The sequence below is a fragment of the Channa argus genome, chromosome 1, assembly GCF_033026475.1.
Source record: "Channa argus isolate prfri chromosome 1, Channa argus male v1.0, whole genome shotgun sequence".
In the NCBI taxonomy this organism is placed as follows: Eukaryota; Metazoa; Chordata; class Actinopteri; order Anabantiformes; family Channidae; genus Channa; species Channa argus.
This window is the reverse complement of record NC_090197.1, coordinates 17,114,655-17,217,996: the sequence shown is the minus strand read 5'-3', so window position 1 is coordinate 17,217,996 and position 103,342 is coordinate 17,114,655. Positions and strand designations below refer to the sequence as shown.

Sequence of the window (103,342 nt, the reverse complement as noted above, 5' to 3'; positions counted from 1 at the left end):
GTTGGAAACTCAGCCCCATGTATCTGACCCGAGAGAATTAAAAGTGCTTCTTTACAGCCCTGCCCCAGGTTTATGTTTGATATGAAAGTTTACAAGTGCGTATAGTTTTATTTTATTGGTTGCTGTTGAGAGACACACATACGCAAACTTAACCATGCAAATTAATTAAAATGTGAACATTTGAACGTTTGAACTAAAAACCTTGTTCCCAGAGGACACAGTCACATTATTTGGTGACATAATAATGAGTTGACTGACCATAGTGGCGAGGTTACACTGAGCAAATATGCATTAGATGAAATCTGTCTGTTTTTCTATTTGCAGCAATCCTGATGCACAGGGAACACGTGTCTGATGTCAACTATAACCCACTTAGTCCATCTGAACGTTTTTTGCCAAAATTCACATTGAAAATTGCTGGTAATTAAAGGTGGTAGTATCACATAGTTATTTGGAAACTTGTAAAGATGATTTCTGCAATATTTCCGCTATTGGTAAAAAAGAAATGTCCTAATGTGAATGCTGGTGGGAGAAGTTGGCCAATGAACGGTGCAATAGCACATTATGCAGCTTAAAACCCACAGTCTGTGAACTATGTAAGGTGAAGTTACATTTGTTTTCTATACAGGTATACAGGATTTAGCATGAGTGCAAAGGTCAAGACATGTGGATTACTAAAAAAAGATATCCTGTAGTAGTCTGACGCACTTTTATACAAGAATGAAAAAGGGAACATAGCTTGTGTTTTAGAAAGTGAACTGGTAGGTCAACCCTCACCACATCGTGCGGGTTACTGGGAATTAGTCAACACGGGCAGGTCCAGCAGTAATTTATGACCCCCTCAGTCAACACAAAATATGTGATCGTAAACAAGCTTTCTATCGAGTGGTGGGGAGAACTGCAGTGTGCAAGGACCAGGGATTACAACAATTATATATAGCAAGGGGCACGGTGAGGGATTTTAAAATCCATGTTCAGTAAAAACAAACACGATACTCTCCTTTCACATACAAGGTGAATTTCCAACCCACATTAACTGAAATTGTGTTGGTAAGAGATCTGGTTTTACTAAGCAGTGCTCATGAGTAATGAGTTACTTCATAGATTAATTGAACTGAGCCCCCTTTTCCACTTGACAGCACTTATCAGGGTCAGGTGTTTTTTTGCAGATAACATCAAATCATGCGAGTCTTGTAGCTGAATGCAAACTTTGGGAGGTATGTCACGAGACTCCGATGGACAGAGGGCAAGGAAGAAGAGATGGGTGAGCTCAGCATTTGGCACCCACGACATACTTCCACCCTGTGGGATTACTGGTGGACGGCCTAGATTGCTATGCAGTTCTCTTGCCCTCCATCTTCTTTTCTCTCCCTCCCTCCACTGACTGGTCAACAGAGATTACACTCAGAGAGCAGAGCCTGGCAGTTGGACAGAAGCACTGAGCATGTGACTGCCTGAGTGACACACTGAGAGACAGAAGACAAAAAACACATTTTGTCTCATTTGTCTCACAAATCTCTATTTTTTCCTAATTTTGAATCACTCATACTTTTATTATGGTCTTCCCAAACAGCTAAGGGTTATTTTAAGACATTTCCCAGGTTAAAATAAGTCTTAGCTAGGAACAGTGTGCTTTGTTTTCAGTATTTACAAGCTTCAGATTACAGTGACGGAAAAATTAGCATAGGAGTGATGATCAAAATTACATCAGAGGGTTCAGATGCCAAGATTAATTTCAATTGCACAGTCAGAGGGAAATGATAAACTGAAGCTTGTCTGTCTGTCCACGGGATTAAGTTGCGTTGCAGACTGTGTTTACTGTTTGAGTTCGAACAATAATCCCCCTGAATGCTGTTTTATACAGAGAGTCCTCACCGTACTATTGACTGTACAGGCCAATATATTCCTCTGGTTGTCACAAATTCACTTCACTGTATACTTCTGCACATTTGTACATTACATTACTGGTAAATAGGCCTCCTTTCTAATTCTGACCTCAAAACTACTCATTATGCCAACAATGTTTGTAATGTTAGTCCTTGATACCAAACCAAAACATTCGCCTTTCAAATATAAAATAACCAAATTGTGTTCTGGGTCATTAACACAAGCATGTGCGCAGTCACATTTAAATGTTCTGATCCTGTTATTTTGGTGATGTTTTACAGCATTAAAGTTACTGTTTGCCAGATCACCTTAGGCCTTCATCCCTCACCATGACCGAGTTTAGAAGCATGTGTGTGTTTCTGGTTAACCTCCACACTGTTGTTCAGATGCGCGTGTTCATGTAGGACATGAGACACAATGAGAGGGAATGAGAAATATCCATCATGCTTTGTACAACTGAAAGAAAAACAAACAACAAACAAACAAACAAAAAACACTACATGATATGCCATATTAGCCAGAGTAATACGTTAGTTGGTACCAGTGGTTCTCAGACCTGGTCCTCAGCTGCCCCTGCACTGCTTGTTTTTCAGTCCACTGCTGATTACCTGGATCAGTTGTGTGTAGTCATCAGAGTGTGGAGGATACCACTTCACATTTTCTTCCCCTACTCCACCTTCATCTGGTATCTTCCAGCCTCTGATTGATTGAACACACTCATTCATTCATGATCACAATAAAGAATTAAAATAAAAAACAGGTTTTTATTATATACATTTAGTGTTTCACACTAGAACATTGTAGCAACATGATTTTTCCTCTTTTTAGTAAAACCATAAGAACTATTATAAAGATATTAAACAGTAAGAGGCTCACTATCCCTTGTCATTGATTATTATGTTATATTATTAATATTGATGATGACTTTCTAAACAGCATGCTAATGATGAAGTAGATCATGTTCAGGCTTATGTAATTACCCCCAAAAATGCTGGGTGGTTCAATACACCATAGTTCAGTAAAAAACATAGTTCTCAAAACCTAATTTGTAAATATAAATTTACAATAAATTGAGATACCTTTACTACCTCAAATTTGCTTTAGCTGTGATAACACAGAGTAATTCTGTGCCATATGGGATGGACGACTTTCCTTTTCCTAGTTTCCTAGAACACCCGTTCTACCCTACGCAAATCCCGGAGGTGCCCTGGCGATGGGGCACTCGGACTTAGGAGGATCAGCAAACACTACGCTGACATCGGTTAGCAACAATTACCAACCGGAGAAGTCACGTCGCGCTCGTCTTCCTCGTCCCAGTCCCGCCCTGCACCACCCACACCAGCTGTTGTCATCCTGAAACTACCCCATCATCGCTACAAACTGCTCATTCATCCTGTGGGAATGTGGTGCATTCAAGTACACTCACTTGCACTTCAGTATAAATGAAACATTATGTTACATTTAGCTTTTTAATTCAAACACATGTGTTTAAGCGCGTATAAAATACGAGTGATTCGTTGTAAATTCGAATTTTTGGAAGTATAAATAATAAAATTTCCTGACCTTGACTAACTAAAATAGAAATGCTATACTACACATGACTGCCTCTGCACTAACTTTAATATAACATAGCTTAACACATGGGTCATTTTTTGCACTCAGTAGCCTGAACTTTGTTTATTTAGCCCTTGGTGCAGCATTACACAACACCTGCATCATTGTTAGTTTGTTTTTAGTTAATGGTGACCTATAACTTTCAATTTCACTAGCACTTATTTATCATTCACCTACACACACATGCATGAACACTGTGTGATTAAGAAAACATAGCCATTAAAAGGCTACTTAATTATGCCACATCAAAGTAAAAGCACAGGAGAGCAGGTATGAACAATGGGCTTATCAATAAAAACATAGATGGCCCATTTTATTGCTGATCACATTTAAAAGTGCGTTTCTCTTTATAGCACTTTAGTTAACGATTTTAAGTACCAGTATTGAGAAATGTTTTGTGCTCAGGCAGTGTGACCTTTGATTTACAACAGTGATATTGAGATTATATTACCTACTTCTGATGAGTGTTTGTTTATCCTCACAGTAAAGTTAATAAAGAATCATTAACAGCTGAGCTATCTGGGTCATCAGTGAGTTAATCATCCGTAAATTTTCCTTGGTTGTGGATAAATATGTGGGCTGACTGAGGGCGCACGGTCAGTAAAAACATCCACAGACAGTAATGTGTCTTTCCTTTCTTCCTTCTTTATTTGTTTACTTTGTACTAAACTGAAGTGTAAAAGTGAGAAATACAGTTCCATTGTAGGTTAGGCTATATGCCAGACTATTCACTGAAGCAGAGCAGTAGTGTCCTGAAGTTTCTGCTCAATGCTTAGCAGCCTGTAGTGACAAAAACACCAGATTAGGAAGATGACATGAGATTTCCTCTAATCTAAACCCTCTTTACCATTCTTACATTAACTGATGACCATTTGACTGATAACCATTTTTAATACCCCCCATGTATAAACCCTGAAGTTTTAAAGTAATTTCCTACATTAAAAAAAAAAGAAAATCCTTTCTACTCTTTCTCACACTTGCATCTCATAAACTGTGAACATTTTTCTGATAGGACTTTGCTTTGATGGTTTCTCCTTGACTTAGATTCTTGCTTGCCTTGTACCTCACTTGTAAGTCGCTTTGGATAAAAGCATCTGCTAAATGACTAAATGTAAGTGTAAATGTGAAAGACCCCACCTGCAACGCAGCAGGGGCTGTTGTCACACCCTTTCATTGGTATGTCCCAGGACTTCCCCCTTAGTTAATTGAGGGGGATGGGCCCTGGCCTTGGACTAAAATTTTAATTTCATGGCTAGGCTCTAAATTGCAATTGATTTGATAAGAACTGGAATAAAATATGACATAAATGTCCATTCAATCTTGAGATGACTTCATATCTGTGTAGTTAAATTTGAATCTAACGGTATCTCCCACCAGCGCACATCCTGTCATCCTGACCTTGTATATTTTCCTCAGGAATAAAAACAGGAGCTGGTTAGGTGCAGTTTCCACTTGTGAAACCGGTCCAGCTTTATCTACAGAAGCTGACCTGCTGCTGCTGGAATATGTTGCTCCTGCCAAGCTTATAAAGGGAAGGAAAAAAGTTTTTAAACTTTTAATTAGGGGAGACATGTGCAAAGTAGAGATGAATATGGAAAGGAGGCGATGTAGCAAGTGAATGTTGGATAGCATTAACCCTGAGCTTGTACATCAGTCCTTGTGAAACAGTGTTTTATGCAACTCATAACACAGTCAGATTTGTGAATACACGTGTTAACACAATTACATTTGTCCCTAGTCTTGTGCTTTTCCCTTTCTTAGAAAAGGCAGAATTCTGCCATGCCTCTAATAATTACACAGACTTTTTTTTGTCCTACTCTATATCAGCTGACTGTGGCCTTGAGTGGTTATATCAATGCAACGCCACCGCACATTTCTTTCAATGAAGCAAGTTTCATAACAATAAACAGAAAGATTTATGTTCTTTATCATTATTCGAAAAATAGTTTTTGTGCAGTTGTACTAGTTGTGCTATAAAATTCAGTGAACCCCAGGACAGTGTTTACACTTTAGCCTTTGCTCGCAGACCAATCATTGTTATAGAGACTTTATTATTAAACTTCAGTAACACTGACACAGCCTCATTAGTCACTCAGTAACTACCTTATCATCAACAAGAAAAGATGTTACCACACTCAATTGAGACTATCAATACTGAGTATGTGTGTTTCGTTTAAACGACAAAGACAGGAGCTGAACCCAACACTCTTGTAAACTCATATTACAGCCAAACAAAAAGCAAGTGTCTGTCAGTCTGTTTACCTACAGGATATCAAAGGTCTACAATTACATGCTGCATAAATTCACGAAACACCTGCCTGCAAGCAAAACCACCTCTAAAAAGGAGAGAAGTACCAAATGTTGTTGACAAATACCTTATAAAGAGATGATGCATGTTTCATACAATTTCTTTATTTTTACCTGAGTACAGAAATGGTGAAGTCTTTTTTATGCTCCTTCTAACTAACAAGAGAAACACAGGATCAAGGTAACTGTAGAAAGTAACTTTTCAACTTCTCTGTTAAGTTTAGGAAATAAAACTTTGTAAACATTTACTATTAAGGTCAAACATCGTCAAGACAAGAACCTGCTTTTAAACACAAATTCTGCCAAATCCTCTACACTGGATTCATGTTTCCCTTTACAAACCTTTTACTACGTGACTTAGAGACACATGTCATGTGTATCTGAATCACCAATTCTTACAAACTTATTGCATCACTATGTTTGGAGTGACTGGCTGAGTCCAGCTTACAGGAGGCTCACACAAAGAGTCTGGGATGGGTGTGTGCAGTGAATACCACTTGAGAGCAAGAACAAACAAGATGTCAAGAAACAGCCCATAATTGCATTATATTAATTGAAAATATGTGTGCTGTACAGAATTCAACAGCAGTAGGTGAAACCAATGAGCTTTGACCTTAGGTGCAGCATATTCTGTCTTTTATTGACTGCTCTGTTTGCAGTGCAAAAGCAGTGTGTTGTGTTCATGAACTTCTAAATCAAACACTATTCAACTGGGTGACCCCTTACAGGCACTGCATACAAAGCTTATGCCTGCTGTAATAGTGAAACAGGTAAAAATTGACGAAATAATAAATAACCCATATCTGGGTCTCATTTGCTTTAATAGCTTTAGTGGTTCAAGGACATTGCCTTATATGCCACATCCGTCTTCTTTTTCTGATGATTTTCTTGTCACCCAAAAATCAATTTAAAAAATAGACGTATTTCAAAAGTGCTTCAACAAATAACTAACAATAAAAAGTTACAGTATATCACTGAAGAGCTGTAATCAATCAATAAATAAAGCATTCAAATGGCAAAGGAAATAAAAGGGATGGAAAAAATAACATGTAAAAACTGAAATGTCAAAACCCAAAGTGTATCAATGGCCCTGAGATGGGTTAAAGGCTGAGGCCTACATTTGTGTAACTTTAGACCCCTTTTTATATGTCTCATAGAAGCTGCCAGATGCTAGGACACTGTAATCAGTCAGGTGAAAGTCCATTGGTTTTATCAACTATTGAGACACTGCAACCCACATATACTGCACTAAATCTCTTGCACTTGGTTGGCAACCAAAAACTACTTTAGTTTCTTTATGACTGGCCAGGAGCGGTAGAGTCAAACGCAGGAAAGTACTCTCACACACTCACTGATGTTTTTTCTTTCATCCTTAGTTTTCGTTTGACTTCTTTTCATCAGTCTTGCACCTCATCCTTGTATTCAGTTTGCAGTGTACTAAGTGAATTAGCATAGTGTTTATATTTTCCCTCTCGAATGCAGCTATTGTCCCATTGGTTCCTATTGAGGGCCTCATATTACAAACCCACAGTGCTGCTATTGTATCTTGACAAGGACCTTTCACACACTCATTGCCAATACTAACACTTATTGGCAGATTCGAGAAGAAACAATCAGTCTTTTGCAGGTGTGGAAATTTCCATGGAGAGCCATGAACTATAGTACATGGTCAGAAAGTGAAACCAGTGGCTCTGGAATCATAAACAATATGCTCATGAGACACTGAGGCATGCATTTTTAAACACATTTCAGTGGTAAGATTGCACGTGCTGTTAAAAGGTATCAAACTACAAAGTGGTAATTTAATGCAGGCATTGTTTCAGATTAGCCATGTGTTTGAAGCCACCTATAGAACCAGAAAACAAATCTGTCAGGCTTTTCTTCAAAGTAACATCTGTACAGCAGTTCACACAGAAGCTGAATGTCTCTGTTGTGCTATTGATTATTGCTTCTGTAGATAAAGCTACAGCTAAATAGACAATGGCAGTGTGCTATCAAGGAAAAGGAGTACGATTCAAGGCGAGGGAAGGGCTTCCCTTTGTACAGACTTATCTCCTCTTGGCCTCAAATCAAGGTTTCAAACCTGGCTGCATTCCTAGCCCTTTCAGAATCACACAACCACAGCTGATGGTTGGACTTATTAAACCTAATATCAGCTTAGGCAGGTTATGGACATGTACAAATGCCACAGTGGATTCTACAACTCTCTTCAAGTAAAAAGAATGATTGTTCGCAATAGACTTGTGTAAAATAAATTAAAAAAATAAAAAATAAATAAATACATCGATCCTTGCCAAGATCCTTGTCCACACCCTGTCAGTGCTTTGTGGTAGTATTTTCAAAGTTACTACCTAACCAAACTATCAAAGTAATGTGTGTGCTGCAGAGTCATGATATTTCACATCTAGCTAAACTATTTCTCAACAGGATTGAAAAAACAAAAGCCAATCTGAATTTTTTTGAAAAGTAAAAAAAAAAAATCCAAAGTGAGTCATTACAGTCGGTAGTTGGGCCATTCTGTGAAAGCTGTTAGTGATACAGTCATCATAGCGGATAACAATCGACTGGGGAGTTGTCTTTTCGAGCCCCGTGAGTCCCATGTCATCAGTTTCCTCGTCGTGCAACAGTTGGAAAGCGTCAAGCTGCGTTGTGAACCAGCGGCTGTTGCCCAATAGAGAGAGAGCGCGGAGGGGGAACGTGGGCCGGGCTTTATAAAATTCCCTCATACATCCGCATTGCGCTGCACGTTATAAACAAAGCAACGCTTGTGCCTCGGCAACAATTTGCGCTGAAAAAGAGAGACAAAAAAAGTTTATTGTGGACATTTTTAGGTGGAGTGTTCATCTCAAGGACAATCAGAAGTTGAATCCACAGGTATGTTTCCGCTCCAAATAGTTTATTTTATTTAACATTGTCTGTATTTTATGAGGAAATGCGAATTTTTTTCCTTCCCTTCAATTTTGTATCAGTGCAGTGCAGCTTATTTTAAAGTATTTATTTTCTATTTCTTGTCATATTAATGAAACGTGGCAATTTCATTCGACCACAATTGACAGCAAAACTTTTAGCATATGATAAAATATATTTTATATGCACGCTCAGGGATGCCATGGTAACCGAGTGGTATGAAATACACGCACATTCACTGTACACACATGTGTGTGTATTTCTAAATTGCATGTGTTTGAATTGTGGGCACTCCTACCTGTAGCATGTAAACTGGCAGAGGGACTTGAACGGAGCAACATGCTTTTCACGTGACTGGAAGCACGTACACGCACGGGGCAGGAAGTGTTCATGTCAAGTGTTGCAAATATATGGAAGGCAAAAGTTTCATAACAAATCCTCTTAGCTGTATAACCTTAGTGTTAAGAAAACAAACGAACAAACAAAGGCTGCATTTGCTTACAAATCGCGTAATCAAAATATGAACATTTGTGTTTATTAACTTCAGGCATTAATGGCAGTCTGCCAAAAAAAAAAAAGCATATCCTCCCCGGTTCCTATCAAAACAAAACTATGTCTCTGACCTGTTTTCTGGCTGTATTTAGATTTCCAGCTAATTCTTATGTTGATATGTAGTGAAATCCAGTCTGTAATCCTAAAAGATTATGAATCTGGTCTCTGTGTACAGGCAAAACAGAGAATACATCTAAAAGCAGCAGATGCTTCTGCTTGAACTAGTGATGGTGTTAAGTGCTTTCTCTGCTCTGGCCTGATCACCCACCCCCCAACTCCCCAATTTACTGTAGGAAAGGATACACCCACATCCTGATATCTTTTAACAATCTAAAAATGTAGGTCTGTGACAGCTTAGTCCAACAGGCCTGCTGCTGCAGTGCTGATATTTCAGAACCAGGGATTTGACAGATTAAGCGAGGTCCCAAAGATTAGGGAAGCAATCATTGTTCCTACAGATGGATGCTTCCTGCTTCTGGATTTAAACTGCATAGAGGCAATAGAGCAAGGCCTTTGCTGAATTCTGGCTCCCTAAAATCGAGACTCGCTGTCCAAATCTAATCAGTACATATGTTTCTCAACTAATGGGGAGAGATTGCCCTTGTGCTGCTTCGTAACTCTGATGTTCTGGCTTAAAGTATTGTGTCATATTTGTGGAAAGCGTTATGTGGGCCTGCATCAGGGTCGTTTTTCAAACCACGTTGTGCAAGTAAAAGACTTGGATTTTAAAAAGGTCAGTTAGAAATTAACAAATAAAACCTAATCATAAGAATTGGAATTACTGTCATAAACTGCTATGTAGAAGCTTTATTTACAGTGTTTGTTGTCTTGGGACCTTAAGGCAGCAAATGATGTTTATCTCCACACATTGTTTTAGGACTAGACCATAACAGCCAGTGGCTTACCAAAACATATGCTGTCTCTAACCTATATCCTCCCACTGTTTCCTATTCGCAATTGCATAACAGTATCACTTCTGTCACTCTAAATGGAATTTGTCTTCTATTTCTTCCCTACAGACATTTTTAAAAAATAAAACTGAACTGACATTACATTAGAATTTGCAAAGGAACTGGTTTGACTTGGCTAAAGACAATGTGCAAATATTCCCAATCAAACCAAGCCTGTCTGGACTAAAGCCAAATCTGAGTAAAACACCATGTGGCAGCTGGAATTAAAAATACCTGTGAAAAAAGATGCACTATAGAAACATTACTTTTGTTTCATGATTTTTTTTTATTTATTTATTGCAAACCTGAAAAAACATATAAAGGCCAAATAATAATACTTATCTGTTCTTATGAGAATACTTCATTTAATTTAAAAACTTCTATCGAACATCTATGAAATATGTAGATAAATCACTACACAAATTATTGTAGGAGCCCTTCTTTTCTTGTTGCTTGGGATTAGGATTTTGTGAGTTTAACTGAGCTCCTCTTGGCCAAGTGAAACATTAACTCAGCAAGTGGACAGTCAGCAGGTGACCTCGTTGTCTCAGTCTGCTGCCCAGCTCTACTTGGCTAATGCTGCAATGGTCCTAATAGGTGGTGATGGTTGCCAAGTACAGAGAAATCTGCACTTGCAAACAAGTTTTTTTTCTTTTTACACTGAAAGTTGCTTCATTTTTCACCCTGGATTTCATAAACATGTCTTGTCTCAAATGGCGGTGGAATCTCAACGGAGGCTGATCTCTTGTCCTCCCCAACAAAGGTCCTGCAGTGTGATGGCGGCCATGTTTTTGAAGCCCTCTGCAGAAAAATGAACCTGTTGTTTGATACTCCTCTTCCTCTGTGCTATTGTAAGATCCGGCCAGCTCTGGTCTCTGTTCTCTTCTGTGTGTCCGTATGTGTATGTCTGTGCATGTCTGGGGGGTATTTTGCCAGACAGGCATCATCTGCACATTTTCCACATTTGAAATGTAATGAATCAGTTCCTGTGAAAGACCACCTTGCTCTGCAGCCCTGTAGATTTATAAGTAATTTTCTTCTCTGGTTTTGTACAAAGACAGACATACAGAAAAAACAGAAAGCACAAATGGATGGAGTCTGGAAAGAGCAAACCTAGCGACTGCAACCAAGTAGAAACCAAGACAAAAAGAGAAAAGTGAGAGAATGCAGAAAGCCAGCAGACAGCTGAAAGGAGACTGGGATCCATTGATGGAAACCTGGGTGTCCATTTGTTTCTGTATATGTATGTGTGTGGGGGTCAGTGAAGGCCCCTTCAGGAGCCACTGGGGGCCAGTGGACAAAGAACTCCCTTAACTTGCTAATTTGATTTGCATGCAGAGCTAAGGCCTGTCTGCTCTCCTCCAACACAGCATCATGATCCATGCAGCCTGGTTTCTCTTCCCACTTTCCCCTTTGCTTGCTCCCTTTTATTTTTCCTACTGTCTGGTTTCCTCTGGTTTCCTCTTCTTTCCTCCTCCTTTATCCATTAAGCAGGACTTAAGTGTACATTTTTTAAATATGTTCCCAGTAATTAACTTATTCCAACCGTCTCAGATTTCAGTTCCTTAGAGTTGGCTACGACACTGTATTTTTAGCCATTTTCAGTAGCATGAAAATAAGTCAGAAATTACATTTCCTCTTTTCTCTTTACGAGACAATCCGGTCAGCTGTGACATTGAGACATGTCAAGTTTTCCTATCTGAGATCCATGTTCCTGTCGACCAGTGTCAGTCTGTACATCTTCCCCTGTCTGTATGCCAGTGTGTGTGTATGGGAGTGTGTTCGGGACTATAAAAGCTCTTTTTATTAGCTTTGTGTAGATAAGAACCCCACCCAAAGTGCAAGCAGTCTTTTACTTTTCTGTCTGCAGGTCAACCTTTATATAATGTAGGAGACTGATCTTTCTCTTGGGGAAGCCAAATATTATACCAAAATTACCCCACATCAAAACATCATCTTTTGCATTGCCTACAACAGTTTTCATCTAAAAGGTGCAAAACACAGGTTGAACTTGCCTCTCACTCTTCTCTGAATCACAGGTTCTGAACCTCTTAGAAATGGATGACATTCAAGTTGTTGAGTCCAAACCTCTCCTGGTTGATGGAGAAGTCCCGGTATGTATTCTGTAAAGAGCCAAGTCAATGTTTGAAAATATTTCTCAGAAATCTGTTATGACCTGTCTAGTTTTGCATATGTAATATCTGATTGCTTGTGTAGTTGATTTGAGTTATATTATGATTTAATATATGCACATTTTAAATATTCAAAAAATAACATAAAATTCTTCAGTGTTCTACTTAACTATTGGACAATTCTTAATTTTAAACAATTTCTTAACTGAAAATAAATAATATTTTTTAAATAATATTAATTTCTTTTGAGTAAAAATGTACCTTTTTTTTTTTTTTTTTTTTTTTTTTTAAGAAAGCATCAGGGAGCAAAATGGAAAATTAAAATTTACCCCTGCTTTCATATTATTTACACACATTCATTCAGTGTTGTCCTTAATGTTTGACCAAGAACACTGAGTTCTGTAAATAACACTGTTACATTATTTATCATTTATTCCCAAGTACCGTGTAGAGGTTTCCAGTTTAAATTTAAACTCTGTATCTTAGATGACAGAGGTAAAATGGATTGTGATAATATCATCTGTGACAAGATAACACCCTCAGGACATTAGATTATGGTCTGTTACACTGTAATTAGTTTTGTGATTTAATTACTTTGTTCTTTCCTTTCAGGGCTTAAGAGAGGCTGTACAGCAGCTTGTTACCAAGGTATGCACGCACACACACACACACACACACACACACACACACACACACACACACACACACACACAAAGCTTTTATATGTCCCAATAGTAGTAAATTCTTCATTATCTGTAGCTAGTGTTAACAGAGACACTAACTACTGGACTGTTACATGGTATAGTGCCCTCTAGTGGTTCATAAAAAGAAACTCAAACTGCAAAGTAAAACGGTTTCAGAGGCTCGTTTCAACCTGTTTATTAGCATTAAAATTGTAGCTTTACTATTTCAGTCAGTTACTGAATGTGTTGAAACACAGTTTTGACTCAATGATAGAATAACACCGCTACGGTGCATCAACCTTTTATCAACTGTTCTCTTTCTTCAACACATGGCTATGGATTTTCTGATCAGGTAGTTTCATGGATTTTTAAATAACCCCATGGCAAGTGTTAGACATGTCTGTGGTGGCTCCCAACAATTGGGTTGAAAGATTACTTCTGGTGCATAAAATGACACATGCATGCAAACCCATAGTCTTTCAACACTATAAATTCAAACATAAATGTCTACCATTACGTGTGCGTTGCCTTGCAGGATTATCTTGCTTGTGCAGGCAACGTGCGCAGCGGTGCCCTGCAGAGGCGGAGGGTGCGTAGATCAAGGTGCAGTCTTTAGATGTTTACGTGAACATTATGTCCAGTAAATAGGTTACTCCTTGGATGTTCCTCCAGAACAGATCCCATGCAGTCAAAACTGGTTTGAAAACCACCCAACAGGTCACCTTGTTCTAGACCTACAGTCCCTGTCAGGTCACCATGGGGCAGCTTTGTGTTTTTATTTACTTTTTTTTTTAATGATTCAATTCACACAGAAACCGCTTAATACCATTTAATAATTTAATAATAATTTTTTTCAATTCATTAAATTTTAATTAGTTGCACATTCAGCACATTTCACATTTTCATGTTATTTTGATCAATATCAGAATTAACTGCATTTGATTTTATACTGAAATATGATTTACACAGTGTCTAATTTGTCAGCCTTACAGGTCTATTAAATCAACAAACACCAGAAATGTATTAAGTTATTTACTGTTTACAGAATATTTTTAGAATATCTTTATGCATTTAATCTTTGTTGAGCTCTCTCTACCTTTTTAAAGACAGTTTACGGTCATGTTGAGTGTTTGATTCTGTTTTTGATTGCCTAGGTGGCATGAAAGCTTTTCCCTAAATACTGAATAATAACTTCCGCCTCACTCGTTTCATCGCTGCTCTCATACTCATCATGTCAACACAGTAGCCGGTGGCCTTCTGTCTCGCATTGTTTGATCCAATTTAAGGATCTCTTCATCTAGAATTAGCTTGTTTTGGACCAGTCTGCAAAGCACCATGGGAAGCCAGGGACTTACGCTGGCTGGTAAGCAGCATGGGTATAAAACGCAGCTCTAAGAGGAGGACGTAACAACTTGAAGCTTTCCAGCTTTGGGACCTTATACCTCAGAGCCTAGAGAGGAGTGTTGAGCTTCCGTCCTGCAAACATGGTTCTGGAGGATTCTGATGTGGAAATGATTGTCGCTGAGATTGAAATCAGTGTGAGTAGATTATAGGCAGTATTGAAGAGTTTGCGCTGAGTAGTTCCCCGTGGATTTGTTGGAATGGATTATTCTCCCTTTTAGTCAGTGGAGTTGTTGCTGAATAGAGAATTATTTCCAATATCTTTTTTTTTTTTTTTTTGGCTCATTTCACCAGTTGGGTTGGATTTTAATCCAAGTAGATGTGGTTTGAAATGGGTGTGAAACTGTTTTTGTCAGTTTTCCTCATAGTTAAGAATGTGTCTTGAAAAATGTGTTTCACTGTGTTGCTGGATTAGGCATTAAGTTACCACATGTTCCTGTTTTTAATGCTTTATTCTTAATTTTATACATATAAATGTTTAATAAAGCTTAAACATTTTTACATCTACAGGAGCATGATGTGGACACTCCTCATGGAAGAATCCATTGTACGATGAAGGGGGTTCCCAAGGGGGACAGACCAGTCATCCTCACCTTCCATGACATTGGACTAAACCGTAAGCTTTGTCCCTTATTCTGCTCATCTGTTGTTTTGCATAAAGCCTGGTATGTTTTAAATTACTGTACCATGTGGGATCAGATTAGGCCACTGAGCCAGTTTTCTAGTAACTCTACTGCGCTACAGAATCTAAAACCTGCTGAGGTTACTGACAGGTTTTTGTTAACTGAATTTTCTGGGGAATTTTTTTCCAGACAAAACTTGCTGGGACACGCTATTCAGCCATGAGGACATGGCAGAGATTATGCAGCATTTTGCTGTGTGTCATGTCGATGCCCTCGGGCAGCATGAGGGAGCCAACACCTTTTCTACAGGGTGAGCTAGATGCCCAAACACGCACTCACCCATAATGTGTGTCAAGCAGTCTGTGACCTTTGACTCATAGGTAGATCACAGCGGATGTACTTAAGACAACCTAATTGGACAAGGTTGTTGTAAGAACAGGTGTTTACCTCATTCAGACTAATCTCTCCTTGACTTGGCCTCATGTCAACTCTAGCTTATACATGATTTGAAAAGCGATTTTTAAATACAGATTATTGTAACAAGATGTTTTTTGTCTTCTAGATACGAGTACCCATCTATGGACCAGCTCTCTGAGACTCTGCCACTGGTGTTGAAGCACTTTGGGTACGTTGAGCTTCAATTTTCACATTAACTTCCCACAATTATATTAAAGATATTCTCTAACCTGTTGTTCTAACAGTATCCATAAATATGTGTGTAAACCAGGTTGAAGAGTGTTATTGGAATGGGCATTGGAGCCGGCGCCTATATTCTGACCAGATTTGCTGTAAGTTTCCTTCTTGACCTCTCAGTCAGGCTTAATAATTATGATTTTTAATCAACTGAGAATTAGCGGAGTAAGTTAATGTGTCTGTTCTATTTGCTGACTTTGGCAATATAACACTGCTTATTGCTTGAGCCTGCTGAGCCACGAAAGCCTCAGGAATGTTACAGATCAGCTTAACATTAACACCATGCACAGTAGGAAATCTCTTGACAGACAGAGATACAACATTTAACTCTTTGGTGATCCCTTCTCTTTTACACTTGAGGAGTGTCCTGGCCATGGTAGACAAGGTTACCAATGAGTGAAAGTCTGAATAGTTAATTTGCCCAAATATTTTGTGTGTAGCATTGTGTGTGTTAGAATAATAAATCATAATTTTAATTCTGTGTGTGGTTTTAGCTGGACTACCCAAATATGGTTGAGGGCCTGATGCTCATCAACATCAACCCATGTGCTGAGGGATGGATGGACTGGGCTGCACACAAGGTAAAACAAGCAAACCCACATTAAAAACTCATACATACATGTGTATATATTTAGATATTTGCCTGTAATATAGTAAAATAAATCTGGAACCTGAAAATGTGTCGTATGTCTAATTTAAGATCAGTGGCTGGACCCATGCCATGCCGGACATGATCATCAGCCACCTCTTTGGAAAGGTACAATTGCTTGTGATATGCGCATAAATCTCCGTACACTGGCAAAGGGCAGTATGTTGCTAAGTAGCTTTTCTAGGGTTTTAGGTCTTAGTGAGTTACACTGATTTTGTGTTCGGTCACTGCAGGAGGAGATCCACAACAACCAGGACCTGATCGCAACATACCGCCATCACATCATGAATGACATGAACCAGTATAACCTGCATCACTTTGTCAAGTCCTATGAAAGGTAATCACATCAGAGTCTGGCTATATAGATGTATTTTATTTTATGTTTTAAATTTTTTTTTTTATAACTTTTGTCTTTTTCTTCAGTCGAAGGGATTTGGAAATTGAGAGGCCTGTCCCTGGAAGCAATGTCATAACCCTCAAGTAAGTACTCTACAATGCGTATTTTATTGACATCACAAATGATTTATGTTTTCCTAGCTCTGATTTGTAATTGTCTGTGTTTCCCTCATCCAGGTGCCCTTGTCTGCTGGTGGTTGGTGACAGCTCTCCTGCTGTGGAAGCTGTGGTGAGTTGGTACACACTCTTACATTCACATTAAAGGGAAGACTTCAAAGCCAACAATCAGATGTTCAACCACTAGAACCCAGCTAATTTGTGCTGGATGTGTTTTCCATTCACTTCAGTGACCTATTTAAGCCCAGGAGATGTGCAGTATTCAATGCTTAATATGACTTGGGTGACAACAAAGACTGTAATTTCAGTTAAAGTTGAGATGCCTGTTTTCAGCATAAAAAGGCCTTAAGAGTGTATCAGCCTGGAAAACTTGTATTAGCCATGGAAAGTTAATTCATGTCTTTTTAACAAATTTGCAACAGATAACACGTTATGTAAGATACTGATTATAATTAATTTTTTAATGTTTACCCACAGGTTGAGTGCAACACCAAACTAGATCCAACAAAGACCACCCTGCTCAAGGTAAAGGGGCTCTTTTCACTCCCTCCATCCTGCCCCCCCCCCCCCCCCCCCCCTCCTGTCCCATATCCTTATTTAGATTATAATAGCCTTGATGGAAACTCATCAGCTGATAAGATTCCAGTGGCTCAGCATTTACCTGGCAACATATTAACCAGAGGAAGGATAGTTGAACATGGTCTTACATATGCAAGGCCTTGTAAGGATGCAGTCTCCTACCACTGACCTACTTGTAGTGGCCTTTGGCAGCCATTTATGATCCACAACTGAAAGCAAATGACTGTTTAAGCTTAAGTGGGCACCATTTATCAGGGTCAACAATTCAGAGCCTTCAGAGACACTGAATGGAGACGGCAGGGACAAGGTGTTTGGCATGTTTAAATGAGACGTGTGTGTGTGTGTGTGTGTGTGTGTGTGTGTTGCGCTTTTGTGTGTGTTGCACGAGTGTACAAGCACCAACATGCTAATAAAAATGGCTTCTTTTCTTTCCCCCTCATCTGTCCAGATGGCTGACTGTGGTGGCATGCCCCAGGTTGACCAGGTGCGTATGTTTCTATTTATGTGACAGAAACAGGCTGGATGTGGCTGAATAATCAGGGTCGGGTGGGTGGATGGATGGTGTAAGAAGGTTGCACTTAAGAGCATTAGGGAGCAGCAGACGTGAAACACTGTTGTCAGGTTGTAATCCTGCACCCTGTGTAGCACCTGCTCATAGCAGCTGTCATACTTCAGACCTGAGCAGTAAGCCGGAGGATAAGAGAAGGAGGCTGCAACTGTTATGTAAATAAGTGTGCTAATTATACAAAAGGACTGCTGATCTCCCCCTTGTTTTCTCCTCCCACAGCCTGGCAAACTGACAGAAGCATTCAAGTACTTCATTCAGGGGATGGGATACAGTAAGTATTTTCCAAAACATTGCCACAACATACTGGCACTTTTTATTGTGCTTGTGAGGATTTGCTGTTAAACTTGCAAAAGATGAGGTTCTGCCACCTTGTGGTGGAGATGCAGCATTTACGCTGTCCTAAGAGACCAGTCTTATCTTCAACCTTTGGTGTTTGATAATAAATGACCCCTGAAGTGAAATTGGTCTTGAGCTGCAGATGCTTATTATTCGGAAAAAACAATAAGAGGAAAATTACTCAAAATAAAAGTAGCAGTACCAGTGGACTAACTACATTCAAATCTGTAGTTAGTAAATGTATTAAGTATAAAATAAAAAGCTCAATTTCCTGCTTAAATTGCCTCTTTGAATTCAAGTAATGATTATGAACACACTTTTGTGATGTAGAGTTGGGTTAAAAGGTTGGGATCTTCTTATTTTGAAGAGTAAAACTTACTATAACTTTCATTATAATAAATGCCTATTTAGCTTGTACTAATGTTTAATCAGTAATTAAAGGTATTTTATAATAATTTATAAGGGGGATGCAAACATTTGCACTGATAATTTCCATTATTTAACTTTTTTACTTACTCACTTGACCATTCTTGTTACTTCTGATGATTTGTACATCTGATGGTGCATTGTTATTAGGTTAGGTTTATGGGTAAGTTTGCATCCTCTTACACTGAAATTTCAATGTAAGAATTTAAGAATGATGCAGTGGCACAAAAACCTTTTTATAATTGCCTAAATATGTCCAAGCAGAGGTATAAATGGTAACATATACTTCAGGAAATGTATTTATTTACCACTAGCTCACAAATGCACTAGAACAAACTTCAGGCAAAGCAGGAAATTTTTTAAATCCTTTTCTTCTTCTTAGTGCCCTCTGCAAGCATGACCCGCCTGGTCCGCTCCCGTACAGCCTCTGGCTCCAGTGTCACCTCGTTGGAAGGTAACCGTTCACGATCCCACACCAGCGATGGAAACCGCTCCCGCTCCCACACCAGTGAGGGCAACCGCAGTCGCAGCCACACAGTGGAGAACCAGCGCGGTCGCTCCCACACAGAAAGCTCCATGGATGGCACAGCCAATGTGGACCAAGCCGTGCCCAAGTCCACCGAAGTGTCTTGCTAAATGGACTTCCACTCTCCGAACGCCCAGACCCCTCAAGGTCCTTTCAGTTTGTGCTGCACTGCCTTTAACTAACACACAGACACATTCCTATGCACGTCCACCCCATTATGGAGAGGGTGACTTAGATGGTATATCTGGACTTGCAAAAACGCACAATGGACACTCACCTGCAGAGCTTTCAGTGCAGCTGAGATGCACCAATATTGAAAATATATGATGGGTTTTTTCTTTGTTTTGTTTGAATAGGGGGTCAAGGGGCAATTGTATGTCTATAAATCATTCTGAGGGCTCCTGAGCTCTTCAGTCAGGTGTGTTGTTAGGGGCAATGCAGCATCTGGGGACACTGAAACAGAGAATGTCAGAGAAAGCTGTGGCTATGAATACACCAGCTTGTATATGTTATCTCTTAATCTATCTTGCATATTAAAAAAAAATCATTTTAATTTCCTTTTCTGCATTCCCTCGTAGTGTTTCTATCTGCTTTACCATACTGACACAGCTTTCTCAAATATGACTGTAAATTACTTTTTTCTGTCTTTGCTGTAATTGTTCAGTTATTATTTTGTCTAAAGTGTTGTCGTTTCTACGTAGGAGCAGATTGGTAAATTCGTGAAGAGAGAATGGAGAGGCATTTGGATAAATTAAAAAACAAAAATGGCACTTTGCCACCACAAATTGCAAAAGAAACTTTGAAAATTAAGGGAGACTTCAAGTACACTGTGTATATACAACAAATAACATTTTATCATGCCAATGTGCATTCTTATTTTTGTTTTAAAAAAAATCCGAATTTTTCTACAAGTTGTATATCTGATATGAATCTTCAGGTTTCAAATTATCTTTTTTTTTGTTTGTTTTTTTTGTGCATTCTAGTGCGGCTTTGTCATTAATCAAAAAACAGTTTCAAACGTTTATACATTGTATGTTTTATCAATGGATCATGGCTTAAGACTAAAGTATTACCCCTCTCTTTTTATGATGATTTCTATGCAATCAAGGAAAAAAGGAACAAAGATGTGCCATGGAATTGTTCACTTTTTAGATATGATGCTCCTATGTGGATATTTGGGTGAGCGAAGTCCGCATGTTAACATGAGGATAGCCATAGAACTTACCTGACACTTCTTACTCCCATATTTTACTTGCACTACAGCAACATTTTGCTTCATAGGACATACACAGGGCTTTGTAAAGATGCAATCCACAACCATTTAATGCTGTAGAAAAGGCATAAAAATGACATAACAGTTTGTATTTATTAAAAAAAATGACAATATAAACCGTGTAAGTTTTTTTTCTTATTGTGTGTCTTTATTTCAAAACGTTGTCATTTGTAAAAGAAAATGTAAGACGTTGTTTTTGACATCTCAGTCCATCTCTCTTTTTTGTTTTACATTTATAATGAAAGTTTCATGAAATATAAAGGACAATATCTATGTAGAGCCTTACATAAGTTGATTTTTGAGTTTAAAGATATACAATGTTTGACTGTTCTCAAAAGCATTTCAAAAACATCACGTGTTTTTACATATGCCGTAAGCTACATAAATAAATTAGGCCTTCAATATTTCACATAAACACATATCCTAAATGAATATTTTCATTTGCATTGCACTTCTTCAAATATTTATTAAAAGCATGTCATGCTTTATGAATCCATTCTGGAGACAGGTATTTTTCATATTTACAGATTTTTCCAATAGGAAAAAAACCATAAGAAAATTGCTTGTACGTGCACATACAAATACAAAATGCTCCATAACAAAAAGAAGTCAGCTTTAGTCAAGGTTCCTCCAGACAGAGGAAATGACTCATACCTTTAATCTGTGACTTCTGGGTAACCATAGTAACTTTCCAGCTCAGCAAAGATGTCATTGGGGTTTTTGCAACTGAGGTTACAGAAGCAAGCTTGGACCCACATCATCTTCCAGGTGAATCCCGACCCGTTAGGACACTCAAACTCCACGTCGATGGTCTTGGACTTATAGGGGATGCAGCAGCGCTCATCTGTGCAAACGCCACAATATTTGGGCCTGTACTGCTTCTTACTGATGCAGCCAGAGATAGTGAGGTTAGAGGGCTGATCTTCCCGGTAGATGTTTAGGCATTTCTTTCCAGGCTGGAGGAGGAAGTTTAGAGAAGTCATCAAACGTGGGAATGTTTACCCTTCACTTTTTACAATGAAGTCTGTGTTTAACTGCCTGAGGTGAACATGTACCTTGATGTGTTTCACGATGTCGACCTCACAGGGCCGCAGGTTGCAGAGGCGGGACTCTTTGATCAGCTCACATTGGTCATTGGCATTAGAGATCCTCATGGACAGGCCGCGGCCACACGTCTTTGAGCAGGGGCTCCATGAGGTAGTCTGGCTTATGCAGTTCTTGTGCCAGTTACTGGTTTCGGCTGGGAAAGCTGGATTAATGCAGAAAAAGACTAAAGGTAAACCAAGTCTACTAACCGCTACAAATATAACAGTTTGTGTTTGCAATTTAAAGTTCAGAGCTCTGCAGGTTCGCTAATATTGTGCTTTTCACCACGAGCTAATTTAAAGTAATAATATATTTAAATACGCCGAAACTAGATTAATCCTCCAAATAGTTCTTTGATTATTCATTGGGTCTATACATTTTGAATAAAATTTATAGACTGCAGCCAGGGATGTCATCCTGAACTGTCCTGTTGTGTCTAACATCCGAGACACAAGCAGTAAATCTTCTCATGGGAGAAGTTGTAACCAAAGAAGAAAGTTGAGACTGAAACTGACTTTAGCATATTTTATCAGGGACCAGTTATTCTGAAATGTCAGACAATGAAAATCCTGCACCCTTGGTCTGCATCTGTTCTTAATCTAAAGCTTTCAATTGGGTTTTTCCTAATAGTCTGGAGCTGGATTTTTTTCTATGCAAAACAAATAGATCTTTCCAGTCGCATTCCTCCCACCATGGCTCATCGACTGCTGTCGAAAAGAGTGGAAACTGCATGTGACCCCAAAACAGTGTCAGGACTTTCACAGAAAAGCAATGACGTTTCCCTGCAGACACACCGACACACCCAACCCTTGTGGTCCTCCTGGACTACAATATGTACACTCACAACTGTCAGCTATGTCAGTAAAAAGCTACAAAGCAGTTTTTTCTATTACTTAAGTACACTTCCTGGCTTCTTAAAGCATTTATAGTACCCAGACACCTCTATCTATTCATGTAAAATAATCCTTTTTATAGGGATGTTTTAAAAATACCCCTGAACCAGAAATAACTTTACATAACTATGCTAATAATCTTACTCCGTAGAACTAGTTTTTGTATTCAATCCATACGATATAGTTTTGTTTCCACTACTTTTAGGATTCCATTAAATTAGGCAGCACTATTGAACAACACTAATGAGAACTGGGAAAAAAAATTGCCAGCTTCACAAAGCAAAATACCCCCGCCCCAGTAAACATTTCTTACCGTCTATTACGTGTCGTGGGGCCGTCTTGCGCCCTCTCTTGGGTTCATCACAGATCCACTGCTCACAGCATTGTCCCCTTACTTTGACCCGGCGTGGGGTTTGACACCACACCCGAGGAGGCTGGGACTCTGTGCACAGTGCCACACAGCCGATGGCACCATTAACACACACACACTGGTATTTACAGCTGGGCTTGAAGCTCTGCCCATTACGGTAGATCACACCATCATGCTCACAACCCGTTCCCACCATATCTGGTATCATAGAGAGGAAGGACAAGCAGTGACATGCTGTATAAAGACATGCAGGAGGAAACAGCAAAATCTGACGTATGATTGTCTTGACATTTGTAGTCTATGAAGTTATGAACTAACAAAAAATTCTTTGGAGTAAAAAAATCTCCACCATTTTAGGACAAACAGTCTGGTTTGATGCCTTCTTCTGACAAAAATTTAAAACCAGTTAACAACTTTTTATTTTACAGACAATAATAGTAATATCAGAGCTAGAGGGACTTTTTTTCTACACAACTTGTGGAGTAAATAAAGAGTAGTTAGCAAGAGCAGCAATGATTTCTATGCTAAATTATACCAGAAAGGCTCAACTGCATCCTCATAAAATGATAAAGATAATGTGTGAAACAACAAAATAAATAAAGTTATTATATTGTTGTTTACAACATTCTCTTTCACAATAGTGAAAAGGGAAACATTTCCATTGATGAAACTGCAACAAGCAAGTGACACTTGCTTGAAGTGTTAAGTAATACTGTTAAGTAATAAAAGATTATCAACATAAAATGTTTCAATGCATGTACAGGTGATCGATATAATTTATGTGTTTGAATGCCAAAAAAGTCACTTCCATGTGTTGTTAAACAAAAAGTGCATTAATTCCCCACCATGTGATACCTTTGCTGTTACCATAAGAACCAGGCAGCAAACACCTGCTTCACTCAAACTTAGGCTTTTACTCGCAGTAATGATGTATAAACAGTTAACCTAGCACATCCAATAGAAACAAAGTTAAGATTTCTCTGCAGTGTCATTTGTTTTGTAGGTTTTGACGAGTGACACTTACATGCACACACTCCTTTTTCGTACCTAGGCTTGTCCGTGCTGTAGTCACAGTACAGCCCCTTGTGATAGTCGCAAGTGTCTGCCTCATTGCAGACTTCGCCCACCTGCCGTGCACAGGTCTTGCAGCAGTCGCAGCCATCCACGAGGAGGCTCACACCTGGTGGACAGGTAGGGATAACCTTGGGACACTCACAGGGCCATTTGCAGTACTGTGTCCGCTTGAACAGGTCCACAGATGGGGACGTGAAAACTGTGGCAGGGGGCATGGCAGTGGAATTCTGGGAGTAGGCCTACAGATGAGAAAATGAACAGAATGTAAATATCCAGTTCAACCAGTTCAGTTTATTTTGTAGGCAATCTCTTAAAACACAAGCTATTACCTACCAAGTATATATACGTAGATCATCTTCATATCATAAGGAATGAGCTTTGTACTAGCTTTGGTCACACCAACTCTTTGGTTTCAGTAGCTACTGTTTCTTTTTTGTTTGTCATAGATCAAAATGCCATTTTTTTGTTGTTATTTCATCCCCTGTGGCAAGGCAATATTTTCAATATCCATAATACTGAATTCTTTCACATCCCGACCTCTTTGGTAACCTTGTCCTAGTAAGCTACTGATCCGAAAAATAACAAATCCTTTATTTGTACACCTCTGCTTCTCAGCCTGCAAGTGAAATTCATGGCAGCTTGCTAACGTCAGGTCATGCTGTGCAATATATTAAATGAGACTATAAAAATGAATTAAACATGCAGTAGAGCTAATCTTGTTAAATCAATGACAAAGAATGTACTTAACCTTTTGGAAGTTTTCCATCATCATATTTAAAATCTGCAACTGTGTTGAACAATAGCAACACCCAGCCAACACCTCAGCGTGTGCTGACTCTTTGACTTTCAAGCTGCTTTGTGAAGGCAGGATCACACAATAAAGAGCTGTGCGGCTCTTAAAAGCAGATGTTTTCACTGAAACAGGCCACATGAGGCACATTAACAGCTCAGTGCTTGGAGGTTAGCTTTGGACAGTGAATACATAAGCCCCAGCAGAGGAAACTGACAACAAATGGCACTATTTTTTAGAGTTTAAATTAAATTCAGCTTGTTTTGAGAACGGCAGATGGTCTCCAAGTAATTTTTAAATAAGCAAGAAACTGAGATTTGCTTCTTAGTCAAAGAAAAGTTTGGATATATGCCTTCTGCAACTGCAACAAAAGTTCTCATTCTGGCAAAGAAGACACTGTGAACATTGCAAAAGTAGATTTCACTAAAACTGGCAATGAATCATCATCTTTATAAACAATCTTCGTGATCAAAACATCAGCAGTCACCAAGTCCATCCTAATTATTATATAATTACCTCAGTGTCAGTGAGGCTGGACCGGGAGTTAAACACTTGATGGTCTGTATACTCAGAATCCTACCATGATCCAGAAGAGAGACGAGCTCTTTTTGAGTTGAGAGTGACAGTCACACATACACATACATGCACACTAAATGTGTAGTTTCTTGAGAGAAAACATACTTAATGTCACCTCCCTGACCTTGTTTCTCTGCACTTGAAATTAATAACTGCTGTGTAGTTGATGAAAGCTAATGCAGATGGCAAGAGTTTTAATCAGAGCCAGGCCACTAAGCTATTCATCAGTAGAGTTAATGTAGCCTGCAGCTATCTGGCCAATTTACTGGAAGAAACAACAGAAACTGCACACTGACTTTCATTCTAAGAAAATAAGGGAGACCAGAAGAAGGTGGGCGTTTCATGAGTTCATTATTTAAATACAATCATTATCCTTGAAGTCATTTATCTTTTTTATCTTAATAATTCAGCAAGTGTTTCATCAGTATTAAGAAGGAGCAAAGTAACAGACCATTTAACCAAGACTACAAGCAGAGATAATTCAGTGAAAAGTTCAGATTTCTTACACTTTAGGCTTACGTACATGTGACACAGGCCTTCGAAATCCTCTTTTAATTTTGTCCAGTGTGACAATGAAACGTGGACATTTGTGGGTGAGTCAACTAATAGCCCGAGCATTATTTTCTCTGCTGAGAGAGACGATAACCACTGATGACCCTGGGTCCTCAGCTGGTTTCATCTCTTCTTCCTGTCAACCTCTGGCCCAATCAGATGACCTCTGGCAACACATGCACAGGCATGGGCAGGCCCTTCCTCTGGGAGGAAGAAAACAACACAAAAAGAAGAATTTCTCCAAATAATGCCAGGGGCTGATGGGGAAACTATGGCGCATTGGTGTTTCTGATTTTGTCACTGTTGGATTGAAAAAATGTAAACAAAAGAATACGATAACTTGAATTTTGAAAACTTGAATTAATTTGTTATCTGTTTTCTTTAGCCCAATTGCTAAAATCTAAACATATCATCATGTTACATCAACATGGACTGGTTTGAAGTTGAACATATGAAGAGACACATGGGATAAGCTATAGGAAAACTTAAATGAAGCATTGAAAGAGCTGTTTCCTCTATAACCACGAGGTGGCTCTAAAACATAACCAAAGTTAGAAAGTGAAGCTGCAGAGAAACACATGCCAGCATCTCACGCTGCGAGCTCAGGGTGACTGAAGACACTGGGGACTTCTCTGCAAAGCTCTGACATACGTAGTGGGAATGAGGCGCTTCCGGTCAGCTAGTTTGTCCCATCAAGCTAAAAACCCTGTCAGTAGATTATATCATTAAGACCAATCTGGATTCATAATTCGCCCTGCAGGATAAACCAACTAAGTTTGTCATTAAATTAATACCTAACAACAATAAGCGACTTGATTTGTACAAAGTCAGCGTTAAGTACCACAAACACGTCTGCAGTACAGGGTATACAAACTCTCTAGAAAGAGCTGGGAAAGTAAACTCAAACCGGTTATAACCGTGAGCTCCCATAATAAGTTTATAGCATCTTTCTTTGTCCTACATTAACAAGCAACATAGAGAAGCCCATTTTCACATGAGCAGGCTTATTGACCTGCATTATAACGGTCAAATATACAACTTTGCACCTTAAAAATGAAGCCTTCATCCCACCTGTTGAATCCCGGCTGCTGTTAGAATCCACAACAGGAGCCAACTCATCACTGGAGAGGAAAAGCAAATGCATTGACTCCAAAATCTGTCCGGTTTAAACGCAGGTGTGTTACATCCTCATCCTGCCGCTTTCATCTCATCGCACCTCTGTCTGCGTCCGGACCAGGTCTGACAGCCTGTTAAAGAGTCCCGGCTGACGTAAGGTCCGAAAGGACGAGCGCCGCATTCTTCTGTGAGGGGACGGTTTCTTTTCTCCCTCCGTTCCACTTTCACCCGATCCTCCTCCGCAGAGCACTGGCAGCTCCGGTGGTTAGGGCGTGTCTGGAAACCCAGGCAGAGGTCCCTCTGACACTTATAGCACAGACTTCAGTAAAACAAAAGGTCCGATTTTTTCAACTATTTATTTAGAAAAAATACTCACTTGCCTTCGTTCATTGTAATAACCACCCTCATGCTGGAAATGAAATGATATTTCATATCAACATCTGTTATCTGTTTATCTTCAAATTGGATGCAGATCTTCTAAACTATTATTATTTACAACACAACAACTTAATTTGCTGCATTAGCCTATAATTTATTGCAAAGAATTCCAACCAAAGCCATACCTTTTACTTTTCTTTTTGCGTGAAGAGAGTTAGATTGTTTTAAAAAATGTTTTTGGACTGTTGTCCAATAGTGTCCCAAAGAACCAGTGCTCGCCCTATCTCACTTCATCGTATCTCAGCTAACCTTTATGCATTTTGAGGTCACACTGCTTCTGCCTCTGATGACAGTTATCTGCATTGTAAATAATTTGGAAATGAGTGACCATGCAATACAGGTTGCATAGTTCCTACCTGCAGGATCTATTTTAAATCTGGGGCCATGTCTGGTCCACAGATGTTCAATTTAGATCAATGATGTCACCTATCTCAAAGCCTGCTACTTTGCTTTCCTTTCAATTTCCTGGAAAATTTGAATGTTTGTCTTTGCAATGATGCAGACAAGCATACAAATAATTCCACTTTACACTGCTGTCCAACCATATGCACAATATCTTTTAGTTCAGTTATGCTGGCCCTCTAACCCAGAAACATGCCACTGATGAGCCACTAACAATAATTTAAAACTCTGTTAGAGTAGGCAACAGAAAGCGAGAAATGAAACGACAGATGAGAAATGAACACTCTGTGAAGGAGCAGAGTGCCCCAGGTCTGAACCCCTATTATTTACAGGCAGCCCTCTAATCCCTGTCAGAGTGCTGTCAGCCTCTGAGCTGATCTGAGCAGTGCTTCTCTCTCCGCTCTGACCGGGACAACCCAACCCCTCCACCCTCGCTCTCTCACTATCTAGATCTTTCTTCCTCTCATTCTCAATTTGTCCCTTTTTGTCTTTGTTCATTGATATAACTGTTGTTTTTTTAACATATCTTTTGTGCTTGGTATTTGGTCCCATTTTGCAGACTGCATTTTTCCTTTCACCAATATTCATCAATAACAAATCAGTTTACAGGAATGAAAAAGGAGAAATGAAAAAGATCTGTGCATTCATCATCTCTCCTTCTCTCTTAATCCATTAAACTGTCACAAATTGGCTTTTTCACACACCAAAGACTTCGCCTTCCACCACTGAAACAATACAGACACAGGAAAGAAAAATTCAAACCACAGATGGTATCATTCTTGCTCATGTCTGCATCTGTCCTCTATTTTCTGGTCTGATAGGATGGCGGTTGTTAGTGTTAAGTGCAGGGCTTTACATAGACCCATAGTGCGCTTTATAGGGTGACGTAAATAAAAGCAGCGCCACAGTATGTGCCAACTCGCATGTGTGTTCTTCATTTGTCTTTAGTGACGTGTTTGATGTACACATCATACGAAAAGCCAGGTCAGTGGAAACTACTTTTCTGCTCTCACATCAGGTAGATATAACCCTCACTTTCTCTGAATTTTGAATTCAGATTGTTTAATGAGTCAGCTGAAATGTTAAGTTAAAGTAGCTGTTAAAGGCTACACATACTGTAGATAGTGAGGGTAGGAACAAAGAACAATTGTCGTGATTCCCCATATAACAGCAATAACCTGAAATAGTTTATTATTTTGAGAAATACACTTATTAACTTATAAGCATAACAGATGAAAGCCAGTCTGACCCCTACTAAAGTTTTTTTTAAAAATCCAATACTTTGTGGTTTAAGAGTTGCTTACAGCCTAGAACTCTTTCCTGAGAGTCTTGTGGTCAGTGGATAAAACAAACATATTGAAAAAGGTGTTCATTATTAAAATGCACTTTTGTGTTTGTGGACAGAGCCAGACAAACCATTAACCACTGTTTTAAGCCAAGCTAACTGGCTTCTGACTTTACTTACATATTTGCAGATGTTGGAGGGGTATTGATTTATAAAAACAAGTAAGTGCATCTACGAATATCCAGGATCCTCTTAAGGCACTGAGAATCTCCCAGCATGCACCATGTAAGCTGCAGTTGTTGACATGTTGCCATCAGCAGTTCATTCCTATTAATTGCAAACTAAAAGTTTCGACTTCCATATGATTAAAATAAAAATAGAAAGTTTACAAACCCAAATGTCATTGAGGTCATAAGCGCTAATATCTGACCTACTATGTCACCCTATATTATCTTTTGAGTCATCTAATGCTTGTGTGCAGCTCCAGGAAAAAAAGTGTGATAGGTGGCCTGATTACAGGAGCCAACCATTTATAACCAGAGTCTTGCATAGCTGATCAAACTGAAAATCCCCTCATTAAGTGGCCCTTAACTCACAGAGAAGCCTTGAAGTCAAACTGTGTTTTGGAAATCTTCGAGCTTCAAAGTCAAGTGGAGTCGGTAATCCTCCTTAGAATGGGAGAATGAGTTTACAACACCTCGAGGCGACCAAAAACTGCTGAGGTGATACATAAAAAAGTTCCTTCACAGCACACTGCTAGTGTGGGAGACTTCACTGCAGCTCTGTGCAGCAAGTGGCCTCATAACAGTGACGCTGAACTATATAAGCATCAGTGTGTTTTCGCTGCAGGTTGAAATAGCTCGAGATCAGTCTTAATGCTAAAATACACTGACTGTATCACCAATTAAAGGGAGGTTTAAAAGCTTAAGTACACTGTTTAATACAATACATAGAATAAATGAAGAGAAATTAAAGCATTCATATTGAAATAGCAATAGTCCTCTCAGGCAGCTCAGCTCATGATCTGGAAGCAAGCAAACCACTAATGTGTTTCTGTTTGACACACAAACTTCAACTCCCTGCACATTAAAAAAAAAAAAAAGAATTTACTTCTTGTTTGTTATTGTATTTAATTGCCAGTGTAGAGCACTTATCATTGCCACTGCGTGTGAAATGTGCTAAGAAATAAAGGTGAGGTGTCTTAAATATAAACATGTTATATCTTGTGCATGATCTGCACATAAACCAATGTGTGGAAACAAGTCGCTGTGGGGATCTCCAGGAAATGACGGCAACATGCAATAAATACTTCCTGTAAAACCACAGCATGTTGATTTTATATTTCAGCTTTTGTCCATTAAACAATTGAGACATGATTTTAATCTAAATTGTTGAGGTCCCTATCTGCAAATAGTGTCACATGTCACCTAAGAGAGAGCAGGATCAGCTGTTTCCACCTGATCCCAGTCTTTACGTCAGGCTAAGACAACTACTGTTTGATTATCACATAGACATGGCAACAATCTTTTCATTTAACTCATCAAAAAAAGTGTTTTTGCATGTTTCCTAAAGTCTTAATTCAATGAACTTGATTGAACTTATTCAGCCATATGGTCTTTTTGCTTAAACTACACAAGTGGCTTATTTGTTTGTGTGTATGTGCGTTTGTGAGATTGAGAAAGGGCATGGCAGGCTGTGCTCAGACCAGTCCAGTAATTATACTGTCTTTATTTAGCTGTGGTCTGAGGCTCATGGACTAAGAAAAACATCTGCTGGGCTCCACAGATACAATCCAACATGAACTTGAAGCAGTGTAATAGTGTAGCTTGTTGGCGGAATTGGTGAACACTGTTTACCATGTAATACTGTAATGCTGATGGATTTGAACATTAAGCAGTGTGGCCTGGTAAATCCAACAGCACACAGGTGCAGCTCAAACAAAGCGGGGCTCTTTCAGCTAACTTTTGAGGCAATGTAAATTACTGATGTAATGCTCCACTTCCAAAACTTTGTAAACAATTTGTTGCACTTAATAACTTGCAGTTCTCAAAAAGAAATGTTTATATGAAATCAAGTTTGCATTCATGCCTGTTTGCTGTTAAGCGGAAAATCCTGACAAGCTTTGCAAATATTTAGTGAGACCCTGCTCTGCCAAAAACAACTTTTTTTTTTTACTTTTTTCGTCCATTGCTCTCAAGTATTTAGAATACTCTTTGTATGAAATGTGTTGTGTTATATGTGCAAATGCATGCACTCATTTCAACAACATACACACACCAGGGTCCAAAATCTTTGCTTGGGATTAAAATAATTTCTATTTAAAGCGCTTATTGTGTATTGTTATTCTCACCAGGCAGTTAATTTTCACTGCCTGACCCAGGAAAGCTGGGCACAAATGGGAACATGTTTACGCATGGCCTTTTAACCTTCAGCTGAAGCAGTACTTGAAAAGCTAAAAGCTAATGTGTTGTAGTTTTCCCACTGGCCTTGGTTAGCTTTTGCTTTCCTGCTTGTACCTCACCAGAAGTTTGCATGAAACTTTTCAGCTTTATCTTCACCTTTTTTAAATTGTAAACATAAACCATGGGTCTTTTTTTCTCATCATGATCAGGTAAAGATCTATGGGGTAGAAAGTGAGGAAAGTGTTTTTTTCCAACTGGGTGTAGCTTAAACATCCATATTATCAATTGTTAACATCTGAGTGAAAGTAGCTTTGGTGTGTGGGTCACTGAAATTCTCACTTTCCACCACCCTTGTCCGGTGACGACCCAGTCCAAGCCCGGACACGTCCTCTAATGTATTGCACATGCTGGTATTGTGCCTGCCTGTAAGTATTATATAGGTACATGTGTGTGCGTGATGATGATGACTGATGAGATACATCTGAGTGAAAATTCTCAATCATACTTCTCCTCAATTTCATGTTCACATTCATGAATTCAGAGATCTTGTCTGTCTCTGAAAACACTGCGCCTGCATCAAGCCTTTGCTGTGTTTGGCTCATTTGTTGGACATTTGGCAGGTGAGAGGTGACAAAAAATGTGGACAAAGCACAGGGATTTTGGATGCTGCTCTCAGATCTCAGCTTCTCCCAAGCGCTGTTTTTTAACAAAAGCTGTATTTAGAGCATCTGTGTGTGGGGGTCAACAACCAGTAGGCCAGTGAGGCAAAAACATTTCAGCTCAATATGGGTTTGGCTGTAATTCAAAGCAAACACTGGCTTATCTTCCTTTTAGCCTGGCTTAGACATAGACATGTACCAAAGGAACACGAACAAATGTCCGTTTTTAGATATTTTTTTGTGATAAATGGCTGTTTTTTGAGATACTAGCTTTTGTTGATTGCACGAGCCCAGCCCAGTGTAGGAATGGCTGACTGGCCTTCTATCTCTAAAGGACCAGCCTCAGGATATGTAATTTTGAAGAGCTTCCATTTGCAATCTGCAGTTACAGATGGGTATGCAGCACTAAGATCGGGGCTCTGCTGGGGCTGTTCATCACAGTCTTTCTAGATTCCGAGTCAGAAGCTCAAGGAAAAATAAAAGAGGAAAGAGAGAAAAAAAAGATTTTAATCAAAGAAAACTGGGGAACATGCCCCGGACAGGGATATGCTCTGGGATTTTCTGATTTACTAAATCACACCTCCACATTAACGGAGATCAGTTAAAAATTTGACTTATGACAGGGTCTGTATTATTCTTTCTTTGGGAACTAAGCATGTAAGAAGAATGCTTGAAAGCAAATAGCTCCAATCTTTTGACCTTTTGTGATGTTTGAAGTTGGTTGAGGGAGTGTGAATGAGACTCATATTACACAGTGGGATGAAGTTAAAGCTGAACACAGTGGGTGTCTCTTCAGAGGTTTCTGCACTTGACCATGACATTTGCTCCTACACAGCAGTTAATAGCACAACAAGTCAGTATATCGTGGAACCTATTTAAGTTATAATTGGGTGAGAGGCAGGGTACACAATGGTGTAAAAGAGAGAGAGTTATTACAGAAATAGCTATGAAAGAAGGGGAATGGTCAGCTCTGGCTTTGACAAGGTGGAATCCAAAGTAAAATCATCAGGCAGGAATGTAAAGAATGAGGGAAATGACATGAATCATGTTACTTATCACTCACATTAGTGGAAGCGTAAGGAAAGAATACATTTTCTCCGTCACAGTAGTTAAAAACTGAAAAACTGTACAGCCATTTAAGCTTTTGTGTTTTTGTAAAAAGAGGAAAACCATCTTATGATTTTGTCAAATTACTGTCAGCAGCACAAAGCGCTTCGTTTTTGTACATTAAAGCTCTTTAAAGCCTCTACAAGTGTCTCAACTGTGTCGCATATTGACCTTATCGGTTTTTCTTAAATCTGTAAATATACACATATTGTGATTGCTAAAAAAATATTTCTGAGAGATACTCACATAGCAGTTATTGAGGCTAATACTAAATATGTATAAATGTGTGCGGTTACAGCCCACATGTAAAAAGAGTCTTAAAGACAAAGTGGAAACTCAGAAATTTTTGTAAAATAAAAGCTGATAACATTAGTTACCATAAGTGACTGGTCATTTGATACCATGTAGGGCTGTGGCAAAACATCTGAGCGTGTAAAGCTGTGTGAAGTTTACTTCTCAGGAATTCATTTTTTCACTTGTGGAGAGCTGGGTTATATCTGCTTTCTTAACTTATATAGTCTCACTTTAGAGAAAAAAGGAAGTTTGACTCGAGTGTGCTTTAGTAGACAATATTTAGCACATGCTCTAAATTAACATTTCAGCTCTTAACAGTTGTCAGCATATACTGTCTGTTAATTTGTTATGTTTCACATCAAACTGACTTGTGTGTTCTTCACAAAAAGTCTGAATCTATGACAATATATTGCCGTAAGCCGAGAAGCTTAGAAATACATTTTGAAAGTGCTGGCATTTAAAATTGACAAAGTTCCGTTGTGGATTGTTTCTCAGAAAAGTAATAAAGCAAATGATCTGCCTGTTCTGTGCCAGCAGTCTCTGAATGATTTTGAAAAGCAGCCAGGGGGAAAGTGTGTTATGGTTTCCTTTGTGAAGTAACAGCTGCTTGGCTTTCCTTTATCTGAAAAGTTACATAAGGATCATAAGCTGGTCAGAGCCCAACTAATATCACTGAATTGGTTTGATGTATTTGTGTTCATTCACATCCTTAAATTTAACTAAACTGAAAATATAAATGAAACTTAGTAAATAATCAAATGGCAAAGTTTTTACGAACAGCCCGCAAGACAAAAATAACCTTCTATCAACAAACATGCCACAAATCTACATGACACAATCTGCCTAGGATGGCTAATTATTGCATTCCACATGGTTATACGTCACTCATTATATGATTCCAGGGCGCAAACACATGCCTACACCAAAGCTGACTACAGTATTTATCAGATTTGGCTCTGGGCTTTTTGGAGCTTTACATGTCTTAAAAGCAGCAGTGTGCCTGTATGTTTGTAGGGAGGTGGGTGTACTTTCACAGGTGCGCCGTGAAAACACGCGTTGTGAAAATAGCTCGCTGGCCTGTAATGACTAGGTGATACATGGTGATGCAGCGATAAATGGTAAACTCCCATCTGGTTCACTGAAGGGAGGGACTTGGTCCACTGATGCAGACTCTCATTATGGGCTTGGCAGGGCTGGCTGGCAAAGTAACTGATAGTTACCCTGCTAAGGATGTGAAGGCTGGCATTATCCTTGATGTGTGTGTGTGTGTGTGTGTGTGTGTGTGTGTGAGCATGCGCATAGAGGTGTAGGGCGGGGATGCCAGAATACACAGGTGGCCCTCATAGCATCGGTGATTACAGAGCTTGAATAACACCCTGACATTAGGAGCACTTTCCCTCGTTGCTGAGCACACCTTTGGGGATTACACTGCGGGGTGACTTGTTAGTTTAATAGCACAATTAGTGCAAGACAGCACCTGATCCACTAATAGATGCCTGATGTAAAATGCATCCTGGAATAACATTCGGTAACATTACAGAATTTAATTATTAAATTGCTACTGTGCCTACTTTGGAACTCTTGTTTACCCCATGTATCTTTTATAAAATTAACATAATAGATAAATATGTTTCCGACAGGAGATGCAACAAGTGTATATATTCACATCACAGCCAAAAAAACATAAATGTTAAAAATGATCAGCATGATTAGTTAGCATTAATAATTACAAACACACCGCATATCTGCTTCACAATAAAGGCCACACAAAAATTTTTCAGCTGCTTTTTTGTGAAAGAGTCATGAGGAGAAGATGAACTCAGCTCTGCTGCAGCATCAGGAGCGTGAGCAGTAAATGATGAGGCTCTTACAGCGGGGATCAAATTAAAAATTACTTAAGCTGGACTGCATCTCTACATGCGCACAAAGCCAGTTTAAGCAGACTCAGTTTTAAGGGCAGCGTCCCCCACAAACAACGACAACTATTAAGTTATTTAATGACTGTAAATATATGTTGCTGAAAAAAGTATTCAAACGTATTAAAGAGGGTTTAACTTGAATGAGACAGTGAATGAGATGAAAGAGTGGCATCAAAGGTCCAACATCTTTCACTGTAGCTTTTGTTCACATTTGCTTTTTGGTTAAGACAATCCATCTGACACTTCTCTTAAGAACCTCCATGTTACTAAGTGCCATCACATGGTCCAGTACTGGAATTTTTTTAATGGTGGTCGTGGCTCACAGTAATGTCAGTGATGTAATTCTTATGAGTAATACTTTCCTAAGCCATTAAGTCAGGTCTTATTTATTATAGCAGACTGGAATAAATGTTCAGGTCTGGAAAAGTTTTCAAGTCTAAAAGTTGTTGTTGTTGATTCACTGAGGAACTTGTGTTCACACGCCAAAAACAATGAAGCAGAGAACAACTTTGCAATTTCTTGTGGCCTCTTTCCTCACAAACCCCTGTAATAATGATGCAGTAAATTGCGAATACAGTCTCACATTACTTAATACAATTTCATCCAATTAGGTTACCATTAAAATCACCCTAATTATTCTGCTGAACAGTGCTCACGGACAAAATGCTCTTTTTTTAAAGCTATTTAAATCACTAGATAAGCAAGTAGAAATAACACTGCTGTCGAAATTCATCATAACATTATTCTGAAAAATACTTATTTTAAAGCAATACATTAATGGGTGTGAGAAGCAGAGTGTTTCTGATTACTTGTGCAGATGGTTTGGAGGATGAGATGCTCCAGATGCCTGGATGATCCACAAACATAGACCACATAACATTAATGATTACAGACTAACTGGTGGAGAATTTAGGGCTCTATACATAAGTATTTTTGGCTCTAAGTGTTTTAAACCTATAAAGTCTGAGGATGAAACAGTGGCTAAACTAGCTGCATATGCATATATACCCACACAACCCGTTCCTGTCAATCTGTGGCTTTCAGTCCAGTGGGGTCACTCTTGCTACTGTATTTAGATACTAGTCATTACAGTGAGAGAACATGACAACCACAGAAGGACTAAATACTGGTGTCTGAGCATGTGGAATGTGTATTGTTTTTATGAAAATGGGAACTGTGGAAAAAGTCATTATAACAAAACTCACCTCTTGCTTCCACTCCCTACCAAAAAGGTTTGAGTCACATGAACTTGACATAGGCTTCTAGAAAAACAAAAAAACAAATACACTAAATTATGATGGGAACTCCCTACAGTCAGTAATTTTGTAATTTTAAACAGAGGGTGGGGAGAAGTCTCTTCTCCTTGAAATGTTCAAACAAATCCCCACTCTAACAGAGCAGCCCTGGCATCTGTAGCCAATATCAGTTACAGACAAAGAGCATCTGTCTTTGTGTGGTGCACAGACAAGGCTGCTTAAATATGACTCTATTTTAAAAGTTGAACCTCCATATTTTGCTATAAATGGACACATCAGTCATGCAGAGTTCTTTAACAATTATCTAACACCTGCAAATATTACCATATTGGCCTTTTGGAATAAAGCAGATGCATGGCTGCTTGTCTGCAAGGGTCTTTTTGTGTTCACTTAACACAGGAATCTTTGAATTAATGGTTTTAGCAGTAATGGAAACAACAGCTTATTGCCCCCTTCTCCTTGAATTGCTTCTTTTTCTTAACCTTTCTAAAATATTTTTTTAAGAATAATTTTTTGCCAGAGAAACAAAAACAAAAAACAAAACACTTCCCTAGTTCGATTTCACATAAATAGTTGTTGTCAATTTAGAAAGGAGGGGTTCTCGATTAATTACCATGACTGAATAATAGAGTCCATTGAGTTCAAAGAGTCTAACAAAGAGTCCATTGAGCTGTGCATCAATGTGCACAGTCCCATTAGTTGAGTTTTACATGTGTTGTGTTTGCTAGTAACTCAAAAACACACATGGCCCTGGCATTGTCAGTGACAGGAGCCAGGTGCTGAATACAAAAACAGAAAGCTGTGAACTTGATGAGAGAATTGTTCCAGACTGAGTATTTGCATAATGAAATATATTATGCTTGAAACCTTTTACTGTCCAATAGTTAATGCTATGCTAATCTTTATCTTTTTTCTACTCTCGCACACAGTTTGTTGTATATGTGTTTTTTTTAACTCCCTTTTTTTCTTCTAGACTTTGTTGTTTCCCATGACAATTGTGTTTTGTTTTGACCTTTACATTGACAATGAAGTCTAGAAGCTGGACATATGTAGTATACACTAAAAAGCACCACATTTTGTTATTTTACTTATTCCGAAATGGATAAAATTCATTATTATCGTCAGACATTCTAACCACCAATCCCATAATGACAATGTGAGAGAGGTTTGTTTAAAAATCTTTGCAAATTAAAAGTAAAAAAAATCACATGTACAAAAGTATTCAAGGCCTTTGTTTAATACTTTGTTGAAGCACCTTTAGCACCAGTTACACCCTCGAGTGAATACTTCATGGATGAACTGTAAAATCAACTGTGAAACATTCTAGAAATGCCTAAAACTCACCACAGGATGTGTTGCAAACCCTAGTGTATGATAAAATTGTAAGCGCTTTACAGTCCACAAGCTACATGTTAGCATTATATTTATTTTCATCTAAAGCTGATGAAGACTTCCTTCCTTCCTCGCAGCCACAACATTTTAAGTCCTGGCATCTGACACAAGCCACCACCCATCAAGCCACAGCAGTGGCTTTTTTTCTACATTTAGCAAAAAGATTGTTCAGTTCAGCCTAAAATACAGATTAGTAGTAGTTTGGTTTAGACGTCCAAATTCCTGCGTACTTTGTCTAAGGAATATTTAATGACTCTCCTCCTCACAGTCAAACACAAATACACAGCAGGAATCCAGTCAAAGGAACTGCCAGCCCAGTGCTTTCTCGTGCAGATGTGGAAAGAATTCATATAAGAAACCTATTTATTAAACCTATTTATTTACTTTTTTAAAAATTGCTAATCAATTTTAACTGTAACAAAAAGGCTGATTTCTGCTTTAGCCTCAGTTTTGCTTTTTTTTTTTTTAGAAAGGAAAGGTGGCAGGAGAAAGAGTCATAATGATCTGGAGCAAACTAGTCCTGGTTTTAATATGGAAAATACATGAGCTAAGTTGTCTTGAGAATATTTAAGTGTGGCACACAGCGATAATTGTTATGTAACCCGGAACCTGCGTCTACAGACATACTCCATCAATGCTTATATAAGAGCTGAATGTTGTAAATTTGACATTTTGATTGTGTGGGTTTTGGGGGAATAGAATAAATTTGGTCATATGGTTGTCAGTATAAAAGTATTTTAGTTCTGCTTTTGCAAAAGATCAGTGACTTTAGTGTTGACATAAAAGAGACAATATAAACACACACATCAGTCTGTGAATTCGGATTTGAAACTAGATGATTTTGTGTTCCCTAAACTTATAGTTAAACCATTTCATACTTTTAGACTTGTACAAGATAAACATGAAGGTTTGAAATAACACTACCACACCTTCAGTTTCCTACTGAAAGTAGGAAAAAAAATTAAATTAATGGGATATAATATGGCAACATTTTTATATTTCTCTCACTTCTATTCTCCTGTCCTTTTTGTTGAAAGAAATGTGAAGCGAAGAAAGTAAATGTGTTTAAGTAAATTTGCTATTACTAAGCACAGTTAATTTGAATCAAGCTGCTTTTAGACGGACACTGATAGACTTGTGTTTCCGATATTACTATTACTCCGGGACATGGGTATGACGTTTCTGTAGTGGCAGCATGTCAGATAAACCTCTGGGTGTCCCACCAAACATCAAAAGACCCCGATGAAGGCCATAAGCTGAAACGTGTTGGTCATATACTGTAACAATAATGTTGCCAGTTTCAAATAATGAAAAGCTTTGTAGCAGCATTATTTACATTAAATACATCATATCCAGCATCAAATACTCAAATGGTAAATTGAGTACAGAACATTTTGACAAAGCCAGTCACCGTGTAAAATTTTGCATTTCAATATATTGGGAATATATAAGATATTGGGAATGTAAAAATAAAAAAGGCAACAATAGAGATTTCATTGCCTAAATAAGTACATTCAGTTCCACACTACTCTTTAACGATTTGTTAAGTGTCTCAACAACACTTCTGGTTGCTCTCTTCCTCATTTCATTACAGGAAGCGAGCTTGCAGTCAGATGCAGAGCTGTCACCACATACTATGACAAGCCATTCCTGTTAACTCTTGTGAACATGGTGTCTGTCTGGCATTAGATTCCACTGCTGCCACCATGCACTGCTCGGCCCCCTTTGTCTCTTATCAAACTTGATGCCTTAAGTCCTACAGGTATGTGTCTACTTTACCACATCTTATGCTTCTGCTACATACAGAAAGGAACCGTTATTTCTTCATACTGGCCATCTCAACGCTATGTGATGTTTCTTAAGAGCCCTTAAGAGCTGTCACATAGACGCGGTTGTTTGAATTGCATACAGAAATCTACGTAATTTGATTAATCATAATGTCAATGAACTTGGGCTTTGTGTTCTGGCAGCAGGTTTTGCAATATATGAATTAAATATGATTAACTGTTAGTTGTCAGTATACAGAAGTGTTGTAATGGAAAATCATGTGTGATAGCATCTAGCCTCAGCTTCCCCATTCTACAACGAATCACTTAGTTGAGATACAGAGTAGTTCAATGGTCAGTATATAGGAAGTTAACAAACATCATGGTGCAGTGGCAGAGAGCTGTTTAGTAATATAAAAACTACAGATTGATACATGACTGAACATTTGAGTCCTCGAGCTGGACGTTTTTAGCTCTTTCTTTGCTGCCCTCACTTCAGGCCGGAGTCTGGTCGATTTGGAGGATGGGTAATATGGTGAATGGTGTGATTGCCAAGAAAGTCAACAGCGAAAACCCCGACAGCTGTCTCAAGAGTAAGATTTCCTTACAACTTAAATTTGTATTGACTGTTTTGTGGTTTAAGTACTTTTAACAATAGCAAGTTTTATTCACTGCTGTCAGTAACAGCTTCTACGTTCTCTGTGCACTGAAGTTGTGTATCATTTTCACCCATCATGTCTTATCATGTGGATTTATTTGCTTACTATTACTATACACTGCTATTACTCATTACTGATTACCTATTTGTTATAGTATGTACAGCCAAGTTATTCTCACAGTATCAGAGCTAAAGTAAGCTACTCTCAAACAAACTCAAACAAACAACATTAACTGACAATTTATTAGTTGCATGTTTTTTGGGGACATTCCAAATCATGATGCCTGTGTATCAGCATTTTGTTGATAGTAAATGCTCTAAACATTGTTCTTGGCAGGTTCTGAAGAGGACATCGTGGTGGTGCTTCAGGACTACCCTTCCCCTGAAATCAGCGAGCCCATTTACAAAATGGGAGAGAAGCTCAGAGTCATTGCACAGTACGATCTTCAAGATTAAACTTTTTTCCGCATTTTCAGTGGAGACAGACATTTTGTACACGGAAGAACACAAATATGTATGACGAAATGGAGAAAGAAAGAATCACTTGGTGCTCTAATATTGCAGTATAGAGAAGTACTCAGACAAGAGATCAGTTGCTTATTCCCCTTTGTCTCTTTTCGCTGGACAGGGAGGCTTATTGGTGGAGAGTCCGCTCTTACCAAACAGGGAAGGAGAACTACATACCCAACAGCCATGTGGCCAAAGTTTACCACGGGTAAGTACAGATCTAATAATAATGTTTGAAAATGGTATAAAATAAAAATACAGAAATGGTCTTCTTCCACTAACCTATACAATACATAAGTGCGTTAGGGGTGATAATGGAGCATGTTAGTAACACAAGATGTTAGCTATTAGATGTGTTGTATCAGCTCTATGTGACTATTTTAAGGTTAAAAGGTCAATTAAACTGAGATTTTCATTGTTAAGATTAAAAATACCACATATGCTTAATGTAACTCATAGCTTGTTTCTTTAGTTGGTTGTTTGAAGGAGTGGAGAGACAGAAGGCCGAAGAGCTGCTGCTTCTTCCTGGGAACAGAGTGGGCTCTTTCTTGGTGCGGGAGAGCAGAAGGGAGAGAGGTAAGAACTCTGCAGAGTCTCTTTGGATGCACATGGTCACTTGTAAAAACTTTCCTAAGACTAGATAAGGATGATACTAAGACAAGAGGAATTGAGTAAATGCAGGCCAAGACCAGATTGTTAGATCTGTCACAAAAAAGAAGGTTCAAGAAGAAGGAAAGAAGACAAAATTAAGGTGCTTTTCTTGATAAACACATGCTCCAAAATGTACCATAAAGTAGATAGCTGATGTCAAAGGCCTCTATGATCCAGAGTGACTGAGAGATATGATCTAATCATCTTTTTGACAAGGCTCGCGCTTCTGAATAATCAGAGGTTTAAAAAGAATTTCCGCTTGAATAGAAAGTGTAGGAGCACGATGAATTCCTGAAGAGCACAGAAGAGCAGGGAGAGAGAGGACTTAGCAGAGTGAATAGATTTGGAGTCTTAGGTTATCACAAGTTGCATGTTGTAGTTTTAACTGCTATTTCTACATAAATACACAGATTCTCCAGTGACAAGAATTAGAAATCAAACAACAAAACAAGCTAAAAAGAAAAACAAAAAAACAATGCACCAATGCCCAAAGATAGATATGAAATTAAAGGCATGTTAGTACAAAAAGCATTAAAATAAAACCTACAGAGTGTTAGACTAAAACACAAGTACTGGAAACAGCATGAATAATAAAAACAGCTGGCGTAGCCTAACCTAACCTATTTACTGTATGTAATGTTTTATATTACATTTTAAATAGGAATATTTTCCAGTACATGGATTTTTAGCATGACTAAGGATGGGAGGAGTTAGACTTCACACTACAGAACTGACATTTATGTTCCTTTTTTTACATCCGCCTAACATTGTATTTAAATGTCATCGATTTTCTGACGTTTCTAATCCTAGTGCATTATTTGTTTGTATTCATGAAAAGAGCAGTTCTATTTACCTATTCTAGGCTTTTATCATTAACTACGTGGTATTTCTAACCCTCAGGTATGTATTCACTCTCGGTGAGGCACAGGATAGTAAAGCACTATCGCATCTTCAGACTGGACAACAGCTGGTACTACATCTCCCCCCGACTCACTTTCCAGTGCCTTGAAGATATGATCAACCACTACTCAGGTTGGTGGACGCACAAACACCTAGATACATAGAATAACTAAACAGAAAGATGTGTAAAAGTTAAGAAAATTTAAACAAGGCAACGGCAAACACATTTGAGTACTGAAAATATTTGTTCATGTCCTTAATATAGAACAGTTTCTTCAGCTTTCAATATATTTCCTGCTCTGACAGCACAATTTTAGAACACAACAGGAAGTGAGATATAATATGAGTGCTTGATAATGACCACTGGTGCGTGCTCAGAGAAAAAGTGTCAGCATTGATTGTCATAGTCCTGTCATTGTTGGTTGACACACATCCCCACCAAACCCCCTTCACAAGTTTGGTTTGTGTATACGCTTGGGCAGTGGAGTATGAAAGTAGTTAATGCAAATCATGCAATGATATTAGTCGTTTGTTTTTAAAACCTGACAACTGTATTTACTTCCCTCTCTTTGTCTCGTCAGACACTTCAGATGGCTTGTGCTGTGTGTTAACCTCCCCCTGTCTGTCCATCATGACCCCACAGTCTGATGCAAATCCTGCAGCTCCGCCCGTAGTAATGCGACACAACTTTGATTGGAAGAAAGTAGACAGGTACAATAGTGGCTTGGTGATGATATTTATCAGCTAATCATGGCAGCACGGTAGTGCATAATGTTTCTGGCAGACAGCTCTTCATTTGGTGTCACCAGCTGTTAGTCTTGAATGTCAAAATGGTGCCGATTGAATGTTAGAATATATAGATTATAGCGGTAATAATTAGTTTATCTGTGAAATATGTGAAAATTCTAATTGCTTGTTTTATCTGATCAATCCAAATTCATCCAGAGAGATTCAAACAGCATATCCTCAAAGTAAAATCAGTAAAATTATATATATATATATATATATATATATATATATATATATATATATATATATATATGATGAAGTTTTTATCAGAACAGCTGCCAATTAGTGTTTTCTATTGTTTTGACTCTATAATTGACATTGATGTAGACTTTGATCACCTGGTCATTTGATCTCAGAAATAAATCATCAATTTTATAATTGTATTCACAGGTGAAGGACTAAACTGTAATTCTGTGTTCTCATTTAATTCTGTATCATCTGTTATAGGACACAGTTGGTCAGCACAGAGAGCTGCAATGACAACATGTTGAGCTACGGCGTCAGAAACAGCATCGCTGCCTACATGTCCTTTTCTGGGACTCAAAACCCTACACAGGTGAAGGCAGAGAGCAGGAAGAAGAAAAGCAAATCTGTTTATGCTATTCCTGAGAACAACTTTGCAAATATTGATGACTTGTAGAGACAGCAGTGGGATTCAAAAGACTGGATTACATTCAAATCATAAGCAGTAAAGGTCCTCCTTCTCCAAAATCCACTGTTGGAAGAAGGTTTCACTGAAGCAACATCCTAATCATCGCAATGTGTTTTAGAATCTAATGTGAGCACTTTTATGTACTTTAACAATAACACAAATTGCATGATGACTTACACTTTGACTTAGCTGATAAAAAGGAAGTATACGGAGCTGAACTGGACGATGGTGCAATTGAACTGTGAAATGTGTATTCTGCACAGGAAGGGGAAAAAGAAACTGTCTTGCATTATGAGAGAAAAGAAAAGACTTGAATGCTAGGAGTTTTGTTGCTTTATGTTAATGTGTATAAGCGCTAAGGGGATTTCAAACTATTTTCCAGTGTTGCTAATAAATGTTGCATAGCTGAATAGTCATATTGAAGATCCAAAGTGAACTTACATTAATAGACTTTTAGGCCACCTCGGTTAATATGCTCAACATATTAGCAAATAGTGGCTTATTTCCAAATACAGCAGACTAGGAACAATATTAACAATAATTTGGACTCATGTTTGTTTCCAAATGTTGCTGATATTAATGTTCCTTTTAGCTCCGCTTTGGTCCCAACCAGCTCTGGCTCTTTAATTGTTACATGCTTCACTGTGTATACCGGCTGGACCCTAATGTTGACTGTCTGCTGTTTGCTACTGTGAAGGTAGTGTGCAACGTGTATCTGAACATATTTACCACAAGCAGATTCTTGTGTTGGGACCCCCTGCATCAGTGCTGTAAACCAGGAAACAATAAAACGCCCAACAGAGGTATTTAGAACTGTAGATTCAGATGACTATTTTATACTTTATAAACATATTCTAATGTTATCCTCTGTCAATATAAAAATGTTGACTAGAGCAGCTTTTAATGTTTGGTGTTGAGTAGATACCAGGAGCAATACTCATGGGGATTTTATAAGATTAATTAAAGAACACACAGCTGGCAGAAACAGGCTGCTGCCACAATTATCAACACAATGTTAACTTCTACTATGTATATCTTTGACTCACTCATATGACCAGCATTAAAATAGTACAAAAGGGCTTTTTTGGTGCCTTAAGAGTCCGACTGTTGTGCTAGTTGAGGTGCTGGTGTTTTTTATACAAAGCAGTGTTTTAAAAAAATTACAAAAATGGGCATAAATTCAATCTTTACCTGTGCAATGATTGTGAAAATCCAGCTCGATCACCATAAGATGCATCGGAACAAATGCAATTTGCAATATTTATGAAATATAGCCTGAAACTATTTGTGCCTGTAAAACCAAACTTCCCTTTCACATATTTGTTTTTGTGCTTGAGCAACTTCCTTATTCATATTTAGGAGCTTGACCAAAACGTTGTTGACCACAAACCCCAAAGTACAAACTGTAGCTGAAAATCTATTGGTGTATCTGTATTCACAGGGCAGCATGTGTTAGTATCTCTAGCTTTATGACCTATGCCCCTGCATCTGAATCAAGAAGTAAAGTATCAAAAATAGGTCCAAGTGTATAAGGGGAAGTCAGTCAGTCACTGAGGAAAAGTTTAAGTCAACTAAGTGAGGTGTTTTTATAGTTAGAAGAAGAAGTTTATAGCCATAAACATGTGCTTGCAAAGTAAACTGAAGGGGTCTCAAAATGATGACTTGGATAGGAAATTCGGCTTTTTTTCCAATGTTTTATTATTGCAGTTATTGCTTTTTTGTGTGAAAAACAGGCAGTTTTACATTCCCAGCCTGAGATGCTCGCACCGTATAGACATTGTTTTGTATTGGCAGTCACAAGCAAACAAGGTTGGTAGGCACTGGTTTAAAGAAGATTTACATCATTACCAGTGAGTTAACTGCTAGGTTAACTTCCTTTGAAATATTAAAAGAAACTGTATGCTGTCTATGATCAGTTTCACACAGTTTATCTAAGATTTGTATACCCAAACCAGCACAAAGTTGGCCTCAATTTTACTTTAAGCTAACTGTAGCTAACTGTGTGCGACCAGTCAGCAAAGATCAAATAGTACTGTTTGCTGGTTTTAAAGTCTCATAAAGTACCTGCAAATGTGTGTGTGTGTGTGTGTGTGTGTGTGTGTGTGTGTGTGGGTGTGTTTGTGTGTATGCATGCGCGTTGAGTGGAACAATCAGTGATGCAGACACACACATCTGGTAGCCTACTGCACCATGCAGAGACTGCTGTCCAGTCAGTATTTAGTCTGTAAAAGATAGGAGACAAAACCAATGTCATACTGGGAGTGAGGGGAATTTTCTGAAGATCATAGACTTTGTTGTTCTCTGGCAAATGTGCATTAAAACATACGGTCGGTTATGCAAAGGGTGAAGTTTAAAAGTTCATCTCTGAATAGGATAGAAGATCGGTTTCGGGAAAAACACTTTATCCAAGACCAAACATAACTTCAAAATAAATGTTCCTACCTCTGGCCCATCTGTGGTGGACATTTAGCCAAAAAACAACACTACCCTGTGCTCATATGAGCATTTACTGTAATAGCCATGTAGATAAGAAAGTCAATACTCCATCATGCTGCCAATCATCACACATGTGCGTGTTTACATGGTGGAAACAAAGACTCTCAATGGGGAAACAAGCGGAAGAACTAAATCAGATACCCATACAGCATATGGTGTCTTACGAGAAAATACCAGATTCGAGATTAATTTATCATGAGACAAAACGCATTCTAAGTTGAGTCCCTGGTTTCCTATTTGAATTTTGTTTGATGTTACAATGGATGTAAGCACCAAGAAAAACACTTGAATAATGCTCTCTGGCCTTTTTCCCCTGAACAAAAACAGCAAGAAGGAAGAAGAGCTGACGCCATCCATCTTTGTCTCTAGAAACAGGATTTATGGACAGAGAGAAGGGGGGTGGGGTGGGGGGCAAGTAAAGGAAATTAAGGAAGGGAGGGAGATTCTTCTTCCTACAGCCTGTTTTCTGTTAATCAGGCTCCTCTAATCTCACCACATCCTCCCATATAGCCTAAAGTCCAGCTGTCCAAACCTCTGACTTCACCACTTCTACGCTGGATGCTCACGAGTGAGCCACAAAACATCCAGAATAATGTTTGCTTTGCTCAATCAAAAACATGCACATTTATTAAAACTGATGCTCTTCCTCTATATTTGATTGAGTTTGTCAAAAACAGTGGCAAATTCTTCATCGTCTTAAAATGCAATGTTTTGTAAAATCTGAGCTGCTGTGACAAAAATTGATGCTCCACAGATAATAATGAACTAAAATACAGAACAAAAATAATTTACTAAGAAACAGAAACATTTCGCCTATTGTTAAAATTACAGCTGAGAAGGACAATCAACAAATGAACATGCTTAATTAATCACTTTTGACAATTTCTACTACCGCTCTTCAAAAGTGCGCTGTCACGTTGTTCACCTGAGAAACTGCATATGAGAACAAGTCTTTTAATGTTGAACCAAGGGCCTTTTCCACCAATGCTCACAGCCATGTCCTAGACAGTCCAGAGAGCCAGGGGAAAACAAACAAAACACAAAAAAAGCTTGAACGTTCCACAACTCTTGACAAAGAATTGGCTGTTCTCATGTGACCTGTTTGGAATCTGTGTCTGCTTTCATTCCTTAAACCATTTCCCATAAGCAGCTGAATGAGGTGGAGATATCCACTGTGCTCATAGGGCTTTTTTCCTTTTCTGTAAAATAAACATACCATGGGAAATTAAGTGAGTAAACAACATATCATAATAGAACCGCAGCATGAGTATGCAAAGCTGTGTGGAAATCGTTGTGCAATGTCCTTTGCATTTCCGTGTACGGAAACTTTAGTTTTAGGGTTAAAACAGCTACTTCAATAGCTGATGCCGGGTGATCCTGTAATAGTTATTAGTTAGTGTGCTTGGCATTTTCTAATTAACAACATAATTTTGTTAAATAATAGAGAAACATTTCAGAAGCTCAATGAAATGCAGCCTGATATTCAAATAAAAAGTTTTTAAGAAAACAACCATTTGGATGTGAGCTTCAGTCAGACACAGGCGAGTTTTTCTGGGAAGCAGTTGAAGGATATGTTTTTGGATAAAAAAGAACAACCTGGCTCTGCTGTTGTTCAACTGCTGGCTGGCCCAGAAGGTCCTGCCTGCTGCTGCGCTACAAGCAAACACAGGAGGTGAAGGGATCCTCTAAGGGAAAAGTTCACTTTCAATGAAGAGATTTCAAAGCAGCTGTTCGCCACGTGGCTTCTTACAAACAATTAACACATGCTCTGTGCAGGCACTATCTAATTAAAACCTCAGTTGTTGGTAAACGTACACGAACATAAAAAGTTGGTGTCAGTATATGCCATTGATAGTGTCACAGAAAAGTCTTGTTAAATTTTTAATGCTTTTGCAAGAGAAAGCATGTGGCAAGAATCAAAAGCTGCAACTCTCCAATACTTTTAAATGATTCCTCATGTGTGCATGAACGTTTGTGTTTTACCTGGCAGTGTGCATGTTCTTTCCATTGCTATCAGCTCCTGCTGAATCCCATTTAACTTTAGAGAATGACATGCAGAAGGACACAGTCCACAGTCAGTGAAATGAAAGCTTGAGATGTCACAGAGATAAAAACTAATATGTGATTAATAACACCAAGGCCATTAGACTAGTGACCCACCGTTTAGCTATTGACCTTTGATTAAATGTATTCACAGTACATTCAGTTGTAATTTATTCTATTAAAAAGATTGGTTTGCAGCTACAAATCACAAATACAATGCCCTGAACTGGCAGTCATCAGTGGAAACAAAACATGTGAGGCTACTTCCTTTTATTTTGCACTTCAGAGTTTGCAGTCAGGGGTTATCACTGATGTCAAATGAAATCATCCCTTGTGTCGCACACATGCAAACCTTAAATGTGAGAATGTGCTAAGCTACTGTGCATTTTCCTTTAATTTTCTTTCTAATGTTTCCACATAGCACAACAGTGGTGATTAATTTGGCTAAGACAATCTGTAACTACAACTGCTGCCAAGGACATTAAATCCTTTTCTCTCACACACATGTACTCTAGATATACACTCATATTTAAAACATAAATCTGACATCTTTTTTATTCTTTATCACAAGCAAATGTCTCAGTGACTAGCTCTAGTCATGCTACCTGTACTAAATCACTGTGTTGCTCATTCAAACCACAATGGAAAAATTCTCTTACATGACTCTTATATGTCTGTTAAATATGAAATGCCAGCCATCAGTTATTGGCTAATCTTAAAATAAAAATAGCAAACAAATCTCCAGCTCTCTAGAAAAGCAAAATGTTAAACTATTCTTTTCAGTCATACTTAGAACTCGACTTGCCTCCACGTTAGGTGCTTTTTCTAACACTAAAACGCCTTTCCTGTAAATTCTGGAGTGTTTTTCAAACTTTCATGTTGTAGTTTACACCAAGGAGGCAGACAGGAAACATGGGAGGAAAGAGAGAAGGTAGGGCATGCAACAAAGGTCCACAGCAGACTTAAAGCGGTTTGTGGTTGTGTGGTGTTACCAGGCTACAAGGTTTTAGTACTTTTCACATGTGTCTGTGCTTGCTCTCATCAGAAATTGTAATCATTTGACACATTAGTCCATTTGACATGGCTTGAAAAAATAAAACGACACGAAACGACACAATCCAGAAGATTTTAAATGTGTATTTTGACATATGATGAATCTGTTTAATAGCAAATGCATGCTTGTGTCTTAATGCTTTCCAGAAATAAGAGTAGGTTGTTCTTCCCGCACCGTACTTCTCTTCATTTTCCTAGAAATTTATCAAACGATGAGATGTGGAGGGTAATGCTGGATTGCAGGCAATTCCCTCACTAGACATTGAAGTGTTACTGATAGCTTGTCTGCATGAACCACTTAAGGAAAAGAAATCCTCATTCGTGTAATAAATCTCTCCATCTGTATCACAATTGAGAAATATCTAAACTGCCTGTCTTGCTACAAACTTTGTGCCAACTTAGTGCTATAATGAGGTAAATAATCAATTTTACGTCTGTAACTTTACTTTGGTGAGTACCATCTTAGTAAGAAAAACATGTCACAGGCTTTTTGTAAGACATGCAGGCAGCAACACCACTGGGCAGAACGTTTCTATTTCCTTATCAGGCTCTTCTCTGGCAAAAAGAATCATCTACAAAAACAACCTGGCAAACTTCCATGTGGAGGGAGAGGCTGCTGGGGCCAAACACATAAACATCAGGCCAGAGAAGAACTGCCATAGCAGTAGCTGATGTAGAGCTACAGTACGTGTGCATCACACACTAAAAAACCCTGTGCAGCTGGAGACACTTGAGATGCCTGTCTGACAGCCAGCCTTAAAATTTCCTGAAGAGTGGGAGACCAAATGTGTCATTCTAACATTAAGCAGTAACTGAAAGGTTGGAAATGTACGCAGAGTAGCAGATACACATAAGCTATGAACAGACTAATAAACACATACTTTTGTGTAAATACCTGCTAAATAACAGGACATATGGGTAATTTTCCCTGTGACTCAAAAATCCTATTATCAAACATTCAACCTCACAAACTTTCAAACAATGTTTACTCTGACTGGGGGCATTGCATTGCATTATTGCTTACTGTTACACACTCTATAAGTGGCAGCACCTACTGGATGGATTCAAGTAACTTCAGCTACTGAGCATCTACCTTTTCTGTTGCAGCTAATGAATATTCTGTGGAAAAGGTCACAAGCACTGTAGTCAAGTGTCATATGAAGGAGGGCCTTTTTTATTGGCCATGTCTGTATTTAAATCGTGACATAAGATTGCATTGCATATCTTTAGGATTCTCCTTTTGCATCCACTACTTCCACAGTGGTTTTGTATTTCATCACTGAATTAAATGCAGACTAGAGCCTAACACAGTTGGAGGAGTAATGGAAAAAGTCATTACAATGGGTCTTGAAAGCTAAACTTTCCAAGTCTTGGTAATGATGAGTAAAGATATGGAAAACTCCTTGTGCCCTCAAATGTCAGCTTGGCTCTCTCGCTCCTCCACGCTATTTCTCTCAATTATATGACCAAGATGAAGTCATCATTAGTTAATCCGCCCAAAGCCAACATTATTTCCACAAAATTGTTCCCTCAGCATTGTCCACAGTGTCCAAGTAGCACATCCAGCTAAAACATTTTTGGTATGTGGTTGGTCTACGTCAGAGAGGTGCCGTTTGTCAGATCCTAGGAGGTGGACACCCCTTCATTCCTTCATCCATTCTCTCTCAGACCTCATCATTACATAATCAACTGGGAAGAAGAATCTTGTACGGCTATCTGCCGTCTGTGAGAAACATTAGAGTTAAGTGGAAAACATTACACATATATGATGATGAATATAGAGGTATCACGCAGAAGATCTGCAGCTGAATAAACTTTCCTGTCGTCTCAGGAGTCTGCAAGTGTAATGTTTAAAAATTTTAAATAAAATACCGACTATACTTGTTGTTAGCAGTAGCCTGACATCTTGTGGGCAAAGTGAAGAACTGCTATGTCATGTAGAAAAGTTTGAGTTTGACCATATTAACCTGCAGATTTTTTTTTATCAAATGATAAATGTATTTAGTAATATTTATAATACAAGTCTCCTCAACAAGGAAGGTTGACCATAAAACAATAATGCAGGAATCACCTTGTGATGCTTCTTATACCAGTGTTGCATATTAATTTGGAAAGTTGCAGTCTTGGGTCAGTTACTGCCACAGGTAACAATTAGCTTGTAATCCAGGCTATTTATATTCCAGCTTGCAACATGCTATCAGCTATCCAACAAGGAGAAAAGTTCTCTACTGGCAAAATGTGTAAATATCTGCTTAACTATCCAAAGGAGAAGTACTTTAAATTACCACAGTACTAAATTGACGTGTCATGTGCATATACAGTTGTGCCTACTTATAGAGTCTTTTCCACTTCTTCCGCAGAAAAAAATATCCGGAACCCTTCTGATAGTGGGGTGCGTTTTAAAGACGGACGCATGTTGGTGTTACACCATTCACTAATGTAAGGTGAAGTAGTGTGGATACGCTCGTGTATTGTAGCACATAGTTCAAGCCTGACTGGTGAATATTTCAGATGGATAGTGTAGAAGAGAAAAACACAAAAGAAAATGCGCCTTCGGTTATCGACCGATATTACACTCGTTGGTACAGAGCCGGTAAATCTCCCCGAAATTTATCCTATTTTAGCCGTTAGGCGGCTAAGTTAAGTCAGCTAACGTTAACTTCAGAATGCTCGAGATCACACAATGTGTCTTAGTCAGCATAATTACCTGACAATTCTGCTCTGTTTTCTTTAGATATGAAGGGAAAAGAATGTGAGGACCACTGCATCCTGCAACATTCAAACAGGTAACAGGTGTAATGGGTAAACACCGAGGATAAAGACCCAAGTGGTTATGATTTTTAATGGTACCCTTCAATATAGACCCATGATTTAATGCCGCGAATTAAATGCTCCTTTATGTAAAATGTGTGTTCTCTACAGATTATGCGTCGTCACGTTAGCAGAGACTCATCCCATCCTTCAGAGTGGACGCACAATCAAAAACATCAATTACCAGATCAGCAATGGCTGCAGTCGGCTGAGCAATAAAGTCTCTGGAAAATCCAAGCGGGTAAATTTGTAGAATTCCACATGCTTTTGGCCCATTTGGGGTTTACAAACGTTTATGAGGTCATTTTTGCCTTTCATCGTTTTCCCCCCATTATAGGGAGGACAGTTCCTTACTGAATTAGCACCTCTGTGTAGGATAACATGCACAGATGACAGTGAATACACAATCTACAGGTGGGTTAACAGTTTTGTTATTGTAGGCAAACATTTCTGCATCCTTGGTGAATGTCAGCATCACTCAAACAAATCTATTATCTTTTTAGCTGCATCCGGGGCCGTCTTCTAGAGGTCAATGAGAATATTTTAGAAACACCCACCCTTCTTCTGGAAAAGGTAATTTGTATACATTACACTGTAAGATCCTTATTGTGGATAATATATATTACGGTAATTGCATGTGCTGCTAATCATTTGCATTTGTGCATTTTATAATTTAAAATGCCAATGATGCATATTTGCAAAACAATTTTGAATTGTATTACTAGTCTTTTGTCAAATTTGAATAGCCATCCACTGAGGGATACATTGCTGTCATCCTGCCAAAGTTTGAGGAAAGCAAAAGCATTACGGAGAATCTCCTGAGCAGAGAGGAATTTGAGTGTGTTGTCTCCAAACGAAGTATTACAGAAACACAACCCCCCTGACAGGACTCTGTTGAAGTTGAACTGTTTTGGATAAGATCTCCTTCCTTTCGAATCCTGACCAAAAGGTTGAGTAAAAGCTGTGGATGCTTTCTTGCATAGTGACATTTGTGGTCACAAAAGGACTTTCACATAAAATGCAAGCATTGCACTCTGCCTCTGTATTGTTATACATTTATTTTTATTTTTTCACTTGAAGAGTTGGAAGGTTTCAGGAAGAACTGACCTTTTGGAGAGCTTTATTTATTGTTTCAGTAAGTATGACAATGTTTTAATTCTCTATTCTCTAATTATTTTTGTAAACAGTCATTAAAAAAAACAACAGATTTAAGAAAAATATCATTTATTTTGTTTCACTTTTAATAATCTTTCAATTGTCAAAAGAATAAATGGTCCAAAACTAGATCTGATTTCTTCACATCTGTAGAGCCACTTCAATACCCAGCATCCTTAGCTGCTCACATGCTAACAACTTAACATAGGTTATTCGTAATCATTCATTATCATTGGTGGTGGGTCATTATCACACCCTCTACTAGTACCAAAGTCATTACTCTAGGATACATACTGTGTGTGTGTATATGATTCAAGTACCACATTAAACATACCATATACCACTACACGTTATCCTACTAGGCAGCTTCATAGGAATAGTCTTCATTACTGGTACACTTCAATGCTCCATTTAACACAGGTGCCACCTCTGAAGTATCTTACATGCCATTTGTGAAGATAAAAAGTCAAGAATATAACCGTATAAGCAGAATATAGTTTGCTAATACTCAGGACATTATAAAGTAATGACTTTATTTCACAAAAGTATTTAAGTGATGAGCTCAATATTTACCAGCTGACTTTTTGGTGAAATCAGGCCAAAATAAAATATTCCAGTAATTAACACTGGAAGACTAAGAGCTTTATATTTCCTACTAGTAATAAGCTGAAAATCACAGCATCTTCATGAGGAGTCATATTTGGCATCAAATTGATTTTTTGCTTCTCTTACTAATATGGCACATGGGGCATATTCCATAGCTATATAATATGGGATGTTTGACTTATAAGATACTTATTTATCCAAGTGAAACACTCAGTACAGTGCCAGTGATCAGGGACAGGATGTACCACTATAGCTAGCATTACATAACGAGTTAACATTACAAACCTATGACACAGTGACAAGAGAGACACAAGTGGTTGATGGTGCTTACATCATGCATGGTGGGTTTTAGCCATTTCACTGTTTTTTGCTATTTGGTTAAAATGTGCAACACATCTACAGTACACTACAAAGCTAATAGGCTTGTTACACAGAGGCACATAGTGAAGACAGATGTATGGCTGAACTAAGTATTAAGTGGAGTGGTTTCTTAATTTACAATCAGTTTATCAGTAGCTCGATAGAGAAGTGATAAAATTAATTAAAAAAAATCAGGCCCCTCTCTGAAGAGGCTTACTGCTAATGGCTAAGTCTTAGTGTTGGCTGATTGTCTCCATCTTGTGGACTGGAGGGGAACTGGTGTTCTAGGAAACAAGCTAGTGGCGTAAAACTGCCCCTGGGCACAGATACCTAGTATCTGATTATTTTATTAAACCCTTTAATTCATCATCCTGGCAGCAAATACAAACTCTGACTGACCCAAGAACAATCTTCATCCTCTGGCTCTCGCCCACTGTGGTGGTTGCATGAAGATGAGGGGAGTAAAGAATTTCCTGGATAACTTCTTCTGCTGCTCCAATCAAATAAAAGGAGGTGGCTATTTCCTGATTTATTTGCTCTCCAGGAGGTTAAGACCAGCCATGTGCTGTTCCAAGGTTTTGACACCAAAGCCATTGGTGTTTTTGCTGTGGAGCGCTCCTTCCTCTTTGACAGGTGTGGATGCATCTGGCCTCTCCCTCCAGTCCTGTTGGGAACCCAGGCTACTCCTCTCTGATTTGTACTGCAAACAAATAGTATTGACAGAAAATGAACTAAAAGGAACAGCAAACATTAAAAAAAAACTAATACAATTAAATACAAGCTCTTACAATTACTAAAATGAATGAATATATAATTATAAGAATAATAATAAGAATTTGGTTTTACAGCTTGGAAACTAATTCTTTGGAAACTTATTCTTTACTCACACTGGTAAAGAAAATTTGAATCTACACAACGATGCATTAACTGGTGAAGGACATAGTCAGTTAATACATCATGATGTCAACTTGTCGTGAAATGCAGTGTACATTACTGGTTTATAACAGACAATTCGAGACTGGTAAATGAACATAGTGAAGCATTTAGCAGCTAGAGAGCGAAATATTTTAGTAGACCAAAACCAACTCCAAATTAATGCTAATATTGCAGGTTTAAGCAGATAACAAATTTGCCATATCAACTTAAGCTACTATGTCAGTGTTGTTTATGTATATGTTGAAAGTTTAATTTGTTCTTGGGCTACAGTAAAAATGCTCTGAGTCATAACTCCTGTTGAGTTGCAATCACCTTTCTATTGAGCTTGTTACAAAAAGGGAGGAAGGAGAGGACCACAGTCAAAATGCCTCTGGTGGTCTGAATGGTTGAGTCCACCTAGAGACAAATAAATTATACATTACAACTTTAAGATGGGAAAGCACAGACAACTTAGCAGCCTACCATGTCCATGAGAAACACCCACTCTATTAGTTATGAATGATCAAGTGAATATCCGTATGGAGTTGAATTGAAACTGGAGCAAATACATATTAAAGAGACACTCAATCAGCTGAGGACACACAGTATTCGTCATCCCGTCTTTTGATTCCAACCTTCGCCTTTATTACACGGTGACCAAACGCAGCTCATGCCAGTCCAAGATGCTTATTATTTCTCAGAGACATTCATTAATCTAGCACCCTGTGTTTGATAATGGTGTTACTTGTAAATCACTCAAAGATTATGCAGTAGCCAGTAATGAAGTATCAGGGGTAGGGATGCTCTATTGTGTGCTCAGTGCTTCATTTATGCCTGTCTGTTGTCGGGGTTGTAGTTCTAAAGATGTCAGGGCTAATTACCTCTTTCAGAAAAGAATAACTGCAGCACATCTGTTCTGTACATTCTGTGTGGTGTTACTAGTTTAATGGGTATTAAATGGAACAGGCTCAGGGAAAAACAATTAATTTTATAACTTTTTTATAATAACTGGAAATACAAACAAAATACGCTCAAGCGTAGTATTGGTACCTTCTGGAAGGTGGCAGTCTTGCCCTGTACAGGAGTCTTAGCCCCCATCTGCAGCTGTTGGCATAATGCCACCAGTTTCTCCATCTCTGTCACCACTGCTGACTTTTCCTCGTCAACCAGCTGGAACAGAGAAAAGGAGATGTTTTTGAGTGTCATTCAGAGATTGTCTGAGTTAATGAGTACAGACACTGATAAGCTGTAGTTTAAATTTACAGTGCATTTGTTCAACACTCAAATTAAGCATAATAAAAAGAATAAAGGATGATATACTAAATAAAATTTTAACATCAATCAATAATAATCGAGCTCATTTTCAGAAATAGCTTTCAATAATTAATGAGGCAGCACAGGTGTGCTACAAGTGTGTTCAGAGCCAAAAAACTGTGGGAGTGGAGTGTGAGACAGGGGACATTAGTACCAGTTTGTTTGATGTAATTAATCAGAAAGCATGAGGCAACTTGAAGAGCGGGGCTTCCTTATTATGAATTAGTCCTGGGTGGTTGCTGTCAACTCCCCCAACCTTATTCCCTCCACACATGCATATGTGCACAACCATGCGCACACACAGACACAGCAGTGACTAATACCAGTCATTAATGGCTGTCAAAAGAGCTGTTTAATTAAACTTAGAGGACCTGGGGAAGGAGTTGGAGGAGGCCTAGTGGAAGGAAGGCTCAGAGTCTACTGTATGTTTGTTTGTTGGATCTCAACTCAGAGGAAAAGAAGACAGTGAAAGTGTGTGACAGCTTTAATTTCCTGCTCTCGCTGTGTGATTTATAAGGCGGATCTTGCACTGTGGCATGCCAGAATGTGGGATATCGGTGTGTGTGTGTGTGTGTGTGTGTGTGTGTGTGTGTGTGTGTGTGTGTGAGATGTGTAACATGGGAGGGGGCACAGGTGAGTATGTATGCCTGCATGCAGATGGGTTAGCAGCTCTTATTCTGTTTAAAAGAAAAAGTTTTCCTCTGTCTTAGACTTCATTTGATCTTTTACTTGCTTCTACACACATCTACTGGTACAGATGTTCCCTCAGTAAACTAGTCAATCAGATTCCAGCAGAGAAGCAAGTATATAAAAATAAAGAATAAGTGCATCTAAAATAATACGCATTCATTTCTTTTTTCTAAAGAGCTTTTAATCTTCTTTTACTTGCACAAAGTATTATGTGGACATGTTTAGCATTTAGCATTATGTGCTCTCACAAACTTAGCTGTACAAATGTGCTACTTTATAAAAGAGAGCCTTTTTGCATTAGTGTATACCTGAGTGGAAAAAGTGTGGAGATATGAGCACAGCTGGAGCCCCTCTTCAGAAAGAACCTGAAGAGTCACACAAAAGGCAAAAATCAGAAAACTCCCACAAACACAATCAAATCTATAAGTCTTTTAACTCCTACCAGCAAGCCATTCAGTAGTCAAAAGATATTATGAGAGCTTGCTTTTTCTTATCAGTATGCTTTCCCACCGCTTTCCCCTCTCATTACTGTTCCTCTCTTATCTCCTCTGTTCACCCCAAATGGAATAAATCCTAGCTGACATATGGGACTCTGATTCTACAAATCACTGAGCATTATTGACAATGATCTTAATTCAATAGGATGCATTTCTCTATGCAACGTTCTTTGTTATTACCCTTTATGTTTCTGAGGAACATCATTCATATTGATAAGTTCTCACCCGGCTCTGATTTACAAGCTGGAAGCAAATGATGGGAAACTGGTATTTGCTAAACAACCGATCTGCTGGTGCAAGCATGTCTAAAGCTTAATGAAACACTTGCATTCATTTACCAATTCGATCTACGGTTTTGACTCAAAAGTGGATATGAACATACATACCTCAGCTTGATGGAAAAGATTGAGCGTTGTTTTAAGCAGCCCCTCCCCTCTAGAGAATCAATAAAGGATACAGAGAAAAATAAGAATTGAAACATGATGAAAAAGATAATCACAAAATACATCAACAAAAATAAATCAACAAAACCTGCAACTCGAAAGAAATACAATAATTTTATTGTCAGAATAAGTCATTGTCATGTCAGTTTTGTCAGTTCCTCAAACTACGTCTGGTAAATATCAATAGCTGGGGACATGAAGCTTCCAAATGAGACTTGTTTGGATGCTCAGGAGGCTTTACAACACTCTGAAACAATTATAGCAGTTCAACAAACTGAGGATAAAAAAAATCCAAGTGCTTGTCTATGTAGTGGTACCAGCAGGCTACCTGGTGAACAGGTACATGTTGTAGGCCATACTGGCCAGGCTCTGGCTGTGTCGGACGATGTCATGTTCTTGTTCCTCCCATTTGTCCACCTCTGTGTCCACGTCTGATGACAGCAAACGAAGCTCCAGGCCCAGCTTGGCCATGCTTGTCTGTTCCTGCGTACACACACACACACACACACACACACACACACACACACACACACACACACACACACACACAAACACACACACACAAAGTAATCTTATGTGAGAGTCTGAAGTATAATGGATGTGATTTTAAAAATGTATATAAGCAAACAGGGTTATTTTGATTTGTTAATACACTCAGACATTCTATAATCAGCCTAATTCTGCTTCCTGTGGTGGTTCAGCATATGAAAAACTGCTAGCCAGCAAAATTGCAGCCTATTACCATATGAACACAATCAATTCTTCAAGCGAGCAACACAGAGTTTCCTGGAGATTAATATGCTGCTGTCAGAACGGGGTATGAGACGGAGAGTGTTGTGCCGTGTTTTTGGTATACTACCTCTGCATCCAACTTGACAGCCTTGCCACTCTTTAGGTTAGCTGAGTGTTTCTGTGGGAAAAGAGAATTGCATTAATAACAGGATTGAAAAAATGTTACCAGTGGAACATTCATGAGGATGGCTGGTGTGATACTCACCCCAGGTCTGGGAAGGGACAAATAAGGTTTCTTGTCTCCTATGAATAAAAGGATTTTGTTATTATATTAAGTCACAAGTAGAAGAACAATACATATTTTACTGATAATTATATGATTTAAAGAAAAAATGCAGTGTAGTTATTTTTTGTTAAAAATCTTTTGTTTATATCTAGAGTTTTAACAATTAGGGAAGCCAGTTATGCTTATTCACTAATTAGGTTTAATGGCAAATGGCTTTGCTACCAACAGTGTCCACCTATGACACATTTTTATCTTTCACCATAAACAGCAGCATCACGGTTCAGTTCAATTCACTATAGGGATGAAACGTTTATGGGGATCGATTTGCATAAAATAATGCAGCACATTAACCACATTTCAACACAATTTGTTTAATTCACGTAATTGTTTAACCCAGAAAGCTACACTATTTACTGTATTTGTACTGCACTATATGAGAGTCTCATTCTTGAGGGTAGCCATGTCTTAATAATATACTAAAACATCTTTTGCAATTTTGAGATTTCTTAGATGTACAGTGTGTTTGATAGCACTTTGATCAAGCACTACTTGGTGCAAATATACAATGTATTGCCAAAAGTATTCGCTCACCTGCCTTTAGACCCATATGAACTTTAGTGACATCAAATTCTTAATCCACAGGGTTTAATATGACGTCGGCCCACCCTTTGTAGCTATAACAGCTTCAACTCTTCTGGGAAGGCTTTCCATGAAGTTTAGGAGTGTGTTTATGAAATACATAATACACAGTGCTCGCAGTCTTCGCTCTAATTCATCCCAAATGTGTTCTATCGGGTTGAGGTCAGGACTCTGTGCAGGCCAGTCAAGTTCTTCCACACCAAACTCACTCATCCATGTCTTTATGGACCTTGCTTTGTGCACCTGAATTCATTTATTTGGATGGGTGAGCGAATACTTTTGGCAATATAGTGTATGTCCATGTGTAAATCAACAGGTCACCATCACGGGTTAATATGCACCCAATCGCACAGGCCCAAGTTTTTAAATGTACTCTCTGTCTGTGTTGATAGAGAAAGCTGACTTTGTAAAAGCAGCGGCCTATGTCTTGGACACTTCAGGTGCCTAGCACAATGATGAATACAGAGGTAGTACAGAGGAGGAATCAATGCTTGGGTGGTAAATGGCATTGACATTGCATTTACTGAATACTTCCCACGTTCCATGATGATTAATATTTAAAAGATATGTTCATGGTTATTTTAATAAAGATATTGAAGTGTTCAGCGGCAGAAAGATTCATCAGGATTTTTTGTAAAAGAATTTGATTCTTTCTGGCAAAAACCTCTATACACACTCTACCTGTATTCACTTCTGCATCTCAGTTTTTCCAAAAACTATGTTTCTTATGTGGGTGATGCTGAATGTTCTGCCTCCCAAACCCAAAGTATCATTAGCTCAACAAAAACACACCTCGCCTGCCTTCAAAAATGTCATTGATCTCTCTGAGCAGCAGGGCCATGTCACAGAGCTGTGACTCCCAGGCCTCGCAGAACACTTCTAGGTTCTCCTTAGCAATCTTACTGGATGGGTGGAGGGCCAGTGTCTGGGCTGCTGAGATGATCTGAAAAGAATTGGGGAAGAAAAAAAGACATTCTGACATTCATTATGTTTGTCTAAGAGCTTAGAGGAGCATTTCCCATGGGTTTTTTTTTTTTTTTTTTTTTTGTCCTTTCGGCTTATCCCGTGAGTTCAGGGTTGCCACAGCGGATCATAGACAACTGCCTTTGCCAACTGAGCTACGGCCGCCCCAGGAGCATGGTATGGGGCGGTATACCATGGTAAAGGCAGAAAAATAAATGAGTAATAATTCCTGCAGATGCTGACTAACACTTCACAACATTCTGGTCTGGTCTGTAAAGTCAAGAGAAATAAGATTTTGGACAGCTGAGTTTGATAAATATAACTTGCATGTACGAACATACACAAATGTGTGGAAACACACACACACACACACACACACACACACACACACACACACACACACACACACACACACACACACTTATCCCCTATAGTGTAGTATTTAATAGCCAATTACCCTCTGGGCCACCCCTCTATTACTTTACGCAGACACAGTAAGATATCACCACCATCACCCAGTACTGCAGCGTTATTGATTGGTTGACCTTTGAACCTAGGGGCAGAGTCATTACTGCAGAGTCATGCAGAGCCTGACATTAGCACCGCAGGACGGGAACATTCTACATTGCTGGATAATTGCAGGCATGGATGGATTCCAAGCGCAAACATAATTAGATCTGGGATAGGGAGGCAAGGTGGACGGCATGTTCTTAGCCATCTTTTAATGGATTGCAGGTGTAGGAGGTAAAGAGTGGAGACATGAGCTAATTTGACTTATTCCCTCCCCACTGTCTAAGTAGAATATTAGACTGGTTTAATTTCACTCCCTGACCACTATGAAACCAATATGACTTTACTAAATGGCCCAAAATAGTTCTTAGGTTTAATTTATGCAAGTTTATGTGTATATATTTCCACATTTCTCTTTTTTCCCCTGCATTTACACTTCAAGTCAGTGGGGCATATGCTATCTAAAACCAACAATCCCTACAGAAACTGTTTAGAATATTGGCTTACCTGTGGACCAATGACATGGAAAGTCTCCTCAGCGTGTATACAGGTAATCTCTAGGGGCTCTGTCCCTGACACATGGCACAACAGCCTACAAGTCTAAATTGAAACAGGCAAAACAGAATTGATTAACAGAGGGTCCTGATATTAATAGGAAATGTACTGAATGTAATCCTGTAGTTATTTGAATATAGGTGCATTGAGGTTTAATGCACATTCAAATAGTCCAAATGTTTCTCAATCAGAAATTAGAGTTACATTTTAATTAATTTATCACAGGGAATGCAATATTTTGCACTAATGTGCATTTCATTATTTTACTATAATTTTCATTATTTTACTATATACCCCTACATAAAAATGGCATTGAAGGTGATCACCCTAAACCTAACCCGAACTCCACATTCAGCGAGTCCAAAGGTTCTTTCATTACCAGAAAAAACAAAACTGGTCAACAACTATATAAAAAAAAGTTTGTAAAGTAATGAAAATTACATTGATGCAGAAGTTCTTCTTTGATAAATTCATTTAAATTACACTTTAATGTTTTTTCAAATTTCTGTTTGAGGAACATTTGTACTAGCTAAATGTGAATTAAATATAATGTAATCAAAAAACATTTTTGTTTTACCTATTTTGACACTTCAAAATCAGGGGATGCAAACATTTGCACCCAACAGTACTGGTGTCATTACTTGGTCCCTTTGCCCTTGTTTCTGCCTACCTCCACCAGCTGCTCCTTCTGCTCAGTGAGCTTGCGGGAATGTTCCGCCACTGCCTCCAGGTTTCCTTCAGAGCCTGCAGCTTTTAGAGCTCTCAGAGGCAGCTGCTCCCCATGAACTTTGAGCAAGTCTGAGGCACGACCAACTGCAACCTTATGGAGCTGAAGGAGGAGAAGGAGAGGGAATGATAATTAAATCACAGGTGGAGACGTCCTAATAGAAGGTGAAGACTAAAGGAAATAAAGATGAGTAAGAGGCATGAATAAGGGTGAATTTTAAGGAAGCAAGAAAAACAATGAAGAGCAGAAGTGACAGTGTGACATAGTTGAGTTGGCAGCAGCACGTTAGATTAAGAGTGATGTGAAAAGTGGGAAACCAGCTACTGAGGCAGAACACCAAGTGAGAGATATCCAAGTCATGTCAGGCTGTTTCTGTTACAGAATACATACACTCACTGGTCAATTTATTAGATACACCTGTATAATCTAATGCAATCCAATGCAGCAGTTCTGTTATAAATTCTTCTAATACATGGTTATGAATTTTGAGTTTTTAGGTTGATATTGTTTTTTCAATGCTTTTATTATTGAGGTCACGGACATGACTGTATGAATCATACAGTCAAGCTGGAGTGCATTATTTTAGGAGATTGTTTTTCCTTTTGATTAGGGTGGCCAAAACATTAGAAGCATCTCTTAATAAAATGCAATCCTGCATGACTGCACTACCCACCACGAATTCAACAATAAACACAGAAGAATTAGCACCTTTTTGACAGTTTTGACTTAAAAACTAACAAATTATAACCTTGTAAAAGTACAATTTGTGGCGAAGCTGTTGCACTGAATTGTATTGTATTGTACAGGTGTACTTAAAGAAGTGGCCATTGAGTGGATGTTCTGACGCAGAGGACAGACAGGCAGAGTAGAGACAGACTGTTCACCTCACCTCACGTCTGAGGTCACTGACGCTCTGGCTCGTCTTCAGGATGGCCACCTCCATGTCTTCTGTGGCCTCTTTGGCATGGGCAGACTGCTGCTCCAGCGAGACAGAGAAAGGAAGAAGAGATTAAAGCATGAGACACAACAAGGTTGTACAGTCAACACACACAAATTTGTTTTCTGACAGACTATAAGAATATATTTGAAAAGCTGGAAAGAAAAATGAACTCAAAATTCTTCATAGCATGGTCTCTAACTTTTCAATAAGACTATTATGTGGGGAATATAAAAGAGAGTCGTATTTTGACATGCAATTTTGGGTATTAAAAATACAATAATTTCAACAAATTATAGCTTTTAAATATTGTACAATATTTTTCTAAATTTTACAGTAGTTGGTATCGAAGGCAGCCAAAACAAACATGTTTGATAAACATGTCACACTGTGAATTAAGAGCACAACTTGGATTGGGCAGTAAATGCAAGATTATTTGCACATTCAGAAGCTTTCTCTGCAATTTCAAAATACTGCAGTGCTATGGTCTTTTCAGTTCCCCCAATGACCTTCACTTGCAAAGACTAGATGAGGCACTACTACACAATTATTTTGCAGCAGTCTTTTTGTGTATCTCTCTGAAGACACGGGGAAAAAAACTTTACAATGAGAAACTTCAACATAATGACTTGTGTTTCGTAATTCCAATTTTGAAGACCAATGAGACTGAATGGAAACAAGACAAGGAACATTACATGATTTTTCTCTCTTAGCTGAAGGAGCAGTAATAAAAAATGTTTTCAGGTGACTTATGCTCTGCTTTTTCAGGAGGGATGTGAGAAAAGAAAGTGAGTAGGCAAAGTGAATGACTGACTGGGCTGGGGAGGGACTTTTAATCTGCGTAGGCCTGTCTGTATGAGTTCCAGTCTGAGGGTGTGCTGAAAAACTCAACCCACACCTCATCTTCTTTGCTTTGATAACTGTTTTGCATCTTATTATTCAAATTTTCTTATGAAGGTCTCTTGCAGATGGGCTACTCATAATTCTTCTTCGTATCGTGGCATGTTTTTACGAATATTCCCCTAACTGTGCGTGCATCTGTGCAAGCGTGCCTGCTTGTGCTAACATACCGCCTCAACCCAAGCGTGCACCAGCTGTTGAGTGTCCTGGTGCGCCAGCTGGCACAGACCTAGGATGGCCTGGCGCTGCTCATGGCTGGTGTAGGCCGAATCAGTGAAGTCCTCTGTCCGCTCCACCAGAGCCTCCAGCTGACTGCACATGCTCTGGGGTGACAGGGAGTACAGGTCCTCCCGCAGGCACTCTACGCTGGACTGCAAAGGGGTGTAATTTGTAGAGAAGAAGGGACATTTAAGGAATGAGTGGAGAAATAGAAAGAGTGAGGAGGCAGCAACACACAAGAGCTTTACTGATCAATGTCAAGAGGCAAAAAATTTAATTTACTATCTTATCATTAGGTGCTTGACCCCGTTATTAAAAGACAAGGACAGACAGGTATGGGTTAACCTTGGAATCGCATTCAGCCATTAAAAATGCAAAATACATTCTGCAGCATCTCAAGAACACATGAATAAAAGCTAATGCATTTTGCCTATTTTATACTTTGCTTCCTTTTTTCAAAAAAGATCTGTTTTAAGAGAGTTACTCCTACTGTGTATGTGTCCTAAGATGACATAGTTTACATAAGCTTTTATTCAACCCCGCTAATAAGGGCAACGAAGCCACTTATTAAAAGCAATAAGCATCTCCAGATTCTTTCATTAGAATACTTTCTTCATTTTTCTCAATGGAAACAAATTATTTCAAATAAATGATTTTAATTTCCATCACAAAAAGGAGAAAGATTAGTCAGACCAATGTAGGATTAAAGACGATTTAGAGAAGTACATGTATGGAATTCTAAAACAGTAAAGGTCTGGTCCACCATGTTGATTGTCTGAGTCACATCTAAAGCTGCAACAACACAGTGAATGAAAAAATGTTAACGCTGAAAGCAACCCTCACACTGACGTGAGCTAGTGTCTGTCAAATGAATATGAACAGACTGCATCACTGTCATTTTCTGAAAAACTAGTGGTTACTAAGCAGCTGAGGAAGACTTGTTAAGCACGATGCTTCATCCCCAAGAGAACTTATCTCACTTATCACTTATCTTTACATTAGCAAAGCATTGCAAGTAACATTTCTGATCCTACCTTGAAGTCCTTGATGCCATTGTAGATGTTTGCAGGAAGGACCTTGGTCTCCCCACAGCTTCTTGCCTCAGTGACAATCTCAATGACCTGCTCCAGGGCACAGCGCATTCGGTGAAAGACCGCGTCTTTGTTGATTCGTGCCGACTCACAATCTGGGTGCCTCAGGCAAGTCTTTGGAAGGAATTTAATGTGAAATCTCAAATTGTGCTCCTCTGTACTCTTTATCTTTTCTTTTTTCCCCAACAATGTTCATTTACGTTTTATTTTTTATGATTATGTAGGGGGCCTGGTGGCTCAGTGGTAGAGCATTGGGTTGGGATGCAGAAGGCATTTAGATTGCATTCCATCCCACCAGGTGTGGCTCGGGAACGCCACCAAGGGCCCAGATAAAAATGTGAAAACATGCAGAACACATTCTGCTCTGGCGAGCCCTGGAGTGACAAGCCGAAAGCTGTTGATTTGATTTTTATGATTATGTGACTCTGTATTTAGTATTAATTAATCACAATTAACTTAAAAAGTTTAAATGGACATAATTTATAAACCTTGACACCAAGTGTTGATGCACTAGTTGTTTACCTTGGACGCTGTGAGGAGCATCATGGTGCATTTCTCCAAAACTGCTCTAGCTGCTGCCATCCGTGCCTTCTTCTTCTCATCCTTTAAGTCCTGCAGCAGACACACATTCATATTTCTACTCTTGTTAGGACTTTTATTGACAAAATGCATTCCCTATCCCCTTATACTAACCCAAACCATTAGAACTAAATGCCTAACCCTAACCCTAAAACCAAGTCTTAACCCTCAAACAGGACTTTAATTATTATTAAAGATATTAGGACTGGCAAAAGGTCCTTACTGGGTTAGGGAATAAAAATTAAACACACACTCAAAATCAACATCTGAATTGTCTTCAAAAACCAATGCTACCAGAATAGGAAAGAAGATACAGTACATTTGACCTGCTGCATAATTTTTTTGAATGTATTCTAAACAGAAATAGACAGTTTGAATACGGTACATACAGGATTTAGAAAAAGCAGCTGAATCAACTCATTTCCAGGCACTCTGCCATAGATTACAAAGATGATGTGATTATCCGTCATTATTTTGCCTATGTGCGCGCCTGTTTTCAATAGATGGTAAATTTACTGAATGGCTGTGTGCTTTTGCATCTGTGTATGTGCGCACGTGGAAGCGCATAAGTATGAGTGAATGCAATAAAAAAGTATAAAGAAAACAGGGTGGCAAATAATGAGAGAGAGCAAAAGCTTCAATGAGGAACGTTGGAGAGACGTGATGTGTTTGTCAAAATATGAGCCCTGATGAAATTCAGAAATAGGGATGGTCGATCCTCCTGCCTGTCTAGCTTTCACAGCTGTTGCACTTTACATCAGCTTCTGCAGGCAAAGCGCTTTAGCTGCAGAGGCTGAATATATGCATCAGAGTAGGATTAGAAACCTGACAGTACAAAGTTTCTCTAAAGCTTAGAGTGAATATTTTGTTTTGCAAATTTGCTAAAAAAATATACTGAAGAATAAAATTGACTGTCGGAGCATAGGTCAGATCATATCAACAATGAAATGTGATATATTGAGGAGTGCGAGTCATAACTGACCTGTATGACTGAGTGGACACAGAGAAATGGGTAAAATTTGAAAAAAATACAAGCTTGTTGGAAACTGTGCTGCTTTATTGTTTAATTTTTCAAAGTGTAAATATTTGACGCCTAAATTATTGATTTATTCAAAGTGTAAGTACTGCAGGTTTTGCAGTTTAATTCCACTGCCTATTGAGATCACTGTTTGTTTAGAAGATTACATTACATACATGTTGCAGAGTTTTTCACATGTTACTCACGTTCTGTCTGTCTCCTGTGAGGTGTGCAAACTCCACCATCTCATTGCCAAACTGGCTGAAAATCTGTACAAATTCCTGGAAGGTGCTGACTCTTTCCAAATGGTCAAGGGTTACCAGGACCTGAGAGAAGTGAGAAGATCAGAGTAGTGTGTTGACTAGAAGCATATGGCTTGTGTTTGTTTAGTCCATACACAATGTAACAACCCATTTCTGATGTTATGTTAAACTAAAAATCACGAGTAAATCTTTTATTTTTATTTGAATTATTATAGTTTCGATTTTTTACATTATATCTGTGTATCCTAAATTTATGTAGCATTAATGGTTCAGCGTGATACAATTATAACAGTGGTATTCTAAAAAAACCCAAGCAGATTTAGTAGTTCCTAACCTGCATTTTAGTTAATAGTAGCCCCCTGTAACTGCTAATTTAGCTGCTGAGGGCAGCCTAGCTGGCAGTGCTAACATGGCAGCTTTTATCCACACTAGACAATGAGGAGGAAGAGCTGTAATTGTGTTTGCCCGTAATGGAGAACAGGGGCTGTCGATTGTCTGTCCAAAAGAGGCTAACCAGTCATGATTAGGCCCCCCTGTTTCCATTCTTGGCTCAGTCTACAGCTACATCCATATCACACTGTCTGGCTAAGAGCAGAGCCAGGTACGATGAAGAGAGGCAGTCTCTGGCTCTGTGTTTTTATGTGGTCACTGAATGTGCTGCTTCCCTTCAATTACCTCCAGAGTACTCTTTCAGAGAGCCAGGGATTATCTATTAGGAAATAAAGGATGGAGGTTGCTAAGATGTGTGTGTAGATAAGTGTATGTACCAGAGAGCTTGAGAAAGACATTTGTGCATATGCTTTGAAATTGTGCCACCTCGTATTAGCATCTTTTACCTTGTTGCGTGATGTGATTATCTGTTTGATGACGATGCGATCAGCTAAGACCAGGACTTTTGTGACTGAAGAGAGGAGCAAGCGTGCAGCTTTTACCATTCCTGTCCTATCACTAAACACTGAGACACGTCCGTCTGACTGAGATGGCAAGGATGATCCCACATCTGTCAACTGGGCTATGGCATCACCTAAAAGATTGGAGAGAGGAGCACAATGTGTTTCAGGTTTTTGTGGATACGTTATTATATAAGATCAACCTGACGCAGTCAAATGAAAGCAGTCAGCAGAGGTGACTTTTTATTCAGGCTCCTAAATCAACAAAGAGCTCAATTCGACACAGCTGTGGAATATGTCTTTGGTTTGGCTTGGAGACTTTCTGTCTAACTGTCAGATGATTTAAAAAGAGTCTTTTCACAGCTAGGGAAGCTGACCCAAAACATGCTGGAGGATTTCCACATCCCATCTGGTCTGGGAGCAACATGGGACCCCCCCAGGAAGTTCTGCAGGATGTAGTTGGGCATCTTTGCTTCGCCTGCAGCCGAGATACTGAAATTTGCAGAAAGTGGCAGAAAATGGTTGGATGTTCAAATACAATTTACTACATACCCTCTATGGCAGGTCAGACTTCAGACTACACAATGTCATGATGTTCTTCCAATCTGCTACCTCTGGTAGAACATATTTTTTCTAAAAAGAATGAAACATAATGGTCTGTGTTCAGCACAGTGGTACGACAGTAATGCCAACCTGACTCAAAGACTGCCGTCACTTTCTGGGTAATGCAACCCATTAAGCCCACAAACAGTGAAACACACCGGATCAAAATCATACAGAATTTGCTAATGCACAAAATATTAATGCAGAGCCCAAAATTTTCTCTCTCTTTTCAACCTATGAAAAAGTTTTCATGAAAAGGGTCACTATCTGGAGGCAAACTTATTCAGTTAAGAGTGGGAGGGAGAAGGAGAGAAATGTCAGACAGAAAGCAGGGCAGGGGAAGGAGAAGGACTCCACCAGGTCATGCAGCTTGGTTGTCGTTTTGGTTTGGCTGGTCCTTTAAAACAAGCAGCACCAACAGACTGATTGCATCCGACAGGCTGCTTTTCAGTGCCAGCTCTGCCAACCAGTTAAAAGATAGAGGCCGGGCTCACAAAGAATGCTGCTCAACACCCATTACACTCACAGGATGGAAAGCAGAGGCCTGAGCCCCCTCCCTTAGTCCTCAAATATAAAAATTGTACACAGGATAAATCTTCATTATATGTAAATGTAAAACCTTGACTCTACTGGTCCCTTTATTATCTATAAGTACTGAAGACCTGTGGATCTTCTATTCCCTTGTATTTTTTGACTTTTAATTGCATGATGCATTTATTATTTGTAAGTGCATCTTGTGTGGTTCTTTAGGTGTCACTGTCAAGTCTTCCATTTGACCATTTTCATCCTTTCCATTTCAACTAATAAACAACAGTTTTGATAAAAACAACACCTTTGCCAACTCATTCTCTGTAGTGCAAATGTATTCAAGTTTTTAAACACTCAAATACTGCATCTGCTATAAATGCCGTCTTGTCCCAATGACTATTTCAGGTTTTATGATTCTTTCTGAAGTAGAAGGCTAAACAGAAAGCATGTGAATGTGAAAATGACACTGACAGAGTGAAAAGGACAGCGATGAAGATCCTTCACTGACCTGCCTCATTGGATCTCTGCACTGCTCTGATGATGGGTAACATCTAATTAAACTAGTGCTTTCAGCCTGCCTTTATTTCGTTCATTAAAGCACACAAGGCCAAAGCCTGCCTGATTAAACTCTCCCTACGGCTAGGTAGGCTATTAGAAAAATGTCAATCCTTCGCTAATTAGCCCTTCTCACTCGTGGAGACTTCAAGACTTTGTTTTTCATCTCAGAAGATGTCTCCATCATTTAGAAAACATGGACAGACACAGAAAGTAAACTTTAATAAGGGAGCACTTGAACACTGTCTTTCAGGAGAAGTGCAAGATAACACTGTGAATGCACACAAATACACATATTGGCTTCACCAATGCACACAAATTTACATGCACAATTTCTTATCAGTCTTTCTTCCTCCTCCCGCCACAACTCTCTTTTCTCAATTTTAGCTGTCTTTACAAATCTGTGCTGTGCAAGAATTTAACGCTTTGCAAGCTGGTTCCTCCTATATGAACAGTGTTGTGTCTAAATTCTTATCCAGTGTAATAATGTTTTTGGTCTTCTTTGGCTAAACGAGGGCTTTTTTTTTTACCTGATGAAATAAGACGTTGGATACAAAAGAAGAGATTCCCTGAGCAAAAGGTGCCAACTATCAAAACACACAGAGTCTAGACTGATGGGAAGATGCAGGGTGGATGTGTGTCTTGAGTGGGTATTTTTAGTCTGCGCCTTAACAGAAAATGTTACAAGAAAGTGCAGAAATGTTGAAACAAATTTCTGACACCTTTTCTTTCTCAGGTTGAATAAAAGGTGACAGTCCCGTAAGAGTGATTCCCACTTTCAGTGTTTTTTCTTCACACTATTATACACCGGCTCCGCCCATCCTAAAACTTTCTCTCTAGATCTTTGTCAGATCATTTTTCTAGGTTCACAGGCTAATGGACAGGTTGCCAGTTTGTCACCTAATGTGCATAATTTTAAGGGCATAGGAAATGCAGAAATGCAGAAATGCAGAAAAGGGGAGAATTTGCAACTCCACATAGAAGCTACCCAGCCAGCAGATTCAAACACTGGAAAAACATTTGGAGTTCTGACCTCAGGGTGAGAAAAATATCTTTATGCAACATAAAAGCAAACTTTGACGCAGTGAATATTGAAAAAGCCACAACTCCTTTAAACTCACAAACGGCCTCATGCTGTGAGAACTTACAGCACTGCAGACACATTCATTCCCTCCCTCACCGCAGCACCCTTGGGTGAAGAAGCTTTTTTTCACCCTTTACATCAAAACTAATAGGCAGTGTCTTTATAGCACATTGGAGGTCCTCTGGTGTAATACTGTTTGACAGCCAGGCTGTCCAGACTAATCAAAATTTGCTAAAATGTGATCATACGGTGATGCCTGAAGGAAAGTGTTTTATGAAACTGTCAGGGTTTGCCTTTTACCAGATAAGCACCGATGAGGAAGCAACTTAATAACTGAACAGCTTTAAGTCCCTCTGTGGCAATTTCTGAAAATCATAAAACTGTGGCTGCTCTTATAAGGGAAATATATGGTATCTCCTCTTAAAAAAAAAGCATTCAGGATGTAGAAACCTCAACCAAGTTTCCCCAATATTAAATAGTAACCACAAAATGAGTGCCACTGCTGTCTCCCTGAAGAAAGAAACACTTGACGAAGTGCAGCAATTCATTGAAATGTCGAGTACATAATGAGATACAGCCTACCTGCTTTGCGTGCCTCAAAGCAGGCTTGACCCATCTCATCTTTCAGCTCTTGGTTCTCTGTGGCAATGGCCTCCCCAACAGCAACGAAACGTCCCACTGCCACACTCACTGCCTGGCCCACCCTGTGTATGGCTGTCAGGGTGCGCTCGGACTTCTTTGGCTTGTCTTTATGGTTAATCAAAGTGGTGATCTGGAAGAATTTTTGGAGAGAGAAATGAAGGATGTTATTTGCAGTCAAAAACTTGCACTGCTTCTGCCTTTAGAAACAGGCACAGACACGTCTGTACATTTTGTACATTTAGCTAAATACTCAATCTCAAAATAATGCTCTGTACCAAATAATTATACAATGTATGGGATTGCAAGTTTAAATTATTTTCTCATATATTCATATAACTAATTTAATGTTGGATCATAAATTCACACATAAAATATGTATCATAAATTCCCAAAGCCTTTCTTAAATTTGCGCAGAAATCCACAATATTTGCAATATAGTGCCATACAAGAAATTTAAGCAGCAGGCCCTCAAACCCGTGAAGCTGAAACCAAATAAGGTGTGGCATTTTTGTTTGATTAAACAATTAACCGATTCCCAAAAAATGCTAATTAGCTAAGCACCATAGCACGATTGAAAAGATATACTTTCACTGTAACAAAGTATGACAATCAAGCATATCTATTGTGTTTCAGCCTAATATGGTTAGATACTGTTTATTTACTTTTCCATTGACTCTTCTAAGCCTAAGGGGAAGATAATGAATACAAGAATTGCATGTTGCCAAACTAGAATCATAACTCTTGTTCTACAGTGAACGTATGTTTTGATTATATCTAAACATCTTTGATAAAGCAGCATATTCTGTCTGGGGCTCACACTCCATTTGCTTATCAGAAGAAATGAGTTTTCTGCCAGCACAGCTACTAGTGGAGAGATAACATTTTGGGATACAGGGTGTGCCAACCTACTATGGGTGTGAGAAGCAGAGAAAGCACATTGACATGCAGCAGAAATGTGGACACAATCCCAACATAACTCACACAATGTCCTATAAAATGGGAAAGAACAGTGTCAGACACATGTTGCATGCACACTCATACATGACATAAAAGACAGCCCATTGCTGGGTTCATGGAAACACACACACACACACACACACACACACACACACACACACACACTAAATTCACACGGGGCCTCAGTGATAATTGGGATGATGAATAATGAATGGTAGAGCCAATTATGATTAATTTTTTATTGATTACTTTTATTCTCTCCAGCTGTTGTCTCTCTCTCTCTGTGTGTGTGTGTGTGTGTGTGTGTGTGTGTGTGTGTGTGTGTGTGTGTGTGTGTGTGTGTGTGTGTGTGTGTGTGTGTGTGTGTGTGTGGTGGTTTTAATTGTTCCAGTATAGGTGTTGTAAGTAGGGAATCTTTTATAGTCAAACCTTTGTGAACTACAGAACACACCCTAGTTCTGCTGAGCTCAGATGGCTGTCTGAACTAGTAACATCCTCACACAGGAATGTAACACACTAGGCTGTCGCTTTATGTTTTTTTTCTCCACAAAAGAACCTTTTGTTTTTTGAAAATTTTGAAATTTGATCAGACAGATTTTAAAGACTATACCATATGTAACACTTAGATGTCATGGCAATTTCAGGGGATTGCTACAGATCACAGCCTTCCAGGAAGCAAAACTACACTTTCACTACTTTCCTCATACCTTTGCCCACACCCACACACACTTTTGTGGTTATCTGGGTCATCAAAAAAAAAACAAAAAAAACAAACAAAAATAAACTATATCTATCTATCAATAAAAATGATTCTGTCCTACATAAGACATATTCATGTTTTTCAAATTTGGGCTCAAACATTAGACCATAAATCGTAAGAGTTCCAAAATGCTAAAGGCTAAATGGATGAGTCAGCAACAACGTGAGCTTCGGAATGGAGATATGTGACCCAAATTAAGACCGTAGGTCAGACACTGTCCTTCATCAGCTTTATCAAGTATCAGTGAGTGATCAAAGTTCAGCAAACTGATTTTGACAACATGACTACCAACATTGCTAAAAGTGTAAAAACAGGCTGATGCCTTCATGCCAACAGTGTTAAAATTACTAGGCAACATGCATATAAATAACAGTGACTGTGTAAAAAAACAAATCATGAATTTCCATGAATTAACCACAACACAGAAAAATATTGTGTTTAAGTTCCTTGATAAATGATTGGTGAAATTGTTTTTGTACTGTAGAAAAGTTTGGGTCAATCAAAAAAAAAGGCTTATTGAGTCATTGTACGGCCTACCAGTAACATAACAGATAAAAATGACACGCGGAAAAAGGGGGATAAAGAAGATACAGAAATAAGAAATACGACCTTGGTGCTCTCTCTCTTTTACACTAGAACTCACTCTCTGTATCCATGTTAATGTTAAGTTGTCCATTTTTTCACATGCGTTTCAATGTCTGCCAGATCACAGTTTTGTAGCAAGTTCATGACTCTGAAAGTGCACATAACCACTTCTTTTGGTCTATCACTCATCATCCATGCATCACTCTCTCTTATCTCCTGGCTTCCTTTCCTGTGAGCCCAATGTTTTTTTAACAACCACACCACACAGAGGGGAACACTACTTTAATCCAAATTATACTTTTGCACACTGCACATACACATGTTACATGTGGCTCTTTTATACGTGCATAATAAACATATGGTCCACAAGGGGCAGTACGGTGTTTAAAAATATGTACTGAAAATGAAGAAGAAACTCTGTAAAGGAAAATTAAATGTACCCGTTCTTTGTGTAAAAAATTCACTTAACATTCATAAAGATAAATGCTGATTTAATGATAAAATGGATAGAGCCTGATGAAGTTTTCCAGAAACCCACATGAATGGTTCCATGGCTCTGCTGAGGTGTGGTCTGCTGGACAATGACAAATTACAATGAAAAGAGAACATATGTAAAGCCTCTGGAGTTACCCTGTTTTCTGCAGTCATTGCTCAGATGGGGTTGTGATGTGTTTGATAGACACCTCTAGACCAATACAATGTCCTGTCCTTTGTTATTACTGAATAAACTTATGAATTTCCAATTATCTCTTTTTTTGGAAACAAAAAGTAGTACATTAAAATACATCTTCACAACACTCAAGTGGGACCCTGTGGCATTCTAATAAAAGGACAGCCATTAAGTGGTGATATTTCATTTGGATGGCAACTCCAAACTCACTGAAAACAAAATGAAAGCAAAAAAGGTTTAATAAAAGCAGCACTGCAACATAATATATCAAACAATATATAAAAGTTATATAAAAGCAGACCGGCAATGAGAACATCTAGACGGGTATAAACTGTTACATTTCTTCTTCTACTTTTCTTCTTTCCTGTTTCCCTTTTTCCTATTTTGATCGCGCCTCCCAACATTATTCACTCAGCTTGTTTGACGCACATTTCCACAGAAAGCGTCAGATTTTGGGGGTGTGCACGTCAGGGCCTTTGCGACCTACCTTAACCCATAATTCTCTTCTCTGCATAGGTCCACGTCAACTTTTACATGTATGGATGAAGAAGTAAAATTCCACCTTTAGAACACACCAACTAGACATTATGCTGCCTAACAGAAGGAATTAGGACAATGTGACACATGATTCAGATCAACATCAACACGCCCGAACACACTTGAATGCAGGGAAAGGCATTCCAGTTTCCTCAGAGGACTTGTTCAAGCAAATGGTGACACTCATGAACACCAACATGCTGGCACTGATCCAAAAACAAGTGTCTGAAGGGGGAAGAGAAGACGAGAGCATTAGACAAGAGGGAAGCCTGTAAGTGTGGGTATACAAACACAAGCACCTCCTTCAAAGCAGTTTGAGGCGCTGAGTGAGCAGAGGAAGAGAAAGTGACAGAAAGTGGCAGACAGAGGTCAAAAGTGACACCAAGAGAAAATCAGATTACAGCTTTTCCTGTGTGAATAAGAAGCTTCCTCTTTACGACTGCAGTTGAAGAGGTAGAAGTTAGTTTACCAGGTTTAAGATTGTGTGTCTGTGAAAGTCAACCTGACAGAAAATGTTCCTGTAAAGGACAGAGATAGAGCAAAAAACAACACTGCCAGGGATTTCCTCCATTAGGGATTACTAGGTGGGTACATTTACTGGGCTGTGCAAACAAAATCAGAGCAGGGTGGAGACAACATACTGTAATATTGATACAGTGATATCACAAGAGACAGGCTTTTGCATTTATCTCTCTATCAAAGGAGTTTATGTCAGTCTGTTTAGACAGAGTAAAGATCAGAAAACAGAATTTGAAGTTTTCTGCCAGCTCTATTGCCAAAATGACACCATAGTGTGTTAACAAAAGGTATTCCTTTTTAATTTCATTATGTTCATTCAAAAGTAAAATGCCCTGGGATTTCTCAACCACAAACACATGAACATTGGTTTTACAGAGTGGGTCCTCATCTTTTTTGCACAATATACATTTCTAATGGTGTGATAGAAAATGTTGATGTAAACACTGTAAATCAAATGTTTTCTGCAAAAGGAATTTTCAAAACATTTGTTAGACCTGAGAATTATATACAATGCTTTTTTGTGAGTAATATTACATGCAAAAAAAAAGCTTCATGTCCAAGAAAACTTCAAGGAAAACCTTTGCAAATGTTAAATCCTGCAAACAGCTATGTACTGTACACACAGAACTGTATCTAAACAGATACATCAGTATTTCAATTAATACATTTCTGACCATCAAAGAAATGGTCAGAACTATAGAATTAATCTGAAACACCAATTTTCAGTACTTTACAGATTTCGATACACGTCAAAATGTGGAAATAATGGATATAAAACTCTAAGATAAAAAGATAGATATAAAAAGATTAGATAAAGTTCTAAAGTTCAGTTCTGCCCCCTTTTGGTTAAGCTGGGGTTAGAAGTTTACTGTATCTTCCAGTCTATTCATTAAAATTCTCAGTTCATTCTGTGTTTAACTAACACACACACACACACACACACACACACACACACACACACACACACACACAGTCACACACACACACACAAAAGCAAGCTGTGGGGCTCTGATCCAGCAGCAGTTAAATGCCAGTGAGCACTACCAACCGTTCAGTATCTGGCCCAAAGCCTTCAAATCTCACCAAGGATTTACACACTGTGAAATCAAATAGGTACAAATATTGCTTTTGATGCAAAGTCAGACCTCTGACAGGTCTGTTTATTATCAAAACTAACTGACGTTAGTTTCCACATCTTGAGAAAAATTGTATTCCCTTGGGGGTTGGTTGTGTTCCCCATGCTCTATCATCTTCAGAAGGGTGGCCCTTTTTGTGGACCATTTGTCTCTGTTACACCACTATGAAAAATTTAACAAATCTCCAATGCCCCTCATCTGAGAGAAAACCTAATCAAATATTATACTGTGTTTTGCATATATTTTCACTTATCAGTCTCTTTCCCTCTGTTTTCACCCATGGATAAAGACAGCAGAGCACTTCTTGTTACCTTCTGTGCTAGTGCACAACCAGTCTGTTTCCAAACATTCCCCTCTCATGTCTTTCTTTTCCATAATTAGCAGGATGATTAGAAGGCAATAAAGTCATATGAACGGCTTACTCTGAGCAACACAATATACAAACAGAGCCCACCCATTGGTTAGAAGGAAATCTAGACTAACACCTCAAGGCACAGTGAGGGCTTTTGTTACCATCAGCGGGTAACAAAGGCAGGAAACATTTGTGACCACCTCCCTTGACTACTGCTGACTGAGCTTCACTGAGTGGCAATGCTGAGAGTATGCTTGCCATTATCAGTCTTTTTTTATGTTTTTTTTTCTAAATAGTAAATAATCTGCTTATGTAGCCCTTTTATTCAAAGCAATGGTGGCTGGGATGCAAGGTGCTCATCTGATCCACTGGGAGCAAATTAGGGTTCAGTGTCTTGCCCAAGGAGGCTGACACATAGCCAGGAGGGACTGCAAGTCAACATTTACATTTAGTCATTTAGCATATGCTCTTATCTAAAGCGACTTACAAGTGAGGTACAATGCAAGTCAAGGAGAAAACATTAAAGCGAAGTCCTATTAAAAAAGTGTTTACATTTCATGATATGCAAGAGCAAGAAAGGGCAGAAAGGCATTTTTTTTTTCCAAAAATTGATTTAATTGCATTGGAAGGTGCGGAAGACTTCTTTTTTCAGCAGCTTTTTGAATATGGGAAGTGAGGTTGCTGAGCGTGCAACCACTGGTTCATGGCTGACTGCCTTACCAACTGAGCTACAGCCCTCAATCTTGGAATATTGAAATGAAAACTTGTTAGAAAGTGTAGACAAATATGTGTGTTTGCCAAAGAAAAATGAAGTGTACTCAAAACAGATCAATTCAAATGTAGTGTAGTAACCTGTAACCTGTAGTCTTTTCTTGTGGCTAATATGCATCCTTCTTTTCATTTAAAACTGCAAGAAATCTAAACAAAGTTTGAATAAGCTCATCCTGAAGGCCTGATGAGGCTTATTAAACACCGATTGTGGCTGTTCATCATGATAATTGCTTGTTTGTTGAATGTTATGTTGCCCTTCTAATTTGTCCAATTTATATTGCTGAAGCTTTTGAAGCTTTACATAGCCAGCAGATGAGCATACCAACTCAACAAAGCTTATTTCAAGACCAATGAGACTAAATGTAAAGTTTAGAATCCGTGTCCAAGGAATGAAACCCAAATCACATTCATTTATTAGGAGTTCAACATAAGGATTTCCATATGTGTGAATGTAGTGGTGTCATTATTTACTACTACTACTACTACTACTACTACTACTACTACTACTACTACTACTACTACTACTACTACTACTACTACTACTACTACTACTACTACTACTACTACTACTACTACTACTACTACTACTACTACTACTACTACTACTACTACTACTACTACTACTACTACTACTACTAAGTGCATGGGCAGAAAATTGGACAGTAGAAGAAAAGGCAACAAGGGAGAGAGAAAACAAAAAGAGGTTAAACAGTTATGCTTACTTGATTATCAGATGAAAGGATCTGCATAATTCTGCTATGTGAGGGTTTTCCTTAACATGAAAAAAAGTTTCCACCTATGGAAGTTTTTGCGGCCTCCTGCTGTTTCTTTGCACTTTTTTAACCAGGGAAAAGGAACACTTTCAGGTCTAATTTCAGCCCAATACAGAACAAAGTGATGCAGCAGGGACGTTACCTAAAAGAACACTGAATGTTTGTCTTATCCATGTGGATTCTCTTGGAGTTTTCCAGACATTATTTCTGTCTTCCACCAAATCTGAACTATGGTGCCCTTAAAAATGTCTAGTTTGTGTTCAGTCGTTATTGATGCAAGGCGAGACGCTGCTGGCTGTTCACTGGGGACTGTGAAAGAAAAAAAAAACATAAGAGGAAAGGGATGAAAGTCGCACTGAACATGTACTCTAATGGGCAAGCAAATTCTTTCCAAATTGGCTGGAGCAGTAGAGAGTTCGATGCTGCGGAGAAGAGCTACAAGAAAATAAAAAGGGACACAAGGGAGCCAGGAGGAGCTTGGATACAGAACGATAGGGAGAGGTGAAGGGGGAGAATAAAGAATAGGATGTCACATCTATATTGCACATCATCTTGTTTCCTTTGTTGCTGTGTATAGTGTCATCCTTCGTTTTTTCTTTACTCATTGTGACTTTAGCAGTATGTCTCCTTCTCCTACCTTCATCCATCTCTCCCTTGGCAGTCTTCTGTGTGCAGTAACTGATTCAAGTCTGTCCCTAGAGCCATGGTGCTGCAGTACAGTGGAGTGTGGTACTGTACAATAACAGCTTGCAATGTTCGAGCGACACTTTTTGGGGTAAAGCACATGTGTGCACATAAATGTACAAATATGTAAAAATATAGCTACTGCCACATCAAACGATTTAATTAAAATGACAACAAAAACCTCTGTCAAAGATACCAGGCAGGGACCATTTCACAGCCATAATCTGCAACAGTAAGTAATGACCTTTTCCTGCAAATTTAAGCTGCTCCCAGAGTCAGCTTAAAAAGTTTTCTGGTGTTACTTGTAAAATTAGACCCACAAGAAGCAGTTTAATTTGGCCTAAAGCTGAGCTGAACCACATTCATATATGGTCTTTATTGTGCATTCTTTAGAATTGGTTTGCATATGCAGAGCTTTTGCTTTATTTAGTATTCATTTACACCGTTCACACTAATGCCCAAGAAAAATTCACACACACACTTTTGAATGAAGTAGCACTTCAGCTGGTGTAAATGTTCATCTTTATTCAGTTTCTAAAACCCTATAGATACTGAAACTGTGCCTAATCGATTTCATGCATTCAGAAAAGGAAACAAATCATAAATCTGAAAATTCTGCAGCTTTGGGAAGTGCATAACCTAACGATTTAAAGGATGTTCTGTCCTTTAAATCTTGTTAGTCTGTTACAGACAGACCATGCTTCTTGCAATGAACCTAAGAAGTTGATAGTGAAAGCATCAGCATCATGTGACTATAAATCTTTTCCAGAAATTGATCTCACATCAGTCAGTTTTAGGTGCCCAATTAAGGCTCTTCAAACCACTGACAGTAGCCCATAGACCTGACATAAGGTTGCAACTTGTAAAACTTTTTTGTTCACTTTTTCTTGTGCACACACCTTCCTGGCTAAAGCCCACATTTCCCAGATGAAGATAAAGAGTGCAGGGATTTAGCAGTAGTAGCTGTAGCCCATAGCTGTAGGATGATTGAACACAGATGGTTTTTCCAACAAGGCAGATAATTCCAGAGAAAAGATATGCGTGTGTGTGTGTGTGTGTGTGTGTGTGTGTGTGTGTGTGTGTGTGTGTGTGTGTGTGTGTGTGTGTGTGTTGTCTATTCAACCACAAGATGACAGGGATAATACCAGCTGATTGCCAAAGAGAAAGGCAGCGGAGGGGAGTAGGGCACAGTACACAGAGGGGGTGATTGATGTGGGAAAAGTACAGAGGCCAACAGACAGGCCAACTAAAAAGCTACATACTGTAGCCAACTGACCGATTAGCATTGGGGTGTATTTATGTCCAAAGGGCAAGCCTCTCCATGAGCTTATAAGATAAGATATTTATTAGATTTTTTATGAGCTTAAAGTTTTTGTAAAAACTGCTTTTCTGTATCTAGACATTTTTCCATTTGTTTTAGTTACTGCAGCAATATTGATATCAATATTAACATGGCAATTTCTAAAATCGTCAAACTCACATGGGAAGTTAAATTGTTTGTCCCACTGACTCTGATGGTCAATTAAAGGCATATGACAAACATCCTTTATTAGTTATTTTATGAAGTCCCAAACAAAGTCTAGTCACATTGAACTTATTTTCATTAATCTCATTGTTTTAATTTAGGACTTTAATTTCATTACAATCATATGGTTTCAATAAAGAATACAGAATTATAACCCCCTGTACAACATCTTCACATATCATATGGCTAAATGAATATTTTTTTGTAGTTAATCAAGTCCCAAAATGTTAAACTCTTTTTATAGAGGTTTTCAATATGCCACAATATGGGGAATCAAGCTTGTGGTAGCATGAGACTCAAAATAAATCCACCAATCCCTCCCTCTCCATGACTCGCTACGCCCAGCGCTTCAGGTTTTACTCATAGAAATTCCAATGAATAAAAGAGCTACAATATTTACCAGAACCGAAAAAATGAGTGTCCTTTTCTGGTTGATTAGAACAGCAAACTTCACTCAAAACGTTTTAGAAGTAGGTAACTTTTCACAGATGGCAGACTGTTCAATTAGTCTGGATAACAAAAGCCTCCACATTAGGATGTGTGTTATTGAAAGGTAGCTTTTATTGTAGTTATACTGTAGTAAGCTTTTATTTGTCAAGAGAACTATATATGGTGGTGTTTTTTCCTGTAATATAATACAATGCTCACAACTGTCAACCACGTAATGTCACTCTGACTGAAGTGTCTGGGGTGGGACAGACAGAATAACCATGGTGGGTGAGAATGATAGCGACATGTGAAAAGGGTTACAGATCAGAAAATGAGCACATGACATGAACCTCAGCCGACTCCTTTGTGTATGCCAACAGACATACAGCCTATGAGACAGACAAGCAAGTAGACACTGATGGAGGTAGACAGAGAGAAGTGGGGTGTGTAAGCAGGCACTCAGGCTAGCAGATGAACAGGCAGAAGGGCTGATGGACAGTCAAGACGGATCTGAACGCCATACAGGCTAGAAGGTGAATGAGTTTGTATTTTTATCAGATTGTACCCCGTTGAATGAGTGCAGTTGAATGAGAAAAGGGCACAGTTTGGCCTTCAAACTTTGGCTCGGCAATCAGAGCCGACATTTGAATATGTGGACAGCCAGACGAATTCACAGCAAACATCACCGAAAAAGGTTATCGCAAATGAATAATAACTAGCTGTGCTCCAGCATGTATAACTAACAACTCAAAGAGGGACAATGTCCAACAATAAGAGTAAGCAAGAGTATTGTGCCTTTAAAAAGACTGAGTGACAGTAACTGTCATAGATAAACTTCTCGGGCCTTTTTTTCAAGAGCTAAAAGAAATAACATTCAGAAGTAGTCAACAACAAGAATTGCAATTACAGTAGTTCTGTACAAGTTATGAGCGGGTAATGTTTTTGTTTTTTTATAGAAGAGCAATATAATTCTTTGTAATAACAGAATAGAACATAACATAAACGAGTCTTCTTAAAAGCTAAATGCTATCTCAACAAGCAAACACAAAAGTAAATATAATAAAAGTCTAAATAATTAGTTTTTGAAAATAATTTAAAACAGGATTAATGTGTCCAGAGAATAATAAACAGCCATACAACTCTGTCCAGACATTTGATTAACGACTTTTGGTCCTTGACTGTTTCCAATACTACACTACAGGCACATTTCTGTCAGCACTAAATGAGTATTGAACTTTCTGATGCACAGCACTAGGATCAGTAATATTCACAGATCCCGACTCAAGAAAACACAAAAGTCAATCTGCCTTTTCCCTCTGTGGAAAAAAATTCTCTCTTTGTATTGTTTTATAAGACTAACATTGGGGGAATAACAAAATATGTTTCATTCGCATTGTGACCAATCACTTGTGACTCAGATGTGTGCTACATAGAAAGAGCTCACACATAGGCCTTTCTAGGATTTGTGTACATGACATTGAGATCCTGGGCTCTGATCCAACTGTTATGCTCAGCCAGTCATGTGAGGCAATGAACTGTTAACAGAGTGATATTACTAGGTTATATCCCACTGTCTTAGTACAGCAATTTTGTACATTTTATAATGTTAAATGGAGCCTCTGACTAGGGGGCAACAGTATCTAACTGTAGATTATGCTACAGATTTTGCAGAAGCATGGTATGTGTGTGTTGCCTGTGAGATTCTGAATTCCTACAGAAAAGACTGTAAACGTGATGCTGGTTAAAACATGTTTCCTGATTCTTTGACTACTGTGGCATGCCAAGGCCACAATGTCTCCAAAGTTACATAGTGCTACAGTATAGAAAAGACAGCAAAATACACAGTCACACACACACACACACACACACACACACACAGCTTGTACTCAACCAAGCACAATACCTCTTTTCATCCATTCTTGCTCACATAATTCTCTGGATAGTAGGTGGGAGGGAGACTGAGAGAGACAAAGAGAAAGTCAGAGAGGGGGTCAACCAAGGAGAGGAGAAATGTGCCCTGAACACAATGTGACTGCCTGGTCAATCTCCCTCTGGCTGTCTGAACTGTTCACCCCTAGCCCCATCTTCAGCGTACCTGCGATTGCATCTAGGAATACATGATGTAGGGTCAGCATCAGATATGGGGCACCATGAGGAGGTAGTTCAACTGGGCCTTGGGACCTACTGTACATGCATCAAGCTTTCCAAGCTTTCCATGCTCTGACACAGTCTACTCTGTGACCTAACCATTTACTTGCTGCTGAGGAAACTGGCTGAGTGGTCCATTATACACATTTTCTGTAACTTTCATCTTTTTATGCGCCATGTCTACATGTACATTAACATTTTTTTTTTACTAAAAGTAGTTGTATATTTTGTATTAGTATTGTCAATATGATATCTGTTTTATTTTACAGCATATTCTGCAATGTTTTTTCCCCCCAAAAAACTCTCATTTAACAAAATATGCCACCTTTCTCTGTGCACCAGTTACACAACAATAAAATAAAACTTAACACATTAAAATTAACAAGAGGATTATTTTTTTAATTATTATTTTTTTGTCCTTTTCGGTTTATCCCGTGAGTTCAGGGTCGCTACAGCAAATCATTGTCTGCATGTTGATTTGGCAGAGTTTTTCCTTCCACCAGGTTTTATTTTTTAACCGGCCTTGGACCGGAACTGCACAGCTAGGGATGGGAATGGGCTGTTAAGGGAACAGTGTCTTGTCCAGAGACATACAGGCGGGACCAGGGATCGAACCACTGAACCTGTGGTCTATGGATGACTGCCTTACCAACTGAGCAACAGCCGCCCCATTAACAACTGGATTACCGTAGACAATATTAAAATAAGAAAAAAAAAACACACACTAAACAAAGACCTTTAAAGTCACCATTCTGTACTAGCATGTTTTCAATAAAGCTTCAGCCATAACAACATCCAGCCTGACCAACACAAAAACTGAACAACATGATATCACATCTAAACTGTTGTATCTCTTCTCTTTACACCTAAATATCTGCAGGTGACTGTGACTTTCCCATTACAGCTGAGATGGCATCTAACCCTTGAGTAGTCACCTGAAATGTTTGCTCCAGGCTAATCATAGATACACAGTGCAGCAATGTGTCAAACACAGTATTTCTCTCTTGTTTTAGCTTTTGTCGCACCACAGAACAACAGCAAAAGCTTTTGAAATGTGGATTATAGTGTGTGTGTGTGTGTGTGTGTGTGTGTGTGTGTGTGTGTGTGTGTGTGTGTGTGTGTGTGTGTGTGTGTGTGTGTGCGCGCGTCTGTCTGTCTGTCTGCAACTCAAGCTTGGCAAGATTAGCTGACTCACTAAAGAACCCCTTGAAAATAACGAAATGTAGATTTGTTTTACTGGACAAAGCACATCAATTTTACAGTGAGCATATCAACCAAAAATATTTTTAATTCAGATAATGCAGAACTGATTAGAGGGTACACAAATGAAACAAAGATATATTAAGACAAATGTTTATTATAAACACATTTTCAATCTGGTTCAAGGCCCACAGTTGCTTCTCATGCAACTGTTATGACTGTGAAGGGCAGTTGGTTCTATAATACAGCAATTTGACAATCAACTGGATCTGTCTGCCAACTTGTATAAGCCAAGACAACAGAATAGATTGTAAGCTTGGCACACAGTAGACAAACCTATAAACTCAGGTCATATTTTCCAAGGGACCATTCACTGTCAAATAAACAACAAATATAATCCCACTTATTGCCTAATAATACGGTGTGGCATTGATCCTTGTTGCTTTGCAATGGTTGAAGTGTTCATAGCCTCTCTGAAACCTCTCTGAGATGGATTTCCAAACACAAGGATGGAATCTTGGCCCAGGTTCTCCAATTACATTTCTGTGAATGTTTCACATGAAGAGAGGTATTCATTTACAGGGCTTGGTATAAGACTGGCTCACCATTTATGTGTCATGGCAGGGTAGTGTTTCCAATCAGGAAGTAGAAGCCAAAAGCAAAGCAGAGCAGGCTGTGTGCTACCCAGTGCTCCATCACATCTGTCTAAAAATAATGGGAAATCTATCAAGTCTTAAGTAGACCCATTGAGTGCGCTGAGCAAAGAGCTCTCTACAGTCACTCTGACCTGCACCAGCTGTAATTTACTGTATGAGAAATACTGACAAGCTCGATCAAATTAACCTTTATTAAAACATAATTTACTAGTTGGGCCCATAGTCCACTTTTATTTAAATGAAAGCCTAGCTTGATCTTTGAGTGAAAGCTTTACTAAATTAAGTTAAAAAAAAAAATAAAATACATGAGAAAAACTGGAACTCGCTGACCTGTTTTGTTATTGTACTGACAGCAACACGTAAATCTCTCTTGAAAGCCGAGCACTGCCAACGTGTAATCAGTCAGGCTGATATGAGGTGCAGGAAGCCTAGAGGAACCAGCAGCGGCTGATAAGAGAGAATGATAAACCTGGGAGAAAAACAGACAAACAGCTGTGAAGGAGGGATAGACAGGATTATGACAGAGGGCATAAAGTAAATACAGAACAGGAGGGAGAGCTAAGACAGAGGAAAACAAAAGGAGCTATAGAGGAAAGCCAAATGAATAGGAGTAAGAGTAACATTTGAATAGTTGAGATGAGACAGTTGGTGCCATAGTGACCTCATATTTGTGGTCCTTACTGGAGGATGAAAACACTCAACAAGGCTGTGGATCAATTTTTGCTCCATTAACCACAATCCATGGTTAACTACGATGAGAAGAACAGCAAAGGGAATTGATCTCCTCTATTTGAAGAGCAGTAGACCACTGCACTCGTGAATCACCAACCTCTTTTCTCTATGATATGCTTTGCGCAAAGCTAAGCTAACCAGATTCTGGCTGTAACTGCATATTTATTGTATAGATGTATGTACAGTGGTAAAAATCTTAAAATTTATAGAACTGGTTTGACGTTGCTGTGAATGTTGGTATAAACATAAATATGCACCATGATGCAGTAGATGAAGTATTAAAAAAAATGAAATTAGGTATTTCATTACCAAAGACTTTCACTGACCCTGTTTTGTTCATGATAATTGCAGTACATAAAATAACACTATCCAAAAAGTACGAATAATGCTCAAATTTTACCAAGATCATATGAGAGGTTGTAGTTTTTAAAAGAAGGTTCCTATACTTGCTTTGAGCAAACCACAATACAGAGAAGGTTCTGCTATCAAATAAATAATATGCGAATAAATCAAACATGTTTCCCAAGGTGTTTCATAGTTGTAGTTTCAGCCTATATGCTTGAGCTTTTTCCTAACAGTGTGTGGGAGATGAAAATAGCAATGTACCTGGAATAGTGGGCATCTGGCAGCAGCTGAATACCATTGACAAGATCTCACTTTGAAGGTGTAACAAATATTTCAGAGGCAGTGAATAACCAAAACATGTATCTTTTTGCTCATCTCAAACAGATGTAAAATACTGTATAATGCCTTAAAAATCTCAACACTTGCCGGCAAGAAAACCATAGTCTATTTAAAGGGAGATTAACAGTGTCCTAGAGTGTGAAGCAAGCCATGTCAGCATGTACAAACTCAACGCAGACAAACAGGGATGCTGACAACACACAGACTTAAACCTGACGGTTGTTCTGTGGATCTAACTGTTATCATTTCATAGCCTGACAGCACATACATTTTTGATCTAAGCAAGTTTTGCAAAACATCCAAGACGTAACATCAAAGATATCCCTGGTCTGGGCAGCAGTGAAATGCAGATATGATCCCAACCATTTTGAAATGTACACCGTATGCAGTTACACATTTCTCCAGGCTACACTAAACCCTTTGTTCTATAGAGGACCAGTTTAATTTACATGGATATCTGCTTTATACTGCTGTCTGGGAATAAATCTTTTACAAGAATGTATCAGTTGTTTAATTTGGCAAGAAAATGTGACAAAGGATTCAGAACACTGTAGAAAAACATTAAGACATCACATATTACATCTACATGTAGAGTATCCAGTCTCTCTGTTAGGATTTGGCTATTGGAAACATTTAGAGGAAAGTTTAAAATTTCCAAGCAGTGTTACTCAGAAAAGGCCTTTGCCTGCATAGTGAAGTCATATTTCATTTCACTAATTGAATAAGAATGGCATATCTGTAATAGAATATTCATATAATTGTATTAGGCAAGTGGTCACAGTGCAGGAAGGGGAGAGGCAAAGAAAACAAACAAAAACTATAGCAGACATGACCTGCTGTTGGTGCGCATAAACAGCCAAAAATTTGCAATTAATGAATAACTAAACCTTGCAATCGCAATGCACATGAAGTGCTGTAGGTATGAGGAAACAGGCTTCACAAAGTCAACCATGAAAGCAATTTTCTCCTTTGATTTGAATAATAGATCAGTTTCACCTTTTGAGGTGAAACATCTTCAAAAGAAAATAAAAATAAATGATATGGGCTGTAACAAAACATTTTCTTTGAAACTCAAGGCCCCTGTCAAAAACACAATGTGGCCAAGAGCTTTGTTCAACCTTCTTTTTTGCTATCTGACTCCAAACATTGATTGTCCCCTCACTATGATTTCTTTGTTTTGTTGAAACATGATATAAAATCACTTGAAAGGAGCAGTTGTGGCTCTTTTGTATTCTTCATTCTTCTTTTCAATTATCTGAGTGAAGATCTCCTGGTCTTTCAGAGAAGACTGATGAGTATCTGTGTAAAACCCAAAGAAGCAGAACTGTAAATCAATGCAATCTGTAAGATACATCTCCAGATCCATCATCACCCAATATAATTTAGATGAAGCCAAAAAATCTGATAAACACAATCTGACAATTAGAGCTTGTATCCTCCTTTCAGCATCATCACCCACTTAGTTGGTAAAACAGCCCTCACAAAGCTTGATTCTAGAAGAAGATTGCAGACTACAACGACATGATGCAACAGTAATTGCACAAACATTTGTCCCCAAGTCTCCTTCTGGGATGCAATATAGCATGGCAACAACAGCCTTCCTCAACAACCTGGAGGTTGAACCACAACAACTCAGCGACTGGCATGACGCCCCCCTCAGGTTGTTGTCACACTGAGCTGTGTTTAATGACTGGGTAATTATATAAAGTCCTCAAAAGGATAATCCTAACTACTTGCCAACTCAGCCTCAAACACATTCCATCAGTCATCGTGATGGGTAATTACAAGTAATGGACACATAATAGTGTGCAGTGAACAACGTGTAAAAGTGGCTTAACCAGGCTCTATGAGAGCCTATGGCAGCATTAGTATATTTTTCAAAAACAAAAGACTACAGCAGCACTGACCACAGGCACCTGACACAAGGGCACTAGTTTGCTAAAGAGAGTAAGAAAGAAGATGGGAAAATAAGAGGTCAGGTGTGGAAGAAAGTCAACATACCTGCAAACTATTCCCAGACTGAGACAAAATCTCACCCAGAACAACAAAAAGGGCATTTCTAAGAATCTGCCATGGACTGTTTGCTATTTGATATGAAAGGGAGTTTAAAAAGTGACTGACTGCATTAATAAATCAATGAACTGTGTCAGACCAAAAATCAAAACCCTCAATGCAAAGAGATAGTGGCTGGGCACGATGATTCATTAATGAAAGTGGTGAGTGAATAAAGCAAGGCAAAGTTCAATCCCTTGGAGGATGGGGGGTAACCCATGCATACCAGCCAGTACAGAGCTCATAAAGGTCTCACCCCTTCAGACTTTGTCTTTTGACCTCAGCTGTGATGCCCCTATAAAGAATAAATAGACATAATTTCAGAAACAACTCGCACTAAGGTAGTTGTAGGAGCTTGAAACATGAGCCCTTCAAGGAATGCAGCCCCCCTTACTTGAGTCAGTATAATGGCCTCTGTTGTAGCCACACACACACACACGGGAGTTGGGGAACATGCTTTTTCACTATGTCAAAACGCATGTCTCAAGTTCCACTAGGGCTAAACCATTAAACCTACCCAAAAACACATACATACACAAAAACATAGAGCAACCCATGACACAACAGGTCCCACCCATAAAAAATACTGTATGTATATAATTTCAATTTTTATTTTTTATTTTTATTCACAAAAAGTCGTTTTCAGCACCTCAAAAAGCTGCTTTCAGCCCTTCAATAAACAGACACGCTTAAAACATCCAGAACAACCATAACGTTATTTATAGAAGGTGAGGGACTTTAACTTATTTATAGGGGTGAGTGTGAGTGTGTGTATTCAGACACACACACTGGGCTGTGTTTCCCGGTTGGCTGGCCCTCAGCTGTCACCTGCTGGCTCCAGTCACCCAGAAACAGTGACAAGAAGTGAACACCCTACCCATACCAATAGGATTAGGTATAGAGGTACTTTCAGGGTATTGATCAGGGATGAGCATCACCAGGTTAGAGGTTTCATTGATAGGCTGAGCCAGTAGTTTACTTTTGTCTTTAATTGTCAAAATTACAAAATGCAATCCCAATCATCTCTACAACCAAAAATGTTAAATATATTTATGGATAATCTGAAGATTTAAAACGCTGAGTCTGTTCTAACCTGCTACATACACCATACTGAAGCTGTTTAAAAATACTAGTACTACATTTTAAATATAGCTCCTTCTTGCACTCTAAAGAAAAACGATTCATTCAGAAACAGCAAACCACCCCTTTGAAATCCTATCAGTATCATATTAAAATTATATTGGTACAGGTACTTATAGGTATGTCCTGTTATAGGTACTTATATGTACCTATAACAGGACATACAGTACAACAGTACATATAAGTCTTTTCACAATGGTTAAATGGATCTTATCTGCTTACTATTGTGCTTTCAACACCGCACTGGCTTCCAAAAACATTTCCCTGAACATACACAGTATGATGGTCAGACTAAAGATAACATCGTGTTCATCACTCTTGGGTATTCTATGTCTTGGGTATTCTAAAAGCCATATCAGCCTAAGCTAGTAACACATAGTTTCTGTTTCTGTTATTCAAAACAGATGCATATCTGAGGATTACATCTCAGTTTAGAGCAATGAATAAAAAGAGAAACATCTCAGAGACATTTTAAGACTTAGCTTTTTATCTCTGTGCACTACCTGTAGTCACTAGCTAGGGTTTCATAAGCTGCATAATTAATGAGGCAATACAGGGACACTGGACTCTCTGGAGAATTTAAGATTAAAAGTGGTAAAACACTGGGATAAGTAGAGTGAGATGGGGAGAAACTAAGCACAAGGCTAAAGAATGAAAAAGGCAGAGAATGAGGTGTGTGACGGGAAAGCAAAAATCAGGATATTGGGCAGAGCAACAGAGAAAGGGTGGAAGGCATACAAACATGGTGCTATAGCTTCTTACATACTGATACTTCCTCTCACTAGCGCCCAAGACTCACATCATAAAGTGAAGTATTACTACTATGTTTACTTGTATATGTTGCTGTGTTTTATGGCCTCACACTTTATCACTGTTGTTGCAGGTCTAATGTAACAGTGAAGCCAATGCAGTCAATATACAACCCCAATTCAAATTTGGGACGATGTGTAAAACATAAATAAAAATAGAATGTTATGATTTGCAAAGCTCATCAACCCGTATTTTATTCACAATAAAACATAAACAACATATCTGGTGTTGAAACTGAGATATTTTACCATTTCATGGAAAATATTAGCATATTTTGAATCTGATGCAGCCCACCCCCTCCCCATTTCTCCTGGGCATGGGACCGGCACTGCACAGCTGGGGATGGGCTGTTGAGGGTTCAGTGTCTTGCCCAGGGACACTTCAACATGTGGTTAGGAAGAGCGGGGCAGAGAACCTCTGACCCTATGGTCGGTAGGCGGCCTCTCTACCAACTGAGCCATTTGTCAATAACTAGTATAAAAACAAAGTATAATTTATAGCAAGTATAAATATACACTGAAAACATGGGTGGAGTGACGCAGCAGACTTTAAATATTTGAAAGTTTATCAATCATTCACAAATAGAAAAGATAAAAAAAAATGTTTGGTATTCTGTGCTTTCTGTGTCCTCCGAACGCTCTTTGTTCTCTCATGTCAAACCTCATCTCTTTAAAAGAACTCATTATCCAGAGGGAAGACGTTCAAAGACACTAGAAGAAAGCAATTAACACATACAAGCCAGGATGAAGGATTCCTCAGTGGTACAGTCAGCAATGTTGCTGCTGCAAGGGAGAGAAGAATGACAGTTTTTACAAGTTGGAAATGTAAGCCTACGTCAGATATTCTTGTTTCCTACGGCCTTAAAAGATAGAAAATGTAAAACAATTCTACTAAATTAACCAAGTGTTCCCCTTTAAACCCCAGACAATTTGACTGTCTATGGTTTTATAGTTATGCATTAAACTTAATTAAGAGGTGGTTCTAAAGTTTTGGCCACCCTATTTAAATGAATGAGGGGTCCAAATCTTTAGAACCCCCTTTTATAATAATGTATTCCAATACAACTCCACTACCCACTATGACCTCAATAATAAACAGTAGAATTATCACCTTTCTCACAGTTTCAACTTAAAAACTGAGACCTTACAGCATTGTAAAAGTTAAATGGCAGAAATGCTGTACTGGATTGCATAAGATTACACAGGTGTACTTAATAAATTGGCCTGTAAGTGTATAGCAGTGGATTCAAACTATACAGCATTAGTCAGATATGACTATATAGGCATGCTCTGCATATTAATAAATTCAGTTAATTACACTTTCTAAGGATATCATCATTTCTTGTGTTTATTGTGCACAGTTATCCATAAATCCACTTAACCACCTTGGAATATAAACACACTAGAACTGAATACATTTTGAATTTGCCTGTCTCCCAAATCTTGCACATTTTGAAGTTTTCTTCAGTTTGAATGCAATTTATTATAGATTCAAAAACCAAAGCAAGCCAAAGAATTATACGGGGTGAGAAAATACTTCAATATTATCATATTAACATTGCGTATGGGACAACAATTCATTGTGGAAATATATTTTAGTGGGGACTGGATGTAAAGAAAAATATTTAAAGGGTACCTTTATTCAAGAAGACACTTATTATGTCACTACATTTTTTGACAGTTTGTACAACTGGCAAGGTGTTCTGCCTTCACCATGATTTCTAGAGTTTCTGCTGCCAAACCTCAGGCCCAGCACTGTGAACAACTGTCCTTGTCAATGTCATGTTTATGACCAAGCCAAACAACCACCAACACAGAAGCAACTGGAGACAAACAGCTGCCTGCAAAATACTGATGTGTTTCTCTGTGGTTGTCTAAGCAGCAGACAATAAAGATATTCTGAATAATATCTCTGGTAATACATGACAAGCCAATGGGGGGGGGTTACATCCCTGCAAGATTAGAGTGGGCTGTCCCCTCTGTGCTGACAGCTAAAACTAATGTTTCTGTCAATCTGCATATCATTATGTACCTAGTTTCAGTGCCAGAGAGGAGGAAGCCCAAAAAGGAAGGAGAAAATTTAAAAAAAAAAAAAAAAAAAAAAAAAGTATATTTTATCAAATGTAGATTATTGGCATGACATAAAACATATATAAGTACCCCTACAGATGAACTTGCTCTTCTGTTTTCCTTAAGTCTGCAGCTGGCCATCTCTGAGCCTGCAGAGTAATTAATGTCCTTGTTTGTGATCCTGGGTGTGTGTTTATGCATCTGTTTCAGCTTGCAGGGTACTTCCAGTGAGGGTGGACAACACAAAACATCATGCTACATTAGGCACCGCATCCTCACTTATAGGGATCTTTTCCTGTGTGCCAATGTTTATGAAACATCTCATTACTGTATCATCATCATAAACTGGGAATATACTGTAAATATAAAATATACTGTCAGGAATTATTTTTACAAAGAGTGGAAGCAAACTGTTTGTAATTCTGTTATCACACCAAACAAAGTACCATTTAAAAAATTTGCTATGACCATCTTTACAACAGACATTAGTGGTTGGTTAGTTTGTGTAGAACTAATTATCAATAGGTTTTATTAGAGATAATTTCTTTGACAGAAACCTCACTGTTGATTATCTCCAAAGCCTGAATAAATCAAACCAAATTATTTTCACCAATGAAAACCAATAAAAGGATCTGACTATCTACAAATCCAGTCCCTGAAATTGCTTCCAGATAAAATGAACTATGAGATTTGTGAGGGTAGGAAATGACACTCTGAAGCTCTCCAGTAAGGGAAAGAATGTTTAATCGATACTTTATCCACCTCCTAGAGCAATAGGTCTTGGACAGAGGCATAGGACAATCCTTAAGACAATTAAATCTTGTTATCGCTATAGGCTACAGCAATCAGATAACTTAAATGGCATAAGGGTGAGATAGCTCATTTTCATCCGTAAGTTAACTCTGCTGTTGTCTTGGTGTCTGTTCCATTTAGGGTGGGGTATTTGGAGGCTTAAGATACACAAATACAAATACATAGCTCAACTGGGAGTAATTTAGGTGTGGAAAGGTCAATGGATCGACATTTGAGAAAGATCCTTTTATCGACACTTAAAGAGAACAGATAACTGTAATGACTCCCCTGATAGCAAAAGTGAGAAGAACACAAGAGAGAGGACTAGGGAAGACAGGGATAATGCCTGCCTCACACGTCCATGAATGTTTATGCACTGTACGTATTTGTGTCAGACTGATATTTAAAAAAAATACATGTAAAAGGTGTAATGGTGGAAGGTTTAAGGGAGTGAGTGTAATTATCAAAAAATAAATAAATAAAAAGAATCTGAATCCTTTTAACTGATAAAGGTAGCCGACTAATGCAACCAATTTAGTAGGGGAGTTGAGTGGAATTAAAATCTCATTTCAATTGATGACAATTGTTTATACTTCTCATGACTGAACAATCATTTGTGTCAAATCTAATCTAATCAACAATAATGTGAGTCACTCTCACTGTGATTCATGTTTTGAACCAAGCAGCACAATCTAAAACAAAACACTAAACCACACACACTTCAACACTCAAACCCAAGGTGAAGAAAAATAACTGAACTAATCAAATGTAAGAGTGTTTGTATTCACACTAACTTTTCTTCTTAAATATTCCACTGGTAATAGTATAGAAGGAGAAATGGTGGCCTCATGGTGCCAGCCTAACCTGCAATAAGAAAAAGTGTGATCGAGCTGACTGTTGTTTAGGTTGAGGCTTCAAAGAGTTGAGGACTGATGAGGTCAGATAACACATACATAAAATGTCAAACTCTGGCATCAGAGATTAATTTTTTGCTGTAGTCCACAAGCAAAGTAAGTATGCAGTCACAAAGGCCCAAAAATGTATTGGAATCCCAGACCCTTCTTCCAGACACATGGACATTAATATACACAAAAGTCTTATTTTGTCCCATTCATAGAGAGTAAATATATTTTGGTCCATGAGTGTGTATGTACACACATGAATGCATGTGGCACACTGTAATCCTCATGTGGTACCTTCATGCCAGGGACCCATATGTCTTCATTATCATCATATGGTTGGAGGAAGCCGATCTGTTAGGGCTTGTGGCAACAGTAATACTTCTCTGTCTGGGTATAAAAAAAAACAACAACAACAAAAAAAAAAAAAAACACTTCACTACCTGGATGTTTGTCATGTCAAACCCAATACAGGACCAAGAACATTAAGGGGAAAATCGTGCCTTGTTCCTCAATACCACTACATTCCCTAAGTTTCCAGAAAGAAGTGACTGTGACTGATGACTGAATTTGAGTTTTAAAGGGATGAGTACGCTTATGGAGTGTGTTTTTGTCAACACTTTGTTTAATGTTGAATTTATGAGACAAAGCACTAATGCCTTGAGCAAATCACAGCTTCACAGCAAAAGCTTTTGTTTGGGTGATAAATATGCCTTTTCATTGCAGATTTTTGACAAAATGAATATGGATAGTTTTTTTTTTTTTATTGCACTGTCCTTTTAAGCACATCAAAAGGTAAAACAGCAAGCACCACAGAACCCCTGGTGGCATGGCGAAGTTGACGCTAACAAACTTAGACCAGGAGCGGATTTGGCAGACCCAATTATGGCAGAAAATCTTGTGGAAAACGTCTGGCTTGGCCTTGCAAAAAATGACAGACCCTGCATACTTGCATAATAATAAGGCCAGCATGTTACAAAAGTTTAAATGCTCGCCAATGTGATCAAAGACTGTGATATTACTCCCTTGCCCTTTCGTTCCCACAGATCTTTACCTCAAAACAACACCCTTTCACCTCGTCAGCCCAAGGACCACCATGCCCGCACCCAGACAGGGCTGCTGTGTTTTTACTAGGAACACGCTTCAATTATAAAAACCCGGGAACATAACTGTTATTTCACTAATCACCACTTCAAAACAGGAATCAGATATCAAGGAAAAAGCAACCAGATTATGGCTAATTGCCTTCCAGCTGGCTACAGACCACATCACAGGTAGGACACACAAAACAGCATGCACATTCACTTAGTTGATGCCCACGCTGCAATTTATTACCCTAACCAAGCCCCAATGAAAAATCATTAGTATGGACAAGGCAGCAGGAGAAAAGTTAAAATAAAGCACATTAGCCAACAGATTCAGATGCGCAAATTATGAAAACAGGACTGAGACACATTTAAACAGAATTTAAATTACAAAAACTACCAGCAGCAGTAATGCTGAGAAGGAAGGTAACATTAAGACTTGCTGTCACTAAGATAAATGCATATGCAAAGAATCCGTATAAAAGTTGAACATACAAGCATGGGTGGGAATGTGTCCGTGTCTATCTAAAAAGCGTATGTATGTGCATGTATGTGCCTTGTGCAAGACCGGGAGTCTCCCAGCTCTATAATTACACCCTGGTGGGAGTGAAGCTGATAACAGAGGCCTGAGGATATCAACATCATAGAAAGAAGAGAAGAAGAGCCACATAATAAAAGAAGGGGATGGTGCACAACGTGATACATTATCAAACACTAGCTGTTCTCATTGACACTGCTTTTTTCATTTCCTCCTTGACAGTTATCTAATGACCCCTACAACACACTAGAATGTATGCACATACACACAGACGCACACACACACACATGAATACAGAAAACCCATAGAACAGAGCCCACACAATCAGCGTGTTTATACTGATTATAATAATTCAGTTAAAACTCATGTAATCAATCTAACACAGCTGGGTGAAACATAGTTTTTTCTAATGACCAATGGCATATAAACAACACAGCAGTTGAGAAGCCTCAAGTTTTTCTGTAAACTCAAAATAAAAACAAATGAATCCCCTCATTTTCCTATTATTTTCTATTTAGAAATGCTGAATATAGGTATGAAATATTTTCCATAATCAATTCATTTAAATCATTTTCTTCATGAAGCAAATAACAATCTGGTCTATAGGATGTGAGCAAATAGCAAATGATATCCACTGTAAGACAGTGGCGACATAATTTACATACTTGGACAAACTAAGGCACCATTCATTCATACCCGACTGAGTGACCATACTTCTGATGACATCACAACAAAATGTTACATTGGAGGTAGTAGTCCTTGAAAGTATTAAGTCTTTCAGAACTGGGAAAAAAATAAGAAAGTTTGAAACATTGTCCTTGAGACTATTCAACAGTAAGCTGTAATATGAAGAATGCCATCGTGGTATACAGCACATTGTTCTTTGCTATAGACTGGAGCCCAGCCAGTCTTTCTCAGCAGGCAGAAGTGTCCAATAAGTTTGGTGCAGAGTAAATATTATTACGATAACGCAGAGTACAGCAGATTTACTTTGCTGTACTCTGTTTACTTTTGCGCAGTGTAACAGCTGTGCTTACTATAAATATTCTTACAGTAACTGCTGTTTACATCAAAGGTTAAATCTTCCCTTTGTTTATTCATGCTATCTCATACTGTATAACACAACCCCTACACTTTGTGTACTTATGAATGGATGAAAATTAAAAAGGTTTTAAAATGAACAGCCTATGAAAGCACACCTTCTATCAGATTTCCTGATAACCAACCCATGTGTTTTCAGTTCAGGGCGACTTTATATCTTTCAAATGAGCCAGTGCAATGAGATTGAGGAAGCAGCATATGCAGCGACCTTCCATCACCGTCTTGTCCACATTCTGTTAACCCAACAACAAGGTGCCTCCCTCTTTCTCTTAGTAGAAACAAGAGAACATTTTTCAAATCTCCACCCCATTAGCCCCCTGCAGGGGATATTAGCATTTATAAGGCTGGTGGTCATTCACTTATTCAGGAGATGCAACCCACCTCCTATGTTTTGTGTCATGCTAGGATGCTGTCTTCCTCATGTTTAAGGCAGAAGCTTTAATGAATCATCTGAATCATTGTTCCCATAAAGGCCCAAAGCCCCATTATTATTAAAATTCTTACAAAACAGCCCTGGAGTTTTAGCCCACTTTAATGCACTATATTGTAAAATGATTAATTAACTCACAGATCTCAACTCTGCACATTTAAAGCTTGGGCTACTTTTTTGAGTTTGCAAGACAACAGTTGTTGAAAGAGTGTAGTGTCCTTAAGTGGGTCTTTCATCTTCTTCTGTTTATTGAAAACAAAACACCGCCTGAAAGTGGCTCAGTTAGAGAATTGGGAGCCAGAGTGAAGTGAAGCTTGGCAAGGACAAGGGGAAACTTCTGGGAAAACATATATGCCCTCTATAGCACTGATATCTCAAAGTGTGAGGATTTCCAGGTCAAAATCACAGCCATTGCTTTCATAAAACTGATCACTGCTTTGATTGTTCCCATTTCTACTTCCTTTCCTTTGGAGAACAATGTGGCCTGTTATGTAATTCTATAACCTAACAACCACTGCCTAACAACAAGGAAATCTGTGTCAGTGGTCTCATGTTAAGTGTGGATGCCTACATGTTAAAAGTTTTGGCGACCTGCAGACCGTGTGCAGCTTGTAACAAGTCGACCCAGCAGCAGGCTGTAATACACTGCCATTATTGATAGCAACTAGATGGCGATAATTACAATGCAACAACTCCAAGGGAATTCTGCCCAAGTGGGAGAGACTTAAATTACAGCACGAGACGGAAACATGCAGGTAAACACACCAATCGAAGTTCGCTTCATGAATCCCACCTCGGCTTTTGTTGTGGAACCAGAGTGGGCTTTTTAAAAGTGCAACACACTCGGAAAATAGAGCACAATGCACCGTTCTGCGTTCGTTTCCTACTCACCTGCGACACTAGAGGAATAAGCGTCTGCTCCACCGAGCGAGTTTTGATTTCCAGACCGGAATCAAAGTTACTGTTGCCGCACGGAGACGAAGCCATTCCCGCCGAGCTCTCTCCTCTGCCCGACACACACACACGCACTCACACACACGCACTCACACACAAACACACAATGCACGGCGCTACTCGCTTCTCCGAAAGCCTTTGCTTTGCTGTTTGGCAGCTACAAACTGGTGAAACAGACTTGCTGTCAGGCACTGGTGCTTCTCTCTTGTGTACACGGTCGTTTGCTGAGAGGCTTTAATCCACTGTGGCTCGGCGGTTGTGCCGCTGCGCCCGCTAATGTCCATGTAGTTTACTCAACTACGGTCGCGAGCGAACTGCAGCACACCACTGTGGGCGCGCGCACCTTTGGGTTTCACCGCCGGCTGATTATGTGCAGTTAAGGGCTTAACACAGCGCCGTTTCCTCATTTTGCACAGTAACAATCAAGAAGATTACTTTTTTAAGTCTGCTTGATCGCTCAACTACAGCAGTTATGTAATGACTGGCTGTCAAATCAAATAGCCTATATTTGAAAGTTTTTGAAATGATGACACTGGTGCTCTCAACAGTTCATCTCATGTTAAAGCCTGAAACCTGGAGTTTTATAAACTAATAAGGAATTCTTCCAAATTTCGGAGGATTTGAAATGGGATTCAATTTTTTTTTTTTACCATCCATCCATCTTTGTAGATTTCAAAGCACTCCGGAGGGAGGAGTGATTCTTTCCTCATAACACAGCTCTGGTTTGATCCCCGACACAAAGAATCCCATATTACCCCCCGGATTCTGAGAATCTCCTATCATCCTCTACAAATGCACACCAAATCTGTCAATCAGTGCATGGGAAAGCTGCACAATAACTGAATGCAGTGTTGCCAACTTTGCCTTTTGCTGTGTGAAGAAAGTTAGCTTGCATCCTCTTATTATCTGAGGAACACAGGAGAAAATGAGCCATTTATTCTCTCATACTGTTATGGTTGTAATCAGTTAAATGTCAAACAATAAAATGCGGTAAAGCAGCTGCTGTCATATTGTGTAAAACCAAGTGGAAGACACAAATCTGGCTTTAGGTTGGTCATGAACTGCTGAGAATGTTTTGTTATGTTATGTCAGGCTTACCAGTAAAACCAATCACTTAAATTATATGAGTGTATAAATATGTAGATTGATGTTTTACCCTAATTCTAATAACACCCTATTTTTCAAACAAATGTATATAAATAATGTATAAATTCATTATATATTAATTTCCTCATTAGCACTTTTTTCTCAAAAGACAAAAGGATTTAAAGGATACTTAAAGGGGATACATGAAAATATAAGCAAAAGCAATGCATCTATATGTTTATATGAGTCTTTGGTCTATGATAAAGACTTTGCAAACAGGTGTTTTTGCTTCAGATATAATGTTCCTGAGAGGAATGGCAGGATAACATTTAATTTCAAACAAACTGACAGACGTGAAGGCTGAGATGACTCACAGGGATGTTATTTCTAGATGGAATAATTTAAGTGCGGGGATGAGAAAATCCCTGTACGTCCTTAAGTTCTACATATATATGCTGCTTGTGTGTGTGATTTATCTGCATCAGAGGTTCTCTTGATGCTGTCTAAAATGTGAAACAAAAGTTTAATTCTATTAATACATTGATCCTCTTTTTATTTCGCAGCCCAGTGACTTGTATCCATAGTAGAACCCAATATTCTTTATTGTCTTCCGGATCAGAGTCTGACCAAACATCTGCCAAATTCTTTGAATCCTCAAGTGGCTCCAGTAGCTATTTCTAACTTTACAAGTACAGGCACTGGATGACAAGTAGTGAGTAACACTTCATATTACAAATAGAGCAGATGGCAGAGTGCAGATAAGGCTTATAAGCACTGTGGTACTCTTAGTGAGGGCTTTTGCTGCCTGCTTCATCATCAACTATGGTGGCTGGCTAGTAGTGGAGACAATGCCTGTGTGTGTGTGTGTGTGTGTGTGTGTGTTCACAGGCCCAGGCAGTATTTATTTAAAACCCCAGAGCTATGCTTTAGTTTAGCCCTCCCTGTTTACATAGGTTTCACTCCACACACAGAGACATGTACACATGCACACACACACTCACACTGCGTCATTATAAAGGCATGCACACAGTTTGGCTGCTGTGAGTGGACAGGGTTTTGTTCCACTTTGATGAATGGCTCTACTACTAACTAGATAATATCGGTGTTTTTTTGTTAATCTGCTCTGGGGCTCTTTTCCAAGTGATAAGATGATAGCATGCTCCACTAAGGCTACTTGCATTGTGCTGCAGCAACTTGTGTTGGATTAAATTATTTTGGTCACAGTAGATAAGTTCAAAAGGGAGAAAAAGATTAGAAATATGGTACATCTTCTAACTTTCTTAGTGGAAATAGTTTACTTATCATGCAGACAAATAGCTTCCAATCCACAAGCTCAAACACAATAGTGTGCATATTTTCACTGAGTTTGTCAGAGCCATACTTCTAGCTGTAAAGGAGGATTGTTTTTTTCGAAACAGTATCTCATTTGTTGTGGAATATTCAATATTTGTTCCTCTCCCTCTAATCTCGTTTAACCACATTGCATTTTGAAAATTTGCCTGAAAGCACATACAAGCAGGAAGTCCCTTTTGTGTATGCTCATCTGCACAGTCCAAGGGTATTGCTCATTAAATAAAAGATGCTTATGCATGGTGTGATTGTGTTACTAACAGCTGCTACAGTCTCTTTCCGTGCTTTAGAAGTGCTGACTTCTCTTCTCTCTCTCTCTCACTCTCTCTGGATCATTCCTTCTGGCTGTACAGCTCCTGGGACAAGAACTGCTGAGCCTAAATAGATAGTGATTTTGCACACTGCAAGATGTAAAATGAGTGCACACTCTGTCATATTCTGCCTTTTGGATAAGTAGATTGAAAATTGGGGATTTAAAAAAAGAAATGTTGAAGAACTTGTCCCTGCATTTTAAAAGGGCAGACATTTTCAAGTTTAGGAAATTCAGAAGGAAGTGTTCTATGACCCTCCTGAAACATGTTACTTACATTATTATGTTTTGTATTAGTAATCTAATGCTCCATGTTTTGAACATATTGTTCAGACCACGATTCAAACATTCATACTTGCCTCCAGGGCAAACAATATACGAACTTAACAAAATTGATAGAAGTCAGACATTTTTAATATATTAAAATACACAACACAGCAGTGGTAATGAGGAGCTCGTCATCTGTCTGTCATTTGCCACACTCCTCCTGCCAAGTAGGCATCCTCAGGGACTAGGCTAACTTAATTGGATGTGAACAAAACCAAGCAACAGCAAAGTGCCATGCATATCTCAGCCCAGTTTCCTTGGCTTTTCTGTGTCTCAAGTTCTGTTGTTTCATAATCACGGACACTTTGCATATACTTGTTATCAGCTTCAGCTTCCACCCAGCACCTATTTATTTAAAGGCTGTCTCATTTGTCAGACATGTTTTCTGCAGTTTGAAATACATTAATAGCATATTAATGGAAAATTAATGCATGAGCTGTATTTTTCTACATATGTAGAAAAATGTTTATAGTACACACATACTCCTAAACATAGTAATGTGTTCATATATTGCAATACAAACTTATAAAGTCAACATTTTTATTTCTTTTCATCTTACTGATAGAAAATAACAAAACAATATGACAATAAGAAAAGCTTTTGTGCTCTTAAATATATATAATAATATAAACAAATATATAATATATAAATAAAAGACAGCAATTATCCAATGATAATTAATAGGATCTGAATAATTTTCAAAGCAATACATTATTAAGACAGAAATTTCAGTTTATATTTAACCTGTGTGTTAGAAAACTACAACTATTTTATAGTTTATTTAAACTTGCAAACTTGAGGGTGCTAAACCAAGATAAAACCAGGTATTTCTATGATTAAATTCAGTTAACTATTCACAGTAATTTTAAAGTACTGCTTTTACCTTTGCTTGTATTGATCTTAGAAGTATATTAGTGCAATAACAGTCATTTCATACACTTGTTTAGCTTGTCTCAGCCACAGCTTGTTTGTCGGTGACTGAGTAATGGCAACAAATGAAAAAGAGTCTGTAAACTCCCTAAGA

The 103,342-nt window shown here is 38.6% G+C and overlaps 5 protein-coding genes across 14 annotated transcripts; 3 read left to right on the top strand and 2 right to left on the bottom strand.

Annotated features, from left to right (window-relative positions):
* The first annotated feature begins 8,523 nt into the window (after nucleotides 1–8,523).
* ndrg1a (N-myc downstream regulated 1a) lies at nucleotides 8,524–20,736 on the top strand. 4 transcript variants are annotated; one of them, XM_067503100.1, is made up of 18 exons: nucleotides 8,532–8,682; nucleotides 10,981–11,068; nucleotides 11,275–11,373; nucleotides 12,257–12,331; nucleotides 12,962–12,997; nucleotides 14,944–15,049; nucleotides 15,246–15,366; nucleotides 15,619–15,681; nucleotides 15,784–15,844; nucleotides 16,244–16,330; nucleotides 16,450–16,506; nucleotides 16,632–16,735; nucleotides 16,822–16,878; nucleotides 16,972–17,023; nucleotides 17,389–17,436; nucleotides 17,939–17,974; nucleotides 18,278–18,329; nucleotides 19,203–20,736. In XM_067503100.1, the coding sequence occupies exons 4-18, from the start codon at nucleotides 12,275–12,277 to the stop codon at nucleotides 19,454–19,456; spliced, it is 1,191 nt and encodes a 396-aa protein (XP_067359201.1). In that variant the 5' UTR covers nucleotides 8,532–8,682; nucleotides 10,981–11,068; nucleotides 11,275–11,373; nucleotides 12,257–12,274; the 3' UTR covers nucleotides 19,457–20,736. The 4 variants fall into 4 exon arrangements, with proteins under 4 accessions (XP_067359198.1, XP_067359201.1, XP_067359199.1 ...); XM_067503098.1 differs by lacking the exon at nucleotides 10,981–11,068 and having other exon boundaries at nucleotides 8,533–8,682; XM_067503097.1 differs by lacking the exons at nucleotides 10,981–11,068; nucleotides 11,275–11,373 and having other exon boundaries at nucleotides 8,524–8,682.
* A 15-nt stretch (nucleotides 20,737–20,751) lies between these two features.
* ccn4a (cellular communication network factor 4a) lies at nucleotides 20,752–27,352 on the bottom strand. 3 transcript variants are annotated; one of them, XM_067503103.1, is made up of 5 exons: nucleotides 27,007–27,352; nucleotides 23,993–24,281; nucleotides 22,912–23,166; nucleotides 21,675–21,868; nucleotides 20,752–21,575 (listed from the first exon to the last, which is right to left on the bottom strand). In XM_067503103.1, exons 2-5 carry the CDS (start codon nucleotides 24,255–24,257, stop codon nucleotides 21,276–21,278), a joined length of 1,014 nt encoding a protein of 337 aa, XP_067359204.1. In that variant the 5' UTR covers nucleotides 24,258–24,281; nucleotides 27,007–27,352; the 3' UTR covers nucleotides 20,752–21,275. The 3 variants fall into 3 exon arrangements, with proteins under 3 accessions (XP_067359204.1, XP_067359203.1, XP_067359205.1); XM_067503102.1 differs by having other exon boundaries at nucleotides 27,032–27,350; XM_067503104.1 differs by lacking the exon at nucleotides 27,007–27,352 and adding an exon at nucleotides 25,932–26,368.
* A 12,479-nt stretch (nucleotides 27,353–39,831) lies between these two features.
* sla1a (Src like adaptor 1a) lies at nucleotides 39,832–45,232 on the top strand. 2 transcript variants are annotated; one of them, XM_067503089.1, is made up of 8 exons: nucleotides 39,832–39,992; nucleotides 40,496–40,589; nucleotides 40,992–41,091; nucleotides 41,283–41,369; nucleotides 41,634–41,737; nucleotides 42,713–42,844; nucleotides 43,294–43,423; nucleotides 43,949–45,232. In XM_067503089.1, exons 2-8 carry the CDS (start codon nucleotides 40,520–40,522, stop codon nucleotides 44,139–44,141), a joined length of 816 nt encoding a protein of 271 aa, XP_067359190.1. In that variant the 5' UTR covers nucleotides 39,832–39,992; nucleotides 40,496–40,519; the 3' UTR covers nucleotides 44,142–45,232. The 2 variants fall into 2 exon arrangements, with proteins under 2 accessions (XP_067359190.1, XP_067359197.1); XM_067503096.1 differs by lacking the exon at nucleotides 39,832–39,992 and having other exon boundaries at nucleotides 40,346–40,589.
* Nucleotides 45,233–52,161: 6,929 nt separating this feature from the next.
* abitram (actin binding transcription modulator) lies at nucleotides 52,162–53,840 on the top strand. The gene is made up of 6 exons (XM_067503076.1): nucleotides 52,162–52,338; nucleotides 52,480–52,531; nucleotides 52,668–52,797; nucleotides 52,894–52,970; nucleotides 53,060–53,129; nucleotides 53,303–53,840. Exons 1-6 carry the CDS (start codon nucleotides 52,257–52,259, stop codon nucleotides 53,438–53,440), a joined length of 549 nt encoding a protein of 182 aa, XP_067359177.1. The 5' UTR covers nucleotides 52,162–52,256; the 3' UTR covers nucleotides 53,441–53,840.
* Nucleotides 53,764–99,585, bottom strand: ctnnal1 (catenin (cadherin-associated protein), alpha-like 1). Of its 4 annotated transcripts, none has more exons than XM_067503049.1 (21): nucleotides 99,183–99,585; nucleotides 86,290–86,428; nucleotides 72,198–72,387; nucleotides 69,223–69,337; nucleotides 68,792–68,979; nucleotides 67,899–68,018; nucleotides 66,618–66,707; nucleotides 66,039–66,209; nucleotides 64,956–65,156; nucleotides 63,838–63,924; nucleotides 62,892–63,050; nucleotides 62,174–62,266; nucleotides 60,986–61,136; nucleotides 59,534–59,571; nucleotides 59,396–59,446; nucleotides 58,865–59,019; nucleotides 58,480–58,528; nucleotides 57,905–57,961; nucleotides 56,643–56,762; nucleotides 55,926–56,009; nucleotides 53,764–55,377 (listed from the first exon to the last, which is right to left on the bottom strand). In XM_067503049.1, the coding sequence occupies exons 3-21, from the start codon at nucleotides 72,234–72,236 to the stop codon at nucleotides 55,207–55,209; spliced, it is 2,139 nt and encodes a 712-aa protein (XP_067359150.1). In that variant the 5' UTR covers nucleotides 72,237–72,387; nucleotides 86,290–86,428; nucleotides 99,183–99,585; the 3' UTR covers nucleotides 53,764–55,206. The 4 variants fall into 4 exon arrangements, with proteins under 4 accessions (XP_067359150.1, XP_067359160.1, XP_067359141.1 ...); XM_067503059.1 differs by lacking the exon at nucleotides 69,223–69,337 and adding an exon at nucleotides 69,398–69,478 and having other exon boundaries at nucleotides 99,183–99,584; XM_067503040.1 differs by lacking the exons at nucleotides 69,223–69,337; nucleotides 86,290–86,428 and having other exon boundaries at nucleotides 99,183–99,584.
* Nucleotides 99,586–103,342: the final 3,757 nt, after the last annotated feature.

What these genes read in the sequence shown, in the direction of transcription:
- abitram (XM_067503076.1), top strand. Translation starts at nt 52,257, where the DNA reads ATGGATAGTGTAGAAGAGAAAAACACAAAAGAAAATGCGCCTTCGGTT. An exon ending in CACTCGTTGGTACAGAGCCG is followed by an intron (nt 52,339 to 52,479) that starts GTAAATCTCCCC and finishes TGTTTTCTTTAG; the next exon opens with ATATGAAGGGAAAAGAATGT. An exon ending in CCACCCTTCTTCTGGAAAAG is followed by an intron (nt 53,130 to 53,302) that starts GTAATTTGTATA and finishes AAATTTGAATAG; the next exon opens with CCATCCACTGAGGGATACAT.
- ctnnal1 (XM_067503040.1), bottom strand. Translation starts at nt 99,278, where the DNA reads ATGGCTTCGTCTCCGTGCGGCAACAGTAACTTTGATTCCGGTCTGGAA. An exon ending in ATGGCATCAAGGACTTCAAG is followed by an intron (nt 65,157 to 66,038) that starts GTAGGATCAGAA and finishes ACCCCTTTGCAG; the next exon opens with TCCAGCGTAGAGTGCCTGCG. An exon ending in TGTCCCTTCCCAGACCTGGG is followed by an intron (nt 59,447 to 59,533) that starts GTGAGTATCACA and finishes CTTTTCCCACAG; the next exon opens with AAACACTCAGCTAACCTAAA.
- ccn4a (XM_067503102.1), bottom strand. Translation starts at nt 27,079, where the DNA reads ATGAGTTGGCTCCTGTTGTGGATTCTAACAGCAGCCGGGATTCAACAG. An exon ending in CAGCAGCCGGGATTCAACAG is followed by an intron (nt 24,282 to 27,031) that starts GTGGGATGAAGG and finishes TCTCATCTGTAG; the next exon opens with GCCTACTCCCAGAATTCCAC. An exon ending in CGAAAAAGGAGTGTGTGCAT is followed by an intron (nt 23,167 to 23,992) that starts GTAAGTGTCACT and finishes CTATGATACCAG; the next exon opens with ATATGGTGGGAACGGGTTGT.
- sla1a (XM_067503089.1), top strand. Translation starts at nt 40,520, where the DNA reads ATGGGTAATATGGTGAATGGTGTGATTGCCAAGAAAGTCAACAGCGAA. An exon ending in AAGCTCAGAGTCATTGCACA is followed by an intron (nt 41,092 to 41,282) that starts GTACGATCTTCA and finishes TTCGCTGGACAG; the next exon opens with GGAGGCTTATTGGTGGAGAG. An exon ending in GTGGCCAAAGTTTACCACGG is followed by an intron (nt 41,370 to 41,633) that starts GTAAGTACAGAT and finishes TTGTTTCTTTAG; the next exon opens with TTGGTTGTTTGAAGGAGTGG.
- ndrg1a (XM_067503097.1), top strand. Translation starts at nt 12,275, where the DNA reads ATGGATGACATTCAAGTTGTTGAGTCCAAACCTCTCCTGGTTGATGGA. An exon ending in TGGACTGGGCTGCACACAAG is followed by an intron (nt 16,331 to 16,449) that starts GTAAAACAAGCA and finishes GTCTAATTTAAG; the next exon opens with ATCAGTGGCTGGACCCATGC. An exon ending in CTCCTGCTGTGGAAGCTGTG is followed by an intron (nt 17,024 to 17,388) that starts GTGAGTTGGTAC and finishes GTTTACCCACAG; the next exon opens with GTTGAGTGCAACACCAAACT.